Genomic DNA, 123,518 nt, shown 5'->3' with positions numbered 1-123,518 from the left:
ATATTTACATATTACACCCCAATTTCTCAAATTATTTACACACCCTAATCAAAGATTAAAACACACTCTTCAAACATTACAAAAGTTTGATTCAAATTATAATCTCAACATTACAAAACATTAAAACACTAATTCAAATAATTTCATTAGTTGATCTAGCAAAAGAAAATGAGAGAGTTTCTATTAGCACCCCAACTTTTACTTATTATTAATCATTATTCACTTATTTTCTTTATTTTTAAGTGGGGTGTAACAAATGAGGGCATTTATGACCACTCAAAATTTGGTGTCGAACAACTTTATTCTCCAATTCTCTCAATGGTCCAAAAACCCAGAAAACAGACAAAAATAAAAGAATCGAATTGATTTGATTATGATACATATTTCGTCAAGGATTTTAAATCCTATTATTTTTAACCACGATCAACACTTGTGATGAAAATTGGTAAAAATCAATGACTAATAATCATCAATCTCATCAATTTAATTTGTTGATTTAATGAGTGGTGGACTAAAAATTCACGAATCAATGGGCCTAAGAGAGAGAATGTTTTGTTCTTGCTTAGTCATTATTAGTACATTTTTTTTCTCACATGTATATGAAGGGTTTATTTATAATTTAAAATATTAATTCAAGGATAATTTGCAAATTACATAGTAAAAAAAGGTATTATAATAATTTTAAAAATCAATCACATTGATTTTATTGCGTGGAGTTTCAATTTTATTGATTTTTCTTTTAAATGATTTTAATTATATTAAATTTAAATATTAAGATAGGGATATTTTTGAAATTCAAATTTTGGTGTCTAATCACTTCTACTTGACCTTCTTTTATTATAATAATAAAGACTTTTGAGCAATTTGAATGAATCATTTAAGAATTAGTCGTGATTTTTCTTACTCGATTATTTTCACATGATCTGAAGTGATAAGGGTACAAAACCATTGATCATTTTCTTCGAGATACACAAGAAAAAAAAAAATCAACGGTTATGTGCTCTTAAAATATCAAATCGAACAAATATACTCGAGTCAAAAAAATCATTATTAATCTTTAAAAATAAATCATCATCAAGTGGTGGACCCACTCCCTCCTAACCCTTTAATCAGGTGGACCCACGTCTTAGTTGGACCAATACCAAAGAAAATGTCAAATCAAGCATCTGTCCCCCATTATCATACATCAACTTTTTAACCTTTCTTAAATAAAATAAAAAATTATTATTTTTAATTAAATCCTGTATCTCAGGTCTGGTTGGTGTTAGTACGACCGGGCCCACTCTTATGTGAAACACTTTCCTTGACAACATAGTAAGATTCCGTTTTCTTCATATGGATATGGATATGGATTACCACATTAGCAAATCACCACTCACCCAAAAAAATAAAATAAATAATAAATCATTTTTTTTATCAATTTTTTTTTTAATTTTATTTTTAAATTTTATAGAATTTTGTCTAAACATCAAATTATGTTTTTGGGTACTAGTAGGTGAGCCCAAGGACAACCCCTACAAAAGAGTGAAATTCTTAATAAGGCTGGTCCGACTCTATAGTTATTGGTTATCAAAATCAATAAAATAAATAGAGATCTATCGGGGTAGGCCTACACGTTGCAATTTTATTAGAAAGACTCCCTTAGTTTATCAAGTGTTTCCTATTTTGGATAAACGGGTATCCTTGCTGATAGTGGACCGGACCGGACTTGTATCTAGGCTTTGTCCAATCCATAAACCATGATCTTGTCTAAGGACTAAACTTGGGGGCACGTGCAACTCTCGCACATCACACACACCAGGTAAATGAGAGTTTGCCCTCTCGGGTGGTTCTTGAGGAATTAATGTTTATACTAGGTATCGACCTCACGACATTTGATCATTAATTGTTTATCAGACCATAACCATTAGTGAACAAATCTTAGTTTATGAATCAAGCTAGCATAACTAATTTAGAATCATACTAGCATGACTAATTTAGATTTGAAATCTTACTAAGAGCTATTGGGCCTACATGAATTTTAGATCCACAAGGATTATCAAGTTAGCAATCCAACACCATAGACTTCTAGATTTCATGGAATGCCTAGAATCAATAGGAAAAAAAAAATTGAACTTGATCATAGGTGCTGAAAATGGATGGGTACGAAACTCTCAAATTTAAAATTAATATTCCTAGGTATGAAAAAAAAATTTAAAATTCTTAGAATTTTGTCCTTTCCTTTATGACCCCGTGAGATTAAATTTATGACAATGACCACAAAGACCTATTTTAAAAAATATGTACCAAAAAATTTCTTCTAAAAAAATATGGACTCTTTAGTACTTAATTTATCAAACATTAGTCTAAAAAAGATTTTTGAAGTGAAAATACCATAATTATCTTTTCAAAGATTTTTGAAGTTTAAAAAAAAAAACATGTTTATTTGAGAATATTTGAACTACTCCTATGTTTTATAATTAATGACATGTCCCTTAATTATGGTCGTCTCTTATAGATTAATTAAAAAAAAAATTGGTTTCTCTTACTAATAATAGTAATCTTTAAATCAGATAGATGATGATGATGACTACAACAATGACGATGATGAAGATGATTATGATCATCATTAAACTAATTTGTTCTTTATATATTAGATTTATTAAAATATATAAATAATTAAAACGTAATTTTAAAACTTGACTTTAATGTTCATCGAATTGATTCAACTCAAAAATTAGCAAGTCAACACAAATGAAGAAATAAAATTATATTGAATTTATAAATAATTTTTAATAGATAAAATTTTTATTTTTTTATTTTTTTATAAAAATATTAATAATTACATAAATAAAAAATCATTAACTGATATTTTATTTAATGGGACTTAAATGATCCGTATTCTTTACTTAGGAGAAATAGGTACATATTCTCAATAAAGAGTCCTTCCCCATCATTCTCCAATTAAATTTTTGGATGCCTTAGTAAGAATCCACTACAAGGTATGTTAAGTAACAAATTTTATGACGAAATGTTGGGTAACCAACTTGATAAAGTGAGGTAACAAACTTCATTAAGTAAGGTTCCCTTGGAGTTGTAACAAGTCGAGGGAGTTTTTTTAAATAAAAATGTAACAATTAGGTCTGAGGGGAAAATCTCTGTAAAAAAAAATAAAGAAAAACAATTCAACTCAGGAGAAATTGAAATTAATCTATTAAAATTTTAAAAACAAGACGCAAACATTATCTCGTGAGAAAACATCAAAATCTCATGTGCCCCTTTAATTATCATCATCGTGACAAAGATTGAGCACAAGCAACCCTGAATCGGTCCCCACCATTATAGCTAACTACCAGACGCGTGTCGGCACTGCCAGCCTTTCTTTACCACCTTTCACTCTCCTCGATCTAATCACCAATAAAGAAAAGCATCAAAACAGATATGTTGTGGGGTCCATCACGAGGCCGTCGAGGAAATTGTTGGGCCATTCACGCTCACCATCTCTTAAGGCCCACGCCTGGGCCCACTGAGCATCCTTTACTTAGCTTTGTTGACCAACAAACACATGGCCCCTCGTGACCCATCTCATCCACCCCTAAGTTACACGTGCGAACATTTAATTCATTAATTACTCCTACATATAGACGTGCCAACTTAATTACCGTGATCCGGGCACGTGTCAAATGCACGTCCATCGTTCTCCTTCGTGAATCTGGTTCACCTGTTACTTTACCTTGAAGAGCTCGAAAGAGGTCGTTAATGGCGGAAGAAGAACCCAATCTCTTTTCTCTCTCTCTCTCTCTCTCATTGCTTGGAACTTGAAGTCTGATCATGTTGGCCAAGCTCTTGTTTTTTATAAATTTCCATAGAGAAATCTCTCAACAACTGAGTAGTAGTGGTAGAGCTAAAACTTGGAGCCATAGTTGAAGATTTTGTTCCCAAAACGGAAGTATTCGACGCCGAAGGAGTTTGAACTTCAACATTCGTTGCTAAATTCACACCAGGTTGCATGATCACAGGTGTCATACCAGGTGGGAACGTCCATAACTGAGGTTGATTCGAAGGTCCAGCAATGGCGGGAGAAGGCGGAATCATCCAAAACGCCCCAGCAGGCACAGCGTTGCCCATGGTCCACATAGGAACAAACCCTTGAGGCGCAGCAGCCCCAATTTGATTCAAACCTGGAGAAATGGTGACTCCATTTGGATCGAAAAACTCACTCGTTGTTGTTCGTTTTCTTCTTTTCTTTGTGGGTTCTTCTCCTTCTGGGACCGAAGTATTTGTTGGATTTAGAGAACCCTCAGCGGACATAACAGAGGCAGCTACGGTTCCTGTACCTGTAGCAGAGATAATGGCGGATTCTGCATTTTCGAGAAGCCATCGAACTGTTTCTCCATCAGATTTATGACCGAGTTCTCTGGTTAATTGGAAGATTCGAGCAGCACAAATGGCTGGAATTCGGATTCTTCGACCTCTACCTTCGACCTTTGCGTGTCGATCTCTTGATGAGGTTCTTGTAGTTGTTGTTGTCGTTGATCTTCGTATCTGCATCGGCATCGGTATGGGTATCTGCATCGGCATCGCCATCTGCATCCCAACTGGTACGACTCCAATTGGTGTTGGTGTTGGAGTTGGTGGTGGTCTCTCTTCTATGTCTGGATCTGTCTCTGTAGGTTCTTCTTTAAGAGAGACGAATTGCGCCCTAAGAGAATCAGATTCGGACTTATTAGTCTCTCTTTCTTCTTCTTCTTCCGCCATCTGAAAATCCCCCCAACCCCAAATAAAAATCAATAAAATCTCAAAAACAAAGAAAAAAAAATATCAAGAGAGATCTATAGCTTTCTTACCCAATAAAATAAATAAATAAAAATGCAAACTTACCTCTCAATCTCCAAAGAGAGGTTGTGTTTGGGAAAGCTAAAAGAAAGAAAGAAAAGTCAGCAAAAATCCTTAGAAGGCAAACACAACCTTTAATAAATAAATAAAAAAGATCTAGAAGCTGATATTTTCTAGGGTTTGGTACTCAAGAGAATCTCTAGAAAAGTTAGAAGACGTTCAACAGAGAGAGAGAGAGGCTCTAACGTCGTTTGAGATTAGAATTTTGTGACCGTAACACTACAGTGGTAATAGAAAGCTGGTTTATCTAAAAGGGAAGACACACGGGTTTCCGTTGGATTAGTTTCTTTTCATCTCATCCGTTGGTTTTCGATGACGTTAACCACTTCAATTCGTATCTTAAAAATAGATTTTTTTTTTTAGAGTACAGATTCCGTGCGCGTTTCTATAGATACGAACGGTGTCTACTTGCCATAATTTGATTAGAAAATAAACACATTCGGCCAGTAAAGCTGGCCAGTAGGCGAACACTTTTTTTTTCTCACAAGATGCTTATTGAGAATTTCTACGAGTCGTGATTTACTAACTCCCCCCAAATTCTCCTGAGGTAACTGTGCGTAAGAATCATAAATTATTTCCCTTATATATCCATAAATATGGCAATCGTGTATCCCAAGAAAAAGAATCTATAATTCTATGTAAAGCCACGTTAGGAAAGTTTGTCAAAGGGGTAGTCATTTTATCATTATTCAAAATCTATTAACACACCTAAATTTTATTTATAATACACTATTCAACAAGGATAAGTTACTCTATCTTCACCACAAAAAAAAAAAAAAAAAAAAAAAAAAAAAAAAAAAAAAAAAAAAAATTATTACTATAATATTTAAAGTTAAGCTATATATTGTACAGCTCAAAATTTATGCCTTTGTTCATATTAAAGGTGTTGTGGAGCTTGATAGTACTAATCAACAAGGAGGTACTATAAATCAAGTTACACCTTCATGTTGGTTGAGCTTGGCAGTGAGCTTGTTGTCGGATTCGGGGACTTCGCCCTTGAAGAAAAATTTTCAAGGGTATTTTTGTAATTCATTAATATTATGTAAAACCCTAGTTAGATTCTAGGGTGTTTATATATATTATCATTTTGCTGAAAAGATGTAATCTATATGTGTGAGTTTTTTCTTCATAGTGGAATCAGTGTGATCCGTGAACGTACCTCAATCTTAAGATAACCACATTAATCTTTGTGATTCTTTGTGTGATTGCATTTTGTGTTTGTTTTTTTATTCGTTTTCTTATTTCAATTGCACATGTTTTCTTACAAAAGATCGACAAATCAATGAAATAAGTAGAGCTTGTGTCAGTATCATAACGATCATTTTGATATTATAGTGATCAATAGTGTAGGTAGATAGATCTTTGTGAATGGCTACAAAAGCATAAAGAACCATAGCCAAACAATTTAGGGTTTGTACGTCATCGATAGTATAACAAACATTTTTTATATCGTAATGGTGAATTTGATATTATAAAAATTGATTTGATATTGTAGCGATCAATAGTGCATTTGGATAGATATTAAGGAGCTACTCCAAAAACATATATAATAATAATAATTAATAACATATTTAGATTAAAAGTTTCTCCCCATTTAAGTTTAGGATTGGCATAATGTCAATTGTGTAGCGATTGCTTTGATACTAGCTATGACAATTATTTTGACATTGTAATTGTGGTTTGAAATTTTGCCTCAGTTCAATTTTTATCTCACAATACTGAAGGTGTTGTGAAATTTGAGGGAGGAACCCTCAGGAAAATCGAGTTGGGGACGAGTCGATAAATCAGACGGATGACAAAAATGGGGTGTCTACAGATACATATCAATTTTTGAATCTATTGAGGCAAAATAATGATGCAATCGAAATAATGATTGTTTTGTATTCAATTTTGCTTCTCACTCTTCTTATCCGCTTCTTCTCTTTGTTTTTTTTTTTTTTTTCTTACACATGGTTCTAACCTTCAGATTTAAGAACAGAAAATGAAATTGTGTTTTTGAATTGATGCACGCCTTTGACTACAATTTATGCTTAAAGATGGAGATATTTAGGAAGTCTCCTCCCTATTTTGAGAAATATTTGAGAATTCGATCCTTGTATTTTAAAACTAATGACATACCCCTTGAATTGGGTTTTCTCTCAAAGATTATTGTTAATGTCTTGTATGTTAATGTTTCGGTATCATTTTGATTTTTGACAAAACCGAAACATTGACACGAAAATAGATTTTAAATCGTGATTGTAGTAATAAATAGAGTATATGAATAGGTCTTCTTGAGACACCACACCAAAAAAAAGTATATAATAATATGTAAATTTTTAGATAAAAAGTTATGCAAAATTTAGGGTTGGCACAAAATCTATAACATAGTGATCATGTCGATATCATACTAATTACTTTGATCCTATGACGATTACTTTGATATTACAATGATCAATGATTTATTTGGTTTTAGTTTTTCGATCTACTGCAAAAGAATATATAATAATAGCAAAATAGACTCCCGAACCAAAATTTGTGTCATGTTCAGAATTGGCATGATATTAATAATGTAGTGCAAGCAACAATGTCATAATAATTGTTTTAATATTGTCGTGGTATCTACAATAGTCTAGTGAGATATATTTTGTGATGAGTTGCTTTAAAAGTATATGTAATAGTAGTCAAACAGGTGGCTAGGTTGAAAGTTGTGTTCGATTTACGTTCAAGGTTGGCATGAGATTAATAATTTTGCGATTATTTTGATATTGTAGTGATTACTTCGATATTACAGCGATCAATAATGTAACTAGATAGATTTTTGTGAGTTACTCCCAAAAATAGACATTTGGATCAAAACTTACACTTTCTTTAAGTTCAAGGTTGACATTACACCAATAATGTAGTAGTCACTATAATTCTATAACGATGGTTTTGATATTATTGTTGTCGATAATGTAGCTTGATAGTCTTTGTGAGCTACTGAATTGACATTTTCATTTAAAGCTACATGATATTTAAGGTAAACCACATATAAATAGACTTTGCCTGCATTGGCATCCTCCTTAGGGTTCTACGAGTATGTAGAAATAGGAGCAAAGCCAGAATTTTTGTTAGCTAAGTGCTAACAATTGTCAATCAATAATGATTTCCTTCTATGTAAATGTTGGATTTGTCACAAAAAATGATATTTAACCAATAATCTTTATAAGTGTATTCCAAGATTCCTACTAAAATCATTGATGTTAGGACTAATAAAAAAAAACTTGGCTTAGACTTGATATCTCAAATTTTATTTTCTTCAAAATTAAAATCTCAAGAAAAGTTTTAATTGACAAGACACTCAGAAACATCAATTTTATATTCCTAAAAAAAGTTGAATTTTTTATAGAACTTTTTTTGAATTTATCCAAATTAATTGAAATTGAACCCCCTTTGAATAATTAGAATCCGAACTTTGTTACTATATTTCTTGAGACTAAATAATGATTGAAAGTGAGGGTGGCCCATAAGTAATTTTTTATTAGTCTAGGAAGATCAAAGCTAATGGATGCATGTCATCGGTAGGAAAAACATGAGGACATCTTTAATATGAATCGCAATGCGGGGAGCTAAATCACCAAAAAGAAAAAAAAAAAAAAAAAAAGTTCTGTGGGATCATTGTAAGTGACACAAACACAACGATATCTCTAATATCGATCAAAATGGGGGAGGGGCTAAATAACTTTCTTTTTCCAAAAAATTGAATAGAGGTTCAAAATGAGGGCACTTAAGTTATTTTTCATTAGTATAGTCAAAGGAAAATGAGGCCAAGTGTTGCATTTCATCAGTTTGAAAAGTATGAGGGTCTACATAATATTTGTCAAAATGTAAGGAATAAATCATCGTTTTTTTTTCTTAATCTATAAAGTAGAATGGCCCTACAAAGGATGTGTATGCGATCAGCTTGAAAAACACATGGGGGTATAGCCCTCACTTGTTTGTATGTAACTCAGCCCCTGAGTAGAAGACGAAATGCAATAAAATTGAGGAGGTACTATACGAAAAGGGAGAGAAGAGAAAAGGCAATACATAACACAGCAATCACTACACTATCGATATCATGCTAAACCTAACTTAGACATGAAATAACTTTTGATCCTAGCATCCATTGGACTATTTATTATTGATCTGAGCATTCATTCGCGGCGACATGACACCATAACAATTACTAATGTGTTTGCTGAAAAACTCTTTGCAAACTACCATAAAAACATATATACTATTCGGATTTTCGGATTGGATCCAGATTGAAATCTAAGATCTAAAATAAATTCGGATTGGATTTGAATGTACCCCAATCTGATCCAAATATATTTCAATATTTTTTTGTTATTATTCTTAATTTCATAAAAATGCATATAGACAAAATGTTTTAATCTTTTTTATTTCCCTCTATATTTGTAGTAAGAAGGTACATTTTTAAAAAAATTTATATGATTTTATATATATTTTAAAAAAAAATTAAATATTGATAATTTGAAAATAAGACATGTGTTCCGATTAGACAGGATTAGTTTCAAATTAAGGACAAAATGAAATGGATTGAATTCGGTTCACATATTCATTAATCCATTTGGATCGGGTACATCTTTAAAAAAAATCGGATCAATATTGGAGTGACACTGATTAGATACTAAACCGATGTGTTGCCAGTCGTGGTTGTTGCTATGATATTATGGCCTATATGGAAGGATATACGTGAGGTACCTCAAAAGTATATATATATATCATAATAATCAAACTGACATTTTAATCAAATGTTACATCCTATTAAGTTCAAGGCACGACATCAATAGAGTAGTGATCTCTTTGATAATGAACAATCAATAGTGTAGTTAGATAGATCTTCACAAATAACCACAAAAACATATATAATAATAGTTAAATAGATCAAAAGTTTCGATTTGTTTAAATTCAAGACTGGCACAACTGCTTTCGTGTTGCTACCGCTTCGTTGTTATAATAACCGTTCTAATCTAATGTTTAAGATTGATAAATTTTTGCAAGTTATCCCAAAAGCATAAATAATTAAAAAAAAAAAAAAAAAATAGACATCCAAATAAAAAGTTATATCTTATTTAAGTTTATGTTTGGCACAACATCAAGTGTAGCAATCAATTCATTATTGTAGCATCTCTATAATGGTGCAATGATAAATTACATAAATAGATCTTCACAAATTGGCCCAACAGTATTTGAAAAACATAAACAAGACTTAAATTAAATAAAAAATTATGCTTATTTAGTTATTATTTTTTATTGTAGTGATTGCATTGATTTATTAGTGTTTTAAATGGATAAATATTTGTGATTTATCCCAAAAGCATATATAATAATAATCAAACTAAAATAATTAGTTGCAGATCAAACACTATTAAGTACGTCTTTAATCTTTGAATTTTTTATTTTTTATTACTTATTTTTAACTTCATACCAGTTGCACACCTCTCTTCTCTCTCTTGTGGAAAGAAGAAGAATGGGGCAACTTTTCTTTTCTTTGGAAGTGGGAATCAACTTAGTAGAGTGCGAGGGGAAATATTTAGGTCTTGAGTGCAATTGATTTTAGATGGTGTGCAACTAATCACTCTTTTGTCAAATGATGACACGTGGTGCATAAGTCGTACCAATACCAACAACATTTGGTCAAGGTGGATGGTGATTCCAAAGATTTAAAATTTAAAGAGAGATTTACCCTCCAGACCTAACTGTTACCCATCAAACATTACTTTATCCACTTTGTACCAGACTGGAAATCCACGTCATAAAATTCAAATTTTTGGGGCTTAATTTGTTAGTGAGCATAGCTTGGGGTGGACAGTGTAGCATAAATAAATAAATAAATATGATATAATACTATATTGTTATGAAGGAAAAAATTCTAAGAAGTTTTTAAAATATAGATTGAATTTTAGTGTAAAATTTGGGAGTTTGGTAGTCATTCATTTTAAAGATGTTCGATCAATCTTAAAAGGGATTTGTTTTTTTTTTTTTTAATTTTTCTCTTTGAAATTGAATTTTTTCATGAAATCTAGAAGAAAGTGATGTTCGATTGCCAATTTGATCATCCAGGTGGCCACAACGACTTATAGTAAGATTTTAAATCTTACTAAATTAGTCATGCCAACTTAATTCATAAAATAAGGTTTGATTCTCTAACAAATTGATAAAGTAAGAGAGTTTTTGTTTGTAATAAAATTGCAACAGATAGGTCTATCAAATAAATCTCTCAAATTTAAATGGACAACCATGTCCTAACCTGGAGTTGTGGGAAAAAACTTTGAAGCGGGCAGCCGCTTCAAAATTTTGAAAGAACCCTCACCATTGAATTACACGTGGTATTTTTTTTTAAGGAACTATTCCAAATTTTGGACAAAAGGTCTGAAATAAATTCAAGAAACCACGTGTCCTGTAACGAGTATAGTTTGTTCAAAATTTTGAAGCAACGAGGGATATAGTATTCAACGACCCCATGAACCCAAAAGGTACCACGTATGGTATCTTTGGCCAGACTAAGGTGGGCCCGTACACCAAAAAGCTGACGTCATTAATTATTTCTGACTGTTGTTCTTATTCCATCTTGTCCTGTTCACTGGCATATGCCGAGTTGATTCGTTCGAGTCATGTGACGAGTTATATCGTTTTACTTTATTTATAATTATACATTTATAATCAAATAATATAGGGTAGTGTTCAATGGCAAACTTTTTGGCAAAACATTTTTCAAAACATGAGTTAGAAGTTTTGGAATGGGCCGATTTTTGGTGAGGATGATCTCTATGGTGAGGAGATCATCATCACCAAAAATCAGCCCTTTCCAAAACTTCTAACCCATGTTTACAAGTTGAAAAATCGTGGACCGTCCATTTTTTATAAACTGTTTTTAATGGTATTAGAAGTTTTGGAATGGGCTGATTTTTGGTGATGATGATCTCCTCACCTCAGCCTATTCCAAAACCTCTAACCCATGTTTTGAAAAATGTTTTACCAAAAAGTTGGCCCTTGAACGCCCCCCAATAATATAACTTCTCTTTTATAAAATAGAGAGATTAAGCGGGAATACCTATCTTTTGCATTCTATTACAAAATTTTCTAACTTCTAAACCCTAAAAACTACTTATTAGAAAGATAAATCAAATTTTATATGAAAATATAATCCAATATTTATCTTTGAAATAAGTATTCCGAAGATGTGTGTTTCCAAGTAGGGGTGCAACATAGTTCAGTTTGGGGGAAAAATCAGAACCGAACCAACATAACTCGCTTCCATTAAATAAGAAACATAACATAATTGAATTTCCCATAGAACCAAACTAAACTAAAGTCAATTTGGGTTGGTTCAATTCAATGGATTGCTAATCATGATTTTTAAACTTGGTCTCGTTCAGCTCTGATACTGAATCATCTTGGATGAGTTTTTCGATACGTTTGAGACGTCTCGTGAGATAACTCAAAAAATTGAACGTGAGACGTAAAACTCGATCAAAAAATGACTTTGTGAGTTGGTCTCGTTCAGCTCTAATACCGAGTTAACTCGGATGATACGTCTCGGTCTCGAACGAGTTTAAAAACCATGTTGCTAATATCCTAATATCCAATAAAACTACTCAAAAGTAACATATTCTTAATGAAAATTAAATTATATATAATAAGTCATCTATCCATGAAAAAAAAGTCATTAATCGATTTCCCAACTCCTAAAAAGTAGTAAGTCATTAAGAGTCTGGTTCTCGGTTTGGTTCAGCTCCACAGAAACCTTGAATGGAGAACTGAACCGAATTGATCGATCCTCCATTTTCTTAACCTGGAAGCGACCTAATTCACATGTTGAACCAGACCAACACGCATCCCTAATTCCGAGAGATGAATAAAGTCTGCCCAAAGTATTTTCCCAAACATTTTCACAAAATAATTTATGCCTCAAATCAGAAGTCTTATAGAAGATAAAAAAGAGAAATGATTCCATAGAAGAACTTAAATCGAAGGCAGAGCTGTATGAAAGAAGATAGATGGTCTTGGGTGTTTTTCATTTTTCTTGACAGAGACCATCAGGACAATTTCAAAGCTTTCTAAACATCTACAACAATTGTGATTGTACATAGAAAGGGCAGGTTTCCTCACCATGAACAAGAACTCTATTACGTTTTCACTTATTAAATGATTCCCAGAGAACTCCCAAATCGACGTTACCTCCCGAAAGAATAATTCCAATGTGTTTGCAGTCCTTCCAAGCAGGACATCCTCGGAAACTGTCAGATAGGACGGCAGCAAGACCAATGGCCCCACTAGGCTCCACTGCAATCTTCAGAATCTCATAGCACATTCTCATGGCTTCTATGATCTCCTTATCGTCGACTATGATGATGTCATCCACCAAATCTCGTACTATCGGCCTGCACCATAGAAAGATAGTGTGTCAACGGAAAAATAGATAATTTACTAGTGCTAGAGTTATTCAATCAAAATATTAATAGTAGGTGGTTACAACGTGTGAACAAACCCCATATCAACCCACGAAAGCAAAATAATAATAATCACAACGATGATGATGACGATGATAAATAGATAAAATAAAAGAACATAGAACACATCAAAAGTTACGTGGTTCAGCAATGCATACATCCATGAATGGGATGAGAGCGATTCACTATTTTGAGGAAGAGTTTGCACCCTGAGATTTCTCCCAATAGCGCTCCCAAAAGTCGAACCCACACAACTCTGAAATCCTAGCTTCCAGTTTGATTTCTCTCCCCTGTAACCCTAAAACAAGTTACAATTACATCCCTAGTTTCGCTATTTGGATAAAATTTGTGCAGTACGTATATCCCGAACTAAATTTAAGACATCTATCACAACGACATCAGTTGAGACAATCATTTTGTCACTGTTAAAAGCATTTAAACCCAAACGAGAGCTTAAAAGCACGAGGCATGTACTATGAGGGTAAATTGTAATTCCAAGCTTTCATTTTCAAGCTTTCATTGGTTGCCGCTCTTTTCATGCAAAGCGAGACTGTTAGGCCAAAACCCAATAAAAGAAAATTTTGCAGACACCGACATCAAGTACTTGGTTGTGTCATGTTTGTGGAGCCTGATGGTACTGGTCACCTAGGAGTTCCTGTTAATCAATCCATGGGTTTTACCATCTAGCTCGACGCAAAAACGTACTTTTGTGTTGGTAGGTTGCTATCCCTAATTCATTAGGGGTATTTATAGTAGTTTTCTGTGGGAGAAACATAGTAATCTGTTTTTGTCTTTTGGAGCATGGTTCTGTGAATATACCTCATGTAAATCTCTATGTTATGTGATTGCATCTTCGATCTCTTTTATTTCTTTTCTTCAATTATTGCTTTTGGTCATTTTGCGAACTTTCCATTACAGGATGCCCCACTCCATATTGCTACAAAATTTTCTTGGGAATTTGATTGCCCTCAATTGACATTGTTGCAAAGTTTGGAAGGTCCCCACAATTTCCCTTAAGAAATAGCACAAAATCGTGCCATCTCCAAATTCACAGATTTACGGAGCTTTGCAGGAGTACCAAGTGCGCAGATTAATGGTTGTGAAATTTCGTTTAGCAATTATTGGTCCTTTTGAAATGCAAAATGATCTCCAATACAATAAAGATTCTATTTACCATGTCAGATCTCCAAGAAAAGCTCGAAGCCCGTCTGCAATGGTGTTGGTTTCAGCTTGTGTAACAATCCTTCCAGCTGCCTTGGATAGAGCAGCATCATTAGCTCCCCTTGGTTCAGCAGCCAAAATCCGAATATTAGGGTTAATTGACTTGGCAGCCAATGCCACCCCCGATATCAAACCACCTCCTATATTTATTTTTTTGAGAAAAGGAAACAAATTCGTATTCAGAAACAAGAGTGATCTAGGGAATGATTATTAACTCAAAGATGATTGAACGAACCACTTATTGGGACTATTATAGCGTCAATTTGTGGGATTTGCTCTAGCAGCTCCAGTGATATGGTACCCTGTCCACTGCCCAAAAAAAAAAAAATGTCAACCTCGACTATAAATTGCAGGGAAATCAACACCATGTCAAAAGACGTATAAGTAGCAAAATAGCAAAGATATAAACCATTTAATTGCTGCATAATACACGCACTATGAAGTCGTGCATGACCATAATTCCTGATATATCATTTTCGTCTACATAACCCAGCCAAATTCATGATAAATAGAATAAAGCTTAACAAACTACCTTATTATGCGCCCATCATTAAATGGATGAACCAGAACTGCACCTGTTTCCTCCAACACCTTTCTAGCAACACATTCTCTTGACTGAATTGTGGCTTCGCTCCAAATAACCTGCCCACCATAACGCCTCACATTCTCAACCTTACACTTCGGGGCATTCTTTGGTATAACAATATAGGCTGGGATTCCACGTAGCTTTGCAGCCAAAGACACTGCTGCAGCATGGTTGCCACTAAACATGGAATACATGATTAGATTTGTTACCCTAACATTGACACGATAAAGTAAATATGGTGCTACTAAAGAACACTGAGCAAACCTGCTGTGGGTTACAACCCCTTTAGCTGCTTCATCATCCCCAATTGAAAATATAGCATTGCACGCACCTCTAAACTTAAAAGCTCCCCTAAGCCATCAAAAAAGAGGCACTCAATATCAGTACCCTCTCTAAGGATGTTACATAAAACAAAAACATGTTTAAGATCAAATATAAATTGCAGAAGAGAAAATCCAAAATTTGTTACCATTCACCTCTATTTAATTAACTGCTTACCCCTTCTGCAAACATTCACATTTGAAAAATAGCTTCCTTCCAGAAATAGAATTCAGATTTTCTGAAGTTAGAATTGGAGTTCTATGTATGAATGGGTTAATGCGTATATGAGCTTCTTTTATACTTGAAATATCAGCTGCATAGTTCTCAGTCTGTAGTTGACCCTCCACTTCCATCTGCACATGGTAACCACCAAGATCAAAAATAGGTTCTTAAAAGATCCTAAATTCAACATTACAAGTTTTATGGTCACAAAATGTGGGATAATCTCAATGGAAGTGAAGTTGGAACTCTCGATATTAATCATGTCAAATTGGACTGTTGATCTGACTGACTAAGCAATCTATATGATAAAACACAACCGTGGACCTCACTCCTTTGTCTCAGGATTTATACCCCATAAACAACGTATCTCAAGGATGGTTGTCCCTCCTCGTTTGTCTTCTCTCTTCTTCCCCTTCCCAAGAATACCCCTAACTTCATTGTCTTTTCTCTTCTATCCCTTTCCAAAAACACCCCTACAACTTTCTATATTGCTTTTCCTCGTTTCCCCTTTTCCAATAATACCCTTACAAATTTATTTATTTTCCTCTTTTATCCCCTAAACCCCAAAGAGGATGCAGCACAGGCAAACCCTAGTTTATTAATAATATAGGATGTAGGAACACACTTCAGGTAGAAAACTGAAAAGATCTGGTCTGTTACTTACATCTTTTCCTAGATCGAAAACAAACACCTCTGATTAAGAAAAGGACAGACAGATGCAAGAATTACTTTTTATTGCAAAATATGCATGGAGTACAATCTCATACATCAGCATATGGGTGAATATTTCTCTTTTGTGAAGACCCATGATCGTGTAAAGACCCTTTTAGAAGTCTTGCTTGCCTGATATTCCCATTTGATAGAGTCTGATAATGTAATGTCTTTCTTGGTTTTTATGGCATTTGATATGGAGCTTTAACCTTTTTCACATAGGCACGGAAAAGGAAGGAACAAAACCATTGGTTTTACCTCATTTGTGCCATCACTCCTCGGTGATATGTGCAGAGTTTCTCTTAAAGTCTCCCTGCAAGACTGAAAGTTCAATGTAAACTGGGTTTTAATTAAGAAGTCTGATGTACTATGGAAGCAAGGGATGGAGTATATTTTGGACTTTGAACCAATCAGCCTTGTGGGGAGTACTTGACAAGATCCTTGCATAAGTTTTTGCATCAAGACTTCGTCTTGTGCTCCCTAATCTTATTGAAAATAAGAAAAGTACGTTTGTTGTTGAAGCGACAAATTTTGGATGGAATCTTAATTGCTAATGAGTATATTGATGCTAGTATCAAGGACAATAGCCTGACTGTGGTTTGTAAAATTGATTTTAAAAAAAGCATTTGATCATGTTAATTGGGACTTTCTAGACTGTATTACATGTTAGAGAGGATGGGTTTTGGTCTTTGCTTGGAGGAAATGAATTATGAAGCTTGTTTCCTCAGTTCCCTTCTCCATAATGGTTAATAGTAACCCAAAGAGTTATTTTAAAAGCTCATGTGCAATGAGAAAAGGTGACCCTCTCTCCCCCTTCCTCTTCCTTACAAGTTACAATTAGCAAAAGCCCTCAGTCGCAGGGGCGGAGCCAGGATTTTCTTGTAGTGGGGGCAAACTATGGGTTAGTATAGTTGAAGAACTTGAATGATGAGAAAATTATTTGTGCTGGAAAATATGATTGGAGGGAGGTGAGGGTGTGGGGGCAAATGAGGAGAGAGATGAGGGAGTGGGGACAAATAGGACATGTAATTAGTTGAAAATATAGGGGTGTCTCAAAGTTCTGCGGGGGCAATTGCCCCCACCAGCTCCGCCCCTGCTCAGTTGAATGATCTCTCGAGCGTTTTTTTGTGGGAAGCTACGTAGTTTTCAATGAAGGTGGGAGGTTTGAATATCTCCTAGCTCCAGTTTACTATAGATGCCTTTATGTTCTTGGATGCCTCCTATGGTCAACCCAGATACTTGTGTGGGTATCCTTCGTTGTTTTGAAACAATTTCTAGTTTAAAGGACAATTTGAATAAGAACATGTTGTTTAGCATCAATGGTTTTGGAGATTCAGCTCCTATTTGGGAACATCAAGTGGCTAGATCACTGACCTCCTATCTGGGTCTCCCCCTAGGTGCATATAACCAATCCAAATCCATTTGGGATCCAATTTTCGATAAAGTAAACAAAAAGCTTTCTTCCTCGACAGCTTGATCTATCCAAAGGGAGTAGACTAATTTAATTGAAAATTTGTTTGACAAGCATCCATGTGTACTTCATGCCTCTTCTCTATGCCAACATCAGTATAGAAAAGCTAACCAGATATTTTTATAGAGCAACTCAAGAAAATCTCATGAGTATCATTTAGTGAGTTGGGATATGGTTTGTGATCCTAAATCTCATAAGGGTGGTTAGGCATGAAGCTTCAAACTATGAACAAATCCCTCCTTAGGAAATGACTCTAGAGGTTCGGGAATGTGCAACAATCCCCATGGTGGAAAATTATTAGGACGGTTTTGGAAGTGAGACATTAGGTTGGAAATCAAGAAGCGTTAGAGAACCGCATGGATACGTGACTTAGAAAGGCACTCAGATAGGAGTTAAAAATTTCGGAACGCGTTAGATTCAAGGTTGGGGGGAAATAGATATTGATTTGAGGAGGATATATGGATTGGTGAAGTTCCTTTGAATATTTAGTTCCCTAATCTATTCTTTCTTCTTTTTTTTTTGGATAAGTGAAAATTTTATTGATAAGAGTACAATGTTCTTCTTAGTGAGGATTTTTTTTTTGTTGTTGTTGTTGTTGTTATTGTTGCTTTCCTAATCTTTATTACCAATGTTCACAGGATCCATCATTTGGGGATCCAAATTTCTCACTGAAAAGTATTCTCCTCTAAAATTAAAATAAATCCCATGGGCAAATTATTAACAAAGCTATCATAAATGATAATAATCATATTAGTATTATAGTTGATATTTAAAATAAATAAATAAATAAATCACAGTCTACACACTGTTTGCATTACATAAAATAAATAAACTATAAATTAAAAAAAAAAAAAATTAAAAAGTTCATCATGGGTTTCAACATCACAGTTATTATGAATGTTAGATTTAAGAAAAAATAAGTTGATGTGCTTTGCTCTGCTACAATGAACTAAAAAAGTATCCCTTAACATTTATAATAAAATTTCCTCAAAAAAATTACAAACATTCACTTTCATGCTTGGATTCAAATCCATCCAGAGAAGAGAGAGAAGCAACTGAAAATTATTAGTATCTTTAAGCTCTCAACTAGTGTTAGTGGGTTGGGACTTGGGAAGAACTTACAATCTTGGTGATTTCGCTTCTCGATGAAAATATGATTCTGAATACCCCAGAAACAACCTTCGGATTACTACTTCTTGCAAAATATGCAAACCCTGTGTTAAAACTCGGTATTTCGTCTTGCCATGCCTCGCCAGAGATACTGAGTTGACTCGTACCAGACATATCTTCTCTCATAAGGTAAACTCTTTAACTCGATTTGCAATTATATATTAATATAATTTATATGTAAATAATTAAAAAATACAAAATCCAATGTGAAAGCTTCTCGGTTGTCAAATGAGATATTGTGCGAGACGATTCACATTGAATATCTTAATCGTTCTTAAACAATATTGAAATGACCCAAGTGAGTCATCTCAATCTCGAGGCAATTTGGAGTCATGAATTTTGACTTGGATTTGTTCTCAATTTTATTTATTTTTCAACACTATTGCGCTTTTTTTTTTTTTTTTTTTTTAAGAGTACCAATGTAGTGCTATGTGAAACTATAAGAGCATCCACCATGGTGAACTTGAGTTCAACATTTAATTATTGTCGAGTTAGATAATATTTTCATTAAAAAAAATTATTGATCTCGATAATAATTAAATGTTGAATTATATAATAAAAAGTAGTGAACTCCACATTGTAAATGTGATCGAGATTTTTCATTTATTTTAGTTTGATACTGGGTAAATCTCGTTGAAAGTTGCAAATTAAAAAGTATAATATAATCATTAAAAAAATAGAATATCAACTTTGTTCTTTATTTTTGTAATGAAACATCAAAATAAAGACGGTTGTAAATTAAAAAATATAATATAATCATTAAAAAAAATTAGAATATCAACTCCGTTCTTTATTTTTGTAATGAAACATCAAAATAAATAAAGAAAAATACGACTAAATGTTCAAAAATAAGATAATATCATTCTTCATTCGTCATTTATGATCAAAGATCGTCGAAAATAATCACAATCGCCATTGAAAAACCTAACTAAGTGAAGAAGATGATAAAAGGGTAATTTGGATATTTCAAAATCATTATAAACATAAGATGAGTTTCACGAATCATAATAACAAAAAATGATAATTTTTTGAATGAAAAAAAAAATGTGCCTTGCATTTCTGACAATTAAAAGCGTAACTTTTTCATTTGTGATATTTAAAAAAAATACCGTTTTATTCTTGTTTTTTTTTTCTGCAAGAATCTTTAAAAATATATATATACCTTCTTATTTTTTTCAATGTAGGATTTGATATATATTAGAATTTGATGATTCATAAATGTATAAACATGGGATTTGATGATAATAAATTGATTTTATGAATTTTTATTAGATATATATTTTTCATAACTTTTAGAATAATGACAAATGCATGCGGTCTTGGAACGCGGCAAAGGCACAAAAGCGCACATCCTTTTCCTTTGTATCCCGATGAAAACAATCTATGATTCTATGTCCTTGCCACATCAATCTCTAACTTTTAATATATTTTTATATCTTTTAATTCTATCATTTCACCCCCCCCCCTTTTTTCGAAAGTTTTTCTTGCCGAGTTAAACCCATACTCTGCATGTGTGACTATGTCACGAACCATTAAAAGAAAAGAAAATTGAGTCGTAATAAAATGACTCACCAGGTGGCATACTCAATCGACTCATTGATATGACAAGTTTGGAGTCGTAGATCTGTACGTCTTGATATACACAATTGCACTTCCCCATAAAAAGTGTCTCCTGAGGGAGTCGTGTATCATGAGGCAAAAAGATCTATGATTTTCAAACTTGTCCACGTCAATGAGTCGATTGAGTGTGCCACCTGACGAGTCATTTTACAATAACTCAAGAAAATTTTACTAAATGGACTAAAAAGATCGCCCAAAACTTGGGGAATATTTAGAACAAAGCCTCCGCCAGGGTCGTAACTTTCCCAATTAATAAGTTGTAGCCTTACTATATATTATAGGAGAGTGTTCAGAGGCCCTAAAGAGAGCCAAACACTGTGCCAAGTATTTTTCAAAATAGCGATTAGAAGTTTTGGAATGAACTGATTTTTTGTAAAGATATCTCTATGGTGAAGAGATCATCCCAAAACTTATAACCCTAATTTATAAGTTGAAGAATTGTGAATCGTCCAATTTTTGTTAATAATTTTTTATAAGGTTAAAAGTTTCAGAATGAGTTGATTTTTGGTGAGGATGATTTCCTCATCACAGAGATCATCCTCACAAAAAATCAGGCCATTCCAAAACTTCTAACCCATACATTAGCACAATGTTTGGCTCTGTTTAGAGCCTCCAAAACGCTTCCCTATATTATATATAATAAATGAGGGCAAATCCTTTATCCAACCAACTCTCTTGTCTTGCATGATTCTCCTGGTTGTTAGTTGTTACAGATGACAACCTCTTTCCCTCTCCCTTCAAAACGCTCTTCGAAATCGAATAACCTCAAACCATTAGAAATTTTCAACCAAGAAGAAGACGAAGATCATGAGATCTCCCAACACCACGAGTTCGTAACCGAGTTTGATCCATCAAAAACCCTAACCAACAACAACACTAAACCTAAACCTAAGCATGTAATTCCCCGATTGGAGAACACATGGAAACCCTATAAGACGACGCGAAACAACGTTGGTCTCCCTACCACTTCTCACTCCTTCACAGACGATCTTGATCTTCGCGGCATCGATTCCGCATTCTCATATGGTTTGAATCTTCGATATAAGGAAAATGGTACTAATGATGGAAGCAATGATAAGAAATCTGATAATCTTAGTGATCGATCCGGTCTTTCTGGTTCTATTGAGAACTTGTTGTTGCAGAAATTTAATGAAGATATGAAAAAGCAGAAATTTAAGGACGATATGAAGAAATTACCAGAAGATCGTGGATTCGATGAATTTATCGATATTCCTGTCAAGGGTTTTGGTGCGAGTTTACTTGCTTCATATGGATGGTCTGAGGGAAAGGGGATTGGAAAGAATGCTAAAGAAGATGTAAAAGTAGTTCAGTATGTAGGAAGGACTGGAAGAGAAGGGTTAGGGTTTGTTCCTGAAACAAATGGTACGAAAAGGGAAGAAAGGGCATAATTCAAGTTCCCAACTTGTTGCCCCTAAAAGGGTCAGATCATGGGAGGAGGATTCAACACAATGTGTGATCTCAACTTGTCTTTTTCTCTACTATACACACCGCTTGTAATTAGAACTTTGTTTTTGTTTAGAGCTTGTCATTCTACTTGAAACTATTAAAAAGGTTCCTTTTTTTTTAACTTATTTATGTAAGAGATTTTTAGAATTTGAGTTAAAAATGTAGCATCTATGGAACATTTTTTACCTAAAATTCCATCATTTCTAATTTTCTAAAATCTATTTGGATTGAGAGAAACCAGAGAAGAGAAGAGAAAATAATTTTCTCTCCACCATGTTTGGATAGATAGAAAAGAAAAGAAGAGAAAAATAATACAATAGAAAGTAATTTGTTCTATTTTCTCACTTTCTCACCAAATCTCCTCGATTTGGGGGAGAACAAAAATGAACAATTTTCTCTCCATTAACTTTCTTTTCTCTCCTCACTTAACTTTCCAAACAAGAAAAATGGAGAGAAAACTGATTTCTTTAGTCTTCTCTTCTCTCCATCTCTCTCAATCCAAACAGAGTGTAAAAATCCTATAGTGTAAAGGGTATGGACTTTTAAGGTTGAAGATGAAAATCAAGAAGATTGATTTTGAAGAAGAACAAGAAAAAAAGAAAAATCAAATTGAGATTTTTTTTTTCTAGGGGAACCCTCTTTTTTCCTAGCATAATTAATAGGCAAATTTACCAAAACATGCATCACGTTTCGACTATTTACCAAAATGGTAAACTGTAGCAATTAATTCTGAAAATGGTAATTTTACCATTTTAAGAATTAATATTTTTTACCAAAACGATAAAAACAGTAAAATATATATATTTTTTTATCGAAAATACTCTTTTTTATTTTTTGACTAAAATTATGAAAAAAATCATCTTCTCTTTCATATTTCTATTTAGTGTTGGGAAGATTAAAAAGAAGAGAAAGATTTAGTTGGATTTTAATTTATTTCTAAGGTTAAAATGGTAAATACATATGTAAAACAAAAAATGGTATTTTCAGTAAAAAAAAAAATTACATTTTACTGTTTTTACCGTTTTGGTAAAAAATATTAATTCCAAAAATGCTAAAATTATCGTTTTCAGAATTAATTGCTATAATTTACCGTTTTGATAATTAATTATGAAAACTCTGGTAAATTTCTCTAATTAATAAGAGAGCTGCTATTGCCACACCAACATTTACTAATGTCACACCAATTCCTATGTAAATCACCAAAAGAATTGCACACAATTGGTGTGGTGTTCGTAAAAGTTGGTGTGACAATAGTAACTCTCTTTAAAAAAATTACTAGTTTTCGAGCCAAAAGAAAAGAAAAAAAAAAAGAAGAAAAAGAAAATAATAATCGATATTTATTACTCACATCACAACCTACTGTACATGTGATGAAAAACAAGCAAAAATAAATTCAAGAAAACACAAGATATACAAAATTCTTCTTCGATAGACAATAATTTAGAGGAAGAACATACCAAAACAATCAAGATATTGATTCAGTTCTGCTCACACGATTGAGCAGATTATCCATCGATATAGAGAAAGCATCCTTAAACTTCACAAGCCCTGAGCCTGAATCCCCATAAACCAATCCAGGTAATAATTCATACACTATAAATCTCCTCATATCTTCTCTTTCCCTCACTGAAACCGTCATGAGCTTCTCGACGACATCCACCTTCATGTCTCTCACCTCTTTTTGGTCTATAAACACTGAATATCGTCCATGATCCTTTGGTAAGTGCCATGGGTACTGGTAGTAGGCCGTGAATGGGTCGAAGATCACTGGAATGCAACCCGATACAAGAGAATCAAATAAGGATTTCCTTGTTGGGCTATCACCTGGAGGTTGAAGACAGAATTCAGATTCCATGAACAGCTCGATCACAGTTTCAGGTTGTTTGCATCCACCAGAATTGCAATCATGGAACCGACACGTCCCATTATCCCTCGAGGTACATTGCTTGATTAATAATGATCTTATGTTCTCCGGAGCATTGGGTCGAGCAGCCCCAGCAAAGCTTATGAGGTTTTTACGGTTTGATTGGATGATCTTTAATTGCCACTCGACGATTTCATTGTCTGTGTGTGGATGGAAATAGGTTGGATGAGGGATTCCGATGTCGTTAACGTGCCATGGTTGTCGTTCAATCAAAAGCTTTAATGGGTTTTGCATTTGATCGAGTTCTAAGAAATTAGCCCCCCATAAAGTCACGTTGTTTCGTCGAAAATCCCATGAGATCTTACCCAATACGAATACATGATCCTTCCCGTTGTTTCTATCCCATGATCGTTGCATCTCGAGCCAGTTGATGAGTTCCAATCCTAATGCGTCTTTAACAGCATCGGAAACATTCATGAAATGCCATCTCAAGATGTCTAATCCACCATAGTAAGGGACATAAAAAAGCTTAGCTTCATTCTCATTATAAACTCTGCAAGGATGCTTCAACGCCCTTGAATGGAATATCGGTTCGAGTGAGTACTGATGAGTGTGGTACCATCCCTTCCCAAGCTTCGAAATTGGTTCACCCATGGCCTCATTTGCAAAATAACTGCAAAAATCCATCCAAGGGACCATATCAACACATCGATCCAGTAGATCCTTATTGAATTTCGGAGGCAAATCATATACGAATATCCCCCGTCCATCACAGCTGTTGTGGCTTGAATTCGATATCCAAGATCGATGAACTTGTAATTGTCCTTCCACCACCTTAACAGCCTCCACTATCTCCTCATCCTTCTCAATATTTTTTATATCATCGATCTGGTGGTTGTTGAAAGTACCGACACTATTAGTGTTGGTAGTAACAGCATCAGTAGTTTTGTTGTTGGTGATGTTTGGGATTTCGAAATTGGGTTGGGTTCCTGCCGAAAGACAATAAAGATTATTGAGTTTCCGAGAGGATACACAAACATGAACGATCGAACCAGATATTATAGTAGTCGAAGAAGACCATAGGAAGATAAGCATTAACAAGAGAAGGGCAGCGGGGATTCGATATAGAAATCGACATAAAAGAGGATGAATGAGACCTGATGCTGAATTCAATTTTGATTTCTTGGATTCTCTAGATCTCTTCTTTGATACAAAAACTGCCATATTTTTTTATTTTTTTGGGTGATTGGTTTTCTTGCAATTAGATTGGTTTTTCTAGTGAAGGGTGGAAGGAAAAATAGGCTGTGGGTTTGACTATTTTTCATGAACATGGGAGAATGTAAGTATTGAGTGGTTGAATACTTGAGTGCACGTTGGTAGGTTATAGTATTACTAGCAAACCATATTCTCTGTAACTGAATTTTAACTATTTTTTATAGTACTTTTCTCTTAGGAGGCATGTTTCCTTGGCAAATCCCAGGGGTCCTCTTCCCATTTTGGTTGGATATTTTATTATTATGGACTATAATACTTTTTAAAGTAAGAAAAAGATTTATTGGGGACGACGGAACCAACTTGCCAAGTCAACTCATTGACTCCAAATAAGTCAGAAAATATGTTGTACTTCATGTTTGGAAGGAACTAATTGCTCATCACCCAGAACTGTTTCTTCCCCATCACTAGAAAGATACTCCCAAAGAAAAATGGTTGCACTTCTTTGGAAAAAAAACATAGAAAGATCTTTTTTATTTTTTATGGCAAGGGTGTTTCTACCCGTAGGCCCGACTGGCCTTTTAGAATACCATATCTCGTCGAAATTCCCAAGGTACATGCAATACCCCCACAAACCACACATACTAGGTAAGTCCATATAAATCCTTGTGCCCTCTTTTCTGGGAGAGACCTTGGCTACTATGCTCAACACTATTGATTAAAGAGAACTTATTAACCAACTTTCAACAAAAGAAAGAGAGAGAGGTGCAACAGGTAAGAAATTTCAAACATTTAAAGAATTGATTTTTTAAGGTTGGGATGCAACTATCAACTAGTCCCTCCTTCATATTTTTGGGGAGAATAAATATTATCATGTATTTAAATATTAAAAAATTATGCTCATGTCAACTTGTAGGTGGACATTCAATCCAAGTAAACTCTTCTAATTTACTAATTTAGTTTTAAAAATATGATTTAGAGTCTTTGGCATACATACCTGTTAGCAAGTCAACTTGGAGGTGGATATTCTATTTAAACTCTTTTCTAGTTTTAAAACTATGATCTAGAGTCTTGGCAATGCATACCCGTTACATAATGCCATTGCCTTCAACCTCTCGAAACACTCAAGCCAAGCACTCTACACCAGGTTAGAGGGCTCAGCCATAGTAGAAATTGCGACAAATCAATTTGAATCATGATCTGGATGGGTTGGGTCTTGGAACTGTTCCCTTGGACGGTTGAGAATCGAGTCTCTGCCTTACTTCTTGTGTTTCACAAATCTGGCAAAAAGACTTTGTCCAACATAACAAGATAAGTCATCCCAATCATCCTGGTATGATCTGTAAACAGGATGAGAATCCAAGATGAAAATAGATAAAAACTTCCAGTAAAAAGCTTCCTTGGTTCACTTTCTCCCATTATATGCCTAGAATAGCATTGCCATTGTCGTAATGAATATAACAGTCAGAGTGACATAGGGATCGAACGAAACAACCAAAAGCAACTGATAGCATGAGACTACCAAAATCTAAATCATCATCATCAATTCCAACTTTTCTCAAATCTATGATCTAAGAAGAAACTTGCATATAAATAATTCATAATTACCAACAAAAGGTCAACAGAAGGCTAAGCTTACCCAATCAAATTCAAAATTTAAGATAAACAAAAACATGATAATTCTCATTAGATAAACAAAGTCGGTCATTGTAAAGGTACTAAAATTTGCTTTGCCTCCGGAATACAAGTACACTATCAGGCAGCAACTTTCTGTTTCTTTGGCACTCGGTAACCACCAACAACACAAGCATGGTCTCGCTCGAAGGGCTCAAGTGTAACCTGCTCTGAAGGCTTGAACTGGTCTGCCTGGAGTTTCTTTACTTCTTGGGCAAACACTGCCTCAGCAGGAACTGTAGAGTCGATGCAGTTTGCCTAAAGAACAATTAGGAAATCAAAAAATAATAATAATAATAATTAAAAACAAGGGCAAACCCATTATATGGAAAAACATAAGAATGATTTCCCAATTCTCTGAATCAGTATATAAGTTAAAGAAAAAGTTGATTTTAAGTGGACAATGCATGAACTTGACATCTGTTACCTGCGTCATTCGGTTTCTAAGCAATAACTAGCTCTTCATTTCATCTTACTTTTTATCTTAAAAATGAAAGTTCAAAAACCAAAATGGCGAGCAGTACAAATAAATTCCATTTTTGTTCCTCCCAAAGAAACAAGAAGATGAAAGTAAGAGCGACTCATTAATTGACAAGGCTAATAAATTCTGCAGAACAAACCTTAATTGATATAACGAAATGTCCTCCATTTTTCAGGAAATATGAAGCATTCAGTGCTAAGATCCTAGCCTGCAAAAGAAGGAAGTCAGTCGAGTATTATTAGAGAAATCTGGCAGTACAAATTGATTGCCTGGGATATCTCCAAATCTAGGAGGTCTCCAATATCAGGATTTTAAAACAATATATCCAAACTTGATGCTGAATCAAATATGCCCAAAAAAGAAAACTTGCACACAAAAAAAAGAGACGCTGCAGATAGAGAGACCTAACCAACCAATCAAAACTGGACTTGAACTGTTTTGGGGCTGAATGGGTAGCTCTGCCGTGCTCTAAAGACTGAACTTGGCAACTATTAGGCTTGAGGGTAAAAATAAATAAAGGGTAGCTGTACAAAAGAGGGTGTTTTTGCATGAAGTGTGGGCTGTCTCAAGAGTTTAAAAATCCAGAAAGAGATATCCTCATCCATAAAAATGCCTCACCACTCCGATCAGCAAGCGCAAGAGGGTTTTCTTTGCAATAAAAGTTGATGAATGAAAGCTCGAGAACAGATGTGGTTTAGCTTGATGTAATTATAAGCTCAAAAAGGATGCATTGTAGATTAAATTTAATTGAAAATTGAATTGCTTATAAACATCCAATGAATCAAATTATATAATAAAGATAACAGACTGGGATTAATGATGAAGTTGATATGTCCTAAACAGGAATATGAATGAAAGAATCATCACATGATAGATATATATATAAAAATACTATTGTTAATAGTTACCAAGGACGATGTTATCTACAAAGTGCTTGCAGCTCAACTTTTTTGAGTAACAGATTTCAAACTTCTTATCCTTTGACCTTCTATAATAGGCAGAATGGAAGTCACTACCAGACTGTACAGTATACAGAGATTTTAAACATTGATATGTCCCCACTTCTCAGACTTTCCAACCTCAACATCATCATCATGATCTTATCCCAAATACAAAGGTCTAACCAGACAATCCCAACTGTGAATAAAAAGTAGGTCCTTGCACATAGTTGAAAGCAGACACTCTGAATTAGGAAAGCTTACACAAAAGTTTCACAACAATTAATAATAATAAAACATTGGAATTGAAAGGCATTTGCATCAGAAACTCGAGCTTACATCACCCATTAAGTCTTGAAGGGGAATCCGAGTAATTCATCATATGCTTGATATCAGGATTTTTTTTATATGTAATATCAGGAATTGTTGAAAACATGACACTCTGAATGGGGAAAATTCACAAGAAAATTTCACAACAACTAGCAATAAAAATATTGGAATTGAAAGGCATTAAGTCTTGCATCAGAACTCGAGCTTACATCACCCATTAAGTCTTGAAGGGGAATCCGAGTAGTTCATCACATGCTTGAAAACAAGAAAAGCACCTATATCCACAAGGATAGGCAAATAAAAAACTAAAAATTATCATTGGGGTCTCTTAGAACCATCATGAATCAGATGATCTAGATATAGGAAATGGGAAACATGTATCAGAAGGATCCCAAACTAAAAACAACGTAAAATTCGAAACAATTTAAAATCAAACCAAAAGAAGTGAATTCAATTAAAAATACAAATACAACTTCAAGCTTTAAATGGCGAGATTTTCATATTAACCATATGAAAGAGTCAAGAGATACCAAGTAATAGTAAGAATAAAAAATGTAAACTTGATGAAATTTCAACATGAAAAACTTGAAACTGTTTTAATAGGGGAAAATGATTGATTCAGTGAAGTTACTTTCAGAAATGAACTAAAATAATGTCTAAGATAAAATATAAGATCATGGCCCAAAGAAAAATGATCCTACATATTAGGAAACAATATATATATATATAACTGTTGATTGAGAAACTCTCGGGAATAATGGAAGCAAGCTATGAGAACACTACACAAATAATGAACATATAGTAGTTTTGCATCACCACCATTAGTAACCAACCATTTGTACGCCAATCTTCCTTTATTTGAGAAAAAATAGCTTAAATAAGACATAAATAGAACACTAGCAATCCAAGAAGCACAGACCTGATCTGGCTGAGCAACATCAGAGAATATGACATCCACCATGCCAACCAACATTCTATACTTTGCAGGATGTCTAGCATCTTCAATGATGGGTATAATATTTGTTCGTTTCTTTGCCATGTTGACTAAATCCCTTCCACTTCTGTGGGAAAATTCTACAGCATAGACAACTCCCGTCTAACAATCACAACAAGAGGCAACATAAATCCATGGAAAAGATCATAGAACAACTATTTCCAATTCTGTTGTAGAAAATGAAAAATCTCAGTTCCCATTACATGTGCAACTTACAGGTCCAACGATGTCGGATACATGAGAGACTGTGGTGCCTGAAGCAGCTCCAAGGTAAAGAACCCGAGCTCCAGGAACCTTCAATAAAGCACAAACAGAAATTAAAAAAACATTTCACAAAAAGAGCACAAAAGCTAAAGCTGTAAAACAAAATGAACAACTACACTCACAATCCAAACATTGTCAACACCACCAAGGATAGCAGCGGCCAGCTTGGAACGGAACGGATTCCAAACTCTGTATTCAACCTTGGTTCCATCTTCGTTCTGAATAAAGATAAAAAATATATATATTAAAAAAATCGTCAAGTCAATTCTTATGTCAACTCCAAAACACATATTTTCGAAGTTCACAATAAACCAAAATAGAGCATATTTGTTTAGAACAAATTAAATGGTGAGACATCACTACTACATCTAAAATGCCCACTAAATATGTGACAAAAAATCAAACCAAAGAGATCTAGATGTGCAGTCAAATACAATCTCACCCAAAAATAGATCTTGGATTCCAGCAAAAGTTTAGCATGGTTTTTAAACTTGATTGTCTCATCTTGGCACCAATGAGACCAAGATGACTCAAGGCTCGCCTCATCTCGGAAGAGTGAACCCTTTTAAACATGAAATATTTTCTTTTATAAACTAGATTAATATATGATCCATCACAAAAAATCTCATTTTATAAAGACACCGAGCATTGAAATACTTAAAAAATCTATTTTATTTATATGCAAAAAAGGAAACAAAAAACAAACAAACTTGTCTAATGAGCCGAGTTGGCATGTATTGCAGTTGCAGGGCAAGTGTAGAGAACACCACCTGGCGCATGTTAGCAAACATCAATATGTGTGCTAACATGCACCAAGAATGTTTAAACTTACCTAGTAGTCGTTCATACTTTAGGGATTTTACACCAACCATGAATGAAACCCTACTAAATACTAACACCCAAACAGAAACCCTAACAAACAACTCAACATTTAAAGACCTAAACAAAAATAACTAAACAACATTTTTTTCGTTTAATTTATCTGAAAAAAAAAAGATGCCATAAATCACCTGAACAGAGATCCTCTTCTCTCCATAAACAGCTTCACCAGGAACCATGTTCTTAGTAACGAGAGCATCTTCTTTCCCCTTAGCAATGAAAACCCCTTGATGTCTATGAGGCTCGATCACTACTCTGTTTCCACCCTTCATTCCACCACCACCTCGGCCTCTTCCGCCACCTCTTCCACCACCACGACCTCTACCTCGGTCCCCACCTCTGCCTCTCCCTCCTCCGCCATCTCCACCTCGGCCAAATCCACCTCTTCCGCCTCCTCTACCACCTCTTCCTCCTCCATCACTTCGGCCTCTGAATCCACCACCACCACCACCACGGCCTGCAAATCAAACAGAAAATGAACGATCTTTAAGATTCAAACAATCGAAATCGTGAAATAAAAAAGATGAAGAAGAGATTTTTTACCTCTTGGAGGTCTCATTGTTTAGATTTGGAGAGAAGACGGAGAAAGGTTTTTAGGAAGGATTGCAAGGTCTCTCCTGCAAAGAGTGGCTGAAGAAAAAAGAGTTGAGTTTGAAGATGCTTTATATGAAAAATCTTCTCTTTCTTCGTATTTAGGGTTTAGGGTTTTTAGGGTTTAGGGTTTTTGTCACACTTGTGCATTTTTTTAGAGAGCTTCTATTGCCACACCAACATGTGAGATAATTCCTCTTCGATATTATGTGATTTTTAGGGTTTAGGGTTTTTGTCACACGGTTGTGTATTTTTTTTTTCAGAGAGCTTCTATTGCCACACCAACATATGAGATAATTCCTCTTTCAATATTATGTGAATGGATGTGTTCTTCGTAAAAATGGTGTGGCAATAGAATCTCTCTTTTTAATGGAATCAACTATTAGCATATCATAAAGTGCTGGTTGCACTCCACAAAAAAATATCTTTTAAAGAAGAGAGCTTCTCCGGGTGCTAATTCCTTGATGATTTTCCTATGAATTGGGGTGGTGTTAGCAAAAGTTGGTGTCACAATAGAATCCCTCTTAAAAGATCGATCTTATCTTTTTTGTTGCACTCCACTAAAGAACTCTAAAAATGGAATTAACATCACATACTAACATGATGTTTGATAATATTTCTTAGAGCAACATCCTAAGTTATGCTTGGTGAACCCCACAAGGTCATCGTCTCCCTTTACCATCAAACTAGGTAGTTAAGAGCGTTAGGCGAGGCTTAAGCAATAGACCCTCTTAAGGTCTAGGCAGCATTTAAATGATAAAAAAAAAAAAAAATTTAATGTTAACTTTTATATATTGTAAACATCGTGGGGGAAAAAAATAAAACCTTGACTTTTTAACAATCCAAAAGCAAAATTTTGTAGGTGAATCTTAGATAAATAAATTACTCATACAAAAAGATAATTGCTATAGCGTTTGGTGTCGCGTATAGACTTATAGGCCAAAAAAACTATATTTTGCGAAGAAAATTGCTTCTCTTATGAACTTGATGAAGCAACTTCCTGCTACCATATGACTTCTTTCCCTAGAAAAAGGACAACCTAGCTCAAAAAACACTTACTTTGGTAGTGGTAAGAACTACAATTGGATAACTCTAGTAATTCAATTTTTAACATTGGATATATGTCGATCAAAAAATAAATCATGGCAAAAGATATACGAAAAATGCAAAATTGGAGGGTTGGGAGGATTTGGATATTTTAAATTTGGAGAGGTTGATAAATTTTTTACCCATTGTGAACACTTCTTGAGAGGATGAGTAAAAAAGTTGCATTTTTTTTTTAGCATGTTTGTGGAAGGGGTGCAACTTTTTCTTGATTTTTTGGAGTGCTAGGAAGATTTTTTAAGTGATGGAATTAATTGGTACTGGATGATTTTGAAACTAGTAAATCTCTTCTTTTTAGTTAAAGTGTTACTAAGTATAAGTTGGACATCAAAAGCGTACAACATGAAGTGGAAGGTGGAACATGGGATTATATATAGCAAAAGTGATTGCACTTTTAACCATGGCAAAAGGATGAACTTGGTTGCTTGGTTATTTGGCAAAGACATCAATGGTGTGCGATCCCCGTGGAATTAAACAAGCATGTGTGTTTTCCAAAGATGTGATTTTTGTTGTGAAGTTAGAGATACATGTTAGAAAATCAAGAAACAAACCAGAGAACACCAAGATTTACGTGTTTTGAAAACATTGCCTACGTTCACGGATATATCCAATCTTATTTACTAAGAAATTAATGGAGAATAATAATAAATAAATAAATAATTCTCAGGGTTATAGTCCCAAACTTAGGCCTTGAAACCCTTGTACACCCCTCTTCGTTTATTTCTTAAATCATACAAGAAGAAAATCCTAATCATTATAAGTATATATTTCCCAATAACATTATATTTATAATGTTCCAAAAGAGGAACTTATCCTAGCCTTTAGATTTAAATCACATCTTACGAGTGAGATAAAAGACACTAATATAACAATTTTCAAGTGTGATTGTCATTTTAAAAAATTATCAATTTTTTGCCCCATGGCAAAAATGGATGGTAGTTTGTTGAGGAATGATAGCCCCGCTCTTGGGCTAGGAGTGTGGCCGTTACTTCCACCGACAATCTAGCATAATTTATAATTTATAAAATATAGTGGATTAGAAAATGCCCAATCCCAATATCATACAAAATTTATATTTTATATAATTTGGTGGATTATAAAATTTCCAATCACAACATCATACACAAACATTGAAATAATTTAAAGTCGGATATTTTATAAAAAAATTTACAAACCTTGATTGGCTCATATAATTTTTATTAAGGGAATGCTAGTCCGAGGTGAGTTGCCTAATTCCCTTTTTGTATTATTGGTGAAACAAGCGAGATTTACCATATGAATTGTCCAAGATTTGGTATTTTCAAAATATCAAACAATCTAATAAAACCCATCGGAGTCAATTGATTTTATTTTATAACAATAATTGTTTTTAATAATTTAAAATTTTATTTTATCAATAAGACTATGATCTTGTGACGGGAAATTTTCTAATACAGCATAGTTTATAAAAAAAAATTATTATTTATTCGATTTATATATTTACACCCAAGTTTAATGATTATCTCGTTTAAGCGGGATGGTTCGGAGGAGTCAACTCCACAATGGTAGGGACATAGATGGAATTACCCTTTTTAAAATCAAAGGGGGTAGAAAAAAAGTGTAAAGAGAGATTAAAAGGAATTTATGAAATTTTAAAAAATTGAAATACCGGAATTACCCTTCACTTATTTGACGAAATCTCAACAAAATTTATAAGGAAGTGTTCTAAGGCCTTAAAGAGAGCCAAACATTTTTCAAAATAGGGGTCGGTTAGAAGTTTTGGAAATGACTGATTTTTGTGAAGATGATACCTATGGTGATGAAATCATCTTCCCCAAGAATAAGCTCATTCTGAAACTTCTAACCGTAGTTTACAAGTTGAAGAATCGCTGACCGTTCGATTTTTGTAAACCACTTTTGATGGGGTTAGAAGTTTCAGAATAGTTGATTTTTGGTGAGGTCATCTCCTCATCATATCGATCAACTCATTCTAAAACTTGTTACTCATATATTGAAAAATTGTTTGGCTCTCACTAAGGCCTCTGAATGCGACCCAAATTTATAATGTTTTCTCTACCTTACGCGACGGATTGTGGTTGGGAGCAATGGCTGGGGCTAACATTGGTCTAGTTTGTTTGACACGTCAATCACAACATGTGACAATCATGTTAAAGTCTCTGATATCCTTAGTCTTTTATTGAGTGGAGAAAGTTGCATTAATGCCACCCACAATGATCTCACATAAGGCCTCTATAACGAAAAATAAACCTAGGGTCATGGTCAATCCAATTGGAGCCATGGTCGTGGTTTTTCGATTGGTACATGCTGTGGTCTAGGCCCTCCACCACCAACTGATTACCAATCTCAGTCTCATCACTTCATTAGTCAAATATGCAATTGGACGTGTCATATGGTCTCTGCAACCATCGACATTTCATCCATGCATTGCAGCCCAATGCGCATCCCCCTTACCTACTATGCTGCTCCTTCATACTCTTACGAAAATTGTATTCCAACTCTGATGCAACTAATCATATTACCTCAAATCTCTCCAAGTTTACCTATTTCCTGCATTTGTGCTTCTCATTTTCATGCCAATTCCTTCAATTAGGGTTATATATATCTTACATGTTCTGACTATTTCCAAGAATATATTCATTTGTTTATAGATTCACTCATGATAACAATGTATTTTTTAAACTCCATCCACGTTCGAACACAATGATTTGTGTGATTTGGCATTGTGCCTATGTCCACAGATTAGAACAAGAACAATCATTGTTTTCTCTTTAGTTTTATAACCCTAGAAATCTATGTTTATAAAGTCAGGAGTTGCTAAAACACGCCTAACTCCCTTAAATAGAAAAAACCCTTGGGTGAATCTTAGCCACCCAACGTTCAGTATGATTTGACACGTTGCATCTACATTTTCTCTCTCTTTCTAGAATTGAATTCTTGAGGTATGTGAAGCTTGCCAGAAAGGGAAATCATATAAGCTACCCTTCCATAAAGCCATGACAAAAAATGCTACTCCTATTGATTTTATTTTTTCAGAAATTAGGGGTGCTGTCTCATGAAGGTAATAGTTATTATGTATTCTTTTTAGGTGACTTTATGAAATTTACTTTGATATTGAATGTCTTCAAGCATCTTAACTAGTAGTTGAAAATTTATTTCAAACAATTTCACTTTGATTAGGGGTGGTGGTTAATTTCAAGCCCTATTAAGCTTCCTATGATCATCTGGCATTTCACATAGTCTATCGTGCTCACACACATATGAGCAAAATGGTTATGTCAAAAGAAGGTGTTGCCATATCGTGGAAACAAGATTCTCATTAATGGTCCGTGGTTCTATTCCTTGAAAAATTTAGAACCATGCATTTGAAGCCGTGATATTATGGATTAATAGGTTGCCCTCTTTTGCCATTGATAATGTGATATCCTTGAAATGCCTATTATTTATCCACACGATTACTTTGTAGCCTCGCTAGTGTGCCCCCTTGACCAAGGAAAATGGCTGTTGAGACCTTTGAGGTCGAAGTGGAGTCATCTTGTGATGGAATGATAGGGGAAGTTGTGAGTTTAGTTCCACATTGACTGGGTAGATGTTCATAGCTTGAGCTATAAGGAAAGGGTTAACCCTATTTGATATGATGTGTTCTAAAGTTATGCTGGGTAAAAAAAAATCTAAAGTGAATAATATCATAATGGTGTAGGCCAGAGGCACTACAAATAACATCGAAGTTGATAATAATTCTTCCAACCAATTCTTCCAACTGAGTGGAGAGAATATTGTGATCCCATTGGCATGGGCATTTATTCTCTAACAATTTCACCTTATGTACTTTTGTACTTTTCAATTCCCTAATCTTATTTCTCCCAAATATTTCATGCCAAGACAAGTCGGTTGGGTTTACATTTTCTAATAAAATAAATAATTTTAACAATTTAAATGAAAAAAATAACACAAATGATGATCTCTCTAAAAACTAGCGATCTCACTATCCTTTATTAGCGGAATCATCACTTTAAAATCCATGCGATCTTGTTATTAATGTTATGGGAATTAAAATGAACAGTAAGCCGGAATCAAAATTTCATCATATTCATATTCAATATAAAATGGTAATTAGTCAAAAAATTTATATAATTTCCAAGATGAGATGAACCAGACAAGTCAACTCGATATCAAAAGAAGATGAGATCTGATGAAATATTAAATTTTAAAAGAATAAAGTCGAAACTTAGTTTTAAGAATCGTCTAAGATCCAGATAACCTGCCTAAGTCATCTCATTATCATTGATGAATGAGTGAGATTTATCATATTAATCGTCATTCACATTGACTCGACCAAGATTGATTTGTCCAATAAGTTCAAAATATTGAGCGAGTTTATAAAACCCATCGGAATTAAACAAGTTTTCAATAAAAAATTAATTAATTATCGAAAATACAAATACTATGGGTATTTTCGTTATTTTATACAAATATATAAAGTTTTTTCCAAATATGGATCTGGAAGTAAGATTTAGAAAATCAAGGAGCAGTTTGGAATTAAATTATTCTAATCTTATCTCTACGTCCTTTACTATAAAAATCTATATTCGAATATTATAGTATACAATGTTGATGGACTCCGACCGTCCAATGAACAACCAGATGACAATAATTCCATCCCTTAATAACAACATCTAGGAAACTCGCATTTCTATGCCCATCTCAACAATATGTTGGTCACCCAGCGTCCAACGTCGTTACATAATAGAAAAGTCCTTGAAAGACCTCTATTTATTATTGCGTCGTAGGTTTTCGAAGGATACTCTGTTTCTCTCATTTTCTTCGGCTGTGCACCGGCGGAGGTAAGAAGAACAAAATATTTCTCTCTACACCCACTTATTTTTCATGTTTATATTTTAAATATTTCATCGAAAAGCCAATTATTTGTTTTATATATATATTTCACATTTTCATGATCTTTCTTGCCCATAGTTTGAATTAATAAGGTTATAGTAGCTGATTTGTTTACTCTTGTGGGGTTTGTTTGGCTTCTCTGATATATGGGATTGGGTTGTTTTTGAGGGTTTTTTTTTTTTTACAATCTGGGAAACTATCCTTCTGTTTTGATCTAATTTATATCTTTTTTTTTTTTTTGTTTTATTTATATATTATTATTGGTTGTTTGGCTTCTAAACTAATAATATCAATAGGAGCTTAGTCAGGAATTTTGAATCAAATATCTTGGTTGATTATGCTTACAAAAGTTGGGTTTGTGGCAGATACTGGTCCTTTGGGCTTAATCTTCTCTGCTATTGGGATTCCCCCATCCTCAATCTAGTTATTTTTTGCATTTTGGATGAAATTTGATACATGGGTTCAACATTATTATCGTGATCGTCGTATTATTTGTTTCCAATCGTATATACATAGTCAAATAATCGTGTGTACATTTGTTTTATTTGGTTTTTGAGGTTAATGTTTTGGAGGTGCAGCTATTCACTTGTTGGTGAATTTCAAAGATGTTACCTTTTTATTTTTTGGTGCTAAATATTGGGTTAGCTTCTTAAATGCCAAAAAATTAGTTTTCCTCATTGAATTTTTTTTCTTTCTTTGCGGCTTTTGTTGGGTCCTCTGAGAATTATGGGCTTTCTTTCTTGAGATGAAATTTATATTGTGTAATATCATTGGTTTCAATCAATTATTTTGATTCAATTTGCATTTACTTTGATATAAATGTAGCTCGGATTTCGTTTTTTCCTCCCTTGTGTTATTCAAATGCAAGTCATTAATTGCATAAGTATTACATTGTTCAGTCATTAGTTATCATTATTTTTTGACAAGTAACATAAGAAGAAAGAAAAAGGAGGTTGTCGAGGAGGCCGACCTACAAAGGGAGCCCAAAAGGCTAATAGAAAAAGATAATAAAACAAAAAGAGGATGCCAATGCTAACTATTACTAAGCAATTTGGACTTCCATCTGAGTATGAAGTCTTCGAAAAACAAACGTTGAGAATCCTTATCCATCTTAGAGTTGGAACATCATAAAATGAGAGGTTTTAAGGATAACATTGTGAAATGAAGTTTTTTTTTTCCCCTCATAAAAGGTTCTCCTATTTTTCTCTTTCCAAACACCCCAAAAAATCGCAAATATGATCATTCTCCATAAGTGCCTACCTCTAGAAATGAAATCCGATGTTAACTTCGAAGAAAGTACAACAAATATTGAGTTAGAATCCAACAAATTCCATAGAGGATAAGGAAATGAAACCGAATTGAATATGAAAATTTACAATTAATAATGATTATAGATTCCTTGTTGGCTTTGTGCACGAAACAAGAGGCGACACTTATAATCCAATGAGATAAGGTAGTCTACCATCAAAATCTTGTACAAAGTGGCGGATTGGATAATTGATCCATTTTTTTTATGAGATACTGGGGCCGAAAGAAGGTGGTTGGGAAGAAAGGGTGCTTCTTTTACTCAAGGAGAGTATGATGAACGGATGGAAAAAAGAGCCATTGTGACTCGTCTTCCATATATTTATGTTCATCATTAGGGGAATATTAAAAATTCATCGCAGAAGACTTGCAAGTTGTAATATTTATTTATTTTAAATGACTAACAGACCATGAAATTGATACATCATAGGGGAGTCATGCACTTACAATCTTTCCCAAATTTGACCTTGTCACGCTTACCTACTTTGAAGGAAATACATTTGTTGAATGCATTCGGCTTTTTCATAATGCCTTTCCATACACGTAACCCATAAAGGTTATAACCTCAGCACCATGCTATTCAATTGCAAATAGTTCCGAATTTAGCCCCAATAGTTGTCCTTGAAAGACTCAGGTTCTACTGCAAATCTCTGCAACCACTAAACTCTAGCTTACGGAACCCAAACAACCCATGACCTTTGGAGAACAAACAAATTTCCTCAACTAATGCAATTTATGAGAACAGTTACTATAATTCCAAAGAGTTTTCTACCTAATGTGTCTTTTTGGGTCCTGATTAACTTAGGAATGGAGAATGACACACTAAGAACATTAGTGTGGGATAGCAAAGATTTAATGAGGATCATCTTTTCTTCATTGAACAAATATCTGGACTTTTAAGAACCTTATCTCCTGTTGAATCATTCAATCACCCTAGTCCAATTAAGTTAGACCAAGAAATGGCCTCCAAGGGTAGGTCCAACTAAGAAGATGGGAGGCAACTCTCTCATTCCAAGACATTGGCAATTGGATACTCCAACTTCAAAAACCTTACATTTTACTTGATTTATCACAACCATGAGACCGTCCCAGAACAACACAAACAAGAAAGGTGATGGAGGTGCACCTTGCACGAGTCCTCTAGAACTCTGAAAATAGTATGTTGGACTTTCATTCACCAAGATAAAGAATGATTCTGAGTAAACAATTTGACATTTCATAATCCTTCTCCACGTGCTACCTCCAATAAATTCATATTAATGTTGTTGAATTCTTTCTCTAAGTCAATCTTACATACCTCAGCTGGTTTATCTGAAAGAAAATCTTATAATTGATGTATTCATTGGCAATTTTTGACCTCGTCAAAGATCTCTGTGATTAATAAAGGCTCTTTGCTTAGCAGTTTTGATGGAAAGGAGGATTGCCTTTGTTCCCAAAGCCTATGTTTTATAAATGATTTTATATGAGAGAATATATGATTCTAGTTGGCCTTAGCTCCATGAGCCTTGCTCATTATAAAACCCATTACCTATTATTTTCTGAATGCTTTCATAAGTGACCGCTTTTCTGAAACATAATTTACAGCATCCATTAACAATCTAATTTTGAAAGAGCTTGCAAAAGTATACCCAATTCTTTTATTTGGATTGAGGAAAGTATACAAATCAAGTGAAAATAAAAATGGGAAAATTATATACTACGAGAAGTAATCTTTTTATTCATGAATCTTCCATTCAAATTAGATCCATGGATTGAACAAATTAGTTATTGGCAGAAAATCAAATCCAGGATCTAGCTGATTGGACAAGTACTATCAAAAAGAAAATCGAAACAATCCTTCCATGCTTTATTATTATTATTATTTTTCCATGTTTGGCTGAGCGTTTGATTAGAAATCAGCGATACCTTGCTTCAGTGTTAGTAACTCTGATTTTTCAACAATTTATATACTTCTTGGAAAAGGTTGCGGAGTGAGTCAATATACATAGTGTATTTCTCAAGTTATTTTGATTTTGTTTACCTTAGAAATGTGCATGGTCTCTGGTTCTGATTACCCATTGGTTATGGGTTACATTTTCAGAAAAGTGATCTGTTTTTATATCCTTAATCATCTGTAAGTTGATTCAAAGTTAAAATCTGCCCGACCTTGTACACATACTTTTCCTAAAAATGTTCTTCTTGGCTGCATTAGATTGGATTTTGTGTAGGATGTAGGATATTTGTTAGTTGATTATGTGGACTTAAAGGTTTCTATTAAGGGTCTCATCATATGTAATTTATCCATTAGCCATGGCATCTCTACTCATTGAAAAAAATTAACCATGGAACTTCCATAAGTGTACTTCTCACGGATTCATGATTGAGATGTTTCTTGTGGACGCTATGGACACTTTTATTGACTAAACTAAGTGAATTCCTCATCCTTGTTCCAGAGGTTCCGAAAGCCAACGGGGGCCAATTTGTTTGGTCACAACACAACCCCTCCCGATCTAGGCTGAAAAGTCCAAAATGGATACTCCAAAGGAGATCTTCTTGAAGGATTATAAAATGCCTGATTTCTACTTTGATACGGTATGTTAAAACTTTTGAAAATTTATACATCAGCTCTTATTATATATATATATATATATATATATATATATATATTGTTTTTCTGTACTTGTGGAAATGACATTGTTTTAATACTTGTTGAACTACTACTTTAGGTGGATTTGAAATTTTCGCTGGGAGAGGAGAGTACAATTGTCGCTTCAAAAATAAGCATTTACCCCAGAGTTGAAGGTAATCTTTCGAACATCTTGTTATCTTGATGTTCTATGAAATCACCTGTAGCGGATACCTTCCATGTTTGAGCTTGTATTGGAACATCCTCCTTTTACTACACTCAAATTTATTTGTTCATCTCAAAATTTCCGCTAAAATAGTTCTCTCTCTCTAGCCAACATCTTTCAGTAAGCTTTTCATCTTTCAGTAAGCTTTTCACTTTATTGCTTTGGTTTGGACTTTGAAGCTATCTTTGATAAAAACTCTTCTGTTTTATTTTTCTTTGGTAACAGGTGTTTCTTCTCCACTCATCTTGGATGGACAAGATTTAAAGCTAGTATCAATTAAAGTTAATGACGAGGAATTGAAGGTAGGAGGCTTATTATCATACCCTCACTACAGCTTGCTGTCATGGTGCTATTATATGCTATATTATAATCTGTTCGAGAAACATGTTCATAGAATGAGTATCAAGTGGTAAGATTAAGGTGTCACCTTGGTGAGGTGGTAAAGTCTGTGTGGGAAATACCATAGACCTGAGATGAAAACCCAGCCTTCACTCTTAAACCCATAAAACAAGTTTAATAGAGAAAAACCGAAAGGATAGATTTGAGCAAATATAGGAACTTCCCCAAATGTATAAAAGATAAAGGAATGGCAGTTGAGACTTGAGATGCTTTAGGCTTTTATTACAAAGACTATAATAATGATACTAGTAAGAAGGAATGCTTTGGTCCAAGTTGAAGGCTCTAAAAGGTGGGAGAAAGGACAAAATAATGTGGATTGTGAGTTAATAATAAAGGAGCTGGAGACTCTTGTCTTGACAGAAGATATAGCGTTAGCTAGAAAAGGTATAGCTTTTCATTCTAGGTATTTTCTACGGTTAATTCTTGTAACACTTGAACTCCTATTGTATGGTCCATCATCTAGAATAGATAATGTTCATTAATATGGGAAATTTTCTTCGAAGTCTGAGGACACCCTATTTTCTACTTTTATTGTCAAGCTTTTCTTGATTGGATTTTTTTTGCATGCAGAAAGAGGATTTCCATTTGGATTCTCGCCATCTAACAATCTCATCCCCACCAAGCGGTACATTCACTTTGGAAATTGTTACTGAGATATACCCTCATAACAACACGTCTTTGGAGGTGAAACACATGTTGATAACATCTGTTAATTCTTCTTGTATGGTACACACCTTTTCTTTGGCATTACATACACTGTACTTGCTCTTCTATTTGCAGGGCCTTTACAAGTCCTCTGAGAGCTTTTGCACACAATGTGAAGCAGAGGGTTTCCGAAAAATCACATTCTATCAGGTTTGTCGTTGTTGACTGGCTTTATGCTGATTATCCAACACTAATAATCTACTTTACAATTTTTTTAAAATATCCAATTTTGTTGTTAGGATCGGCCTGATGTTATGGCAAAGTACACTTGTCGAATTGAAGCTGATAAGACCTCATATCCGGTATTGTTATCTAATGGGAATCTCATAGAGCAAGGGGACCTTGAGGTGACCATCACATCTTCTTAAAGAAAAGACTTGGAGGTGGATTCGGTCTTGCTATTACTGCTTCTCACTATCTTTACTTTTATTCTATTGTAGGGTGGTAAACATTATGTTCTCTGGGAGGATCCATTCAAAAAACCGTGCTACTTGTTTGCATTAGTTGCGGGAAAGTTGGAGAGTAGAGATGACATTTTCATCACTCGATTGGGCCGGAAGGTGACTTTGAGGATCTGGACCCCGGCAGAGGATCTATCAAAAACGGCCCATGCCATGTATTCCCTTAAGGCAGCTATGAAGTGGGATGAGGATGTTAGTTCGTCACATTTCAATTCTTCATCTGCAATCTTGACTCTTCATTGTAACTAAGATTCTGAAGAGTGCTTTGCTTCCCTTTTGCCATTGATTCAGGTTTTCGGTCTTGAGTATGACCTAGATCTCTTCAACATCGTGGCTGTTCCAGATTTTGACATGTAAGTTGCTATTGTTTTGGAATGAATTTCCTTTTGTTTTTATGCAACTTCTACATTATATTTTTTCTGCAAAAACATTTTCTTTTTAACATTGTGTTGTTGATTTATTGCCAGGGGAGCGATGGAAAACAAGAGCTTGAATGTATGATTGCTTCTTCTTCAAATGATTAGCGTGTTATCTATGCTATCACCCTGCTGATTTTATTTTATTTTATTTTGGAAATGTTTTTATTTTTATTTTTTATATACAGGTATTCAATTCAGAGCTTATCTTGGCATCTCCTGAAACTGCTACAGATATGGATTATGCTACAATTCTTGGAGTTATTGGTCACGAGGTATCTCCTCTACTCTGTAAAGGATTTTAGTGGTATTAGTTGTTGATTTCTTCCTAGTTTTGATTGATGATTCAAATACTCACTGATTGATATTTTTTTATCTTGTCAACATTGCAGTATTTCCACAATTGGACTGGCAACAGGTTGGTACATGTCTCTTAATCTTTTCCTGAAACCATTCAAAAACTCAATTCATGATTATCATGATCACGATAATGATATTCATCATCCATTCCTTGTTCCAAATATTAGGATTGGTCACCATTTATTTTGTTTTTTTCCCAACTGAATTTTATCTTGACCCATATCTTCAGTCGAGATGTTTATCTTTATATCTTTTCTTTCTAATCTCTGTTCTGACCTTCTTCTATCCCTTTTTAGATCCTTTGATTTGCAGAAAAATGTTCATCATTGTGCATGATCTCAATCGATTTTCCTTCATTTTATCTTCCATGCCCATCCTTCTCAAAACTTGCTATTCTCTTATATTTTACTTGCCCAATGTTTGTTGTTTATTTACCTCATTGCTTACACCAGTTCACATGGTTGAGTGTATATTTTCCTCCACTCTTGGGTGTGTCAAACCCCATTTAAGCCCCGTGACTGACCCTCTTATATTCATAGTTGTACCACTCTCCAACAGATCGGTCTTTTGGAGTAGTTGGTTGAATCCTTGTTGACATTTGATACATTAATATTTCCAATTGTGTGCATTTATGTTAATTTGAGACTTCTTGTGTGCTCTTTTACCACGCATGTAAGCTTATTAGTATGCTTTTGTTGGTTAAGCTGGGATAGAGAATGTTAGATGTAATTCTCAACTTAAAATATATCAATACCTGGCTGATATACACTGATCTGGTACCCATGATACTTATATTGATTAACAGAAGATTATATTTTAGATATCTTCGTCTTAGGCTACATTTGTTTATTTGGAGTTCAGATTTAATTTTCAAAAGCCACGTTGAACTTGATATAAGGGTTATGCTAAAACTTGTTGTAGAGTCACATGTCGTGACTGGTTCCAGCTCAGCCTAAAGGAAGGTCTCACCGTCTTTCGTGATCAGGTAGCTTACTTTCTCTATGTTCCTAATGAATGTCGTAATTTTTAACCTTCTAGAATATGTCTTCAATCCTCATATATATCAAATACTTCTGGGTTGAGCTTTTGCATCCATAAAATTGTATTGCAACTTGCAGGAATTTTCTTCTGACATGGGAAGCCGAACTGTTAAGCGGATAGCTGATGTCGCATTGCTTCGCAATTATCAATTTCCACAGGTAGATAATTCCTTTATTTTTATTTATTTACATTAATGCCTTCTATTTTGTTTGTTACTGTAGTTATTTTATTGTTCATGACTTTTTTCTGGTTTTATACAGAGTGAGGCACTAACATTTTATTCCCAACAGTCGATATAATTAGTTTTACAGGGAGGGTACTTTGTTTGGGTTCAGAGAAGTGGAGAGAAGAGAAACCCATTAAGAGAAGAGAATCTCAGTTTCTCTCCACCATGTTTGGATTGACTGGAGAGAAATTGGGACAACTTTGGAATTTTAAAATGTCTTAAAAGAGATCTAGGGGCAGAGTTGGAATTATAAAATATTTTATAGGGTTTCTCTCCATCTCACTTTTTGAGAGAGAAAACTCACCCTTTTTCTCTTCTCTTCTCTCCAGTTCTTTTCTCTTCTCACCCACTTAACAATCCAAACAAGAGAAGCTCACTTTTTTTTGTTTTCTTTTCTCTCCATTTCTCTCAATCCAAACACACCGTAAATGTCCCCAGTCTGTTGTATGCATTTTTATGCTTTATGTTCCAAATTCATAAAATGGTCTTCTTTTAGTTGATAGCTTTTATCCCAAAATTTGGGAAAAATTGCTGAAAAGGTGGCCCACCGAAATATTGGTGATTAATCAGCGATTAATTTAAAAAATTGCATTATTTTGAAATAATTGCTGATTCTTTCAACCTGGACCCCCCCCCCCCCCCCGGCCCAGTTTTTTTGGTCTACCCCCTCCACCCGAAATTTTCCCAAAACTTTCTTGGATTCAGCCAAATTAACCGAACTGAACCCCACAAAATAATGTAGAATCTGAACTTGGTTGTCTCTGCCCATGATTTCTCGAGGTTTTGTTACTTTAGTATTTTGATTGTTTGCTTCCTAGTATAACATGATGTGTCTAAATGATGATACTTGTTTGGTGAATCTCTAGGATGCTGGTCCTATGGCTCATCCTGTACGCCCACATTCATATGTTAAGGTTGGTAATAATTAATTATTATTATTAGCTCTACAGCTTTACCAACCATCAGATGTAATTGTTAATGACTTTGTTACTTTGTTCTTTTATACAGATGGATAACTTCTACACTGGTGAGTTTGTGTGCTCTCTATCTTAATCTGGGTTATTGATATCTGCTGTCTGCAAATGTTTTTGTAATTTCGAAGCGGTTGTCCGCTTTTAACTCCGGTGTGTTTTGATGCTTTGGCTGATGTTGTGCAATCATGATTGGTTTTATGATTCTGATTTGGCGCCCTCACCAACATCAACTTACAGTAACTGTAAGTATCAGCATTTTCTGATGCAGCATTATTTTCTTTCTTCATTCCCTTTCTTTGTATAAATATCTAACAATTTCTTTGTTATGTTATGTTTATAGGTGTACAAGAAGGTTTGGATCTTCTTTCCATAAATCTCACGTCTTTCTTTTCTGTTTTTTATGATGATCTTTGTCAATTTATGGATGATGAATTCTTGTGGATCTGTTTAACAGGGAGCCGAAGTTGTGAGAATGTACAAAACCTTGCTTGGTAGTCATGGGTTCCGAAAAGTAAGATCATTAATTCACCTAAGCCTCTAGATAAACCTTGCTACTCTTATGTCTTACATATTCATATGTAGAAGAAGGAAAAGAGATGGTGTCTTATTTTTGTGATTTTTTTTGTCGATAAGTGCAAATTTCATCAACTAGGAAATCTATATAATAAAATACAATGGTTCTTTTCCCAATGTTTATCCCCTCCCCACGAATTCGAGGACAGCTACGCAATTTTTTTTTTTTGATAAGTTTAAATTTTATTGAAAAAAGAACCGGGGTCGAGATGACCCGTAAAATACAAGAACTTATCAAAAGGAGAAAAAAGAAAAGAAAGAGCACTTAGTTCTCTTCTCCTCTTTCCAAGAATACCCCTCCAACTTTATTCCCTTTCCCCTTCTACCCTCATTTTCCAAAAATATCCCTTCAGCTTTATTATTTTTTCTCCTCTCTCTTTTTTTTGATAGTACCCCTCCAATTTTATTACTTTTCCTCATTTACACCATTAACCCCAAAGAGGACGTCCATGCCTACCAGCACTAGCAAACTCTAGTAAGGAAACAAAAGAAGGTAAAGACCTACCCAAGGACCAACATAACACAAAGAAAAAGAAAACAAGAAGAGACTACACAACCAAAACAACTATATGGTACCTTCATGGTGTTGGCTCAGCAGTAAAACTAGCAACGAGTTTGCTCCCTTTGATCGTGTTTTTGAAACTGGGTGGTCTCATGAGTTCTCCAATTTGCACGTTGAGAAACTTCTCTGAGGTTGGGGTGTGCTGCTGTAAGGGACTAGTCCCATCCCAAAAAGGGTGTGAGGAAACCCTGGGATATCAAAAAAAAAAAAAACCATCCATGGTGTCCTTACAAAGCAGCTCCCTCCTAAAAATAAAATCTTCAAGAAAGATCTCCCAAACTCCTTAAATGGTTTGCACCAAAATATAGCAAGGCCTAAAATGATGATGATGACCTCATGGATCGGACTTGCCTTTCCATCGAAAACCCACTTATTTCTCTCATGCCAAATGCTCCAGCAAAACTGTATCAAACTCCATAATGTCCTTCTCCATACAAAAGCTGTGGACTGCCGGCTTTGAAAAAGGGTCATTGAGGAAAGATCCAGTTGATTCCAAAGAGATTAGTGAAGTGGCACAAAATATGGTGGAAAAACTAACAATCAACTAGGAGGTTATTAACATATTCATCAACACATTATCATGAGTAGCAAACAATCCACAATAATTGAACCATGAGAAATGATATGATCCATTGAGATCTTGTCAAGGGCAGCCATAGTGAAGAACGTCACCTTGGATAGGATCTTGTAATGTCTTCAGTAATGTTTATTTACTTCATATAGACGAGTTTTTTTTTTGTCTACTGAGAGTTGTTGAGTATACCTTCTCTATGTGTTAGGGTATGGATCTTTATTTTAAGAGGCATGATGGGCAAGCTGTAACTTGTGAAGACTTCTTCGCTGCCATGCGGGACGCAAATGATGTTAACTTCAAAAATTTCTTATTATGGTATGTCCATGCCCCATACTTTTATTATGCTCTTATTTCACTTGCTAATAGTATGGTCACATTTCGTTTGGGATGAATAATAAAAACAGGTACTCTCAAGCAGGGACACCTCTCGTGAAGGTTGCTTCATCCTTCGATGCTGAAGCCAAGACTTATTCATTGAAGTTCAGGTACAGATGCATGCTTTTAAATCAAATCTATGTGCAGTTCATTGGCTTATGGAAACATTACTGACTTGTACGTGGATGACTCTTTTTAGTCAAGAAGTGCTTCCAACTCCGGGTCAGCTAGTAAAAGAACCCATGTTCATACCTATTGCTGTTGGTCTCCTTGATTCAAATGGGAAGGACATACCTCTTAACTCCGTATATCATGAAGGGTTGCTTCAGTCAGTTAAATCCAATGGTCAACCAGTCTACACAACTGTTCTTCAATTAAATAAGGTCCGCTCTGATTCTTCGGCATTTAGTGCTAGCAACTTGTATATCGCTTTAAGATGTTGTGTTTCTTCATGACGGAGAACTTTATTGTCTGAATGGTTACGAATAAGGTTTAGAGTGAAATACTACCAGTAAAAAAGCAGCCTGGACCCCAATTTTTTCTTATTACACCCCAAATAAAAATATAGAAAATAAGTGAATGGTTGTGAATAAGTAAAAGTTGGGTTACCAATAGAAGCTCTATTTTTTTATGCTAAATTTCTATATTTTGGGTTTAGGATTTTATATGAGCCTAATCATAATTGTAAACAACTATTGAAACTGTTTGAACCAGTGCTATAATGTTGAGATTATAATTTGAGTCAAACCTTCGTTATAATTGAAGTGTTTGTTTTAATCTTTAATTGGGGTTTGATAAATAATTTAAGAAATTGGGGTGTAATAAGTAAACGTTGGGGTCCCAATAGCAGATCTCTTCTTTTTTCCTCCAATGAACTGAATGATGTTATTTATGGTATTAATTGAACCATGGTTTGTTACAAAGCAGAAAGAAGAAGAATTTGTATTCTCCCATATACCCGAGCGGCCCATTCCTTCCATCTTGCGGGGCTACAGTGCTCCAGTCCGTCTCGACTCTGATCTCACTGACAATGACCTACTTTTCCTACTTGCCCATGATTCAGATGAGTTCAACCGGTATGTCTCTAATGGATTACCTTTTTCTCCATTTAATGAAAAGGGGTCGGATTTCACTCTCATTTCCATTGAATGCCAACATGTTTTAATGGATAATTTTTAAACTTTAGTTGGGAGGCAGGACAAGTATTGGCAAGGAAGTTGATGCTTAGCTTAGTGGCTGATTTCCAGCAAAACAAGCCATTGGTTTTGAATCCAAAGTTTGTGGACGGGCTCAGAAGTATACTTTGTGACTCCAGCTTGGATAAAGTAAGATGATGGTCATTGCGAGACTTTCTTTGAATTTTTTTTTTTGAAAATTCAAACACAATTCACTTATTAATTCTAAATGCTTTTATAAATTTGCTAGGAATTCATTACAAAGGCAATTACTCTTCCTGGGCAAGGGGAGATCATGGACTTGATGGAGATTGCGGATCCCGATGCTGTTTATGCCGTTCGATCTTTCATCAGGAAGCATCTAGCTTCCGAATTAAGAGCAGAATTTCTGAGCACAGTAGGTTATCTTACAAAAGGAATCATCTCTAGATTAGGGCCTTATCCACTCTCATCCAGCAATTAACTTGAAGTTTAATGTTTAATAGGTAGAGAATAACAGAAGCTCAGAGCCATACGTTTTTGACCATCCGAATATGGCCAGGCGTGCTTTAAAGAATATTGCTCTTGGTGAGTCTTTTAGGATCATATTCGTGCAAGATGGATGCACTTATATTTTGGTTGAATACTTCATTTAACTCTTCTTTTAATTTTTTTTTATAGGCTATCTTGCTTCTCTTGAAGATCCCGAGATGACTGGACTTGTGTTGGATGAGTACAAATCTGCTACAAATATGACTGAAAGTTTTGCAGCTCTGGCAGCTTTATCCCAGAACCCTGGTAAAACCCGTGATGATGTTCTGGCCGACTTCTATACAAAGTGGGAGCATGACTCTTTGGTTAGTCCCACTCTGAATTCTTAGATGCCAACTGTCCTTTTTATTTCCCATTTTTACGTTTATGTTGCAGACCTAGTAATGTTTGGTTGATGCCGTTTCTTGGGGATTGGTGATCGTTAAAGTTTGATGTTTCACAAAAGAATGGGCGTAACTTTGGAAAAAATACTTTTATTAATGATTAATATTATTTCTTACTTCTCATCTATAAATTTTTTTTGATGAACCCCATTTGTGGAAGCTTTTCATTGTTAATTTCAACGTCATAGATGCTACTATTCTGACCTCAAGAAATGAAAATAAGATATAAGTATTCTAATATGCATAAAAGTACTTGTAAAATCATTATAATTTTGTTTTTTTCCTTTATTTCAGGTTGTGAATAAATGGTTTTCTCTTCAATCCTCATCGAGCATTCCTGGTAATGTCGAGAATGTCAGAAACCTGTTGAAGCATCCTGCCTTTGACATGCGTAGTCCAAACAAGGTGACTTTAATTTTAAGGCTGAAAATAGATTTTCGATATTCTCTTCCTTGTCTCCCCTCGATATTTAATAATATTCTGTTTTGGTGGGATTGGAACAAAATACATTCAGTTGAATTAAAAGCTCTTGAACCCACAAATGTTCTGAACTAATAGTAGTAAAATTAATAGGATTTTGTATTTGTGTATAGGTATACTCCCTCATTGGAGGATTTCGTGTGTCACCCGTGAATTTCCATGCAAAGGATGGATCAGGCTATAAATTCTTGGGCGAGATGGTTTTGCAACTAGATAAATTAAATCCTCAGGTGTGTAAACAAAGCAGCATAAGTTTTTTTAATTTTAATTTTTTTGGGGGTATAATTGCATATCTGTGACTTGTTAATACTTTTTTGGGTGGCATGGATTACAGGTTGCTTCTCGCATGGTGTCAGCTTTCTCAAGATGGCGACGTTTTGATGAGACAAGACAAGCCCTGGCTAAGGTAACAAACCAATCTCATTGTCTTACTTTGAGGCCATGTTCGAAATGGGTTGGACAGTGGGAGTCACAATTCCCACAAGTTACAACTACTTAAGTGTTTGGCTTGGCATACTTACAATGTAGTTGCAACTCAAACCCTTCAATGTCTCTCTGGCAAAAGAATGACCATCAAGCCTTAAGACATTAAACATTTGGTGACCCAAATGAGATTTTTCAAGTGTTTAAAAAGACAACGGTTTTGATCATCATTTCTTTCTTTGGTGCATTCATCAAATTGTTCTACGTCAAAGCCTGAAGAGTTACTAGTGGTATTGGATTGTTAGTTTTGCTTATTGGAATTGTGCTTTTAATGCATTGTGCAAATAAGGTCTGTGATTAGGTCGGTATGTTGTTGAAACCGTGGATTTCGTTGTAGATTCCTTAGTCTTTTTTTTTTTTAAATTCATTATCAACACATCGCAAAGTCATTAACAACTTCCATCCATATTCTAGACGTGTTAAATTGACAAACACTTTCACTTATAAAACAAACTCTGGAGTTCATTTCAACTCCTATTGCCAAGTCTAGAGAGTTGAATTCCGAGACTGAATGTCTCCAATACCCAATACAATTCCAGGTTTACTTTGTTCTTGTTTTTGTGTTCTAAAGGAACGATATGTGTGGTATTTCACAGGCACAGCTGGAGATGATAATGTCTGCCAACGGGCTTTCGGAGAATGTATTCGAGATTGCCTCAAAAAGCTTAGCTGCATGAGATGTGTTGAAAGTAACCGAGATATCTATATATATATAGACTGTTATAAATTTCTATCTTAAAAGATAGTGTTATTTTAAGTGGTGAGAATGTCTTAGAAGACAGTCTTGGAGAGCTTAATTTGGGTGGTGAAAAAGTGTCATAAATATCTCATAATATGAATATGCATGTGTTGATAATAGAATTTCTTGGGTGCTATTGTGTATGTGAGGTGCACAAAGTTATTGGTTCTGAATGGTTTCTTCCGATGACGTGTCTTTTCAGGAAAGTGTGATATGAGGTACAATCTTGTGATCACTTACAGCATTATTCTTATATAATTCAGACCACAAGATCCAACGTGTTAGGAACCATAAATACCTTTTCACTCGTATCTCGATGAAAAGGATATATGGTTCCGCACACTTTCACGTCAGGAAAGTCTGATATAAGGTACAATCTTAAAAGTCACTCCAGCATTATTCTTATCAATTCAGACCCCAAGATCCAACCTCTTCTGACACGTGGCACTGCTTGCTACTTTTGTTTCATCTTATTAAATTTCAAAAGTAGTTCTGGTCTTCAAAAAAGTCTCATTGTGGCTTATGTGTGCACCTCCACGTCAGCAATGTGAGAATCGATATCAATTTTATTGTTACTTCAGCACCGACTCTAACATTACCCATTAAGCTGCAACGCGTTTTGTTTTGTTTTTATATGAACAAAAAAGTTGAGAATGAGCTGATTTATTTATTTATTTTTTGTTGTTAAGGGATGATCTTTGTGCCTCGTAAAAAATCAGTCCATTCTAAAATTTTTAACCTCATCAAAAGTATGTTACAACAAATGAACGATCGAGAATCTTTCAACTTGCAAATATGGGATTAGAAATTATAGAATAAATTGATTTTTGATGAATTTTTTTATTTATATAAGACAAAACATGTTGTAATTTTATGAATAATTTTATGTGTCTACGGATCCTGACCCATATTATATATGTAATATGACTCATCAAGCGGCATACTCAATTGACTCCGTGGACAAATTGTGATCAAGACTTGGGAGAATGTGATCCACATATATTGAAAATACCTCATTAGAAAACTTTTTGCTAAACTTGAGTTTTTTTCTTTTTTTAAATTGATCAGGAGCAAATAACATATTAAAGAAAACGATACTGTGCCTCAAGTGCAATGTCCTTAATTTTCTTCCATTAATTTTTCAAATCAAATTAAAAAAAAAAACCTTTTTCACTCATGGATCTGTATTTGTAAATTTGAAATTCAGTGACCGACCATCAATTTACAAAGTCTTAGGTATGGCCAAAAAATATATATATATATATAATTTTTTTTTCAAACCTGATTTAGACCTCTAATATAATAGGGTAATACATGATTATTTATTAATATATGTCCAAGAAGTCATTTATCATGAGTCAGGGGATCTCTGACCCTATAATATAAAATTAGATTAGAAAGGGAATCAAATTAAACTATGAAGGGAATAAAAGATGAACATAATACAATTGACTATATGAAACAATGAAAGAGACTTATCCTTATCTTTCTCTATAGAATTTGTTGTTCTCATTCAATCATATCGTTGGGATCTATTTGACTCCAACTTTTAAACCATCTCTTTATATTAAATTACACCATCAAGTAAAAACTCATGAATCAATCACTTGGAATCCAATCAAAACCTACAAACACACAGAATAAAATAAGATTGGCCAACATGCAAATAAAACCTTTGTTCACCAAACAAGTCCAGCTAAAACCAGGAACTCCAGATGGTTCTCTTTTTGTAGAAATTCTGCTCCAGGTTAGATTCTATCTTGCATAGATTCCTACTTTTAGTTTGATTGTAATTAGAATTTTTTATTCTGGATTTAGTGGGTTTATCTTAATTTTTATTTTTTAATCTTAAATGATTGAACTTTTTTTGTGACTAGAATGTCTTTATGTTGCTGTCTGGGTTGTTATTTCATGATTATTCCTATTTCAAATGATGTTTGGGTGAATTTAAAATCTGGGAAAATTTCTGTAATTTGAATTTTCATGGATATTTGCATCTTGTTTTTTTATTTTATTTTATTTAAAAAAATTAGTTTTGAAGAAGGTATTTAATGTTGCAACAATATTTAGGTGGAAATTTACTCAGGTTGTTGGGTTTGAAATTTGTATTACTGGTGTTGTGTAACTTTTTTTTTTTTTTTTGTTATTATTTTTAAGTTTAAAAGGATTTTGAAGGAATCCAAGTTGTGGAGAAATGGTTACTGAAGCATTTGCAGAACCCAAACTAAGTTTGGGTATATTGGGTTTTGATTACTTCATTCAATCAAGGTTTCTACTTGAATCTCTAAGTTGCAGAAAGCTCTCATGTTGGAATCTGTAATCTTGTCTTAGTTTTAACTTTCTTGGCTGTTTACTGTTTGTTGTTCCTCAGAAAATCATCATGTAAGTAGGATTTCTGGGGCTCTAAGAATTATTATTTTTGAGGGAGAATTTGGGCTTCCCAAGTTGCCGAAGATGGCCATGGCAACAACTGTAAAGGTAGTTTTAGGATCATTGGCCTTTGCAGTCTTTTGGGTATTGGCTGTTTTTCCCGCTGTTCCTTTCCTACCAATCGGAAGGACAGCGGGTTCCCTCTTAGGGGCCATGCTCATGGTCATCTTCAGAATCATAACTCCCGAAGAAGCTTATGCTGCAATTGACCTACCAATCCTCGGTCTCCTCTTCGGTACAATGGTTGTGAGCATTTATCTCGAAAGAGCTGATATGTTTAAGTATTTGGGTAAAGTACTCTCATGGAAAAGCAAAGGTGCCAAGGACTTACTCTGCCGAATCTGCTTCGTTTCCGCTATCTCAAGTGCCCTTTTCACCAATGACACATGTTGTGTTGTTTTGACTGAATTTGTTTTGAAGATAGCGAGGCAACACAATCTCCCACCTCATCCGTTCCTACTAGCCTTGGCATCAAGTGCAAATATTGGGTCATCTGCAACTCCAATCGGTAACCCCCAAAATTTGGTTATAGCTGTCCAGAGTAAGATTTCTTTTGGGCAATTCTTGGTTGGGATTTTCCCTGCTATGCTCGTTGGAGTAGTCGTGAATACAGCTATTCTTTTATGCATGTTTTGGAAGTTGTTGTCCATTGAGAAAGACGAAGAAGATGCTTTGGCTGAAGTGGTTGGGGTGGAAGACATGACTTCGCATCGGTTCTCACCCGCCACTATGTCTCATCTCACATCGTTGAACTCTCAGGAGTGGAACTCAAGATTGGATGCTATTATTAACTCACCCGTAGTGAATGGGCAGTCGGGGCGCACGGAGAATCTTAGAAACCGAATGTCTTCAAGTGAAAGCGACTTACAAGAGCGTCAAGTGGTGGAAATGAGTCAGGAAGGAATTCAATTGCATCAAAAGAGGAGAATAGTAGTTCTCAGAAGGAGGAAAATGTTCTTGCAACGAGGGTTGCGAGAAGTGGAATAAGTGGTAGTATCGCGATGACAGATGGTCGAATAGATGTGGCTTCTGTGCAGTCTTTGGAAGAAAAGGAAAGCTTCAGCGATAGATGGAAGAGAGTGTTATGGAAGACATGTGTTTACCTTGTTACGGTCGGAATGCTGATTTCACTTTTGATGGGTTTAAATATGTCATGGACTGCAATCACTGCTGCTCTTGCTCTTATGGTTCTTGATTTCAAGGATGCCAGGCCAAGCCTAGAGAAGGTAAAAGTTGCAATTTTAATGCTCATACCTCTTATTCACAACGTGAAAAAAACTTATACTTGACGGCCCAAGTGTCATGGCCGTATTCTTTCGAAACGAGGTCGTGCGGCGCAAGGGGTCAAATCCACTTGCAAGCCTGTAAAAATGATCATACACCACACACACGTAGCTAGCAAATAAGTAAACGAGGCAACACGAAGCAAAGCCTGGAGGCAACTTTGTTGATATAATATTGATTACACGGGGTAACGTGTTACAAAAGCAATAAGGTGCATTACAAAGCAATACGGCCGCACGACCTCACTTCAAAAGAATACGGCCGTGACACCAAGGCATCAAAATTTTTTTTTTCAACGGACCGAAACCGTTAAATTAATGAAGGATGGGAGACATTTGATGACTCTAAGCCGTCGAATTGGGCATCATTAAAAATTTCAACACCCATAGACCGTCAAAATTCACTTTCTAAAATTTGTGGGCTTTGGCCCGTCGAATTTTCTCAAAATTTTCAGTTTTCACATGGTGATTGGTACTGAATTTTTGTCTTATTTAACAAGGACAGATGCACATGTGTTGGTGTTGTTCTCGGGTACGTATCGGAGATGACATCTTTGAGAAGCCTGAAATGCTGACACATTTGTATTATGACATGAACATTTAGCTATATTTTAACTCCGAAGTTTATTTTGAACAATAAAAAAAGAAGTACGAAAAATTAAAGAAAATATTTACACAAGTCATTACTTAACAAATTAGTGTATGAAGGATGGCATACACATTTACACGAACCCTCTATTGGAAGTCACTTTTATATTAAAATTTTAATATTAAGGGTGGTACTAGCCTACCAACTTGTATCCAAAACGGAAAAAAAAGTTCCTAAATGTCCATCCCTTTTTAGTTTCTTTTTATATCTTTAAAGCATACAAACTTTTTTGATATATTGTGAACGGTTTCGGTTGGCTTCAGATACTAAATAATAGTTACTGATATTCCCATTGGAGCAACAAATAACAATTAGCTGTCTCTACAACTTGAACCAGGTTTCCTATTCACTCTTGATATTCTTTTGTGGAATGTTTATCACTGTTGATGGCTTCAACAAAACTGGAATACCAAGCAATGTTTGGGATTTCATGGAGCCTCATGCACGGATTGATCACATTAGTGGGATTGCAATACTCGCCGTTGTCATACTTGTCCTCTCAAACTTCGCTTCAAATGTACCCACGGGTAAGTTAATGTTACTTTTCGTTATAATCGGTCATCAAAAACATAAATATTTAATATCTGTTGTTAGTTCCATGAAGAATATTGATTACCAAGAGCTATTTCATCCAAGTTATTTCTACTTGAAACACTTTTTATGTGGTTTTCTTGTTTAGTACATAAAAGATTTGTCTCATAACTAAAGAACAAATAAACATAGCCATGGAACAAACAAACACGTTGACCTGTTAAGTTTGAGGTGATTGTAGTGTTGATAGCTTTGTAGATTAACTTTTGGTTGGGCTAGACCCATAGCTCGGTTTGACACATTGCAAAACAACTTTGAAGTCATGGGTTCAAGTCCAGCTTACCCATAAGTAAAAAAAATAAAAAAACTAGTGGTTGGAGCATGTTATGGACTGCTATGAGAACAGTCCCATTATACCACAAAACAAGATAAAGCTTGACATTGAAGTTGATGTTTTACTGGGTGAAAATTACCTCCTATGATCTCACATAGTGATTAAAAGATGAGGGGATTCATTATGTAGAGGAAAACATGTAATTCAGCAAAGCACATATCCTTATAATTTTTTTTTTTGTGGCTATCATTCTCAGGCTATTAATAAAATAATTGTCTAGTATTCATCTCAAACCATCATTGCACCACCCTACTGACCTCCGCTTTAAAATTAATTAATCTTCTAGCACTACATTGGAAGTGATGACTCATTTCAGGCTTTATTTCAGTGTCTTGTCTGGTGCATAGTAGCATCAAAATCTGGCCCTCCCATCTATAAAATCCCCCTCCTCCCAAAAAACCTTTGGAGAACATATTTGCAATTTCCCCTCTTGTATGTCTTTAGTTGCATGGGCACTTTATGCATTTCCAACGGCGAGAATTTTGATTATGAACGGAGATTATGAGAGATGAACGTCCAATATAATTTGGAGGAAATGAATTATCTGTTCTTGCCTATTGAGTGTATATTTTCCTCCACTCCAAAGTGTGTCATACCCCAGTTAAGCCCCGTGACCCTCTTATATTCATAGTTCTCCCCCTCTCCAACCGATCGATCTTTTGGAGTAGTTAGTTGGTTAACATGATATTAGAGCACTAAGTTCGTATAGGTCATGGGTTTGATTCTTTCCACCCTTATGGGTGAAAGGGAGCGTTGAGTATATATTTTCCTCCATTCTCGAGTGTGTCATATCTCAAGTTAAGTCCCGTGACCCTCTTATATTCATAGTTCTCCTCTCCAATAGATCGGATTTTTGGAGTAGTTAGTTGATTAACATGCTATCAGAGTGCTAGGCTAGTATAGGTCATGGGTTCGATTCTTTCCACCCTTATGGGTGAGGGGGAGTGTTGAGTCTATATTTTCCTCCACTCTCGGTTGTGTCATACCCCAGTTAAGCCCTGTGACCCTCTTATATTCATAGTTCTCCCCCTCTCCAACAGATCGGTCTTTTGGAGTAGTTGGTTGGTTAATATTGCCAACCCCAGTAATTGGGGTAAGGTTACAGGAACGCTAGAGAACAAAGTGACATAAAAACAGAGTTTCAAGGATTACCTCTCAAGGTAAAATACATGTCTGACACTCCTAGCTTAAGAACATTGTAGGTACGCCGATCCCAAATATTTGTGATAAGGCTTTGTTGATGATGACTTCATAATATATACAAAGATTGTAATTGCTTTAAAAAAAAAACTGTATTCTTACATCTCTATCACTTGTGTGTTTTAGTTCTCTTGCTTGGAGCACGGGTTGCAGCATCAGCTGCACAAATTTCTCCAGATGAAGAAAAGAAAGCTTGGCTCATATTAGCATGGGTGAGTACGGTAGCTGGAAATCTGTCGTTGTTGGGGTCAGCTGCAAATTTGATAGTTTGCGAGCAGGCTTGTCGGGCTCAGTATTGTGGTTACACTCTCACCTTTTGGAGCCATCTCAAATTTGGAGTTCCTTCGACGCTAATAGTAACTGCCATTGGCTTGACACTCATACGAGGCTAATGTCAAGAAGTTTCAGCAAAGTATTGTAAGTAGAACTGTCTTAGAGATCATTTTGTATGCTTAAAAGAAAAGAATGGAAATATTCATATTAAGTTTGTATCCTACTTGTATATTCTTCAACCAACCTTGATTGGAAAGCGTGCAAAACATCAATTTGCAAAATTTTGCACAAAAAAAACTGTGATCTTTTGCAGTGATTTTCTAATGTGGGAGTCAGATATGTCGGTCGTGTCTTGACCCGAATAATCATATTTAACTAGATAGGCTATGTCCAGTGCAAACTTATGAATCATTGTCATCAAAGTATTTATCTCAATTATTGAGGTTGGTCGAGCAATTTTTTTTCTCTTCCATTCGATTCAAACTGAATGAAAAGAAGGATCAAGATTCATGTTAGAAGATGGAAGATTTTTTAGATCTATTACAAATTTGTTGTAAAACTTACTTAAACTACCCCTTAATTATGGTTTTCTCACCTATTCAATCTCATATTGGTTTCACTTCACCACTTTTTAATTCCAAAATGGGTCAGTCCCACCACAGAACCCACTGAATTTGAGACTAACACCATTCCTTTTCTCACTACTTTAAATATTCTCAAGAAACCCTTCAAACTTCTAAATTTCTGAAATAAAATATTAAAAATGCAAAACTTCCAAATTTTCAATTTTTTTCCAATAAAATATTTATAAACCTGAATTTACACATTTTTTTTATTTAATAAATTCGAGAATGGGCCATTGTATTAGTGTGGCCAAAGCCTAAGAACATATAAGAAACTGATTATTACTCTCACTCACAATATAAGGGAGGTTAACATGACAAACACATCCAAACATCTGGAGTACAAATATGAAGGAAAACAAATAATACTAAACATAATATAAAAAGGACAAAGGACATACATCCCCTAGAGGTTTAGCTGGTATACAATTAATAAGAAAGATGGAGTGAAACATCACCTTGGCCCTAAAGGAACGGAGAACAAACATGTCTACCATCAATATGTTCTTAGTCCCTACAATATGGTGATGCTTATGTTCTGCAACAACATTCCATACTCTCTCCTATTGTATGTCTTCCTAGGTGATTTTATTCAACCGTGTTGCTCATCTTCAAATTAATAGCGCGAGCCTATAACCCAATTATTTTTTTAAGGTGGTTTGAACAAATCTAAGAAATAAAAGAACACTTTCTATTTTAAGGCATAATAACCCTATTGAGTAATCTTTAGGTATTATCAGTTGTACCATTTACTGCAATTAAATAGCTTTGGCCATCCATAAATTTACTAAACTCCCCAAAACAATAACTTTTATAAGTTGATAGTATAAAGGCTCTTTTTCTCTTGGTGGGGTGCTCTGTGTGTGTGTGTGTGGTGTTGGGTTGGGGTGGTGGGTGAGAAAGCTTCAAACACAAAAGTTAGATGAAGGTCATATAGAGATATGAAATACCAATTCTTTTTTTTTTTGGTGATCACATTGTCCATCTAAGGCCATGGAAAAGTGAATGTTTCCATGAGTAAGACATGTTTGAGATGGCACCATGAGAAGTTGAATACCAAGACATACTTAAACCAGTATTAACTTGACACAACATGGGTGCTAGGTGTCAAGTATGGAATGACACTACTATCATACAAATATTAGCTTCTGGTACAACAGATCCTGGGTAATAATCCAATAATTTGTCATACGAGGAAAATATTGAGTTGGATAACTACCTAAGTTACTTCAGTATATGATCCACTCTTACTGTTGATTCATTTTTGGAAAGAAAAAGAGGAGAAAATGATTATTGATGCCCAAAAGTGTAGTGTCAATATGCAAAAACCTGAAAATTATGAGGATCAAGGTAACACAGCCTTAAACATGTATAATATTTGAGTTATACTTCACTTGGAATTTTTTTATAAATTAAAAATAAAGAAAACTATACAGCACAAATGGATAAAATTAAAATCCCAGATATGTTCATAGTAATTCATGGATTACATTTTCAAAATCAATTTTTTACAGAATTATTTAAGGATTCATTTGTTTAACTTTTATCCAACAAGACAAAAATCCTAAAAATGCCTTGTAAGAGAAACTAATACTTTTTTGACACTTTCAACAACAATCCATTCAATGTAAAATACATGAAATGAATCTCTTTATATATTAATGCAACATCAGATTTCAAATCTGTTTTTTACATAACTTTCTAATCACACCACCAAACTTTTCATTTTTTTCTTTGATAAACAACATTACACCTGAACTTGTAAACACAACACCCAAACAACACTTTGAGGATCAAGAAGAATAAATAGAATGAACACAAACTGAACAATTAGTTACAACAATCCATCTTTCAAACCACAAATTCTCTCCAAACTTTACAATGATGAGAAATTTTCCTTTACTGTCACAATAGTTATAACTGATCCCCACCTGCCTCTTGTTCAAGTCTGAAACCTGTGACAAAAAGTTAAAAACAATCATTCATAAATTAAGAGAACTTGTATTGCCACGCCAACTTTTTTACTTATAGCACACCAAGATGTATGTTAATTCCTTGTTGATTTCATATGAATTGGGGTGATCTTAGTAAAAGTTGATGTAGCAGTAGAATCTCTCTAAATTAAATAATGTGTAAGATTTTCCTGTCCTAGAAACTTAACAGTTTCAAGATACATACCAGTTTGACATAGGTGGGTCAGATTTGAAAAGAAACTGAAAAATCAGAGTTAGGCTTCCATAATCCATCGTTTTTGTTGGAAGAAGGAACGGAAACTCCATACTAGTATCCAGTGTTTGGGTAATCAAATACAATTTCTTCCATCAATTCGTCTAGAATGATTTCTCCCATTTCGATACCAATAGCTTCGGTGTTGAATCGAAGGTCCATCCATGTTCCAGATTTAGACAAGTCTTTTCCAATAATCTGGTCTAATGTATGTGGCGGAAAATGTGGGAAGAGATGCCAATCGACTCCTTTCCAGACTTCAGAGAGTAAATTATTCCCTACTGGGACAGGCCGGATATTGGGTTTGACAAAAGATACCCAAGGAGAGCAACCAAAATAGCGATCATATACTTCCAAAAGAACTTCACCAATACAGTCGAAGAGAAGTTTCGGATCACCGCAATGTTGGTTAGGCGTTAGCGAGATTTCTACTTCGTCAAAGAAGGAAGGATCGAGTAGCTGGTTTGAAGAATGATAGTTCCCCAAAAAGTCATCCCAACTAAAGCCAGATGCTTGCAACACTGCTCTTACGTACTCAAAGGTGGATCTCTTGTCCTCCGTACAAGTTCTTATATAGATTTCTTGACTTGAAAGGGCTACCATCAGAGTAGAAGAATCCAGTTCTTCAAAAGGAATATGTAGTGGTTGCATTGGCAGCTCAGCTACACGTGAACGATTAGATTAACTTTTAGAGCATTTTCAATGTTAAAATGTAGAGTAAAGATTAACAAATAAACATAGCATACCAGATTGGGATATGGTGCTCGCTGAGATGGTAACATCTTCTAAGAAGAATGGCTCAAGAACGGAAACTGGACTTGACCATTCTGGCTCATCACCTAGAGATTTGACTTTATGGATAGGTAAGGAGCTCGACGAGAAAGAATCTAAGGAAGATGAAGATTGTTGACTATCTTTCGGTGACTCCTGAAAAAAAAAAAAGATGAATATGTTGAGACATGTTTCTATTTTCATTTTTCAACAAGTACATGAAGTTCTAAATTGAAACACGGGCAAGGAACAATGCCAAAAAAACACTTACATAGTAGAAAAATTGAAGTACTTATTAAAAAAAAAATAGAAGAAGAAAGCTGAGTCCGACTAGCCTTACAAAGTTAGTAAGGATTTCACCCTTAATAAGGGTCCTTGGGCTCTACTTATGAGATCCAAAACCATGATCCAATGCTTCAGAGTTGTAGAGGAAAAAATTCTATTAACTTTGAAAAACAAATTCCAAAAAAAGTTACTTTTCACTGTTGAATTTTAATTTTAAATTTGGGAGCTAGGTGGAAGTTCAGTAACTGTCAAAACCTTGGATCAAGCCCAAAACAAATTGTTTTTTGAACCTTTTTCTTTTTTAGAGCTGAGTTTTCCCATGAAATCTAGAGGGCTGTGGTGTTGGATTGCCAATGTAGTAAACCATTTGAGCAAAACGACCCTTAGTAAGGCTTAAAATCTTACCAAGTTAGTAAGGAAAGTGTTTTTCTTTAAGAAACAGTAAATTACCAGTCTTGAGGATTCAAGCAATCCTTCTTCCTCGCAATTTTTTTTTGTATCAGCACTTTGGTTGCTGATGGTGCCGGGTGTAGTGGGAATTATTTCGGAGGACATATCCAAGTGGTTACTATCGATATCAGTTAATTCTACAATTTCCACACCACCTGTAGAAATTTCATGAATCGTTAACTCAAAAATGTAAAATACGAAAAAACTAAAAAGTGCTTCTGGAAATGTTTCTCATTGTAAGTTGGAGAATAGAGGAAACAATACCTTTCGAACTCGGGTCTTCTCTGACGGAACATTCGCTCTCCAGAAGCTCCTTAGAGGTATCTGGATTATAGTCATTGATTTCAGAGTTATTTCCATTGATGAAAACTGTAGTCTCAAAGTTCTGACTCAATGGACTTAACTCAACATTGTTTTCTTGTTTAAAAATGTTGTCAGGGGAAAACATCTTTTGAGCAATAACAATGTTATGTTCTCTGTCCTTTCCAGGACCGAATATAGGTGACGATTTGTATTCGGGAAAAGACATTATTCTTCTCAATGTTATTGGGCTTTGTGTGCTTGACAAATCCTTGTCTTCCTCTTCAGTGCTCAGCATCTCAGCAAGATGTTTTCTCGCCTCAATGTAGATGTTAGATTCCTTCTGCTTAGGATAGCCATCCATTTTCATGGTTAAGTTTCCAACAATGGGTTGACAGTTACATGGTTTAGCTATTGTTTCAGCATTGAAATATGTTTTATTTGGCAAATCTTTTCCAACAGTCTCTCCAATAATCCCTTTACCACCATTCCCCGTACCTTGGCGTTCATGAGGAAATTGTTGTGGAATACCATCCATGGAAATCAAATGCCGTTCCTTTCTGCCTTCAACAATGACATTTTTCAACTTATTTTTAATTTCTTTGAACGAAAAATGGGAGTCAACTCTTCTACTCTGCCCTTGATTTCTCAAACTATTGTGAGGTTCTATTGAGGAACTACTTTGCACGCCCATTGGCTTCAAAACTACAATTCTGCTTAAAACGGGAGGATCACCACTTTCTTTCGATAAGTTTCTATCCCGAGACTTGACCTTTCTCCTGAAAAAATTATGAAAGTTTTGTTTCTGGAATTGTTTACGACAGACAAGCTCTTCACTTTGTCTCACTACAGCTAATGAGTTAGTTGGTTTGATTTCCTCGGCCTGAATATTATGTAGGTCACAAAAATGTTTTGTGAGCAAAGAATTGTGATCCTGAAGGAGTTTTAAAAACAATTCCTTGTTAGAATCCAATATCCCTAATGCATCCGTCAATTGATTTGATTGATCAATCGCCCCATCTCTGGTAAGTTGTTTCACATCAATAAACTTCTGAACCATCGATATATCAAGCTCATCAACTTGACTATTTTTCGCAGAACTAATACTACACTGTACATCAGAAGAATCTCCTTCATCCTCATGGGGCCGATGTATTTCTTGACAAAGATGTATCTGACTGCAGAACTCTTCCATCAGTGAAGTTAGGTTGGGATTATGTGAAGATTGTTCCATTAAATATGGATTATAAGATTCTTGAGATTCCAAATTAGATTGTATTTGCTCTACCGCTGCACTAGAAAGCTGTGCCTCTGGGTGCCGCTCACAGGACATGTCTTCTTCCACCAGTTTCTTTACACTTGTCTTACTGTTATTAACCTTCCGTGTTTTGCTTGGATCACCATCCTGAAACATTAAACTTATAGTATTAATTCATCGACATTTATGTTACAAAATATTTATTACAAGGAGTTTAGGCTACAATTTCAAGAGATGAAAATTGATCCAATGCTCACAATGGAAATTCATAGCTTTCATTACTTCTTATATGGTACAAGATAGGTACTAAAGTAATTTTCCAGAACCATATGTTTGAAATCTAATTAGGTACTAAAAGTAAGCCTTGGTTGGTTTTGAAGTGCCAGTGAACTACCAAATTCATTTAAAAAAAGTTGAAATAAATATTCTTGAATAACACTGGGAGTTCTACCTAATTCAGTCCATAATTAATAAAATGATGTTTATCGAACAGAAAAAAAATTGAAAAATAAAAATTTCACAGCATCTTGATGATATAATTCATTTTGTAAAATGCATATGATTCAAACTACGCACTTAATCATCATAATTGAAAAAATAATTTCCCAACACTTACATCAATGCCTTGGAACTTTTCATCAAAACCGGTCAGCAATTTAAGTTTATTCTGTGAATATCTGGCATCTGCAAATGAAAATCAACAAATTCAATATGCACGTAAAACGTATAATAAGGGAGATAGGTTGCTATTCCTTCTTTGTTAGTTTGTTTTCACCCCTGTACCCTTTATAAGGGTTTTACAATAATTCATGAACAGTGACCAATGAACATGATGTTAAGCTCTGCTAACGATTATTACCCACATCAACCCATCTTGGTAGGTTGTGCGTCCTTACTTTTTCCCTATTGATCTGGGTTCATTTTTATTTATCCTTTGTATCTTGTTGAATTTCTGAATTGGGTAACTGAGTTTCATTTGTAGACTTGTCCTCTTTCACAATTTCTGATCCCAACCTTAATTAAAAACTCTTTCATCACGCCTAACATACAGTTAAATGAATTTGAAGGTGGAAAAAGATTAAACAAGTGAAACAAACAATAACTGAATCATGTAGACATTTCTAGGAAAATATTGTTCATAAAGATTAATTTAGCAATTTAAATAGAATAGCATCCGCATGTCATGGAACTCCATTTCCCTGGCAAGCCAAAGTTGTTTTCCGAGAGGTTCATCAATTGTCTCTAGTAAACAAGGCCTATTTCCAGACTACTTTTTGGTTAAAGATGCTTTTATTTTTTTGTCTCAAGTAAACAAGACTTAAATTCATCATGAAGGGTCTAATCCAAAGAGAGGAGAAACAGATGCGGACTACCATTTTCAGAGAAAATGGTAAATCCATGAAAGAGTGGATCCATTCGTGAACTTTTCGAACCAAATAACTACTAAGAATCTCATATATACCAACTTCAAGTACCAATAGCTTTTTTTATATAACAATTAAATTTATTGCTTACCAGCATCACGTTTAATAATCCCATGCCTCCTATCTGAAAGTAACCTTCGAGTGAGCCGGCCCAGACGGAAATCAAAGATATGAATAAAACTCCACATACAACCTAGTCGGTTTTTATCACATTGCGCAGGACGTCTCCTCGATCTCTTTGCCATGGTGAGAGGTGATTATTCAGCAAGTTCTGTTTGTCTAAATTGACCTCACTACTGCAACTACATCAAACCTGCCAAAAAAGGGAGAAAAAATAATGTGATACATGTATACTAATACAACTCTTCAAATATTGATCAACAGATCCAACACAACTTGAAGTTTCCAAAATGAAATATGTGCATCTTAGAATTTTCCCCATCACATAGGTGAGAAATTTGCAAGGTATGACACGAAAACCACAATAAACAAAGAGTAAAAGATTCTAAAACAACAACCCTCTAAAACAACAACCCTCAATCCTCCATTTTTGAAAACAGAGAAAAGAAGTTTTCTTTTGAGAACAAGTGAACATGTAATTCAACACCATAACAACTTAAATTCACTGCCAAGCAGTTAAAAATCACCAGAAAAAAATCCTTAGATGACTCCTATCTTTATAATTTTCCCAGAATTTACCATCTTTAATGGGGTATTGTGGGTTGGGTTCAAAAAATAAAAATAAAAAATTGAAACTTCAACGTTGTGAGACTAAGTCCTAATGGCTGGGCCAGGATGCTTGCCACTACCTATCTGTTCTTCTAGATAAGTGAAGTTCACTTTCGACTCATTGCATCGCCAAGCCAATTAACACAAGTGATGTCCCATCTAGTTTTTCAGTAATAATACCCCATATATGATTCTCAAACTATTCACCAGAATTGAATCGAATCAAATCAATTATAAGGAAAATTAATTACTGAATTATCTAAGTTTGGGCACAAACATAAATTACTAGGCAAAAGAAACAGAATCATAAGCAATAAAATAAATTTTTATTGCCTACCCATACACAGAAGATTCAAAAATTTGATCAATTCGTGTCATTTGCGAATGGAGTTGTTGATACAAGAATTTTGAACTATTTTTTTTTTCTATCAATAATAAGAAACCAAGCCAAATAAGTAAAAAATAAATAATAAAAAAAAAAGAGAAGGGAAGGGATTTACCTTAAAATTAAGAGCCTTGTTTTCAAGTAGATGAAGGAAAGATCCAGAGATATATATCTTTGAAGGGAAAAAGAATACCAAATCCAATTCCAAAGCTACAAGCTTTCCTTTAGTTGGAAAGGAATCAAACCTTTTTCTTTTTTCTTATGTAAATCCAAACCCACACCACACTTTTTCACCTTTAGTTAAGCACCTTCAACTTCAAATTCAATTGTGATAGTTAAAGCTATTCCAACTCCCACTCTCCCAGGATCATAAGACACCAAATCCTAATTATTAACCCTAATCAGCAAAAACTTCACTAAAAAAAGATTAAAAAGATGAGAAAGAGAAGATTCAAACTTGCCTTCTACTGTAATAATTCACAACTAGGAGCACGACCAGACCACAAAATCTTCCCTTGTAATTCCAAGGGAAATTAAAATTAGGGTTTACTCCAAATTGATGAACCAAACACCAAATCACTAGAAAAATTCAAACTTTTTTTACACCTTAAAAATCCTTAATTAATTCTTACTATTTCTCCAATTTAAAGCTCAAAACCAATATATTTTCCTCTTTCAGTCAATTTTCAATCGTGGCCATCAACATTATCTTTCAAGTTCACCAACTACAATCCAAAAAAAAAAAAAAACCAATCGTTTTCCTCCATCAGTTATTTTCCTCAAATTTCAGGTCTTTTTCCACTAAAAAATCCTTCTTGAACCGACCAAAAAGATAGAAAGAGAGCCTCGTACTCGTACTGGACCAACACGGAATTGTATGAGTTGTGGTGGTGGTGGCCGCCATTAAGGAAAATGGGGTCAGTGGAAGGACTGCAGAGATGAGAAAAAGTGGGGGAGAATAGAAGAAAAAATACAAAGAGAGGGAAAGTGAGAGCTAACAAGTGTGAGAGTTCTTCTATTTTATTTATTTTTAATGACGTTGAGTGGAATCAAGGGGCCCCACGACAATAAAGTTTTCCAATGGCCGGGTTTGGGCCGGGTGGGATGGGTTATATTTAGACCAGCCCTATATTCCTATTAGGTCTATAAATTTTTTTTCCCAAAATTATTTGGTACTGTTTGATTATTTTTTCATTAAAATAGGGATTTAGTCGCTATTCTAATTCTGAAAAAAATTATTATATATGAAAGTGAATCTTTTATTTATAATATGTTTTAATTATCTTTTGAATCCTACTTTGCAGGCTAACGATAAAGGCCCTAACTTTTTCTTCACTCTCGTTTGAGTAGAGTCAAAGTCAAAGCCCAGGGGGTGAATCTAGGATTTTTTTGTCGTGGGGGTAAATTATAATTGTCCGATAAGATTGAAGAACAAGAAGATGAGTGATTTTGAGACGAAAATCCATAGATCTTTTGTGAGAAATTGTAGAAAAAAGTATTTAGATTATTTCTTATTAGTCTATGAGAGAAAATCTAAGTCAAGGGACAATATTATCAGCGTGAGTGAGTGTACAATTGCCAAATATTAATCAAATAGAAGGATTCGAACAAATAAACTTAAAAACTTAAGTTGGGTGGGGACGACTGTCAAAAGTTTGTGGAGGTAAACTGAAAGACCATCAATTTTTCAAGACGATAATCTATATATATATATATATATATTTTTTTTTTTTTTTTTTTTGAAAACTCAGTTAAGTAGACGTGTTGGATTGATTTTAATATTTTGTTCCAGTTTGAATTTTAGAAAGGTATGTTTGATTCTTGGAGTTGTCGTGTTCTTTAGAGTTGGACTTGTGAAAGTTGACAATGAGAGTAACTCCAATATTGTTTTATTAATTTATGTGTTTTCAACTAGAAGATGTACATCTTTTAATGCACTGCATGGTCCACTAAGGCACCAACTGTTGCAATTCCATGGGCTAGTAAGTTTGGTTTCTCTATTTATTATTTTGAAACAAAAATGTTTGGCAGAAGTAGGTTTGGGGCTTCTATCAATATATTCATATATAGTTGAACTCATTCACAACAATTGGTTTCTTGTATAGGGCACTATGGTGAGTATGATTTTAAATCTCGTCCGATACTTCTTGGTATCATCTATCAACGAGACAGATAGACAAGTCAAATGTATCAGAGGAGATTTAGAATCATGGTTCATTTGTCTCATTGTTAAATGAGATGACTCATATGTATTGGAAAAATCATCCAGAGACGACTTGATCTCATTCATGGCGGAGACACGAGATGTCAAAGTGAGTTTTAAAATCATGATGATGAGCTATCCACTAGAATATAATTATCACCTCATTGGATTATTATTTTTTTTTTTTTTAAATAAGTGGAGTGGACAGTTGTAACTCCTTAAAATTGAAGAAGTTGGAAGGTTCCAAGCATGCATTGATACTGCAACTTGTGTGAGTTGTTAACTTTCACCCCCACCTCTCTCTCTACTTCCAAAAAAAAAATAAGATATTGTAATTATTAACTTTCCTATTGCAACCTCTTTAAGTTGTTGACTTTCACTTACTGCCAAAGAATAAAATTATACAATAACATGAATTAGATACCCAATATGAGCATTAATTACTTTGAGGGGCCACCGGCGAGTGTGCACCCTCACTTACCTAGTGAGTGTGATGCGCGGGCATTGCACGTGCCCTGGGACTAGTCCTTGGACAAAACCACGTTCTATGGATTGGGCAAAGTCCATATACGATCCCAATCCGCTGTCTACAAGGATACTCGATTACAAAAAATATATATATTCCTATTATTAATAATTAAATCTAATGTATATTTTGTGGCTTTTTGACTCACATTTCTCAACAAAAAAAAAAGTTTGAAATTGTTTTCCACAATTATACAAACCCATAAATGTTGGGAGCTGCTATTGGTATCCCAACTTTTACTTGTTGCACCACAATTAAAAATAAAGAAAATAAGTGAATAGTTGAGAATAAGTAAAATTAGGGTAGCCAATAGAAGCGCTCTCTCTTTCTTTGTTAGATTTCTATCTTTTGAGTTTAAGATTTTATATGAGCCTAATCATAATGTAAACAACTACTGAAATTGTTTGAAAGAATGCTATAATCTTGAGATTATAATTTGAACCAAACCTTTGTAATGTTTGAAGAGTGTGTCTTGTGTGGGGGTAAAAAATGAGGTTTACTAAGTGTGCACACGCTCATCCCGCAATTATTCATGCACGTGCAAAAAGCTACACAAATAACAGAGATGATATTTTCTTGTACAAAGAAATCTTCCATGTTGTCCCCACTTCACGTTTGCTTGGTTGTTACTCCAAGCATCAACCCATCATTTTCATTCCCATTTTGGAGAAGAAAGTTTGCCTTGGTGGTTATGCCAATAGTATTCTTTCATGAGAGGAAAGACTACCTAATGTCTCCTACCATACGTGACACACAGGCATGGTAAACAATTTCAAATTCTGCAATTATTTGGTCTATAGGATCATTTTGGTTAATTTGTGCTCATTGTGAAAAGTTTTTAAAAAATTTAGGATTATGAAAAATAGTAAGTATGAAATATTTTATTTTAGATTTTTTCTATTTTTGGGGAGAGACACGTTTTAATAACTCTCGATTTTATAAATAGAGATCTCTAGAACTGTAAAAACTCTTAAGGGGAAAATAGTGATTGTTATTGATTTAATCCATGAACGCAGGCACACTACTGAACCACATAAATTCTTGTGTTTGTGCAATTATTCATTCTCTTTGCTGCTTCGTTTCATCTTCAACCTCCCTAAAACCCTTATCTCATTTCCCTAACCAAACCATATTAAAATATTCTAACAAGTAAAAAATCCTACAGATGAAGAGGTTAACAACAATGGATTTAGGAGAAATCAAGAGGTTTTGGCAAGAAGTCGAAGACAAGGGTACTTCACTAACTATCAATTGATCTCCTCTTACATATGTCATTGGTATCTAAAATATTAACCAAAACCTGGCCAGGTATGACTGGATTGCGAAAATACTTGGCAATAAAGAGAACAAAAAAATCACATGAAAACACAAGGATTTACATGATTCGGCAGTGCACCTATGGTCACAGATCAAAACCAATCTTCTTCACTAAGAAATCAAAGGAGAAAAATCCTTGTCTTCCTTGTGCCACTGTTGCCCAAAAATCCTTGTGCCCCCCTTGCCCTTCCTATCTAAATCCTAGAAGAAGAAAACCCCTTGTTTTTACGTTAGAGATCTCTATTAATAAACTGAGAGTTACTAAAACAAGTCTTTCTCCCCAAAAATAGAAAAAATCAGTTAGGAAAATATTTCATAATTCCTTTTTGGTAAACCTAAAAAGGAAACCCCACAAAAATAGAATACAAGACAACTACTCAACATGGATTATCCCAAAAGAATAATTCAATTAACCCTACAGATCAGAAAACTATCTAATGGGCTTGCAGTTCAGCTGTTGAATGAAATCAAACGTAAAGTTGATGAACAAGGATCAGAAGATGACATTTTATTCTGCTTAGTCTTGTTATAAAAGCATTATTACTGTATGTTAAACCTAATACAAATCTTACAACATATGTACATTCAAAACTCAGGATACATAGACCCAGCAGAGTATATATAGAATAGCCTAAAGATAACTACAACCTGAGAAAAAAGACCAACTCATACAATATCTAATTCTATAACACTACAAAGGCTGCTTTGTTTGATTCAAGTAAATACACGTCAACAGTCCAGTTGACACACTGAACGGTTAAGCAACATGCCTACCTCTCAAGCAGATAGATAAACACAAGAGGTAACCTGACCTTACTAATAATTGGTCGCAATGTGAGCTCACTGATCATCCCCTTTTGTCCTGGAATTTAATAAGTTCACAGTTAGCAATAAGTCGTTCAAGAACAAAATTGAGGTGGGGAAATTAGCCTTATCTGGGTTCACTCCCCCCTAACCTGAATGAAGGTGCTTTTTCGGACTCGTCAGCATCGCAAATGTGGATAGCACCACCAGATTTTGCCTTCTCAGAGTCGATATCATAAGATGAAAGCAACCTTCGCTGCATTGATTTCAAGGAATTAGAATTATGCATAGAAGAAACATAGAAGAAATCACACCTTTGTTTTTGGCTTACCAACTTTTTTCCCATATATATATATGGATCGGGATCCAGCGACAATCCTTATTTGACAATCCAGTTGACAACCACTTGCCCTATGCGGTTAGAAGTTTTGAAATGAGCTCAAGATGATCTCTATGGGGAGAAGATCATCCTCACAGAAAACTTCTAACCCCATCAAAAGTGGTTTACAAGTTGAAGAATCATTACCATTTAACTTGTAAACAACTTTTGATGGGGTTATAGAAGTTTTGAAATGGGCTGAATTTTTTTGTGTGGATGATCTCCTTACCATAGAGACCATCCTCACAAAAAATAGCCCATTCCGAAACTTCTAACCTATATAAGACAGAGTTTTCAAATAAGAATTGTCACCTGATCCTAACACTTGGGGAATGCTAACGTCCAAGACCTCATAGGGACGTTACTTAGCATTCTCGTGTTGCTGATGCCACAGGGTGTTGAACACTGTGAATAGCAAAATGCCTGGTGCGGAAACCCATGGGGTTACCAATATGGTAGCTTGTAAGCTACCAAAAATGGAAACAAAACTGTGAAGAAAAACATTGGTCATGGTTATCACTTATGAGGGCATACTGTTAAATAAACTTCCAATTCAAGCAAAAAAGGATGACTGCTGTCAGATGCATCAACCCAAGCATATATGATGCCAAGAAAATGAAATTCATCACACCAGTGAAAGAAGGCACTTACATGACCCTCGAAATTGGGGCTCAGTAAATTGACTGAGAGATTTCTCATCAACAATAACACCTGGACAGGCACAAAAAGAGAATGCACCAATCATATCAGCTTTCATAAACAAAAGTTGATCCATACATAATAATCAAATAGTGCTTCACATAGGTAATATCAAATCTGCATGGTAATCAACTATTGTAGAAGCACATATTGTTTTTTCTTTCCCTCCCTTTTTTGGGCTTCTATTTTTCTTTTGTTTGTGTTGCCTTTGGTGGTCAACCCGACTCTGGGGTCTTTGTAATTTGTTCTATCTATTTAATTATATCCTTATAAAAAAAAATCAATTATCACTTGTACTTTTTCTGTTGATAGGTAAAGAGTTAGTAGTTAGCAAGATGAAGTTGAGTTCATGGGGGTTTGAACCTAAGACGTCAAAACAACACTTCACATGTCTTACCGACTTGGCTAAGTTGGTACTTCAACTATTACTTGTACTATAGTTTTAGAATGTCAAATCCATCTCCAAATGTGTGAGAATGCTCTATTTTTAACACGTTAGAGATACATAAAGAGCGTTTCTAGGTAAGTGTAACATTTTATGCAAAAAAAAATGGTTGCCGCACTGCTATGGTCACCTTATCCCTCTGGTATCTAGTTATATATATAGGGCCTACCATCCAAAGTTTTATCCAACATGTTTTGTAAACAGGGGTTACAAGTTTCGGAATAGGCTGATTTTTGGTAAGGTTGATCTCTTCAAATTCAGCCAATTCCGACACTTATAACCCCATCAAAAGTGGTTTACAAAAAATGGACAGTCCAAAATTCTTCAACTTGTAACCCCAAATGACAAAACACGTTGGATGGTGATCCTGTGTTTTGCCCCACATGGGTTAGAAATTTTGGAATGGGCTGATTTTTGGTGAGGATGATCTCCTCACCATAGAGATCATCCTCACCAAAAATCAGCCTATTCCAAAACTTCTAGCCCCATCCTTACAAGTTGAAGAATCATCGACTGTCCATATAGATACATACATATAGGGGCAGGATCACCATCCAATGTGTCTTGTAAACTGGGGTTTTCGGAATAGGCTGGTTTGGTGAGGAAGATTTCTATGGTGATGAGATCATCCACACCAAAAATCAACCCATTCCGAAACTTCTAACCCCATCTAGAGTGGTTTACAAAATTAATGGTCCATGATTCAACTTATAAATTGGGGTTAGAAGTTTTGGAATGGGCTGATTTTTGGTGAGGATGATCTGATGATCTCCTCACCATAGAGAGATCATCCTTACCAAAAATCAGTCCATTCAAAAACTTCCAACCTCAGTTTACAAAACACGTTGGATAAAACATAGAAGGTTCCATCGGAACAATTATTTATTTCAGGGTACCTCGTCTCTTAAAAAAAAAAAGAGAGGAAGTGTGGGGAGAAATGACAAGAAGATATTGGAACATAAATTTGGAAGAGATGATGGAAGCAGGAGTTCATTTTGGTCATGGTACTAGGAAAATCTTCAATTTGTGGTTTAGTTTTTGATGCAGCAAGTAGGGGAAAACAATTCTTAATAGTTGGTACCAAAAAAAAAGCAGCTGATTCAATAGCATCGGCTGCAATAAGGGCTCGATGTCATTATGTTAATAAAAAATGGCTCGGGGGTATGTCAACGAATTGGTCCACTACAGAAACGAGAGTTCAGTATATATATATATATATATATAGGGTCCCGTTCAATGGCTAACTTTTTGGCAAAACATTTTTCAAACATGAGTTAGAAGTTTTGGAATGGGCTGATTTTTGGTGAGGATGATCTCTACGGTGAGGAGATCATCATCACCAAAAATCAGCCCATTCCAAAACTTCTAACCCCATCAAAAATAGTTTACAAAAAATGGACGGTCCACGATTTTTCAACTTGTAAACATTGGTTAGAAGTTTTGGACTGGGCTGATTTTTGGTGAGGATGATCTCCTCACCGTAGAGATCATCCTCACCAAAAATCAGCCCTTTCCAAAACTTCTAACTCATGTTTTGAAAAATGTTTTGCCAAAAAGTTAGCCATTGAACGCTACCGATATATATATATATATAGGGGAGTGTTCAACAAACAGCGTTGGGAAACAAAAAATTCTTATATGGCTTAAAAGTCTTAGATTGGGCTTATTTTTTCTGAGGACAATCTCTATGATGAGGAGATCATCCTCACCAAAAATCAGCCCAATCTAAAACTTCTAACCCCATCAAAAGTGGTTTACAAAAATCGGATGCTCCACAATTCTTCAACTTGTAAACTAGGGTTAGAAGTTTCGGAATGAACTGATTTTTTGTGAGGATGATCTCTTCACCATAGAGATCACCCTCACAAAAAATCAGCCCATTCCAAAACTTCTAGCCCGTAGTTTGAAAAATGTTTGGCTCTCTTTAGGGCCTCCAAACAGAGAGGTTATATGGACCGAAGGATCATCTATCTCTATGAACCACATGTCAACATAGCGCCCAAACACACCATCGGATGCCTACATGTATATAGAGCATGAATTTTTATGAACACCCAAAGAAACAGAATTGTAAAAAAAGAGATTTTCACCATTGGATTTAAATTTTAAATCTAGGAGTTCAAGGGCCGTCCATTTATAAACTTATGATCTAGCTCCAAAAAAATACCTATTTGGGGATTTTTTTTTCTCAAACCCAATCTACACCACAAACAAGATGGCTTAGTTGTCATTTGGACCAACGGGGTAGTACATGTCGCCCGAATGTGAATCTTAGTCCATACTCTACATGGTCCCTCGGTACGTGGACCAAGGGAACATGTAGAGCATGGACCAACGTCCACATTTGAGCCATGTGGACTACCACATTGGTCCAAATAACACCTCATCTCTCTTGATTTGTGGTCTAGATTGGGTTTGAAAAAATAATCTTGAAAATTTTTTTTTTTTTTTTTTGTAGAACTTGAATTTGAAAATGGACGGCCACTAAACTCCTGGATTTAAAATGTAAATCCAACAGTGAAAAAATCTCTTTCTTCAATTTTGTTTTTTTGGAAGTTCATAAAATTTCATGCTCTACATAGATGTGGTACCTGATGGTGGTTTTGGGCACCACGTTGGCATGTGGTCCATAGAAATAGATGGTCCTTCAGTCCATATATATAGGGGAGCGTTCAAGGGACATAAGTAAAAACATATGTAAAAACAATCATTTTTCAAAATATGGGTTTAGAGGTTTCAGATAGAGCTGATTTTTTGTGAGGATGGTCTCTATGATAGCTGATTTCGTGTGTGTTATTTGTTTCCAATTGTAAGTAAAGCATGTCGTTAGATAGCATTGACATTTCATTAGATAATCATCCTCCTGCCTAGAGGTTTTTGTTCATGTTTGAGAATATTTTTCAACCTATCATCCCAAGCCTGATCTAGCCATTCATCATAAAATGGATCTGATGGTAAGATAGAAAAATCCAGTCAAATAGTATAATATCAATATCTTCTGCCTCAAAGAAAATGAACTATCAAAGGGCCAATTAGATGCAATTTCAGACATGGTTTTTGATCTGTCAGACCCAAACTAGATCCAAATGAGGATCTTTCTGCTTGCATGATTGATCCAAATCTACCTTTCAATTCCTTGAACACAATGTAAAATCTTATTATATAGTTTTAAGTTGTAATGATCTTTAACAAATCCCTGATTTTCTGCTAGTTTCTTCACCTCAATCGGAAGTTCTGTTTAGGAAAGTCAAAACCAAATAAAGCCAAAGATAACTCCACCAACATCAACGAATGTAGAAAATTGGAGAATATCAATTCCAAAAATATTAGGATTGCTAGCTATGCGGTTAGTAGTCATTCCAATTTTAGTCACAAAATTAACTTAAGCACAACTGAGTGACAAGAAAGCATTTCTCAAAGTCAGGAATGATTCAGTGTTCTAGCTTACCTTGGAGAAAGTTTAATGAATTGAAAATCACAGTAGTTTTAACATCATTAATTTATAAAAGTAATTATTTGAGATAGTGGTAAGGTCAGATAAGTTGTACCACTCACACAAAATTAACGTTTTCCAGTACTAATAGTAGACTGTGTCAAGTTACTAGTACAAATAATCACTAGCTGCACCAAAACATTTTTTGGAAATAGCGAAAGACGACAAAAAATTCTGGCTAAAGTCTTATCCCAAAACATTTGGGGAACTTCAACTTACATATTGTAATTAGCCTTTCCAATAGTACGTGTCCAAGTACTAGAACAAATGATTCCCCAGCTGAGCGAAGAACGATTTGAAAGACAAAATTCGCTCACAATGAATTAAAAGGCATTTCAGCTTACTAAACCTGATATAAGAGTAATAACAAAAAAATGTCCCACTAGCGCTCGAACTTGGAGTACTAGCTGTAATAAGAAATAACTCACATATAGAACCATGCCTCAGAGTTCAGCCAGCAAAAATATTTTTCAAACTCAGATGCTGAATAGGCTGGCATGAATACAGAAAAACCATAAGTGCCCTCTCTTGGCTCCTCCCAGTCCCCATTGCTTCCTACATCTCCACGCAAACCTTAGCCGCTGACACAAGGTCAATTCATCATCCATGGTCATACCTTCGACTTATAGGCAGTAATCAAGAAGGACCACTTAGCAAAGTGGTAAGACCATGTGGAGGCTGTTCCCAACAGGGGCGGAGCTAGTAAGGAGGTGGTGGGGGCAATTGCCCCCACAGAACTTTGAGACACCCCTACTAATTACATGCCCCATTTGTCCCCACTCCGTCACCTCTCTCCCCATTCCCCCCCCCCCCCCCCCCTTCAATTTTTTGTTGATGACATTGCCTTTTGACCGGGCCTTATCATATACTAATTGGAAATCACCTAAATATCCTTTTCTTCAACTTCTAACCAAAAACCTCTGAATTTCTCCCTAAAACCATTCATCTTCAAGTTCTTCAACTATACAACTAACCATAGTTTGCCCCCACTACAAGAAAATCCTGGCTCCGCCCCTGGTTCCTAAGGTCTTAGTTTCAAACCCCTTGAACCCCTTCTCATGCTTAAATGCTAACTGTTAACCACTAACCCCACCAAGCAAAAAAAAAAAAAAAATTATAGGCAGTAATCGGCCTTTGCACGCATGGTCATAACATCTCAATCAACTTTCTCTAAGCTATCCCTGCTTGGGATACTCCTTCATTTTCTTGAATGTGTTCCGTTCTAATTTTGTCTTAATTGTTCCACCCATCCATCTCAACATTCTTATCTTTGTCAAGCTCAATCTATGAACATGTTTATTAATTTCCCAACATTCAGCTTCATAACACATAGCTAGTCTTACTGCCATCTTATAAAATTTTCCTTTTAATTCGATTATGATGTGCCACTCACACATCTCCACTTTAACCATCTAACTCTAATTCTATGGAAAACATCCTCCTCAAGTATTGAGAAAAATATTTTATATTTAGTGCAATGATTCTTCAATCAAACAAAGAAAATATACTTCTAAAGGAGAGAGCTTTTGCTCACCACCTTGCTTGTTCCACACAGGCAAGCAAGGAATACGAGGACAAGGTGACAATTGTACCGAGTCACCTTGTTATTAGGTGGGACAGGTGCAGCAAGTACAGCAGTGAGCCAAAATTTGTCCAAGGAATTCCTAAATCCAATGGTTAGAATTCAAAATATTATACTAGTACAGCAGTACACCTTACTACTGCATCAATTAAGATTTATATTATGTTTTGTAATGTTTACCTCCGATAAAGGGTAAGGGCAAAACTACTACCAAACACGAAACACGAAGCACGATTTATGATATAAATCATAACTTTTGGTTCTTCCATGCATGTACATTGATCATATAGTTCTGAGTCTGATAAAATACGTACCGTTTCAACATCAATCGGATCCATTTCCTTTAGTTTCCCCAGGTGACCACTTGTGTTGGGATCAAAAACACTACCAATGAAGCTGTATACTTGAGAAAAATCAGGCATAACTGCATGAAACAAAGAGTAAAGTAATTGACGTGATAATAGTATCATAAGGAGAAGTCATGGACAAACATTTGCAAGTTATCTAACAGAGAGAAATTGCATGCACGTTGAATAAATCAGAAAACAAAACACTATAAGCATAAGCAAGAGCAAAAATCACATTCACCCGGCAAATTGGCTTCATTTGTACATGAGCGGGGGGTTATACATGAAAATATGTATGACTTAATATGGTTTATTAAATAATAGAATTGGAAAAGCAAATATAACAGCAATTATTTTTTTTGTTGATATAAAATTTGTATTAAAAGAAGGAAAGCAAAAGGAGGTCAAAAAGGCATACTATGACAAAGAACTGAAAGGAAGCAGGGAAAACAAACACTGGAAATGGAAATTAGCACCCTTATACTATTTTGTTACATATAGGCCCCTAGTTGAAATGAAAATTCTCGAGAAAAAAAAAATCCCAGAACTCATCAAAGGATTTGAACCAGAAGAATATAATCCCCAAAACAATGAAGATCATTCACTCCTTTCAAATGCCTCGACGTACGGCAAAGGGGACCAACAACCCACAAGATCCTTTCTCTACCATTAAAGGCCAAGCACATCCGACTTTGAAAACGAACAAGGACCTATCTTGGGGAACCTAATAGATTTGAAACAGTGATATGAAGTGAGACCAAATGTTTCTGGTGGAGGAGCAATGGACAAAAGATTATTTACCAACTTTCCATTGGCTAAGCATGTGTGGCAACAGTCTACGATAATTATACCCCTAGAACAATATGATCATCAATCAATATCCAATTTACAGAAGCCGATCAGAAGAAAGAAATTAGATGGAATTTGGCAACCCCAAATGTCAATGGTTGGAAACTTGGTAGTAAGGCCAGTAGATGGTATAAAGATTCATAGATAAAATCCTATGATAGGACCATATCATACCTGGTAAGTAGAGATAAATTCTTGTGGGTGGCCAACAAAGGGGCTCAAACTCAAGACCTCTCCCTTTGGTTGGGGGGGAATCTTCATATACAAGAGAAAAGGAATGCATGTTTTAGGTGTGCTCTGAATTAACATATAATGGCTGCCGTACAAATTTAAAAAATTAACGGTTTCAACTAATTCCTTATTTCACGACTTAGTTTAGATTAAGTATTCTTTTTACCGCAATAGAAGAGTTACCTCTCAGTTGTGGACCATGATCTCCTTGATCAATTGTTTCACTATTTGGCCATTTCCTTGGAGTGCTTTCATTGCTACTACAACAATTATTCGCTACTGTAGGCCCTGCAGAACCCATATCATCTGGAAAATGAAAACAATTAGAAAATTACCTCAATAAGAAACAAGGTCAAGTTGGTCGAGATAGATAAGGTAAGAACAAATAAAACCTTTGGTCAGATTTGATGCACTGAATGGTGGTGCAGAATTGTGAGCCCATGAAGACATGGTTGGATTTGTGATAGAGTTCATAAGCATTGAAGATGAATCTGGCCTAAGAACAGTTCCTGGTTCAAGCAACGTGGATGGAGATTGAAATGGCTCCATCACTTGTGAGAGCACAGGAACTGCCAATTCAAAACTATGAGTGAGAATAGGATAACTTCATAATATGAGAATACAGAGAGTTACACTACTCTACCATTTTTAGAGGCTTTTTGTGGGTATGGATGAGCTGCTTTCCGCTTCGGCCGAGGGGGTGGTACATGTTCACTTGTCCCATTCTTTTGAACCTTCAGAAAGTATTTTTGTGCATGGCTGCGTATCTGCAAAGAATACTCATTGACATCTTGACTATAAACAAAACATGGAAACTACTGCACTCTATGCTATTGGTTAAGGGACGCTTCAAAGTAGAATCAGTGCCCGATGATGTTGGCACACACGACTATCTATACAGTAAAATCTATATGATAAAACACAAAGACCTTTCCCATGTTTATCCTTCCCCATAAATTGAGGTTGGGATTAATCTCCCCACGAATCTCGAGGACACTCTCTCTTCTCTCCTTTCCATGAATACCTTCCATCTTTATTGTATTTCCTCTTCTCTCCCTTTTTTAATAGTACCCCTCCAATTTTATTGCCTTTCTTCTTCTACCCCTTAACCCCAAAGAGGATTCCCGTGCCAAACTCTAGTAAATAAACAAAAGGAGATAGTCCATCTACTAATATAAAAAACAGTTAATGAGTAAGAGGCGTGCTAATTAGGACAGTGGATACTGATTAAATTCGTGATATTTAGAATTAATAGATCATTGTTATATGGTCATGCCTCTATAAGTGCCAATAATGACACATGCTCATGTTATATGTTCACCTCGATATGTTTCTACTACTTTTGACCTAGAATCAAAGAACGTATGGGCTTAGACCCATAGCTCAGTTGGTTTGACACATTGCAAAACAGCTTTGAGGTCATGGGTTCAAGTCCAGCTTACCCATAACAAAAAAAAGAACTTACAGATCTTTTCTTACATTATAAGATGAACAAATCTTCAGAAGCTAAGACATGAAAAAACATAGATTAAAGTATTCGGACAAGACTGGATTTATGCATTAGGAATTACCTGGATAACAGACTTTGACCCAACAAATGCTTCAATCTTCTTCCAGTCACGATCAAAGCTGAAAAAAGAAAAAAATCAAGTGAACAAAATTATATCTGAATTATAGCGCTTCCAATTGCATCAACAAAAACAAAAAATAAATTCTAATTTTAGATATGTGAAAAAATAATCAACCTAAAACACATTCCCCATCCACATTGAAGAGTAGTGTTTCGTTGGCAAAACCCTAAATACACGAAAACCCAATCAAATAATATTGCTTCCAATTGCAGCAACACAAACCAAAAAACTTAATTTATAGTTTTAGATATGCACAAAACTAATTAACCTAAAACACATTCCCTATTCATACTGAAGAGTGGTGATTCATCATTAAAATTAAAACCCTAAATAAACCAAAACCCAATCAAATTAACAGAAATGGTTGAAAATGCCTAAATTTCTACCAATAGCAGACTCCCAACCAGAAACCCCAAATCTTTTGTTCTACTATCCATTAACAATTCATAATTCCCCACTACAAAACTACCCCAACCCATGTTCCAAACTCAAAATTCCCACCATAATTTTGAAAACTGTACCTTAAAAGCAGAATTTTTCAACACCCACGCAACAGAAACCCAAAATTCCCACCACAATTGTCAAAAACTGTACCATAAAAACAGAATTCAACACCCGCAAAGAAAACCAAAATTCTAAATTCCTCTTGAAATCTCCCTCTGCAAAACCACTGACCACCCTAAATTCCCCTCTGCACGACCACCCGTTTTACTACCCCCAAACATGTTCCACACTCGTAATTTCTACCAAAATTTCAAAAACTACATCGAAATTGTCAACACCCACTAAAGAAAAACAGAAACTTCTCTCAACCCAATTCATAATCGAACTCAAGAAACCAAGTGAAGTACCAGAAGCACACAGATCCAGCAAAGCAAACTAGAAGATTATCGAAACCCAATTCTCCCAACCCAATTAAAACCCACAATAGAACAACGAGAATTAAACAGACAACGAGATTAAACGTACAGTTGGAGAGCTTCGAGGAACTTGTCGTGCTCTTGCTCAGTCCAACTCTCTCTAGATTTGGTAATTGTGTAGGGTTTTCGAATTTTCTTCGATAGATCATCGGACGAAGATGTGGACGCTGTGGGTATGGAGGAACCAAGTCCAGGAAGAGCAGCCACACCCATGGGGTCCAAGAAGAATCCTGCTTGTGCTGGGTTCGGATTTACAGACACCATGTGCTCGTGTGGTCGTACGTGTGTGTTTGTGTTTGTGTTTCTTCGATTAGGTTGATGAGATTGAGAGAGAGAATTGTGTTTGGGGTAATACTTGACCACCTCTCAACTCTCTCAAGTGGACAGATGAAGAGGACGGAAGGAATGGATCGTCCTCACCTTTGGCTGCCGTACACGTGGCGGTCATTCTGTGAGATTCATCAATTTATGAAAAGCCACCACACTTTCGTGTCACGTGCAGCAGCATGCTTTTATTTATAACTAGGACGATTCCGAGTTGATTGGGTCAGTTCTGACCTACTCCAACGTCATCAACTGAGTTTTTCACTAAGAATCTAACCTGATTCACTCGTCTGACATATAAGGGTTAATTCATCTTTAACTTAAGAAAAAAAAAAAAAAAGTGGTAATGGCAATTTTGAACCAATAAGCAGTAGGTCGTGAGTTCGATACCAACTTGAGCATTAATTCCTTGGGGATCACCTACAAAGGTGTACCCTCACTTAGCTATGTGTGTGGCAAAGCCCAAATACAGTCCAAATATGTTGTCCCTCACTTGCTTGTGAGGACTCGTCCTTGAACAAGACCATAATTTATGAAGTGGGCAGAATACAGATATGATCCTGGTCTGTTGTCCCTCACTTACCTGGTGCGTGTGATATGCGAACATTGCATGTGATTAGTCCTTGGACAAGACCGTGATTTATGGAATGGGCAAAGCCAAGATATGGTCCCAATCTGTTGTCCCTCACTTACTTGGTGTGTGTGATGTACGAGCGTTGCACGTGACTAGTCATTGGACAAGACTATGGATTATAGATTGGGCAAAACCCAAATACAATCCCAATCTACTTTTTACAAGGATACCCAGTTAACAAAAAAAAAAAAAAAATCTTATCATATACCATTATGTTAGGAATAAATGTCATAAGTGATTCGACCTATTTTATAGAGTGATTCTATGATAGAATCAATTATGGGGCTTATTGGTAACATAAAGGTATGTTAATATTACAAGCCATTTTATTATATCATATTTTATTTTTATTTTTATCTAAAATATTAAGTAATTTTGAACATAACACTATTAAAAAATATATTTTTGTAATTTTAAAAAATATAGGGTGGATTTAGGAATGTGAATTGCAATTTAAAATTTTAAAATATATTATGATAACACAGTAAAATGTTATTTTGTAATTTTGAAAAATTAATTAACGTGCTTTAAAATTATAATTTTATTTGTTTTGATAAAAATGATCTTTATCATATTAAAATATAAATGTGAGGGCGTTGTTTACCTAAATAAAAGGAGAGATTACAAAATTAGAATGGTATTATTAAAAAAGAGGGCAGAAGAAGAAAGATAGTAAATTTGGAAAGATGTTATTGAAAAATGAGAGGGGAGGAGAAGAGAGGAAAGACAATAAAAATAAAGGGGTTAAGAGAAAATTCACTTTAGTGTGGATCTACTTCATAGCTAGAGTAGAACGTTTATCTTCCCACAAAACTGTAACTGAATGGGGTCCACAATTGTAATTTATTATATAGAAGATAGATAAAAACAAGTTAATGAGTTTGTCCAAGGATATTTTTATAATTAAAATATTTGAATTGCTGATTTAACTTTCATATGCTCAACCTTATCACATTATATTATAATAATACAAGTTTAAATTATAATTAAAATATAGGTTAAGTGGATGTCATAATCTCCTATACAAATGAATTAGACAAGTATAATGGACGAAGATAGATAAACTTTGTGGATAGAATAACCAAAAAGCTTAGGGATGTTAAAGCCATACAATCTTTAAAATTAAGTTTCACAAAAGGCTTAGGAATACCAGGCAAGTTCGAGAACTAACCAGATTGTTAATGAATTGGGTTAGAAAGATCAACATGAAGGATTAAAAATCAGCCTAATTATTAAACCATATTCATTGGATTCACAACACGCTTCATCATCTCCAAAGCTTTATCCCAAGGATTTGTAGGTAAAAAAAAATCTTATATTCATTCCACTTTATTCAGAGTAAAATGATATGTCTAATCAGGAGTCGTGTTAAGGGGTGAAGAATTTTCATATTAGTTGCCAATTTGACACAAAACCTACTCTTTTATCTGGGCTTGTGATCAATAACATAATGTAAAGGAAACACAATTGAAGTTACCTATTAGCACATCTAAATATGGTATTTAGGTTAAAATTAATTTGAGGTATCCATCTCGATTTATGTGGAAATAGAAATTCCTATATGGATTTTAAAACTCGTGACACAATCATTTGACTTTAATCCTTTACGAGAAGCCGATAAAAAGACCAAGGTATGAAAATATATATATATATATATATTCAGCAGTTCTACATGGTTTTAAGGTTGGATAAAGACAATGCGTTAAAAGAAATCAATGATTTTGACAAGAGATTGAGAATCATGAATCAATAATAGGGTTGAAATGTTGAAAAAATTATCTCTAAAATTACTCTAGAGATTGAAGACAATAGATTTGTGGAAGAATTGAAGGAATTTTTTTTTTTTCACAAGAAATTAAAGATGAGGGTATTCTTATTATTTTAGTAGTCTTTAATGGGATGAGTGAAATCCAATACACAAATCAGTTAATAAAGTAATATAAATTTTTTTTATTGTCTCCAATAAACATAAATTGGGTGATTAAATAAAAAGAAAAGCTTTTATTGTATCCCTCAAGTCATAGAGGAATCTCTCAATCCTGTAATTAAGAATGAAAAGTTCTTAGTACCAATAATAGAATAAGTGATTGCTATTGCCACACCAACCGTGTGTAATTCTTCAGTGATTTATATACAAATTGGTGTGGCATTAGTAAAAGTTGGTGAGACGATAGTACTTCTCTGGAATAACCACTTAGGGTGGTAAAAGAGATTATAGTTGTCTAGAACTAAAAACCGTATGGATCCTCATTAATCTATTAATGCCAATTGTTTAGCTACTTTGTGAAATCTTAATCAAAATCAAGAGCATATTATCAATTAAAAAATCTAATGTATCTCTAATTTTCACCAAAATTTGGAGGGATATATAAAAATTGCTCTTAGAATAATATAAATGACGAAGTGAAATCTATTTTTCGATCAACTTTTGAAATAATTTGTAAATAACTACCAATAACTTTTGATGAACAGGACCATATGGGTGACAGATTGTGATTTGACCTCAGGTGACCATGGCATCATGATTTGTTCTAAACTTATATAGGACAACCTGGCCTGTCTTTGTTATACATGATATAGATCCTTGAAACAAGAAAAAATAAATATTCTTGTAGGATACAAGAAAGGAAATTTTCCAATTCCATGGAAAGAAATAGTGTCATCATGTGTGGATGATCGTATTGGACTTGAGTATCACCTATTTCAAAATTAATGGGTGGCACATGTGATATAGGTATCTAAAAATATAGAGTTATCTCTCGAGATATTTATTTTTATTAGCAATTTCAACCCAGATTCTGGTATCAACACTCACGAATTTTAAACAGAATTTTGTATTATTTGAAAGGTTTATCTCTTCTTTTTTCTTTTTTTAATTTTATTGATCCTTAATTTAAAAGAACTAGTTTGAGAATTATTAAATATGAAATTATAGAGACGAAAACATATTAATTTTTCTTTTCTTTTTCTTTCCACTCTCGTGGTGCATTTCTTACTTGAATATTCTTCCATAATGGTACAAAACAATAGTATTCTTGAGGTAGACAAAGAAATCACTTTATAGATACTAAAAGGTGAATGGCACGATTGGTCCAAGTGAAAAGAAGAAAAAAAACCAACTATCCACTATGAGTTCCGTATTTAACACCAATATTTTAGGCTTTAGCAACTATCCAATAAATCAAAGTGTAGTACTTGTTGTATTGATCTATTTGGAAATGTAGTGTGCCAGTGTGTGCAAGTTGTTTATTCGAAGAATGGGCTGGATCCAACAACTATGCCTTTTTTTTTTTTTTTTCTTGGGAAAAATTACATAAAGATCCATAACAAAAAGATTTATTTCTAAATAATCCTTGAATTTTGGGCGATACTAGATAACTTAGTAGTCCATTTAATAAATTTTTTTTTTTTTTTTATAAATTTTTTAATGGCCTCTTATTATTGTCGAAGTCAACATTTTTATTGTCGAGCTCACGACTTATTATTGTCAAACTCACCACTTTTTATTTATTGTCAAGCTTGTCATTTATTGTCGAATTCGATATTTTTTATTGATGAATTCAAAAAAAAAAAAATTAAAAAAAATATTGAATTCAACAATAAAATTGGTGAACTCGACTTTGGAAAACCCATTTGTTTTTTCAAGTTTTTACAACTAAAATATATGGAAAGACTAACTTAAAACTTGACATAACGATCTGTCTAGAAGGTTTCAAACCAAAAGAACCTTTCTTGATTGATTTTCTTCCAAATATGAAATAGAAAGAAAAAAAAAAAAACCCTAATTTTTTTAAGTACGTTTTCAAAGTACTTAAAAAAAAAAAAACCTTTGAAAATAGTTTTTTCTTTCTTCCCAAATATTTTATATTAGAATGGAGTCTCCAAAACTCGATTGAGATGTAGAAAATCCTTTTTCTTTTATGAAAACAATGAATTCAAATGGTTAAAACACATTCAACGATTCAATCATGAAAAATGTAGGGAGTGAGGTTCAAGGACTGATTAGAAAGAAAAAATTTACCACAAATTATTAAGAAAAATCCTAAAACTTAAGGACAAATTATAAAGAAATGCCTAAGTCAAGGTGCAAGATCTCACCAACAACTTCTGATAAATTAAAAATTTATATCATGAGTTATAGCATTCCACGCAACTCACTGATAAATCAACTTTGATTCTCAATCAACCAAAAATGTGCGACCCTTAACATGGTTAAAACTAAATTGTTTATAGTCAACACTCTTAATTATAAGAAAAAATTGTTTGAACTGAACCACTTATGAGTTAACTGTATTTTATATGTTTAGGATTGGATGTATTTGCTTACATTATTGCATGTAGAGTACATTTAGCCATTAGAACAGTAATGATCAACGAGCCAGCAAAATAACCTGAATGGTATTTTAATTTTTTTTAATATTTCAAATACTCCCTACCATTATCAGTTTATTACCCAAGAACTTATGCCTATCGGGGATTCTTTTAACCCTGAAAAATTGGTGATATTAGATTTACCCCCTTGAAACATTTTCTTGATGATTTAACGGTGAAATTTTGATTTTTTTTTTTTAAATAGTATTTAAATTACTAAATCAAAATTGGAAAAACCTTATCTTGCATTTTGGAAGGGGGCAAACCTAATATCACCACTTTTGCAGGGTGGTATTTTCAAAAATACCCTTCTTTTAATGGTTGAAGTACCAGAACGGATTATTAACAGAGACCGTTATCCATATAATTTAGGGAAATGTTCAGCACCCTAAGTTTTACCACACACTTTAACAAATGTTTTTTGTCCTACAATGGTTAGAAGTTTTGGAATGGGCTGATTTTTGGTGAGGAGGATCTCTATGATTAGAAGATCATCCTCCCCAAAAATCAGCCCATTCCGAAATGTTTAGCCCCATGTTTACACGTTGAAAAATCGTGGACCGTCCATTTTTTGAAAACCATTTTTGATAGGGTTAGAAGTTTTGGAATGAGCTGATTTTTGGTGAGGATGATCTCCTCACCATAGAAATCATCCTCACAAAAAATCAGCCCATTCCAAAACTTCTAACCCATGTAAGACAAAACACGTTTGTTAAAGTGTGTGGTAAAACTTAGGGTGCTGATCGGGACCCTATAATTTATTTATATCTATTAGCCAGTCCATATAATTTATTTATATCTATTAGCCAGTGAATTCACATCACCCATGAAATATCAATTCTACAAAAATTATATTGCCACACCAACTTTTTCTAAGGTCAACCCAATTCATATGTATATTCATTTGGGGTGGCATTAGCAAAAGTAAGTGTGGCAACAGAAGCTATCTAATTTTATATACACTTAACGTGTTCGATTTATGTGATTCGAGCTGGATCTATGGATTGATCAAATCCAAATGGAACCAAAACTTAAACCATATCCCGATACTTAATACTCAACCCACATGAACTGAACCAAACCCTTTTCCCTTTTGGGTCTGATGATCTCATGTGACTGAACCCTCAAACACCCCAATCACCTTTTCAGCCCCATATAAGTTGAAACTGAACCTAGTCCTTTGCCGATCTTTTCAGTCCATCACATGCCCTAGAATAGAATCCTTAATGCTTCGGTATAATTTCTCGTAAGACACATTCTACAAAAAGAAATGAATTTTCCATAAATTCCAAACGTTAACTCTACAACACACACAAAGATACATCGAACCAAAAACGACTAACACCTACACTGACAAGCTTACACAAATTCCTGAAGAAATATCTCTATTAGTAGAATGGAATCACTGTATGATGCCGCAGGCTTTGCTGGTCCAAGGTTTGAAGCGATGCTATCAAAGTCGAGACAGCTCTTTATCAAGAATAGACCTTATGAAGTAAACCAAAAAACTATACAATCTTCTAGGATGGCCATGGCCTAGGAGTTCTCCAGTAAAAAAAACCCTCAAATTTTCCAAAACAGAATCAAACGTTTCTGATCAGAATGAGTGAGTTTAGAAAAACCTTCTCCTAAAGGTTCTGGTTGTTGCTTGATATGAGCGCATGAGCAATCCAACACCAATTCCAATCCCGAGGCACATCCCCAGACCGATTCCAACACCAACTCTTACACCGGCATTGAACCATGTGAGCTGTCCATCTTCATCAGAGTACATTTCTTCTGAGTAGAAACCATGCACAAGTTTTCCTTCTGTATCATATTCTTCAACTTCAGCGTCAGTGGTCTGTCAAAAGTTCCAAACAAGATCAATCATCAGTTTGAGGAAACAAAGAATAGTTAGAAGCATTACTTGCACTGTGGATCGGAAGATCTATAGAACTAAGAAATCAATGGCATCGTTGATCAATGAAGCATTTGTGGTAGGAACATTTCCTGTCCACGTGGATAAAGCAAACATGAACTGGGTTCAATGAGATTTGAACCTAGGTCATGGGATCAACACTACACACGGCTTTACCAACTTAGCTAAGTCCCCCCTCCATGTCAGTCTACTCAAAGCCTCTACCACAAAGTCAAACAAATTCATGGTAAGAGGGTCTCCCTTCCTCAATCCTCTTTTAACTTCTAAAAAATTCATCTAGAAAGCCATTCACTGAGATTGAAAAGACACTGAAGTCATGTGTTTGGCGATCTAGAAATGCCATCTCTAACCGAATTCTGTCATCTTCATTCCATTTCTCAGAAAACCATTGTTGTACACTTTCTCCAACTCAAATTTTACAAAGAGTCTCTCTGACCCTAGATCTTGCCCTAACATCTACGCGTTCAGTTGCAATTAATGGTTTTATATTATATATGAGGATTGCAAGGTTACTCTAGGGATGCGTCTAATCCCGCAACATATTTTAGTGGTTTTAGATATTTACCATGAAAAGCGGAAGAGAGCGTGTGAATATAAAGTATACTAAAGAATAGGAAATACCATTGTTTTTCAAAAATAAATTGATAAAGGAAGAAATGTGAAACTTAGGCAGAGAAAGTATATACATATATTAAAAGAGTAGTGAAAGAGGTTTTTTGGGAACTATGGGAAATGTTATATACATAACAATTATGTTCAGAAGTTCATCAAAGAAAAAAAGGATATATGGTCTTGGAAAATGACCATAAAAGGAAAAAACCTAACAAGATAAAAACAAAAAGACTAAAAAAGCAAAGTCAATGGCATGCGAAGAACAACATGAAGCATATGATCAATATGACAGGTTGGTGACTAGAAATAATGTTAACAAGGTGACATGATTTAGATCAACGAAAACTAAAAAATAGGGTAATTTTAGATGCAATGGTGCATTATAGATGAATATACGAGTCTTGGTAAAAGACGGGATATAAGAAATAGTGGTAGTTATTTTCAAGAATTATTAAGAGGCACATGGGAGATCAAAGAGCACATACTTAAGATGAATTAGGGCTTCAGAATTTTTTATTTTTTTTTAAAGTAGGAAATTGGGAGTAGAAAATATTATAAAAATAGTAGGAAAGTTTATGTGAAGTATTGAATTTTCCTAGCTAGGTAAGCTTTTTTTTTGATAAGTTCCTAGCTAACTAAGTTGTTCAATAATATTTTGCAGACCAAAAAGACATCGAATGAATGAGAAAAGGTACCATAGTACTTATATATAAAAATAAAAGAGACAAGTAGAATTTTCCAACTATTTGGGCATCAAACTTAAAAGTCACACTTTTAAATTATGGGACTGGAACAAATATCCTATAAAAAAACAAAGATATAACAGAAGTAAATTGGTTTTGTAATGGGAAAACCAACCACGAAGAATAATATACTTAAAAATAATTGATTTACATCAGATAACAATTTTGTAAATATTTGTTGCTCTAGTTATAAATGAAGTAATTGCTCATTTTCAAGAGCAGATCCCTTAGTGGATGTTTTTGCAGATAATGCATTGTCAATTGATGAGACTAGAGAGTGAGTTAACACAAACCTAAAACTCTCAAGAGGTACTTTATAACTCTCAAATCTCAACAACCATATGAAGAGTGAAAATAAATATCAGTCATGTAACTACACATTGGATCAGGTATTAAGAGCCCAATAGCCCAAACGATTATATTTTACATGGAAATGACAATAACAATGTCACATTAACTACATAACCTTAACATGTAAGAATTTTCTTAAATGAATAAGTACTACATACACATTTATTTTTAAAGAACATTTAAAAGAAATTATAGATATATTCAACTAAGTATAGCATGGACGGGTTGTATGTGTTTGCTTATATAAATGTTAAGATGCTTATAATACATAAAGACAAGATGGTATATAAATACATAACAAATCATAAGCCATCTCAACCGATTAAAAAATAAACCATAAGCCATTTCTCTTAATGAATAAATATCATGTGTAATTTACAAGTCTTTTCTACAAGCAACTTATATTTTGGGTCTTCTACAAATTTTACTAATATCTTCAAAATAATTTTCTAAAAATGAATATTTCAACCTAAATATTTCCATCGAAGTCATGCATTTTTATACTTGAAACAGAATCATTTTGGTCCAAAATTTCACTGAAATATTTGGTAAAATGAAAAGTAATTTCCAGCAAAAATATATACAAAAAGAAATTCCCGATTAAATATTAGGTCAGATTCCTGTAGAAATGAAAATATTTTTGGCAGATATTGTGGAAATATGGTGTATAGTTCGTTATATTATCATCTAAACAACCCCTCCTTGTAGAAACCGTGGGACAGGGAACCATTCGCATAAAAGCAACAGACTTTGCAATCTCAATAATATTTCAATTGTCAAATAACTAACTAATCCATAAAAGTAAATGAAAAGCAGATAAATTCGATGAAAAGTTTTCGTTACCTGCGATTTCCTAATCTGATCCTTTCCAGTTTCATCGTCCTCTGGAATCGCGTCGAGCGTTCCGTGCCTTGGATGCTTACGCCTAGGGCTGAGTTGAATCGTCTTTGTAAGAATTAGAGGAACACCAGAGCAGCATCCAGCAACATAAACCTCAATTGAAGGCGAAGAATTTCCAAGCTTTGGATTCAAAAATGCGGACGAAGACGCCGAAATTGCCGCTGTTGTACAACAATCCATACTCCACCCTGTCTTCGAATCCTTCTCCAATTCAATACTTCTATTACCCCAAGACGATTCCATTCGTTCCAGAAATCCACACAAGATCATGTCTTCTCTCTCATAAACCTCAAATTCGATAGCTCCTGTGATTCGAACACTATCGGTGCTAACATACGTAACCTCTGAAGATTCCTTATCGATCCGATCGCAACGAAGATTGAGAGATGCAGTATCAGATGCAGGGATTCGGGAGCCATTAATCTCAAGAGAAACTCCAATTTCGCGTCGTAGATGACGAATTGTAAGATGATCTGGGACGCAATCAACAACACAAGGAGCGATTCGAACGGAGAAAAGCCGGATCTCGAACCAGAACGATGGCGGAGATACAGGCCCGTTCAGAAGACGATATACAGGAGGAGAATTAGGGTTTGGATTCTTCCTCGGTAGAGAGATCATCGCCATTGATGAATTCTTCGTCTCCTCCTGAACATCCATCACTTCGAAATCAAAGAAAAATCCGTGAAATTGGAGTAAAACAAAGCCGAAATCGAAAATTCGAGAGAGAAATTAGGGTTTCGATCATCGATGTTGGCGTTCTTCCCTCTCTCTCTCTCTCGCGAGTGTGTTCTGTGAGGGGGAAAGAGCCAAGAAATGAGGGAAATATTTTTATATTTCTGATATTTTTGTCCTTATTTTATAATTTTGGGAAAATTTTGGTTTTTAAAAAAATGGAAAAAGGCCGAGTCAAGAGGGAAGGAAGGCGAGATCAGAGGATGAAGCGGCCGTCATCGTTACGAGGATTGAAGATTTTTGCTAACGGAAACAGAAACTTAACGCCTTAAACTAACGGCGTTAGATTTGGTTCAGGCGTATCCTTGTCTTCTGTGCGTTATAATTTGGTGCGATAGATGGATAGATATGTAGGGACCAGAGGAGGCATCGAGAGTCGAGACAATAATATCTTAGGATAAAATGGCTAATGAAAGGCACGAGTGTCTCACGTGATGCTCAAGGGCACCAATTGCACATTGGGCCTAGGTAGGCTAAAGCGCACATTGGGCCTATGTGGGCTAAGCCCAATTCCGGCTCTAATGGACTGGAATTGGGCTTGGCTTCATTTTCTATCATTGTAAAATATAAATTCATGTACGTTTCAAAATTGTTTAGAGCCATTTGGTATTATTTTTATAAAAAATAAAAGGTTCAATCTCCATCTTAGTTGAAAACAATGAGAATGTGAGTAAAATTATTATTTTATAATATATTTTATTTATTCTTACAAAATATATATATATATATATATATATATATATATATATATATATATATATATATATATATATATATAATAAATATATTCAATAAATATCTTTCGGGTTGGATGTTGGTTCATTTGCATTTGACCTACTCGTATTAGTAATTTTGCAAATCCCAATAAGAGAATATTTTTGATTCCTACATAGATTACAATCTTTCCTACCTATATAACTTTCTCAACCATGAGAAACCTCACAAAGCAATAAAAACATCATACAATACTTGGGAGGAGCTCCTAGGCTATGAAAAAGATTTCTTATACATACTTTCTAATTAGCCTCTTGAAGCCCAACTTAGGAATACTAGATATCTTATTACAATATTTACTCAGGAAGGTTAGAATTGCATATATTTGCTTTCGTTTATTACTTACTTATAGACTTGAGATATTTCATCGCAATGCATGCTGGATTGACTATATCATTTGTAGAAACTACATATATATGGTAGAATGAAATCTTGTATGTGTACAAAATAACTTTTGAGTCAAATCTTTTATAATGTGCACCATTTTCCAGTATTCGAGTTAGGTTGGTGGTAATAATGACCCTTTAGTGTAGTAAGTAAGGTGAGCTCAACAAATCATTATCGCGTGGGGAGTTGGTTTCTACTTAGGAGATGTATTCTCGCTAACTTTGCATTCATGATTTTTTTCATGTATCCTTCCCCCATACTATTTACTCTTGTGTCGTGCTTGCCTACTAGGAAAGTTAGAATCATCCAATCGTTGCTCATGGCTGGTTGGTTCCCTTCTCACTATACCATCTCGTCTAAGACCAACTTTGGATTGGCTCTATTTCCCCATGCTCTTCAAACTTATGTCTTGGGTGGCAAGATTCTCACTTGTTATTTTATGCAAATTCATTTTCAAGTGAATATGAATTCCTTTGGAAAATGAATAGCACCATTTTATTGCATGTAGAAAAATATATTTTTTTCTTAAAAAAGAGTTAGTTTTAACATTTACTTTTAACATAATGTTAAAACTTGTCAAGTCAACTTCAAACTTGGTCAAGTCGACTCGATTGGATTTCTAAGTGTCTCTATCCTAAAATTAGATGGAACCAACTTGTTGAGTCAACTTGTCAAATTATCAAGTCAACTCGAAAGTGCACCTAGTTAGGCCAAAAACTTGATTGAGTTATTTGGTTACATATAATATTTTTGTGGAGAACACGCATTAAGTATTTCTGTTTATTTTAAAATTTTGTTTATAAATTTAATATATGTTATTTGACTCATTCGATTCAACTTGTGAGTTATCGAACTCAATGGACATTCAAGTTAACTCAAGTTTTTGAGTTTTAAATTTATGATTTTTAGTTTTAGGGTTGGTGGTAATCCTGAGAGAATAACAACATGAGTTGGGAAAATCATTTTACTAAGTGGTGGGATGAGATGGGAATCCATTTTCCCTCCCAATGTGGAAAATCACTTTTGGCAGAAAATTGAATTTCGGGGACAATACAAATCAAACACCTAAACATAATATTTTCCAAGGGAATTCTCCACGCCCATTTTCATGGGCAATCAAACAATTAGTTCATTTTCTCTACTATTTTAACTCATCTTTTACATTAATGAGAAGAAAATAAATAAGACTGTATTTCTCTATACTTTGTCAAGGGTTTTTAGGGGAAATCTAGGTTTCCAAATAAATCAAAGTTTTTACCTCTAAAGGTTGGAGAAGATAAAAAAGGGTTTTGGGAAAAGGTTGATAATGAGGGTAGTTTGGTTATTTTCTTTGCCTTCAATAGAAGGATTTGGTCAAGTAATATGTCATTAGTTTAGTAATATAGGGTATCTCGAATATTCACCAAACCCCATAGGAAATATTTAAACTAAACATGATTAGATAGTTGAATTTTTTTTCCCCAACGTCCTTGTTCGTATAATTCATTGATGATAATGATGGTTTTAAAGATTATGAAGTAATATTTTAATACAAATCAATTTAGCCATCAAAGTTCAATTATTGTTATATTTTGAATAAAAACAAAATCAATTTTAAAAGAAATTGAGTAAACATAACTAAATATGATTGGTTGTAAGAAAGCATATTGATAAGATTGTAAATTAAAAAAGAATCGTGATAATCTGACTATCCTGACGTGACAAGTTTGTGAATCATAGATCTAAGCTCCTTGGGACACACGGCTGTATCTCGAGAGAATAATGTGGTTCTCAAACTTGTCACGTCAGGTAGTCAATTGAGTTTGCCACGTGGGGTAATTAGATTATCACTACTCATTTAAAAAACCTAAAAATGATGATTATAAAGACTCTCCTCTATAAATTTATAAAATAATCCTAAACAATGGGTTATCTTAATTTGATTTTAACATTATTTATGGAAGTGGCTAAATTGGAAAAATCCATTTTATTTATATATAATTAAGATTAGAATTATAATTAAAATCTTAATATTTGAAATTATGAGTTAACAGGTCTAGATGTCAAAATATGTACCATAAACAGGGTCGGAGCCAGGATTTTGCTCATGTGGGGGCAACCAAGAGTAGAGAAAAAATTGTGGGGATAATTAAGAGTAAAAAAAATAATTGTGCGGGCAACTAAGAGTGAAAAAAATAAAAAATAAAAAATTGTGGGGACAATAGTGGTAAATTTCTTTATCCGCTACTAAAATCTGTCGCAATAACACGTTAATTCATAGAATTTGCAAACTCTTGCGGGGGCAAGTGCCCTCACATCCCCCACTCTAAATCCACCCTTGACCAAAAGTTCATTTCGTGATAATCTACATATTGTAAAAATGATGATGATGGAAAGACTTTCTTTTTTCATTTTGGTGCCTTAATTAACAAGCGAGTGGTAAGTAACGGTGAAGAGGGGTTCAACGTGATTTGAACTTAGTTCATGGGATCAATCGCCTCAAGCCTTGACCACTTAACTAAGTGACACCTTCCGTTTATCTAATGGGTCCCGTTATTTGGCCAACAGTTTGGCAAACATTTTGGCAAACACTTTTTCAAAACATGGGTTAGAGGTCTTGGAATGGGCTGATTTTTGGTGAGGATGATCTCTACAGTGAGGAGATCATCATCACCAAAAATCAGCTCATTCCAAAACTTCTAGCCCCAGTTTACAAGTTGAAAAATCGTGAACCGTCCATTTTTTGTAAACCATTTTTGATGGGGTTAGAAGTTTTGGAATGGGCTGATTTTTGGTGATGATGATCTCCTCACCGTAGATATCATCCTCACCAAAAATCAGCCCATTCCAAGACCTCTAACCTATGTTTTGAAAAATGTGTTTGCCAAACTGTTGGCCAAATAACGCTACCCTTATCTAATTTATGTTATGCAATAATCATATTTTTACAAATTGTCTGAGACAGAGACAACTTGGGTAAATTGTCAAGATTTCGTAGGCAAGTAAAAGTATAAATTTACTTTGAATAGTCCACCATATTGATTTGTTTGAGATCTAAAATGATAATTTTAAAACCTCAATTGAGTTTTTAGATATATGCTAAGTAAATGGTTATGATTTTTTGTTATAAATAATCAATTTGTAATTATTTAAATGTTGGTGATTTATATAAAATAAGAAATTTTGTGATTGAGTCTTTATTGTCCAATTTATAATAAAAAGAATAATAGCTATTTAAATAAAAAAAAAATTTATAAAGAAAATTAAACTAATTTTAAATGATTTGGTCTCATCTAAATAGTTTGAGAGATGGCCATAGCATATGCAACGAAAGTAGATTATATCTCAATCATAAGGGATATTCTATTTCAAAGTCCTATAAGAAGGCAAATAAGAACATGTATTATGTTAAGAAAAAGATGAATAATCGAATCAAGAAACGAATCGAAACAAAATACAAATCACTCACAGATTTTCTCAAAATTGAGTTACGTTCACGGATCACACTGATTCCCCTATGAAAAGAAAACTCGCAATTACAGATTACACTCGTTCACAAAAAATGAGAAATATAAATATCCTAGGAAACCTAAAACCTAACTAGGATTTTACATAATAATAGTAAAATTACGAAAATACCTTTGGGACCATGAAAGCGTGACTTGATTTATAGTACCTCTTTTTGACCAGTACTATCAAACTCCACAAACCACAACATATTAAAATAGTGAAAACAAATTTACTTTCAATAACAGAAGATACGACTTTAGTCAAAATTGAATGGTGGAACAAAAATGCATATTTAACTGGCCCTAAATCTTTTAAAATAAAGATTCGATGATAATGATGACTTAGCTGTTATGAGATGACAGAGAAGAAGTCGGTTTGAAAAAAATGGGGACAACCCACCCTAGCCATTAAACCCTAAATGTTAAAGTTGAGCCACAAGACAAACCCAATCTCTTTCATCGAAGAATAAAATCTCTTTCATATATAATTCCAAACACTGTATCAAAATTTGTACTAACAATTGGTAAGGTCCCTCCCCCCTTCACATCATTATGAAAAGTAATGATAAGGTTGTGGAATCAAATAGAAATCTAGATTGCACAAAAGAAAATGACATTTTATCTTTCTTTCTTTATTTTTTATTTTTTATTTTTTTTATTTAATTTTAGGGGCAACAATGATATTTAAGTATAATTTTTTCATTCATAGTTTCATCTTTCAATTAATTTAAGTATAATTAAAAGTATTCTACAATTTTGTTATTTAATTCCCATAATAAACACTCACTAGCCCAAGTACTTAATTCTCCTAATCATATGGAAGAGTGTAGAACAAAATTCATCTTAGACCCTAATTGAGTTCTCTAAATCATCTTTAGGTATAATAGATTAATTCTTTACTTAGTTATTTTTAAAATTAAATGGTAATTAAAAATTAGAATTTGGGTTATTTTAATTTTATCAAATTTCCAATAAAGTAATTGAGTGGCAACTCCAAATTTCACTCACACATTAATTAATTGAGCCTAACGAATGTAGTTTGTGACGATCTCGGATTGTTTTCGTAATAAGGAAAAGATGTTGCTTTGTTTGAACTCAGTTTTGCAAAAATTTGAACCGATTCATAATACGTATGGTGTCAATCTATTTCTTCTATTTTATTTTTCAATTTCACTCGAATTTCATTCGTACGCTGATGAACTGTGCGATTAACTCGGGATAAGAATACAAATCTTTTGAACATGAGCTCAGGAGAACAAATGAAGTTCTAAAAAGCACCCTTACAAATCTACATGTGATTGTCAAACATTTTAATTATAGAGTTTCTATTGCCACACTAACTTCTGTTAATGCCACACCAACTATGTGAATTACAAAAGAATTGGTGTGGCATTAGTAAAAGTTGGTGTGGCTTGTTCAAAGAGCTAATTACACTATTAACACAAAGTTTCACAAATGCATACAAGAAATTTAGTAAGATTTCCCACCAACAATCCCTACCAAATATTCCAGAGAGGGGGAGATATAAGAGATGAATAATGCTGAAGTGATACAAGAAATTCTTGCATAATTTGTGAATTATTCGAAGAATTGTTAATTATACTCCGTACTAATAATATATTATTGGAAAAATAATTATAATAAAATGGGATGATCCATGTTACTCATAAAAAAACATTTCGTACTTTATTTATTTTTATTAAAATTGAGAAATTGGTTGATGTGTCAACATGCTTTATCTTTAGCCTTTGATGTTACTTGGAAACATGTAACATGCCATATATAGATGTCAGTGCTATTAAAAAAAAGAAAAAAAAGAAGAAGAGAGATTTACTCCGTAGACCTAAGATTAGTATTTTTATTACAAAAACTCCCTTGGAGTTCTCGAAGGGAACCTAACTTTCAAGTTTGTTACCCAACAAACCTTGGAGTTAGTGTCCCCGTCGTAAAATTCAAATTTATAAGATTAATCTGTTATTTAACATACCTTAAATAATTAGAGTGGATTCTAATGACATCAATTTATGGCATCCAAAAATATGATCTGATGACAAAATTTTAAGAACTTTGAAAAAAACAGTTCTAATTTTTATTATTGAATTTTAGTTTTAAATTTGGAATTTTGGTAATCATCCTTTCAACACCTATGAAATATTTTATTTGAATCCGAGTTTTTACATGAAATCTAAAAGGCTGTGATATTAGATTTCTAATTTGATAATCCATGTGGGCCTAACATTCCTTAGTAAGATTTGAAATCTTACTAAGTTAGTCATGCAAGCCTGATTTTATAAAGTAAGATTTGCTTAGGTAACAAACTTGACAAAGCAAGGGAGTTTTTGTAATAAAATTGTAACAGATAGGTTTGTTCGATAAATCTCTCAATAAAAAATTGGCAAACTTTTCAAGGGTATTTTGGAAAATATGGAACATTCTCATAGTGGACTTTGCAAATTTGCATGGAGGACTCATTGATCCAACTTTCAGAAAGGTTGCTATAGACTCTTAATTTCATATTCATGGACTTTTAAGGCAACTTCCACGTATAGAAAAACCTAACTTATTTGTGGAGGAGTGTAGGAATTAAGAAACATAAATGCTGTTCATTGATACTTCCGCGTCAGGAAAGTGCAATGTGAGGTACAATCTTGAGGTCAAATAGACAAGAAAGGCATACTACATTATATATTAGATTTATTTATGACACACGTATATACATTATATTAGTGGGCCAGGTTTGGCCTGCGTTTTGTTAGTTCCTAGCATGGACTGGATTAATGGGCTATAAAAATGACAAAGCAAAAAACCCCTGATTTTTCTTTCAAAAATTTGTCATCTTCATCCTATTCAACCTTTAAGTTTAATTATTTTTAATCTATTTAACCACACCATAACCCCTTGTAGAAAATCCTTATTTTTTTTTTTCTACTAAAAATTGCATTGTCTTCTATTTTTCTTAAAATATCTTATATTGCTATCGAAGCTTGAAGGTTAAACTAAATAAAATTTCTAGGTAGAAGATGAGAGTAAAAAGTTGAGTTCGACTAATCTTACTAAGTTAGTAAGGATTTCACTCTCACTAAGGGTACTTGGACGCATCTTGTGGTATCCAAAAACATGATGCGAAGCTTCAAGGTTGTAGAGGACAGAATTCTATGAACTTTCACACAAAAAATTATAAATAAGTTATTTTTCACTATTGAATTTCAATTTGAAGTTTGGGAGTTATGTGGAAGTTCAGTAGCTGTCATTTTTTAAAATCTTGGATCAAGGTCATATATATATATATATATATATTAGATTTGAGTTTTTCAACGAAATTTAGAGAGTTGTGGTGTTGGATTGCTGATGTGATAATCCATTTTAGCAAAATAACCCATAGTAAGACTTAAAATCTCACTATCTTTGTAAGGAAAATGTTTCTCGAATTTTTTTTTACCTCAGAGGCTAAAGCATGCTTTTAAATCTAGTCTGAGACCGAGACAATTTGCCCGAGTCATCTCGATCTCGTTTAGCTATGATACAGATATACATCGTGTCTCAACATTCACATCATCTCGCAAGATATAATCCGACTGAGTTTGGGATTTTGATTAAAATAATTAAATTTTTTTAGAATTTAAATATTTATTATATAATTAAAACATGATTTTATCTTATATTATTAAAAAAATATTTTAATTTAAATATATGTAAATCAATTATTATAAATTGAATTAAATGAATTGTCTTGTTTGAGATAAATTGTCCGAAACAAGTTGATCTTATTCATAGATGAGACAAGACGTGAAACTGAATTTTGCAGTTATGAGATAAAAGACGATTGATTTTGAAAAGAAAAATAAGGGGTTATTGTTTTAATAGGTGATGTTCTTTAAGTCATTTTTTATTAATCTATTAAAAGAGACATTTTACCAAAAACATAGAGGCGTATTGTCTAAAATAAAATAAAATAAAAAATGTTTATTCTTTTTCTTTCCTTGGCGTGCTCAATACTGCTGTCATCATCGAAGCCTAGTCACACTGAGGATGGAAAGTACTACTGCTCATGGAAACTGACCGCGTTCCTGCAGTTGAATCGTACCTGTGATGATGATGTACATTGGACTGCTTGCTTGTTTAATATAAAAATACATAGCTTTTTGGGTAAAGGAGGTGTATGATGATATGCTGACTAGATATTGTCGAAAAAAAGCTTCAAAATCCATATTTTCTACATATGACATACATCTAAATCAATAATATAAAAAAAAAGAATAATAATTAATCAGGTCGAGTTTTCATGAACTTTGCTAATATTTTTAAAATCTTTGATAACTCAACTCGGATCTTGGACAAGTCAATGTACTGTTTCTGATAATCTTCAAGATCAATTGGTACTAGATGAATTTAAAATCATGTTTGGGGAGGATCTTACTTCACCATATTATGAGATTATTTAGATTGTGTAGAAGATTAGAGCATTGGACATCCTACAATGTGGGAAGTTTCAACCCTCGAGAGAGGGTTTAAAATCCCATCAAATTTCAAATAGGAGCATACAAATTTATTGTTAAAATTTTTTTGTGCTAAATTGATGATCGATGAACTAATAACATGAATCCATGTGTATTGAAAAAATAAGCATGGTTGATTGGCGGAGAGAAAAATTATGAGTAGTTAGGAGTTTAGATTTTTAGTGTTTTTTTTTTTTTCACTAATATTTTTAGAATCGGGATAATCTAATGCTCTTTTTTCTAGACATTCTCATCATAGAATCATAGATCATTTGCCCTGAAATACACATGAAAAAGATTTATGATTTTGTAACTGCTAGGTTAGGAAGTGTATGAGGGGCGTTTGAAAAAAGGAGCGTCAGATTATCATTAGTCATATTTTTGTAATAAAAACAATCTATTGAATGTTAATGTTATTGTGTATCTCTAAGATGATGGCACAACATAAACATGCCCATTGAATCGAACATGTTTAATCCGAATAGTTATCAAATCAGATTTGAATCCTTATAAAAACCCAAATCTTGGTTTGTTTTGAGAGAGATTTACTTGGCTGATTTAATTGTTGCATTTTTATTACAAAAATTCCCTTAAAGTTCTGATAACTCCAAAGTTTGTTACCCACCAAACCTCACTTTATCAAACTTGTTATCAAACAAACCCTGTAGTGGGGATCTACATCATAAAATTTAAATTTATATAATTAATTTGTTACTTAACATACTTTAGAGTGGATTCTAACCGCATATATTTGACAGATCCAAAAACATAATATAATATCACATGGTTAAGATGAAAAAAATTCTAAGAATTTTAAAAAACAATCGAAGAAAAGAATTAATTTTCACAATTGAATTTGTGTTTTAAATTTAAAAGTTCGGTAGCCATTCATTTTCAACACCAACAATGAAACTCATAAAGGTTTTATTTTTTGAATTTTTTCTTTTGATTATGAGTTTTCCCATAAAACCTAGAAGAATGTGTTATTGGATTTGCTAATTTGATTATCCATGTGGGTCAAATGACCCTTAGTAAGATTTGAAATCTTACTAATCAGTCATAGTAGCATGATTTTTTATAAGGTAAGGTTTGTTGAAATAACAATCTAGATAAAGTAAGGGAGTTTTTTTTAATAAAATTGCAATTGATAGGTCTGCCTAGCAAATCTCTCTTGTTTTGAATCCAAACCGAAAGTGGATCTGAACAGATCCTTGGCGGCATTTGAATTCAACTCTTGTCCATTGTACGCCACGTGTTATAAGAATTTTTTTGGCGTCTGCGGCTTACCACACCATGAATAATGAGGACGACTAAAGACCAGAAAAACTCGTAGATGTAATGCAACACACCCACCTTTGATTATTTAAATTGCAAGTTGTAGAAGTAAATAAACATTCACATCTACTGATTTATGTGGTGGTTCTTGTGACGGCAAAAGCGTCCAAAAATCCAATGTGGAGACGATAAAAGAGACTTTATTATTATTAAATTTTTTTTTTTTTTTTTTTTTAATGCTTTTGTACATCTGTTGTTCTAGAGAATTCTCACCCATAGATTTCACAGTTTCTTTTTTCTACTCATCTTACTTGACAAATTTTACATTATTAGGGAAGAGAATCTCACTTTTCGTACTCTTCATGTATAGAAAGGCATACCAAACTTTTTTTTCTCATTTTTTCTTCTTTCTTATCTTCTTAACTATTCTCTGTCTGGTTTTTCCCTCTCAGTTCTTACTAAGATCACTGAAAATCATTAGAAATGAAGGTTATATTCCTACTTTTAGTCCAAATTCGATTCAGATTCTTTGTTTATTTGATTCATGCAAGTATTATTTTTGTTGGTTTTTTTTTTTTTTAGCTATACTTAATGGATTTCTATACAAACTTTTCATCTGGAGATCTCCATTTTTTTTTTATTTTTTTATTTTGAGGAATCTAAGACATGATTCGTTATGGGTTTTGATGGTTAAGTAATGGGTATGTGTTTGATTTTGTTTTCTGATAGCCTATCCTTGTTTGTGGAATCAATCTGCTTTTTTCACTTTGAGGGTGTTTTCAGAATCTACTTGGGAATCCTCCTTTTAATTTGTAGTTGGGTTCTTCAGCTTTAGAAGAAGAATTTGAAATTGAAATCTGAAATTTGTTGTGAATCTGATTTGATATGAGTTGTTTGCAACTTGGTTGATTCACTTAGATTTATTGGTGTTCTGTGTTTGATGTTACAGAAGGTATTGGTGCTGCAGTTAGATTTACATGATAACAAAGAGAAGCAAAAGGCCTTGAAAAGGGTCTCTACCCTCTTAGGTACAATAATCTTCTCTTAGATCTTCTTTCTTGAAGTTGAAATAAGAGGCCCATTAAATTCTAGTTCCTGAAGTTGAAATAGGAAAATCCATTAAAAAAATGGAATTTTATTTCTTGAAGTCCGACATAAGCGAGAGCACAGATCGATAGATCTAGTGATATATACGATGAATTCACAAGAAAACAATCAAGAAACTAAGGAAACATGATTTAGGATTTTACATGATTCGGCTATGCCTGCATTCATGGATAAAGTTGAACAATCGAGAAACCCCATGAATTGGAACTTTAATTATTGAATTTAAAGTACAATCTTGTCTTGGAATTTCTTTCTTGATGTTGAAGTTAGAAACCCTGTTAAATTGAATTCTAGTTCTTGAAGTTTGAAGGGGAAAACCAATTAAACATTTGAATTTTAGTTCTTGAAGTTGAAATAGGAAAATCCATCTAAAAGGAATTTTTGTTCATTAAATTGAACTGAAATTTTACAATTCTCAAAGTTGAATTGAGTAACTCCATGAATTTGAAATTTAGTTCTTGAATTTCTATTAGGAAAATCCATTAAATTTTGAGCTTTAGTTCTTTACTACAATAATCTTATGCTGAATTATAGTTCTTGAAGTTAATTAGGAAAATATATTAAAAGTAAATTTGTGTTCTTGAAGTAGGAAAGCTTGTTAAATTGAATTTTAGTTATTGGAGTTAAAAGTGAAAAACCCAATTAAATTGAACCCATTTCTCTTCTATAATTTTGTAGGAATTGATTTCATTTCCATGGACATGAAGGGCAAGAAATTAACAGTGATTGGAGATGTAGATCCCGTAAACATTGTGAGCAAATTGAGGAAATTTTGGAAAACTGATGTCATCTCAGTGGCGCCTGTGAAAGAGCCCGAGAAGAAGGAGGAGCCAAAGAAAGAAGAGCCAAAGAAAGAAGAAGCAAAGAAAGAAGAAGCGAAAAAGGAGGAACCAAAGAAAGAGGAACCAAAGAAAGAAGAACCAAAGAAAGAGGAGTCGAAGAAGGAAGAACCCAAGAAAGAAGAGAAGAAGATAGATCCGAATGAAGTGTTAGCGGAGATTTTCAACACTTATAGGGTGAATAATCTCCACCCATATAATCCCAACATGGGTTATAATCTCCAATCCTATAATCCCAACATGGCTTATCATCCTCACATCTACAATCCCCCAATGATCCCACATTACCATGTTCAGAATGCTGAAGAGAACCCAAATTCTTGTGCGATCTTTTAATTATGAGAATAAGACCTTCATTCGTTATCAATGGATTCAAATGGGTTCAGAGGCAATGACGAAGAACAGAGAAGCTATTTGTACAGTTGAAGATGGTGGATGGATGGATCTTCATTTCTCTGCTCATGGGTAAGTATAATTTAGAAGAATAAGTAAAACATTTGAGATTTTTATCGAATGAAACATTACGTTATCTTGTTTATATGAGTTCAACTATGTTGAGGAGAATTTGAACATGATATTAATTAAGGAAGGCTTTTCTCAAGTTCTAATTTCTATTGGATTTCTTTCTTTTAGTCCTGTTTTAGTTCAACTTTTTTGTAGTACTTAAAGCTTTGTTTTAGTCCAAGTTCTGTTTTCTTTGGATTTTTTTTTTTTTTTTACTTCAACTTTGTTTGTGTTTTAGTATTTAGTTCAACACTGATCATAAAAGACCAAACAGATGGAAAAGTCAGAAGTTAGCTCATGTGGGAGATTGTGGATGAGAATGTAATGGAACATAGTGTCTCAATTTTTTTTTTTTTGTTGGATTGAGTAGTAATAGTTGAAATTTATAATTTTTTCTTCTTTTTCAAATCCTTGTCTCTATTCACTTTATGAATTTCTTTTTAGTTTAACATTGTTTGTGTTTTAGAAAGTGGTTTATAAATGGTTCATAGGACCAAGGATGAAAATCTCTGAAGTTAGGTCATATGAGAACTTGTGAATAAATGTAATGGAATATGTGACTTGTGAGTGTTCAATGGGGCCATGGGAAAGCTGGGCCGAGACAACATTAGGCCGAGAAAGCAATAGGTCGAGCTCGGCCAAGGGAAAGCTGGGCTGAGACAGCACTGGGCCCAAAAAACACTTGATTGAGTGAATAAGTGTTCACTGTGAGGCCAAGCAAAGACCACTAAATTATTTTGATCTTAATGCTTTGGTTGCTTACTAGGCTGAGGCCACATTAATTTGACTGCTCTGAGGAGAAATTTTGAGGAACAATGGTTCAATGTCAATCATGAATCCTTGGTTTCACATTGTAGTTTTTTTTCTTTTTTCAATGAGATTGTATGTTTTAACATTGTAGTTTTGTTTGGTGATTACAAAAATCCCACATTAAATATGTGAATATCAGTCAACATTAGAAAATTGTGAAAAATGCTTATTTAAATTAATCTTTTTTATTAAAACATATTAGTTTTAATTATATTTTTTAAAACAACATATAAATATGGGTAACTGAGACTATACTCGGAGTTCATACGGCATATATCATATATGGGGTAATGTGGCACTATCATACGGTGGCATAGCTCACACATTGAGGCACACCATCCTACATGGTTTGGGATAGCTAACTTCTCCTGTAGAGGCCTTCCAAGGATACCACACATTTGACACTTGCATTATGTATAACGGGGGCATAACGAATGCACGTAACAAACCCAGTGTCAGCTTCCCAAGCCTACCCTAGAACATGCATATGAGAACTCAAGTCGTCCCCCTTCAGGATCATCCCAAGCCCTAGAACATGCATATGAGATGGCTTGTGTGGCAATGGGGAGGGGATGAACAGTGCTCCTCCTTGAAGAGGATGTCAAGTCTTTTAGCCAATTCTAGAAGGAAACATCAAAACTTGAGGCAAGGCATACTGGGCTTTATGGAGGTCAAGCCTTTGTTGGGGGGGGGGGGGGGGGCACACTATTATGTCAATTTACACGAGTTTATGAGATAAGACCTGAATCAAGGGGCAATGTCATTGGTTTAAAAACTGTGTACGTGTGTCTCAAATATCGCTCAATATGCTGCATCATGCCCCCTTGACCTCGAACTTCTCTAATAAATTAATACCAAATTACCTCATTACCCTTGTCTTCAACCTGAAATCAAAGTCTGTTTGATTTCTCTTCCTAAAGCCAATAATCTTCATCCTTCTGGGTAAATAAAAATCAGTCTTGATTAATCTAATTTGACCAACAAACTTAAATAACAAGATAGGATTTATGAAGTAGAAGATCAGATTTTCTAATAAAAAAATTTAACTTTTTTTTATAAAGTATCTAAGCGAGCTTCAAAAGATGGATTGAAGATGAGCTGATGAGGTAAAATAGATCAATATTAATATATTATAAAGATTGAAGAGCTTTAAGACGACTGAATTTAAGAAGAAAAGTTAAGGAACTTTGGTTAGGTTCAAAATAAGGGTATTTAAATTATTTTTTGTTAGTCCAAACTAAAAAGATGAAGGACAAGGTGGGCATGAGTTTAAAAAACTGGGGTATCTCTAATATTAATCAAAGGGGTGGCATGAGTTTGAAAACTCAAAGGGGTATCTTTAATATTGACCAAACCTTGAGGGGTTTTTAATGAATCAAAAAGTTAAGGGGCAATTACCCACTCTGACTCCCCCTCGCTCAATCTTTTTAACATTAAATTATAGAAAAAAAAAATGATACTCTAATGAAGAGACTTTTTCTTTTCTAAATAGTCCTTAAGTTTGACAACACAAAAGGGTATCTTTAACATTGACCAAACCTAGAGGGGTTTTTAATGAATCAAAAAGTTAAGGGCAATTAACCTCTCTCTGGCTCCCCCTTTCTCCATCCTTTTACCACTAAATTATAAAAAAAAAAAAAAATGAAAAATTACTTAAGGGACTTTTTCTTTTCTAAATAGTCCCTAAGGTTTGGGTGATCTCTTAATGGTCCATTTAGTAAATTTTATTTTCTTTATAATCCCCAGCACATCTCACATAGATAAATCATTGAAGTACCCAAATTACCATTTTTCTCATCTTCTTCACATAGGTTTTTCAATAGCGATTGCGACCATTTTCAATGATCTTTGATCATAAATGATGAATGGAGAATGATATTCTCATAATTTTGAATATTTAGACGTATTTTTTTAATTTATTTTGATGTTTCGTTAAAAAAAATGAAAAACAAAATTGAGATTATAATTTTTTTTATTTATGATTACATTGTAACTTTTGATTTGTAATTATGATATGTATTGAGGTCAGAAAAAAATCTAGTTCACATTATTGTGTCGAGTTTTTATTGTTGAACTCACCACTTACTATCGAGTTTACCACTTTTTATTGTCTAATTCAACATTTAATTACTAAGAACTCATCACTTAGGGATGAGTTCATTGCTTTTTATTCTCTAGTTTAACATTTAATTAATGTTGAGTTCAATAATATTTTCATAAAAAAAATCCGTCGAACTTGATAGTAATTAAATGTTGAAATATATAATAAAAAATTGTAAACTCTACATTAAGTGGTGATTTTTACAATAAAAAGATTGAAATAGGAAATAAAAAGTGGTGAACTTGACACTGTAAGTGTGATCAAGATTTTTTTATTTGTTGAGTTCGGTACTGAGTAAATTTCCTCGAAATACCCAAAATGTATAAATTACAATTGCAAATCAATAATTACAACATAATCATCAAAAAATTTAGAATCTCAACTTTGTTCTTCTTTTTTTATTTATAAATCATTGAAATAAATAATAAAAAATGCATTTAAATATTCAAAATTAAAAGTACATCATTCTCTAATCGTCATTTACCATAAAAAAATGCCAAAATTTATCGCAATCATCGTTGAAAAATCTAACTATTTGTAGAAGATGAGAAAATGATTGTTTGGGTATTTCATAGACTTTATAAATACGAAATGAGGTCCAAGGATTATTAAGAAAATACAATTATACTAAATGGACTATTAAGAGATCACCCAAAACGTACGTACTACTTATTAAAAAAAAAAAATCCCTTCATTAGGGTCCTTTAAGTAATTTTTCTCAAAAAAAAGTACAAACCAAAAAACTTGATAACATTACAATTTCTTGAAATCTCTTAAGTTTTCTTTTTCTATATATAGTTTTAAATTTGTTTATGCAAATCAGTTAAAGATAACATAACCATTTTCATGTACAATTAAACACTTGAAAATATCATTTTTCATGAAAATTAATTTTCCACCATATTTTTCATTTGCAATCAAACATACCCAAAGCGTAATGATATTATAAGTCAAACTTGACTAGGCGACTCAAAAACTCAAGGAGCATGTAACTTGTAAGAATCGATTTTTTCTCTTGAAAAACACAATTACAAATCTCCATAAAACATATGCAGTTATATATTTCAACTTGCACTACCACCTCAATGAGATTTTGAATTGTCTTGTCAAAATGAATTACAAAATCACCACTCAATCAACAAATAATAATGTTTTATTTCAAAGTCCGTGACGAATGCACGTGATTTTTTCTACACAATTGATGTGACAAGGGCACAAAATCTCATATCTTTTATCTCTCGGAAGCACAAAAATAATCTGTGATTCTAAGCCTTCGCTATTTCAACCACGTACCAAAAGTCGCTTTAGGTATGCGGCTGACGGGACAAGAGTACAAAATCACACATCTTTTCCCCGTGTATCCCGATGAAAACGATCTGGACACTTCTGTGCACTCGTCACGACTCATTAATGAAACAATTTGGTTGACTCATATTGAGCCAAGTTTTTAGCTCTACCCTTGAGTGAAGGGGCATCGTCCACGTGCGTTAATAAAGTACATTATGAGATCATGAATCATATTAATTAGTTGTACTTTGAACTGTTGTACTTCACTTATTTATAATAATCAAAATGTACTTCAATTACACGTGGCATAATTTTATTGGCGGAATTAATTTATTAATCCTCAATAATCCACCTGTCATTCTATATGGATTCCAAAGTAATAAAATCATTTAGGTAAATGACTCTTTCCTAATTAATTCAACATATCTATTTGTCCATCCTCAAAGCGTTACTTTCAACCATTTTCTATTCCTTTTCCTCTCAAAAAGAATAATGAGGCCAAAATATATGATAGGAAATTGTTCACTTCGATTTTAATTAACTTTTAACAATTTATCGGGTGACGTGCATTTTAATGTTATTAGTCATGCACACATAATTATAAATACTTTTCATCCAAATAAGAGTGAAAAGCACTTATGATTATGTGTGCACCACCACATCAGAATGTCAAAATCGATATACATTTCAATATTATTCCAACACGACTCTTTACTTGATTAATTAATATTCATAGATAAAGAGATATTTAATATAATAATAAAATCAACTCTACTTTATAGACTTAAATAAGAAATATAATATTAATAAATTGAGCATAATGCCAATAAGGATGAGTGAAAAAGTAAGGTTAATGAAGTTAAATAGATTCTATTACCACACCAACTTTTGCTAATGCCACCCAATTTATAAGTAAATTAGCACATATCTTGGGGTGGCATTAGTAAAAGTTGGTGAGGCAATAGAAGTTTTCTAAAATTAAAAATGAAGGGTAAATTTCACTTTGATCCCTTGTTGTTTGGCATAATTCTATGTTGACCCCCTAACATTTTGACAATTGCACTTACCTCCCTTGACATATACAATGTTAAATTCAAATGTTATTTTACTATTTTACCCACTTATTTTTTTAATATACAAAAGATTAAATTTTAGAAAAACCTATAAAATTATTTGTGTCTAAACATCTACATTCTCATGTTTGAACCAATTTATTCACAAGGATATTTTATTTATAAAAAATATCATTTTAAAAATGGTAAAATTATCTTTACAAAAATTAAAATTTATTTTTAATTATTTGATTGACAACAAGGGAGGTAAGTGAGCTTCTTAGATAAACCAAAGGTTAGGTAAGTGCAATTGTCAAAATGTTAGGAATAACTCCAATAAGCGATACCTTGAAGAAAGTTGATTGAAATGATTAGTCTCTTTTTAAGAGAGTATTAGCACACCAACTTTTACTTATAACTCACCGATCTAATATAAATAATTGGTTAATTTGAATAGGATTGGTGTGTGACAAGTAATAATTGGTGAGTCAATAGAATCACTCATGTTTAAGGAAAGTCGATTATTAATCCAATTAGAAACATCAAACATGGTTCATTTAGTCAAACCATAAATCTTGGGATAGGCTTTTCTATCATTCTAGTCACTAGCCAAAGATTCAACTCAGAAACTCAAATGTGTTGATTCACTACTTGATGGACTCACTTTTGTTCATTGGTCTTTAAATCTTTTTGAGTGCTTGTCATTGTCGAAGAAAAAGAAGAGAAATGATTGAGGATGTCATTGTCGAAAATTTGTGATTTTTTTTTTTTTTTGAGATATTCTTATGTACCTTTTAATGAATTTATCATCTCAAAAAATTTAAAAATTATATATTTTTATTATAAGTATAAGGATTTTATAAATATTGTGAACGAGAGAGAGTACAAAGGAGGTCGAGAAAACCCCCTAAATAAGAAAAAACAAATTACAAGTCCAAAATAAAATACAAATGAAAAGCAAACAATAAGCAAAAGTTGTTATACAAGTTATCCCATCTAAATACAAAATCTTTAAAGAAAATTCTGAACTCCTTCTTTAGCTTAGCCCAAAAGAACATTAGCACTAGTATCTCCATATACACCATATGCACATTATTCTCATTTTCTTTGAATACCCTATTATTTCTCTCATTCCAAAGATCCCATGCTATGGGTGAAGACAAAATATATTTTACCTTTTAAGAATTGGGGGAGGGGGAGGGGGAGTATGGTTTCAAAACTCAGTTAGACGGCTCATCTCGTACATGGATGAGATCAAGTTGTGTTGGACAAGACAACCCATTTAACTCGGTCTATATTTATTGATCTACATATATTTAAATTAAAATGACTATAATTTTGTAACAAAATAAGATATATTAGAAAAAAAATTAGTCATAAAATCATGTTTTATTTATATAATAAATATTTAAATTAAAAGAAAAAACAATTAATTTAATCAAAATCTACAAAACTCGGGGGGAGCATGATTTCAAAACCCAGTTAGACATCTCATCTTGTCCATGGATGAGACTGAGTTGTCTTGGACGAGGCAAGCCATTTTATTCGGTCTATATTGATTGATCCACATATATTTAAATTAAAATAACTATAATTTTTTTAATAAAATAAGATATATTAGAAAAAGTTTAGTCATAAAAATCATGTTTTATTTATATAATAAATATTTAAATTCTAAAAAAATAATTATTATTTTAATCAAAATATACAAAATCCTTGTTGACCCGACCGAGTTTTACCGACTCGGCTGAGATTTTCAAAATATCGTCTGAGACATCTCGTTTATCTCACAAGATTACGTGAATGCTGAATGCTAACTGATTTGTGGTTTGGTTCGTATTGGGTTTGTGGAAAATGATATATCTTTGTTTTGATTAAATATTAGATCTTCCGCACGTTTTGATCAATATTATAGATACCCTGATTTTGGGTCTTGATCAATATTAATAAAGACATTCATCTTGCAAATTGTTGATCACATGCTAATCAAGTTTACTTAGGTCTTCTTCTATGACACTAATGTAAATGACCTAAATGCTCTTTACAAAACTACCTCTATGAATTGGATTCATTCTAGAGGTAAACCATGAACCGTGAGCTTGATTTTGAATCAAGCACAAACCGACCAACCATATAACATTAATTGATCTCTACAACCGATGATTCAAGCATTTCAGAACAACAAGGCCTCTTAATATTATCATTATTTTTTGCTAAGTAAGCAAAGAAGTATGTTAGAATATATAAACAATCATAAAGGGCTAGCCCTTGCTTGATATATTTTTCTGATGGATAAAGGTAAATTACAAAAGAGAAAAAGGGAAGTTGAGATGACCAACTCAAGAAAAGGAAAAAACATTACTATGATTCCGTTAAGTTACACACTCTATCCAAACGAACTAGAAAGTTCTCAAACAACATCCCTTTGAACTCTTTATAAATCTTAGACTATTAAAAATAAAAAGGCAATGATAAAATTAAAGAGATCCATAATTAAACTACATTTCTTTCAAGAGTACAGGGTTTCTTTCCTTGCAAATGTCCCACGTGATTGTAAAAGAGGTAAGACTCCGAATCAACTTTTTCGATAATACGAAGCTTGACTCAAGCACTTACTTTACTAGTCTTACTTGGGGAAGTTCCAGACTATCACCCATAAAAACAACTTTTGACACTCGAAGGGAGGGATTAAGCAGCACGGCTCACAACAGCCACATTAGCTCATCCGCAACGTAGTTGCTCTCTCTCCATAGATGTGTTGAATCTTCCAGTTGCAGTGGACTCTTCTTGGATTCCTCAAAGTTGGAGAACTCGAGATCAAAAGCTGCCTTTGAAGGACCAAACCGACGTCCCTCATGTAAAACCCCCCATGATCCTAAAATCTTTCCAGCTCACTTGTAAGTTGTAAGTCTTTGGGGGTAACGTGTGAGTCTTCGAGTCAACTTGGTTTGGCTGGTTTTGAACAAATCTTCAGGTTATTTTTATTTATTTTTAAATGTTGACCGTAAACTTATTTCCTCACCTATTACATTCTCCCCAAGTTTCTCCTAATTAACTTAGCTTGAGAGGGAGAGAGAGTATGGAACATGCCTTTTCTTTGTTTTATTTAACATTTTAATCCTCCTAAGAAGCATGTGTATTAACTATAAATTGATGTCAATAGATGGTTTGAGTGCCTAGGTGTTATAACTATCAACTCTGCTTGATATAATGGATTCCATGGAGGTGAAGCGATCTCTCCTCAGTTACGAAGGTGTTAAGAACATCCAAGCAGCCCTAAGGATGTTGTTCATGGTGGTGTTTATTGGGTGGTTGATGGTTTGGGTTATGCTTCCAACAAATACCTATAAGCTCTCATGGACACCCATACTCAAAGCCAAGGCCAATTCCACATATTTTGGGGCACAAGGTTTGGTTTTCATTGCTAAAGGACTTATTTCAATGATTTATTTATTAATTTATCTTTTGATAATTTCTTTCTTTCTATGTTACAGGAACAAATCTTTTGCTTTTCACCTTTCCAATAATGTTTATAGCTGCTTTTAGCTGTGCATATCTCCAATTAGCCAAGAAATCCGAAAATAATTGCAATGAAAGGTATAAAAATTGATCAAAAGTACTGATTAACAGTATTTTAATTATTGTTCCTAGCATTCATGGATTGACATAATATTTGTTTGCTTTGGTGTGGTTGTGGTAGTAGAACAGGTACAATAAGTCGTCTAGCTTTCTTGACACAACCGATGTTTGTGAAAGCTCCTATGGGGATCGTAACAATGATAGAGTTAATGTTTTCTATCATGTTTCTTGCACTCTTGATATGGTCTCTTGCCAATTATTTACATGTTAGCTTCAGCCACCTCAGGATGCATAAGGAAGGAGAGCAAGTGTATGTGTGAAGGATATCTTTTCCTAGACTTCTCCCCTTGTTTTATTTTTTATTTTTTATAACTCACCAATTAGTAAAAATATATACATTACGCACCAAAAAAAGATAAAGTAAAACTAAACAAAAAAGGGCTAAGGTGATAAATAAGAGAAAAAGAAAAGGAGGAAGTAGTGAGCATGGTTTTAAAAATCACTCTTTCTTGATCTTCTTCATAGATCTGAAATAGGCTTAAATTCCAATTTCTCTCCATATCGTTCATGACTGAGTTGAGAATCCAAGTTCTAAAACCATGGACTAAACAATCTAATTTCATTATTTGGTGTGTTATATATAAAGAGTTGGTATTAATATAAGCTCTTTTGATTAATGCAGTATTGTTTGGTGTATTATAAAAAAAGTTGGTGTGGCCATATAAGATCTCTTTATTAATGGAGTTTGGAGTTGATTTTACAGTTGGAAAGCTAAGTTTAGAAGCGTATCTCTAAGACTTGGGTACGTTGGAAACATCTGTTGGGCCTTTATGTTCTTCCCTGTGACTCGAGGATCGTCGATCTTGCCATTGGTGGGGCTCACATCGGAGTCTAGTATCAAATATCATATTTGGCTTGGGCATCTCTCCATGATCCTCTTCACTGCACACAGCATAGGTTTCATCATCTACTGGGCCATGACTGATCAGATGTCCCTGGTACTACTTAATCAAATAATAGCTAGCTATCAACTTTAATTTTATTACAATATGATTGCTAATAAAAGTTACAAATAATTTCTAGCTAATAAATGTTGCTAGTACAGGAGAATTCTAATTGTCACCATGTTAGACTCAAAATCTGGACAAGTTAACTTGACTCAACCATATTTTTGGTAGACTACTTCAAAATTTCATACAGATCCATGAAGAAGAATGGAGTTGAATTTATAAAATTGGTTTGCATTTCATTGAACCCTAGTAGGATTATATAGTTATAAATCCTATGTTATAAAAAAAAAAAAGAAAAAAAAGAAAGAAAAAAAGAACAATCCTTAATAGAAATTAATAAACTCTATCTAAAGAAACCTCTAATCTAAACATATTCTATGAAAATCTTCAAATTCATCTTAGAGAAGATAATTTGGTATATCACAATGCACTTTGTTCTAATTTATCTTTTCTAATATTGTAATACTCTCCCCCGTCCCCAATCGCATATTCTTTTGAATAAGAAACTTGTGGCTGGTAACATTTAAAATCACTTCTTCACCTCAATTAATCAGTAGTTGATATCTTCTAAAAAATTTCATTGTGCTTTTGGTGTTCACTACTTGTCTATGGAGTATTTTCTCACATCCCAGTCATTTGTGAGCCTATCAGAGTTAGCGATCCACCAGATGAGCTCTGTCATTTCCAAGAGAATATATACAAAGTAGGATCATACAACTATAACAAAAAACTCTTTATAAGAATTATAGTTGTTGGTAGAGGTATGAGGTAAGATAGGATCTTCATATTTGTCGGTAGAGTTTTTATTTTATTATTATAATAAAGATAGTTAATGGTGCATTGGCCTGGCAAATAACGAAGTTGCAGCCCACTGGAGAAGGATTTCCATGATTTAAAGTTCGATTGGAGGATCGATAGCTCTGACACCACGAAGAAGAATGTGAATTTGTTATGATTAGAATTATATGAACTCTGATTAGGTATTTATAGGATGTTATAGATTGAACCTAACTAGAGATGAACTCGACTCTTAACAAATCTAATCCTGATCTTTGGTTAATCTAATCATATTATTCTAATCTTCATCTTCATCATCAAAGAAGATGAATTGGTGATCAGCATATACTTTATTCTAATACATCCTAAAATACTCTAATGGAAAATACATGATCCCAATCATTAAAACACAAAATTCAATGGTCAGATTTTATCATTGAGGGATATTTATTATCAGGAAACGTATAAAGTCCAACGGAACTGGATCAGGACCTTGTATTTTTCCAATAAGTCATTTTTCATTAATTCAACCATTGGGATTTATACATCTCGATGATAAATTTCAATATACATACATATATGTATATGTCCATAGTTTTATTATCCTGGTTAGATCAACATCAGTCGGAGAAATTAGTAATCATGATTCTCTTGGAATATTGTTGGTGTTTGTAGTGAAAGAGGAATTTGGTGTAGTTGTGGGGTTTGCCAACTTGTGGTCATTAATGTTTGATGCTTTTGAATGTAGTAGAGACAATAACTATAGGATAAAAAGAAGAAAGGTGGTATAATAACCACAGGTTCAGGCTCCTGCTACCTTTTGGTGTGTACTGACCCACAAACAGTAGTCCCCACACAAAAGTTCAGCTAATACCTTCATTTGCTTTAGCTGTCGCTTACTTGTTAATCAGCTCCATTTTGTGTTGCAAGTCGTTTGACGCCCACTAACCCATATATGTTTGACCCATCCAATTAGCTGATTTAGTTATATTAACCATTTCATTTGGCATACTTTTTCTATCATGAGCTTGGAATTCAAGTATTGTCATGTTAAACCCAAGGGGTTGGCCTAGTGGCAAGCCAAGCCATGATAAGCTCCTTAGGAAAGGTAGGTCAAGTGTTTGAAACCCCATGAAGCAATGAATTCCATGGGGCCACCCTCCAAGGTCCGGTTGACCTCGACTCAACGTAAGACTTTCCAAGGGGGTGGTGCGTGTGACCGTGGGATTAGTCTCACCTGAAGGGTGGGGATACCCATGGTAAGCACACACAAAAAAAAAAAAAAAAAACTATTGTCATGTTCATAAAACCCATTATGATGTATGAAAATGATTGAATCCAATGCTAGATATCAGCAATCATGCTAGTTAGTTTTAGTTGTTATTTCATGTTTGTTTGTTTGTTTTTTGTAATGAGTGAAGACCTCAAAGTTGGGGTTAATTGCAATATGTCAACAAACTGACAATGGGTCTAAACCCTTGTTGTTGTTATATTAGATAGATCAATTTGTGGTGTCAATGGGTGAAAGAAGTCCTCATATTAGCCAATTGACACCAAGTAGTGAGGTAGTACCTATATCCAATTTCTAGAGTAGGAAATATATTCATGAAATATACACCAAATCACTATTGGCAAGTTGTGGTTGATGAGACTATTCTATTAGGATTTTCTAACTTATATAGTTTGGTGTATCAAATAGAACTTGATCACTGATCAAGCTGGCTATCAATCAGCTACATCATCCTCCGGGGGTGTCGACCACAGGTTCTGGCAATCACTGGACGATCATCATATACCAACAAGTACACAACCATGATCATCTCCTCAAATGTTTCAACGTATCAGCCAAAAACCCTTGTTCGTAGAAAAGCATATCATGACAAATATGCAATCACGTCTATGGATCATCGATATTGTTCGTTGCCTCCAGCTACTTCTAAAACCTGAAAATCGCTACTAGTTTACTTTCAACTTGAACCAGTTCACATCAATGCCATTATCAAAACTCTTTGTAATGATGCCCAGACATTGCACCTATTATACTATCCTTCCTTTTGCTATTGTTGCCAATCTTATGTCACTCATGCTGCATTTAGTACTGGCCTTCTTACTACCACCGTTGCCAATCTTTTGTCGTCCATGTTGTGTTGCAGAATTGCCCAATTATTCTGCTTGCCAATGATTTTTGACTTGCAATTTGTCTCTTCAGGCTTGAAAAAAAAAAATCTGAGTTCCCTTTTATTTCATTTTAGAAAGAATTGCACAAAAACAGAAATTCAATCAAGTGAAAAAGGCGGCTTCACAAGGCCCAATAACTTCGTGTTCACCTCTTGGCTGCTCAAACCTAATTTATTGGTTGAGACCAACTCTATCTTGGTCCTAAAAAGCCTCTGAATCCTTTGTGATCAAGCTCCCTAGTTTGAATCTTTGAATCTTTTACGAGCAAAATACCTATCTTGATCCCTTGAATCCTTCAGGGTCAAGGTTCCTATTATGACCCTCTAAAGACGATGATCTAGCTCATCCTATTGGCCCAATTGCTTTTGATGGCTCACACCATCAATTTGAGATGAGCTTAATGCTCCTTCATCCTTCTTCTACTACTCACTAATTAATTTTTTGCTCTTCTTCGTGTTTCCATTGGCAAGTTATTATTCTATCCCAATCGTGGTACTTTTGGCATGCAAATTGGTGTTCATTCCAATACTTTTTTAATGGAAACATTATCTTACAAAGGGAAGGCAATTTATATTCTAAGCTAGCTATACATTTTATCAATCTCTTGCACATCTTTATTTATCTCTATGAATTTGAGGGAGGGTATTAGAGTAAAGAAGAGCATCATATAAAGGTGCATGAGATATGTACCAAAAGCACTACTGGTGAATCTCATGTCATAATAGGAGAAGTAAATTATAGTGTAATATAAGAACATTATTCTAACATTTACTCTATTAATTTCTTGTTTATGTGTTTCTTTCTCCATGCTTTATTATAGGGGGAACTTCTTTTATTTAAGTAAAATGCATTAATTAATATCCATAAATAGTGCACTGAAGACCTGTTTGTCCAATTTCTTGTAAACCTGGAATGTTCATAGTTGTAGATTAGATTGAGCATCTCACTTGCATGACTACTACATTCATAATTTCTATTATATAGAACTATGTACTTTTAATCAGATAGTCCCTTATTTGGAGAATTTTATGAATACTTGGAAAATTTTGGAGAATTTTGTGACTGCATATGGCATTTTTATAGAGATCAATATGATTTATTTTGTGTTTGTTTTGTTTAATTTTAAAAATAAGGATCTGAAAAAAATACTTTCTTTTTTGAATTAATTTGTAGATGCTAGAATGGAGTAAAGATTGGGTATCAAATGTAGCTGGAGAGATTGCTTTGGTCTTTGCATTAGCAATGTGGGCAACGAGCTTCCCCCGTGTAAGGCGAAAGATGTTTGAGCTCTTCTTCTACACACATCACCTCTACATCCTCTATCTCTTTTTCTATGTCCTTCATGTTGGAATTGCCTACTTTTGCACAATCCTTCCTGGCATTTTCCTCTTTTTGATTGATCGATACTTGCGTTTCTTACAATCATGGCAAAGGGTTCGGCTAGTTTCTGCATGTGTTTTACCATGTGAAGCTGTTGAGCTAAACTTCTCCAAGAGCCCAGGTATGTTTACTATGCATTGATAGTAACCAAGTTCGAATTCGGCAATTATTCAATGGGGGTTCAGTTTGGTTTAATTCAGGTGAATTCATGAAATTTCTGAAAGGAATTCAATTTATTTATTTATTTTTTATATTTTGGGATTTCTCCCAAAAACCCATCAATTTCAACATTCCTAAGAATCTCTTCTTGTTCTTGTGACATAGAATCTTGAGGTTGAAGTGCCAATTAATTTGTCGACTGGTCCCCTATTTGGAGAATTTTTTGAAAAAATGAGACAAGTTTTCTTACAGTGTTTATTGTGTCTCTTGCCTTCAGCTCTACTTAAGTTAGATTCAACATTTTAAAATCAGTTTACTTCATGATATTTTCTAGGCACAGTATTGATGGTGCGATTCAAGTTGATTTACTTGATAATATTTATATGGTCATCGTATTGATGGTGCATTACATGATTTCTCATTTTCAGAATTAAATTATACTCCTACAAGTATCGTCTTTGTCAACATTCCTAGCATTTCCAAGCTACAATGGCACCCCTTCACTGTGACCTCCAATTGTAATATGGAGCCAGATCAGCTAAGCATTGTCATCAAATGTGAAGGAAGTTGGAGCCAAAAGCTTTACCAGACCCTTTCGCTGCCCTCTTCTATGGACCATCTTGATGTCTCCATTGAAGGACCTTATGGCCCTATTTCACCTCATTTTCTAAGGTTTGTTCCAAAAACAAAATTTTGTTAGGGGTTGTGGGTTATGTTTTGATGTTAATAATATAAATATATCTAATAACATTTTGGATAATCCAACCATATATTGAGTTACTCTCAACATGAAGATCATTACAACATATATAATTAATTAACAATATTAGAAAAGTTACCTCAACTTAATACAGTTCAAATGAGTGATCCAGATTCTTCAAATTATAGGTCAAGTTTAGTGAAGTGAAGTATGTCAAAATGATCCATAGAGCCTCTAATCCTTCATGATCTAGTATTAAAAAGTTACAATATCCAAATTCTTAAATTCAATTCAAATTTTAGTGAAGTATGTCAGTCTGGATTTACATTTTATGAGAATGATCTTCAAAGCATAGTCAATTCAATGTACGGTTGGATCGTTGCTGTCACACACACACTGATGTGATCCAACCGACAAAAAAATGGCCAATTGATGCAGACATGACTCGTTAGTGATGGTGAGCGGTGGTAGTGGCATTACTGCTGTTATCTCTATTTTTCGAGAGATTGTCCATAGGAGCACAATTACAGATTGTCAGACTCAACAGCTCCTCCTCGTTTGTGCTTTCAAGAACTCTACCGATCTAGCCATGCTAGATCTCCTTCTCCCCACAATCTCAGGCATTCCCTCGGATGTTTCCCGGATAAAATTGAAGATAATGGCCTTTGTCACTAGAGAAAAGAATCCGCCTCTCGAAGACACCAGGAAGCTCCTCCAGACTATTTGGTTCAAGACAAGCTCATCGGATGCACCCATAACGTCGATCTTAGGTCCAAACAACTGGCTCTGGCTCGGTGCAATAATCTCATCTTCATTTCTCATGTTCCTCCTCTTCTTGGGGATTCTTACTCGTTATTATATATATCCTATCGACCACAACACCGATCAGATTTACCATTATTCGGGTAGGGCTCTTTGGGACATGTTCTTCGTATGTGTATGCATATTCATAGTAGCAAGTATGGTTTTCTTGTGGAACAAGAAACAAAAATCCATTGAAGGAAAACAAGTACTGAACATCGATGTTCGAACACCCACAACTTCGCCTGGTACAACGTTCTACAACAATGCTGATCGGGAGCTCGAGAGTGTCCCCCATCAGTCCCTTGTCCAAGCTACTGAGGTGCACTTTGGTGCAAGGCCCGACTTAAAGAGTAATTAAGCTTTTAGTTTTTTTTCTTTCCCCACCATGACTTTTTTTTTCCCCACCATGACACTATTATTCAACTACTTCTAGATTAGAATGCCAATGAAATTTATATGTTTTGTTGATGCAGAGATATTGTTTGATAGAAAAGGATCGAATGTTGGAGTTCTAGTTTGTGGTCCGCAGAACATGCGACACGAGGTTGCAAAAATTTGTTCAGCTGGTTTGGTGGATAACCTTCACTTTGAAGCCATTAGCTTTAATTGGTGATTTTAAGTGTTTCAATTGAAAATAAGAGGGCTTTGTTTCAATCTGTTGTTTTACATGTATGTAATAAAGGGATGTTAAAGAGAGAAGCCATCATCCAAAGCTTCATGGGTACTGTAGCATCTCCATAACCATGTTTGTTCTGTAAATAGTTCTTAGAAACATCTTTATTTTGTGTTGTATTGAAATAAAATGAATTTCTTGTGATTGTTAAATGGTACTTTTTTAAATACTAGTCTCAAAAAAATTATTTACAAAAATAAAATTAAAAAATTATAAACTCTTTTTTTTTTTTATTATTATTATATATATAGGGGACGGTTCAGCAGTCCTAAAGTTTGCCAAGTTTGGTGCCAAACATTTTTTAAAATATGGGTTAGAAGCTTTGGAATGAGCTGATTTTTTGTGAGGATGATCTCTATGATGAGGAGATCATCCTCACCAAAAATCAAAACTTCTAACCCCATCAAAAGTGATTTACAAAAATTGAACCGTCCACGATTCTTCAACTTGTAAACTAGGGTTAGACGTTTCAAAATGAACTGATTTTTTGTGACGATGATCTCTTCACCATAGAGATCATCCTCACAAAAAATCAGCCTATTTCAAAACTTCTAATCCCATCAAAAGTGATTTATAAAAAATGTTGGCACAAAACTTGGCAAACTTTAGGGCTGCCGAACCACTCTCATATATATATATGGGGACGGTTCAGCAACCCTAAAGTTTGTCAAGTTTGGTGCCAAACATTTTTTAAAATTTGGGTTAGAAGCTTTGGAATAAGCTGTTTTTTTGTGAGGATGATCTCTATGATGAGGAGATCATCCTCACCAAAAATCAGCCTATTCCAAAACTTCTAACCCCATCAAAAGTGATTTACAAAAATTGAACCGTCCACGATTCTTCAACTTGTAAACTAGGGTTAGAAGTTTCAAAATGAGCTGATTTTTTGTGAGGATGATCTCTTCACCGTAGAGATCATCCTCACAAAAAATCAGCCTATTCCAAAACT

At 34.1% G+C, this 123,518-nt stretch overlaps 12 protein-coding genes and 2 non-coding genes across 25 annotated transcripts; 5 read left to right on the top strand and 9 right to left on the bottom strand.

Annotated features, from left to right (window-relative positions):
- Positions 1 to 3,163: 3,163 nt before the first annotated feature.
- Positions 3,164 to 5,177, bottom strand: LOC147408038 (transcription factor TCP9-like). Its single transcript, XM_086436876.1, has 2 exons — positions 4,861 to 5,177; positions 3,164 to 4,737 (listed from the first exon to the last, which is right to left on the bottom strand). Exon 2 carries the CDS (start codon positions 4,735 to 4,737, stop codon positions 3,784 to 3,786), a length of 954 nt encoding a protein of 317 aa, XP_086293002.1. The 5' UTR covers positions 4,861 to 5,177; the 3' UTR covers positions 3,164 to 3,783.
- Positions 5,178 to 12,835: 7,658 nt separating this feature from the next.
- SR (serine racemase) lies at positions 12,836 to 19,171 on the bottom strand. Its single transcript, XM_086436873.1, has 7 exons — positions 19,010 to 19,171; positions 15,661 to 15,836; positions 15,427 to 15,513; positions 15,109 to 15,339; positions 14,812 to 14,885; positions 14,530 to 14,716; positions 12,836 to 13,286 (listed from the first exon to the last, which is right to left on the bottom strand). The coding sequence occupies exons 1-7, from the start codon at positions 19,169 to 19,171 to the stop codon at positions 13,040 to 13,042; spliced, it is 1,164 nt and encodes a 387-aa protein (XP_086292999.1). The 3' UTR covers positions 12,836 to 13,039.
- Positions 19,172 to 21,248: 2,077 nt separating this feature from the next.
- Positions 21,249 to 22,328, top strand: LOC147408036 (protein MOS2-like). Its single transcript, XM_086436874.1, has one exon. The coding sequence runs from the start codon at positions 21,391 to 21,393 to the stop codon at positions 22,084 to 22,086; it is 696 nt and encodes a 231-aa protein (XP_086293000.1). The 5' UTR covers positions 21,249 to 21,390; the 3' UTR covers positions 22,087 to 22,328.
- Positions 22,329 to 23,517: 1,189 nt separating this feature from the next.
- Positions 23,518 to 25,232, bottom strand: LOC147408035 (xyloglucan-specific galacturonosyltransferase 1-like). The gene has a single exon (XM_086432877.1). It carries the CDS (start codon positions 25,230 to 25,232, stop codon positions 23,610 to 23,612), a length of 1,623 nt encoding a protein of 540 aa, XP_086289003.1. The 3' UTR covers positions 23,518 to 23,609.
- A 1,555-nt stretch (positions 25,233 to 26,787) lies between these two features.
- On the bottom strand, positions 26,788 to 31,483 carry LOC147408032 (rRNA 2'-O-methyltransferase fibrillarin 1-like). The gene is made up of 7 exons (XM_086436872.1): positions 31,324 to 31,483; positions 30,912 to 31,237; positions 30,024 to 30,119; positions 29,854 to 29,931; positions 29,563 to 29,739; positions 27,515 to 27,583; positions 26,788 to 27,152 (listed from the first exon to the last, which is right to left on the bottom strand). Exons 1-7 carry the CDS (start codon positions 31,337 to 31,339, stop codon positions 26,976 to 26,978), a joined length of 939 nt encoding a protein of 312 aa, XP_086292998.1. The 5' UTR covers positions 31,340 to 31,483; the 3' UTR covers positions 26,788 to 26,975.
- On the bottom strand, positions 28,631 to 28,701 carry LOC147408034 (small nucleolar RNA snoR60). Its single transcript, XR_015177119.1, has one exon. It is a non-coding gene; the product is annotated as a small nucleolar RNA snoR60 (small nucleolar RNA).
- On the bottom strand, positions 28,832 to 28,901 carry LOC147408033 (small nucleolar RNA snoR60). The gene has a single exon (XR_015177120.1). It is a non-coding gene; the product is annotated as a small nucleolar RNA snoR60 (small nucleolar RNA).
- Positions 31,484 to 41,162: 9,679 nt separating the features above from the next.
- On the top strand, positions 41,163 to 52,083 carry LOC147408031 (puromycin-sensitive aminopeptidase-like). The gene is made up of 30 exons (XM_086436871.1): positions 41,163 to 41,244; positions 41,379 to 41,454; positions 41,730 to 41,806; positions 42,474 to 42,587; positions 42,684 to 42,758; positions 42,848 to 42,955; positions 43,049 to 43,261; positions 43,361 to 43,422; positions 43,537 to 43,564; positions 43,674 to 43,760; positions 43,878 to 43,903; positions 44,767 to 44,830; positions 44,964 to 45,044; positions 45,979 to 46,026; positions 46,121 to 46,139; positions 46,324 to 46,328; positions 46,427 to 46,438; positions 46,541 to 46,597; positions 48,001 to 48,110; positions 48,200 to 48,280; positions 48,370 to 48,553; positions 49,098 to 49,246; positions 49,357 to 49,495; positions 49,596 to 49,746; positions 49,835 to 49,912; positions 50,006 to 50,181; positions 50,554 to 50,664; positions 50,853 to 50,969; positions 51,074 to 51,145; positions 51,819 to 52,083. The coding sequence occupies exons 1-30, from the start codon at positions 41,182 to 41,184 to the stop codon at positions 51,897 to 51,899; spliced, it is 2,664 nt and encodes an 887-aa protein (XP_086292997.1). The 5' UTR covers positions 41,163 to 41,181; the 3' UTR covers positions 51,900 to 52,083.
- A 1,361-nt stretch (positions 52,084 to 53,444) lies between these two features.
- LOC147408030 (Divalent ion symporter) lies at positions 53,445 to 58,939 on the top strand. The gene is given in 6 exon segments (XM_086436870.1): positions 53,445 to 53,708; positions 54,119 to 54,229; positions 54,333 to 55,255; positions 55,258 to 55,617; positions 56,661 to 56,850; positions 58,575 to 58,939. Coding segments are annotated over 4 exon segments (1,656 nt in total). The 5' UTR covers positions 53,445 to 53,708; positions 54,119 to 54,229; positions 54,333 to 54,415; the 3' UTR covers positions 58,841 to 58,939.
- Positions 58,940 to 60,977: 2,038 nt separating this feature from the next.
- On the bottom strand, positions 60,978 to 68,116 carry LOC147408029 (uncharacterized). Of its 3 annotated transcripts, XM_086436868.1 has the most exons (9): positions 67,634 to 68,116; positions 67,288 to 67,556; positions 66,150 to 66,371; positions 65,251 to 65,318; positions 63,341 to 64,781; positions 63,077 to 63,231; positions 62,317 to 62,497; positions 61,523 to 62,232; positions 60,978 to 61,299 (listed from the first exon to the last, which is right to left on the bottom strand). In XM_086436868.1, the coding sequence occupies exons 3-8, from the start codon at positions 66,301 to 66,303 to the stop codon at positions 61,625 to 61,627; spliced, it is 2,607 nt and encodes an 868-aa protein (XP_086292994.1). In that variant the 5' UTR covers positions 66,304 to 66,371; positions 67,288 to 67,556; positions 67,634 to 68,116; the 3' UTR covers positions 60,978 to 61,299; positions 61,523 to 61,624. The 3 variants fall into 3 exon arrangements, with proteins under 3 accessions (XP_086292994.1, XP_086292993.1, XP_086292995.1); XM_086436867.1 differs by having other exon boundaries at positions 67,288 to 68,116; XM_086436869.1 differs by lacking the exons at positions 67,288 to 67,556; positions 67,634 to 68,116 and adding an exon at positions 67,125 to 67,261.
- A 3,585-nt stretch (positions 68,117 to 71,701) lies between these two features.
- Positions 71,702 to 82,977, bottom strand: LOC147408028 (protein REVEILLE 6-like). Its single transcript, XM_086436864.1, has 9 exons — positions 82,648 to 82,977; positions 81,619 to 81,676; positions 80,691 to 80,814; positions 80,440 to 80,616; positions 80,231 to 80,353; positions 78,935 to 79,044; positions 73,053 to 73,112; positions 72,175 to 72,278; positions 71,702 to 72,080 (listed from the first exon to the last, which is right to left on the bottom strand). The coding sequence occupies exons 1-9, from the start codon at positions 82,860 to 82,862 to the stop codon at positions 72,059 to 72,061; spliced, it is 993 nt and encodes a 330-aa protein (XP_086292990.1). The 5' UTR covers positions 82,863 to 82,977; the 3' UTR covers positions 71,702 to 72,058.
- Positions 82,978 to 89,100: 6,123 nt separating this feature from the next.
- Positions 89,101 to 93,297, bottom strand: LOC147408027 (uncharacterized protein At1g01500-like). 2 transcript variants are annotated; one of them, XR_015176943.1, is made up of 3 exons: positions 92,398 to 93,297; positions 89,291 to 89,770; positions 89,101 to 89,185 (listed from the first exon to the last, which is right to left on the bottom strand). XR_015176943.1 is itself a non-coding variant. In XM_086436865.1 (2 exons), exons 1-2 carry the CDS (start codon positions 93,112 to 93,114, stop codon positions 89,540 to 89,542), a joined length of 948 nt encoding a protein of 315 aa, XP_086292991.1. In that variant the 5' UTR covers positions 93,115 to 93,297; the 3' UTR covers positions 89,191 to 89,539. The 2 variants fall into 2 exon arrangements, 1 of the variants encoding a protein (XP_086292991.1); XM_086436865.1 differs by lacking the exon at positions 89,101 to 89,185 and having other exon boundaries at positions 89,191 to 89,770.
- Positions 93,298 to 103,878: 10,581 nt separating this feature from the next.
- LOC147408026 (uncharacterized) lies at positions 103,879 to 106,167 on the top strand. 3 transcript variants are annotated; one of them, XM_086436863.1, is made up of 3 exons: positions 103,888 to 104,098; positions 104,559 to 104,637; positions 105,395 to 106,167. In XM_086436863.1, exons 1-3 carry the CDS (start codon positions 104,093 to 104,095, stop codon positions 105,889 to 105,891), a joined length of 582 nt encoding a protein of 193 aa, XP_086292989.1. In that variant the 5' UTR covers positions 103,888 to 104,092; the 3' UTR covers positions 105,892 to 106,167. The 3 variants fall into 3 exon arrangements, with proteins under 3 accessions (XP_086292987.1, XP_086292989.1, XP_086292988.1); XM_086436861.1 differs by lacking the exon at positions 104,559 to 104,637 and having other exon boundaries at positions 103,879 to 104,098; XM_086436862.1 differs by lacking the exon at positions 103,888 to 104,098 and having other exon boundaries at positions 104,333 to 104,637.
- A 7,745-nt stretch (positions 106,168 to 113,912) lies between these two features.
- LOC147408025 (ferric reduction oxidase 4-like) lies at positions 113,913 to 122,721 on the top strand. Of its 7 annotated transcripts, none has more exons than XM_086436857.1 (9): positions 113,913 to 114,206; positions 114,490 to 114,718; positions 114,804 to 114,906; positions 115,010 to 115,198; positions 115,652 to 115,886; positions 120,027 to 120,354; positions 120,821 to 121,064; positions 121,531 to 122,246; positions 122,370 to 122,721. In XM_086436857.1, the coding sequence occupies exons 2-9, from the start codon at positions 114,520 to 114,522 to the stop codon at positions 122,507 to 122,509; spliced, it is 2,154 nt and encodes a 717-aa protein (XP_086292983.1). In that variant the 5' UTR covers positions 113,913 to 114,206; positions 114,490 to 114,519; the 3' UTR covers positions 122,510 to 122,721. The 7 variants fall into 7 exon arrangements, with proteins under 7 accessions (XP_086292983.1, XP_086292982.1, XP_086292981.1 ...); XM_086436856.1 differs by having other exon boundaries at positions 114,473 to 114,718; XM_086436855.1 differs by having other exon boundaries at positions 113,913 to 114,283.
- Positions 122,722 to 123,518: the final 797 nt, after the last annotated feature.

Source organism: Akebia trifoliata, chromosome 3 (assembly GCF_017979445.1).
Source record: "Akebia trifoliata isolate Shusen 1 chromosome 3, ASM1797944v1, whole genome shotgun sequence".
In the NCBI taxonomy this organism is placed as follows: Eukaryota; Viridiplantae; Streptophyta; class Magnoliopsida; order Ranunculales; family Lardizabalaceae; genus Akebia; species Akebia trifoliata.
Note: the sequence above shows the minus strand (reverse complement) of the source record. Positions and strands in the feature narration are given on the sequence as shown.

Coding starts and splice junctions, on each gene's coding strand:
- LOC147408036 (XM_086436874.1), top strand. CDS start 21,391: ATGACAACCTCTTTCCCTCTCCCTTCAAAACGCTCTTCGAAATCGAAT.
- LOC147408025 (XM_086436857.1), top strand. CDS start 114,520: ATGGATTCCATGGAGGTGAAGCGATCTCTCCTCAGTTACGAAGGTGTT. Junction 114,719..114,803: donor CACATATTTTGGGGCACAAG/GTTTGGTTTTCA, acceptor TCTATGTTACAG/GAACAAATCTTTTGCTTTTC. Junction 115,887..120,026: donor TGACTGATCAGATGTCCCTG/GTACTACTTAAT, acceptor ATTAATTTGTAG/ATGCTAGAATGGAGTAAAGA.
- LOC147408031 (XM_086436871.1), top strand. CDS start 41,182: ATGGATACTCCAAAGGAGATCTTCTTGAAGGATTATAAAATGCCTGAT. Junction 43,904..44,766: donor CACAATTGGACTGGCAACAG/GTTGGTACATGT, acceptor AACTTGTTGTAG/AGTCACATGTCGTGACTGGT. Junction 48,111..48,199: donor TTCAAAAATTTCTTATTATG/GTATGTCCATGC, acceptor TAATAAAAACAG/GTACTCTCAAGCAGGGACAC.
- LOC147408029 (XM_086436867.1), bottom strand. CDS start 66,303: ATGGCAAAGAGATCGAGGAGACGTCCTGCGCAATGTGATAAAAACCGA. Junction 64,782..65,250: donor AAAAGTTCCAAGGCATTGAT/GTAAGTGTTGGG, acceptor TTAATGTTTCAG/GATGGTGATCCAAGCAAAAC. Junction 63,232..63,340: donor AGAAGACCCGAGTTCGAAAG/GTATTGTTTCCT, acceptor AAATTTCTACAG/GTGGTGTGGAAATTGTAGAA.
- LOC147408028 (XM_086436864.1), bottom strand. CDS start 82,862: ATGGTGTCTGTAAATCCGAACCCAGCACAAGCAGGATTCTTCTTGGAC. Junction 80,815..81,618: donor GGTCAAAGTCTGTTATCCAG/GTAATTCCTAAT, acceptor TATTCTTTGCAG/ATACGCAGCCATGCACAAAA. Junction 72,279..73,052: donor GCCCCAATTTCGAGGGTCAT/GTAAGTGCCTTC, acceptor AAATCAATGCAG/CGAAGGTTGCTTTCATCTTA.
- LOC147408027 (XM_086436865.1), bottom strand. CDS start 93,114: ATGGATGTTCAGGAGGAGACGAAGAATTCATCAATGGCGATGATCTCT. Junction 89,771..92,397: donor ATCAGATTAGGAAATCGCAG/GTAACGAAAACT, acceptor AACTTTTGACAG/ACCACTGACGCTGAAGTTGA.
- SR (XM_086436873.1), bottom strand. CDS start 19,171: ATGTCTGGTACGAGTCAACTCAGTATCTCTGGCGAGGCATGGCAAGAC. Junction 14,886..15,108: donor AATGATGGGCGCATAATAAG/GTAGTTTGTTAA, acceptor TTTTTTGGGCAG/TGGACAGGGTACCATATCAC. Junction 13,287..14,529: donor TTTCTTGGAGATCTGACATG/GTAAATAGAATC, acceptor TCTATGGTGCAG/GCCGATAGTACGAGATTTGG.
- LOC147408032 (XM_086436872.1), bottom strand. Junction 30,120..30,911: donor AGAAGAGGATCTCTGTTCAG/GTGATTTATGGC, acceptor ATCTTTATTCAG/AACGAAGATGGAACCAAGGT. Junction 29,932..30,023: donor GTGTTGACAATGTTTGGATT/GTGAGTGTAGTT, acceptor GCTTTATTGAAG/GTTCCTGGAGCTCGGGTTCT.
- LOC147408035 (XM_086432877.1), bottom strand. CDS start 25,232: ATGGCAGTTTTTGTATCAAAGAAGAGATCTAGAGAATCCAAGAAATCA.
- LOC147408026 (XM_086436861.1), top strand. CDS start 103,972: ATGTATAGAAAGGCATACCAAACTTTTTTTTCTCATTTTTTCTTCTTT. Junction 104,099..105,394: donor GAAAATCATTAGAAATGAAG/GTTATATTCCTA, acceptor ATAATTTTGTAG/GAATTGATTTCATTTCCATG.
- LOC147408038 (XM_086436876.1), bottom strand. CDS start 4,737: ATGGCGGAAGAAGAAGAAGAAAGAGAGACTAATAAGTCCGAATCTGAT.